A 120,086-nucleotide genomic window follows, 5' to 3' on the forward strand; every position below is an offset into this window, starting at 1 on the left:
GTTTCTTTAATTTATATTTAAAGGAAACAAGGGAAGGACTAGTCTGAATTACTGTTGGGAGTTTGTTCCATAGTATGGCGGCGCGTACCGAAAATTAACTCCAATTTTGTATTACATTTCGGTATGTCTAGATATTAATGTAATGAAAATGGTAAAAAAATTATTTTATACATTAATATTTAAGCCACATCGACTATAATATATTACATAATGATGTAATTAAAAATATTTATCTTTGATCGAGACATTTATCAGCCATTAATCATTTATATAGTCTGAATAATTGATTACGAAGAGATATATTTAAATAAGTTACATAATACATAAAATCTCATTTAGCAACAACAACGAAAAAATCAGCTATGTTTTTATGTGTGTTTTCTTAAAAAACTTTTTACTGGGTGTACCGATTTTGATGAGTAGTTTTTGAGTTATCCCTAGTACTTTGTCAATGAGTTCTAATTTTCGTCTGTATACTGAAGTCGGATTTTGTATCTTTGATACTAAAACACAATTATTATTTTTGTCTCTTTCTTGTCTTGTTGTTTCTTTCGGCGTAACACAAAATCTGTTACATAAATTTGGATGTAGTTATCATTGATGATCGTACCCACAGTGGGGCAAGGCGAGGACTTTGCCCCACACTAATTCGAAGCAAAAAAATATGCTTTAAGATTTTGGATGAAAATTTTAGGTAGATTTAACTAAAACCGCAAGATATTAATGAAGCAGTGTAGATAATGAAAGAAAATAAAAGTTCCAATATATAAAAAGCATTCTTAATTTACTACTTATCGAGTTATTATTACATTTATGTGTTTTTTCCCCACTCTTACAAAATTTTAGGTATACCTATGTATATGTTGTAATGCTGGAACTCTAGCTTAAATATAATAGTGTATATTTCCTCTTGATTCAGTCAAAAATTTTAATAATTCCTTTATAGATATGTTGTTAAATCATGAAAAATCGTAGTTGTACGTATAAGCTTATAATACATAAATATACAAAAATTACATATGCACATATTCAAATACATAGATATCTTATCAACGTCTACCTTCGGACTAGCTGCTATCTACAATCGGTACTGATAATAAAATTAAAGGAATCAGTTAGCATAGCAACGACAGCCAGTCTACCTCGTGCATGGCTATTCAAATATAACACAAATGTTCGTTTTATGGAGCAGCTGTTATCAACAGCGTGTATTTTTTTAAATGATGTTTACTGGGTTCATTGTGGAACGTGTGAGTGAACAGGTTAAAATGAGGTAATAGTTTTAAAAGTAAAATATTGTAAATTTTATGTTGTTCTAAGTTTTTTATTTATAAATATGTAACTAACTTTTACCCGCGGCTTCGCTGCATTTAATTTTTTTTAAAGTAAAAAAGTATCCTATGTTACTTCTAATACCTCCAAAATATGTGTACAAAGTTTCATGATGATCGGTTAAGTAGTTTGGCGTAAAAGTGTAACAAACAAATTTACATTCACTTTTATAATATTAGTAGGGATTGTGTCACGAGACAGTTTTATTTTTTTGGTGCAAAAACAAATAAATAATGCTGTATTTTTATTCGTTATACTATCTTTAATCTATGATATGTTTTTAATCTATGGTAAATGTTTTAAACATAACAATAATAATAGGTACAACTTCTTAGATTTTTAGAGCTTTTACGTTTTAGACAATTTAGTTTTTAGTTTTGATATAATTCGTCAGTTGTCACACAAAAAAAAATTGAGACCATAATTTTGTTTACCAATTTATTCAAGTTCATTTAATCTTAAGGTATACTTTGAGGTTTTGTAATAAACACTTTCTTTTCCTAACGATATATTAATTTAATATGTAGCACGCATAAACATGGTACACTATTATTTACACAGATAAGCGTAGGCAATAGATCAGTCTATGTAAATTTCTAATAGATTTAATTGGTAACGCAGGAGGTGTGAAGGAGACCAGCCGACTGTAAAAATTGATTTCCATAATGTTATAACGATTATGATTGCTATCAAGTGAGGTTGTTGCCTTATAAAACTGAACAAATTATTTCCGAACCACAAAACTAGGAACGACAATACAATACTTACAAATAAATAGTACAAAAAATCTTTATTGTACATCAGAAGACTCATATAAAGGAAATAATATAAAATGTTTTAAAATTAAAAATTACGTGACGTTAATATCAACTATCAATGTACTTATTTGTAAAAAAAATTTCGAAAAGGGCTTTTACGCATTCGATGAAATTTGCAAAAATCTACACCTTTACGAGGGAAAAAGGCTAGCTTATTTTGAAAAATTCAATTCTTTCATATTTCCCCGCAGATAAAAATCAGTGTGCTATTTTTAACCGACTTCGAAAAAGGAGGAGGTTACTCATTTCGACCGTATATATATATATATATATATATATATATATATATATATATGTATATATTGGTTTATGTATGTTCAGGGATAACTCCGTCGTTTATGAACCGATTTTGATAATTCTTTTTTTGTTGGAAAGGAGATATCTCTAGTTTGGTACCATTATAAGGCAACCAGGATCTGATGATGGGATCCTAGAGAAATCGAGGGAGACTCTCGAAAATCCGCATAGCTTTTTACTGGGTGTACCGATTTTGATGATTTTTAATTTAATCGAAGCCGATGTTTATCATGTGGTCGCATTTAAATTTCATCGAGATCTGATTACAACTTTTGGCTTAATCTTTGATAATGCGTATTTACTTGACTATTTTTTCGTCTACCTACGTTGAAATACTTGTCGATATAATTGAAGTCGGTTTTTCTTCGTTTGCCTGCAAACACAATTATTCATTTGACTAGGCCGTTGACGCAGTGAGTTGTGACCCTGCTTTCTGCTCCGGAGGTTGTTGTTTCGATTCCCGTCCCGATTCTATGTGTGATACATTTACTTATGTATGTATGTGGGTACGTAACAAATAATTTGTGTATCCAAATCAATTCTTATAAGAAATCTTGTCAATTCAATAACACTGATTTCAAAATAAACAATGTAGTTTACAACAGATCAACTTACTAATATGTAGGGTTATTCCATCTCAAGATTAACGTGGCTCATTGCCCATACAGTACTTATAGAAAGTAGGAAACATTTATTGCTATTCTTGAAGTAAGCATATGTATAGTATATTCGCGTAAAGGAAATAGTGACTCATCGGAATAAATTGTCGTGAAATTAGAATGTCGTTCATATTGACTAGTAAGCGCTTCAGATAGGTTTTGCATAGACTATAAAAACAACTTACCTTTTTTACTCTGCTCTATCATAAGGGAACACTAACCCTTGCCCAGGTTACGACCTGGACCGACATTACGGAGGCCCCGCATGGCTGACTAAATTTACTTTTATATGTGCTGTAAGTGAATGCTATATATCTTATAAATCTTATATATAAAATTCTCGTGTCACAATGTTAGTTACAATACTCCTCCGAAACGGGTGAGCTGATATGTATGAAATTTTGTGTGTATATCGGGTAGGTGTGAGAATCGGCCAACATCTATTTTTCATACCCCTAAGAGGGAGGTGAGGGATAAAGAGGTTTAATATCATATATGGCAAAACAACGTTTGTGGAGTCAGCTAGTATCTTATATAAATATTAATATCTTATAACAGACACACACGGTCGTCTGTTCCTATGATAAGCAACTTAATGCTTGTATTACACGTAACAGCCGACTATTGTAACTATTTTTTTTTATAAATATAATATACATAGAAATAATAAATACAAATATTACACCCAGACTCATGCGGGATTCGAACCCGCAACCCGCAGAACAAAAGGCACTAATAATTGTGTTTGCTCGCAAACGAAAAAAAAAAACGACTTCAATTACATCGACGAGTAATACAACGTAGATCGACGAAAAAATAGTCAAGTAACTACGCGTTATCAAAGATTACTCAAAAAGTAGTTATCAGATCTCGATAAAATTTATATAGGTCTTTTTTCGTTTGCGAGCAAACACAATTTTTATATAGTTAGTTCGGAAAACGAGCGTACTGCTCGCCTAATGATAAGCGATTTCCGAAGCTTATAGACGTCTGTAACACCAGACGTATCGCAAATGCGTTACTGACACTATTCCTAATTCCGCCCAGGAGCCCTGGTCACCTTACTCACCAACAGGAACACAACACTGCTCGAAAACAGTATTATTTAGCTGTTATTATCTGTAAGGTCGAGGTACTTCCCCAGTCGAGCTGCTCCATATTTTGAGAGGGAAATTTCCTGCTTTGCCCTACCTCCATTAAAATTTAGATTGTTACTCATATATTATTAGTATCAGCAACAATCACGAAAGGATAATTAAAAAATTAAAAAAATGAGCATGTGATTGTAGAAGAGTTTTGAAAATACTATTACATAATTATTATATTAAATTATTTATAATTTTTGCGAATTCAGTTATTTTCTTAGAACGCCTCGTTTATTTAAAAAAAAAAAGCTTTAATCATTTTAAAGTATAGACGGTGTGTTAAATTGCATTCGCTCACACTCGCTTGTCACTTAACCGCCAAGGAAATGCTCACCGCTGTGGTTTCTACGTGAACGGTTACTGAACAAGCGTAATTATTTAATTAGCATAGATAAAACAGTGCTATAAAGATATTTATAGAAACGAAATTTAGAAAAATTTCCGCTTTAAACAAACCTTGTATTGTCTTTAATCTATTTTATGAATATATAAAATTGGAGTGTCTGTTTGTAATATTAAAACAACCGCTTTTTACTAAAAGAATATGGATGTATCAGGATACATAGCACAGGAACAATAAAAGTTTTTAAATTTTTTGTCTGTCTGTCTGTCTGTTTGTTCCGGCTAATCTCTGAAACGGCTAGACCAATTTAGCGGGACTCTCACTGGCAGATAACTGATATAATAAGGAGTAAGTTAGGCTAAGTACTTTTATTTTAGAAATTTGTTTATTTAATAACTCTGCGAACCGAAAAATAATTTTTTCGTTAAATTCCAAGCGGACGAAGTCACGGGCGCAGCTAGTAAAAAAATAATGACGTTTAAAAGATAACAGAAAAGGTCGTAGTAGTCTGTATACAGACAGAGGTGACAAACACAACTCTTCTGACTCTTCGCCGAAATCGGTTAAAAATAAAAATAAAACTAGTTATTCTAAATTGAGTTAATAAAAGTTAAAGAAAATAAAACATGTTATTTACATAATGAACAAGCTATTCAATGTGTGTAATTCTATTTAGCATCAGTATACATGCTCATCAATTAGCCAAATTTGCATTTCTGCAAGACAAACGGTAATGTATTATTAAAACATGAAGTGCAAAAATCGCATAAATTCATACAAAATGTACTTAGTTGTAACATACGATCGTGTAATGCGATGCGTGCACGCAGGTCGGGTGGCAACAAGCTGTCTACTCGCATCACAGAACACTATTACTCCTACCGGAGAAGAATATCAACTCCCTACAACAAAAGTTTACTACTGCCATCTATTATCTGCCCCTAGCTATTATAACCGCATAAACAAAGCGCGGGATTTTTCAAATTAATGCGGTAAATTTAAATCTTAAATCTTTCATGGGATTTATATTTTATAAAGGTACTCATTTCAGTTGATAGAAAAACTTAAAAAGTAAGTAGTAGGTACTTGCAGTTTTATTTTTGGCACTATTTACCTTTTAAATTTTTATTACAACTGAAAATCCACATTTGAAATGAAAACAAAAAAATAAAGAAACAATATGTATTTATTGAAATTATTTAACATTTTCCATGAAAAGTCACAAAAGTCAAACATTAAATTGCAACATAAATAATGTTAATTTTTTTTAGGTATAGTTCACAAAATATACCTCAAAAATATTATAGTTCAATATTCACATAGGAGCACACTCCTAGGTGGAGACTGAAGACATACATCGTAAAATATGAACCGGTGATAGCTGCAAGCAAATTAATACCTGTGGCCTTTATTGTTTGTACAAAAAGTTGATCATCTAGTTATTTTTAAGGATCAGATTCAATGGGTTTTGTAAGGAAAAACAGATTATTTAGGTTGCAACTGAGCATAGTATTTTAACTGTAATGCTTTCCTTTTCATTCCTTGCATATGATAATTATGAATAACTAACAATGTAGCCTAAGAAACATCCTCATCATAGATATCATCACATAACACATGCTTATAGTACTTTTTCTTTAGCCTACTTACTTACTATGGGAGGTTTCTAGCAAAGTTATTAAAAAATATTTATTTATTTATTTAATTTTGAGGAGGAACAACAGCTAAAATACTTTTAAAAATACACAATTTACATAGAAACATAAAGCTAATAACAGTTCCCCACATATAGAACAGCAAATAAAACAGGATAAATATACCAGTTAATAAATGAAAAACATCTTTTTCTGAATTATAAAATATTATGCCTATATTAAAATATTGTCTGACTTAAAGAGTGATGTTACTTTATATATATATATATATATATAAAAGAAATATCACACAATAGATTGCGACACCGTTGTACGCCATTATAATTTTTTAAATTAGTTCAGTAGATTATTAAAGAGCTTACAACCTCAAACTTAACTACTTGTGTAAAATAATTTTCATTTTACGCTTTAAAGAAGATGCAGAAGCTTCTTCTGCAAAAGATCTGTTTTTTAAAATGCAGAATCTTTTCATGCATATAAAAATCACACAATTTATAATTTTTCCAATATTTTCATCTTTGTGTGCTATGCACGGTTCAACAAAGTCAAAAGGAACAATAGTTATAATGTGTTCAAAAATTCTTTTCTTTATCATTTTTATATAGGCATTATCTTTTAAAAAAATATTAATAACTGATGCACAAAGCTCTATACATGAAATAAAATCTTTGTGTGCATAATTCAAAGCTTGAGAATCAGTTTCATATTCTCGATTTGATACAAAAAGGTGAATTATTTCTATGCCATCACTTACAAATATTTTTCTACATATTTCACAATTATTAACTGGTAATTTTTTAAGTATAAATCCCGCGACATAGGCACATGCCTGTATTTCAGGATGGTTTGTATTTATTGCTTCATCAACATCAAAATACAGAGCTGATGTTGAAGTTGATGAAGCACTAACAACTGAGTCATAATTTGTTTGCTGTTTTGGCTGCGAAACTGAGAGCAAGGTATTAAAATTGTTGATTATAACATTGTTATCAGTTTCGCAGTTCCCAGTGGTTCCCATGTGAGACAAATTACTTAAAATAGCAGTTTTAAGCCCTGCAACAAATTGCCCACATGTAGGGTTTGTATTTGAACCACAGTTCCCACGAATGCATCCAAAAAGGTTTTCCAGTGCATCCTGTTGGAGCCTCCTTGTAGCCAGACTCTTAATATTGTGCCTTTGGACTAAATTTCTCCATAGCCGTTCAACAGCATTTATAGTCCATATCCAGCCTTCTTGCGATGGAGGTTTGCGTGGGCTACCAATAAATTTCAAAGTGGAAAAAAAAAATTTCATGTCTTGAAAAAAAATTAGATGGGGGCTTATTGCTGTTAAATTGGTAGCATGACGCTTTCCTCTTCTCAAGTCTGATGATTCACTGTTTAAGCAGTCAAATAGTTTGTCCATGTTGGCAATGACATTGGCTGTAGTTGTAGCTGCTGCAGTAAGGCTTCCTGTAAGAGAAAATGGATACATCAGGATGGAAATAAGGCCTTATGTATAATTTAGTGAAATGAGGTTTTAAGGCAGTATGGAAATATTCTGAACTATTTATAATGTATAGAAAACCTAACTTAACCTAACCTCCAAAAATAGTCAAAAACATTGATATTATATTTTGAGGTGTTTAACGTACCATCCGATATTTTAGAAAACATTCCAGCTGCAACAGAGTGGCTTAACACCTGAGCAGCTAGATTCACTTTCATTTTTTGTTTGTTATTGGGGTCCAAGTGATCCTTTCTCAGACAGGGAGCAAAAACGAAATTTGGGTTTTCACTGTCTATTTCATAAAATTTTATGATGTGTTCCCATTTAGCAACACCTGTAAATAAGAAATTATAAGTCAATACCATGAATCATCAAAGGCTTCTTTTAGTTGGTAGGGAGATCTTTCACCAAACCTTAAGAGTTTTCAAATTTCATTCTTGAAGAGAATGTTCAGTAAGTTATTATTAATGTTTAAAATCATAACTCACCTCTACCTGTCTGTAGGTTGGAGTTTATGTTCGTATTGCATTCAATATTATATTTTAGAAACATGTTTCTAAAACATTTTAATAAATGTGGTGTGTCAAACATAACGACAATTTCCCTATTTTCCATAGTTATATATGGGTGTTCTGTAGATGCCCCCAAGATAGTCAGAGCTCTCCTGTTGACACCATCCATATCACATACTGTGGCTGCAATGTTCACTCCAGCTTTATAACACTGATGTAGAACCTGAAATGACATTAAGAATACATTATTGTAACAACTTGTAGAAAGATAAGGTAAAAACAATTATTGATCCCACTAGATATTTCAGTCAATGTTCAAGTGTGTATCAAATATTTTATTTACTTCTGTAATTAAAACTGCTAGTCTATCTGCTGTAGCAAAACCACTCGAAAAATAATGTGCTATAGGTTGCTTAACCTTCTTCCTTATTCCTCCAATCATAAAAACAAGGGCAAAGCTGGCAATCAGTCCTGATCTTCCCTGTGTACTGTGATCTTGAAAGCCCTCCACTAAGTCACTTTTGCACTCATAATTAAGGTTTTTTTTTAATGACATCTCATCAAACATGAGTATATATTCATTATCACAGCGTTTTTGTGTTTTTACAAACTTTTTCAAAATTTTAAAAACAGGTTCATTTAGTCCCACATCAAAAGGTATTCTGTTTAAAAGATTCTTTAAGGTGCTTGGTGAGGGTAAAGTGAATAGCCTCCGCAGCAAACGGTAGCATGTCGGGGATCTTTTAAATATTCTTAAGGCAGTTATTTTTTCTTCTTTTGACCACCTTCTACCTCTTAGATGGCATTTACTATTCTTTATTTGCCCTTGCAGAAGTAATGCAAATGCCGGACTTATTTTTTTTGATAGTTTTTGAACTATCTTGTCATCTTCAATTTCTTTTAGAAGTACCATCTTAGACTTCATAGTCTTCAGACGGTTTTGCAGCTGACATATTTTTTTTATGTATGTGCTGCATTTTTTAAAGAGGTCTTTCTCCCGTTCTGTTGACTTCGTTCTACAGATGGGCTGAATATCACCAACATTACTTAAATTGCTTCTCTCATTCAGTGGTTCCCGAACTTGAGAGGGTCCAGGTTGGTCAAAACATAATGGAGCGGGCAACTCATGTTTAGACTGCAAGAGAAATATTAAATATTATATATATATAAAGTATAAGTATTAAATATTATATATATATATATATATATATAAAGTATAAGTATTAAATATTATATATATATATATATATATATAAAGTAACAAAACTTATTGATAAATATTGACAAACATAACATAAATGAAAAGTTGGTGCATCAGTTATTGGATGGGTGACTGCTAGTAGCTTTAGTTTCAGGGCACTCTGTCCTTGAGAGGGTATGTGAAATAAGAATTCGAGAAGTCTTTTCTCTTTTTTGAAATTAGTCTATACTTGTGTTACTTTTGTATGTAGAAAGAAGAATAAAGCACCAAATAATTAACTGAGATGCCACAGTAACAGTAAAGAACACAACAGTTACTTTAGGACTGTTCATTAAATAAATAAAATTTGTCATTAGTTACATATAATACTAACACCGAATTGAATCGTAACTATTGAAAAATTAAAAATAAATGACTTTTTTTTTCTTTATTATATTACTAGCCGACCCATGCCCACTTCATTGGGTGTTAATAATTTTTGTGATGTAAATATATAGTAAAGTTGTCATCTTGCTCGCATTTCTCTGACTTGATTTACATATACTATTATTTTTCACCGAATTTTTTGTTCAATAACAATAAAATATAGCCTATATCACTCTTGAATAGTGTAGCTTTCTGTTAGTGAATGAATTTTCATGATCGATTAATATTTGCGAAGATTACCTCTTACAAACAAACAAAGATAGAAACTTTACCTTTTTATAATATTAGTATAGATAGATAAGGTTATTATAAGTTAAGTAAGTACGATAAATGAGTATTAAACAGGTCCTATGAATAAAAACTTACATCACATGGGATAGCAGTCCTTAATAAGCACTTTTTGTCACAATCTGCAAAGTCTTCATCTTTGAAATGCCTCTGACACAGCATCCTATGCTCACTGTACAGTTTTTTCTGTATTTCTATTGTACAGTTTCTGTCAGGAAATACATATCTAGCCCAAGACTCGCAACTGAAAAATATAAGATGTATTATATAATATGCATTAAATAAAACAAATTAGTTATTACTTGCTCGCTACCATTGAGATGTGGCTTTCAATTTGGATGGATTCCCATCAAAGTGAATACATAGGGCAGCCCAAGGCACCCATATTGGAGACAAGATGCACTTTGGGTCTGAGCCAACAGAGTACTTACTTTACTAATCCTTAAGTTAAACCTTTGTCCGATTGCCTATTGGTAGGCATCTTTCTTGATTAAAATGGGGTTAACTATAACGTGATATATTATAAATACTTAGGCGTTACATATATACATACATAGATATATATAGATACGTACCGAAATAGGTTTCTTGTTCCAGGGCTAGGAAAACGAAACAATTTAACGCCGTCTTCAACAGGTGAAGAGGAGCATTTGAAGCATTTCCTTCTATTTTCTTTGTCAGCCATTTTCACAAAGAAACAAACACCGAGTCAATATCTCACTACACAGTTTTGAAATAGATGCAATTAGTAATAATCGAACGGAGGAACAGGGGCTCAACTCAACGCTTTAATCACAAAATACACCAAGAAACAACAAACAACACGTCTTTGGTTAAGCGCAAAACAAAACGAACGCCATTTTATTGTTTTGACCGATGACGTGCGTTTTTTTTATTACGTGATCATGGTGTTACCAGTTGAAGGAAATAAAGTTACCTACAATATTTGTTTTTTACAAATCTTATTTTTATATGCAGTTTAAGCACAGCAAAGATATTAAAATCGTAAATAATTATATTTATCTAAATTAAATGCAACAATTCTTTTTTGTTTATTAACAAATACACAAATAAATTTACGATTCGGTTACCCACAAAAATGGATGTATTTTTCAATCGGTCGCACAACTCTGCCCCCGTAGGTATTTTTATCTGCACTGTAGAGTTGACCACCCCTGACTCGCATCCGATGTAATTATCTACGCTCGCATAATGTAAATGTATTGTACCTATATTTATAAATGTGGGTGTGTTCTTTGCTTGTGTTTTTAAGTACATATTAGTAAAAATGAGCGAACATAATCTTTCATATCTTTGTTATAAATGATGTAGATAAAGAAGTTTTACCTCAATATTATTAACGTTTATAACAATCATAAATAGGTAATAATAATAGCGGTGAACGCAAAACGTAAGGGTTTCACGTGGATTAATTCGATTAACTGTTTAATAAATAATCATAAGCATAAACCAATAAATTAAAATAAATAGGCTATACGGTATAGCTAATAATTTTCAAATAAAAATAAGTTATCTGATATTAAGCTAGGTTCGAGCTATTCTGTTTTTATAAAGATTATATGATAATTGTATGTATTGCGTAATAATAAGTAATAACTGTTTTATTAAAATGTATAAATTTACTAGTCTAGAAAATATTAAGTAATGTTGCGTTTGGTATAACATCCGAAAATAAGTAAATATAGGATCGCTCATGTTTAAAATAGCGAAGCGTGTCTTTCTTTCAATTTGGTTAAGTGTTAATACCGTGTAATTGTATAATACAACATTATTTGATTATCATCTTGTTAAATTGGTTTTATCAAACGAAAATCTAATCGAACCAATTTTGATAACTTAGTATTTTAGACCAACTAAATTTTCAGCACTCATTTAAAATTCACTTTAATGAATCGTTTGTAATTTTGATTATTACTATTAAACATGACAACTAGTATTTAATAATTAGAAAACTTCACGGTTTTATTAAAATTGAGTGAGCATAAAAATATATATTAATATATTTTTACATATTGCAGGTTGTATAACTTTCGTAGTAATTTGGAGACATATTATAACCTTGAACAACAACGTTTTTAAATATATAATTATTTTTTTCTAGTATTAAATTTATATTTAATATTATTATAATTTATTCACAAAAGTAATTTTATTACACAAAAAAATGAAGAAAATTTTAATTTTGAACGCATCTATAGTAATAATCCGCAAGTAACGCCATCTATCTTTAAAACATAAAACAACATTAGTATCACTTTGTTTATTTCCCTTCTTAAAACAAGTTGATTTCCAGTTTAAGTTTTGAAATAAAAATAAGTTAAATGCTTTAGTATTTTTGTAGAAATGCAGTTTATAAGTAGCAATTAAATATTGAATAATTGTTTGCCTAATTTGAATAGTGGCGCTAAGCATTCCTTTCGAAGCGACACCTTACGAATGAAATTGGAAACTTCAGTGAACAAAGGGAGCTAGCTAGTCACTACTAGAAATTAAGGTTGTGTTTTATCTCTGTCTGATAAGTACGCACGTTTAAAGTGCGAACGGGACGGCGTTTAGACTTTCGGCCATCAATTCATAACCATCTTTCTTTCTTGTGCAACTGTTTCTTGTCGGTCGTGTTCTAGGATTTAGTGCGAACGCAAGGATGGACGCCATTCGTGCGAGATAAATCGTAGCATCGCTCGCGTAGCGACAGTGCGTGCATCGGTGGCGGGCGTGGAGTATGCTATATGTGTGACTGGTGCGTTCGGGTGGCCTCGGTGCATTGCGGAGTGTGTGGAGTGTGCGGAGAGTGCGGAGAGTGGACGGGCACGGCGAGGACTAGGCTGCGAAGGGAGGCATGGCGGGCGCGATCTGATCGGGCGGTCGCGGCGTCCGCCCGCGCTCCGCCGGCCTCATGCGAGCGCCGGAGGTTTTATGGGTCTTTGCGTGAGCTGCCGGCGCCGCGAGCGAAAGGCACCCGAGAAGCGCTGGGTGCCGGGAGCGGGCGGGCCCGCTAAAGGCGCGGCGGCGGAGTTGCTACCGCGGCGCGTCCACCTGCCAGCCATGGCAAACTCAATCTCCAACATCAAGATGACCAACCCTATCAAGGGTATGGTGAGCAGGCGCCGAAAACGATACGTAAAGGACGGCTTCAATTTGGACTTAGCATGTATCCTTTTTGTCAGTGTGTGATAAGGTTTGTGGTAATCAGTTCTTAAGCTAGGTAAGTGGAGCTGCTGTGTTCCTGTAAAAATGGGGAATCGCAGCACATTCTTTTTCTATAGCCGTTCGTATATCATTTTATTAGTGCGAGATTATTACATGTATAACCTATATCACACGTATATCAACAATTTTACGTATTAGAGGTTATAACGCGTAAATAGTATCAAAATAATCAATTTGCATCTCAATACACACTTGTTAACATACAAGAAAGCGAACTGAGCGTCGAATTAAGGTTACGACAGTGCCGAAAATGGCATTTGAATATCATTATGTAGAAACTACAGTGTAGAGACACAAAAAAGTATCACCACTACAGATGTAAAGCTCAACAGCTATACATACACATCTATAGAGTGATATCTTGCATAGCAACAACTCATAACCTATATATTTATAACAGGACCATGCAATAACTGTTATCAGATTATCTTTGTGGAAACCTATAGATAAGCATCATTAAGTACTCTGTGTAAATTTCATATAGGCCTTGGGGCCGATCAATGTCACTAAACATATTCACTTTTAAAGTTTTTTGTGTTACTTTCTCCTGAGCACCTTACATGTTTTTTTCTTGTCGTATGTGGTTAAAAAAATTTGACTGATATGTTTATATATTCCTAGGACAGTATAAAATTTATTATTTCTCAAACTGCATTTTTAATTTAACTCCGTGGGAGGCGCACCCCATAATTTAAGAGGGACTTGCTACCATATTAAATTCCACAATGGATTTAATGTAAAAAATGAGGATTTCTAATAGGTATTACATGAAACAATTATTTTTTTTTATTATATTATTAATAAGATAATGTGTGGATAAAGCTTTTTTTTTTTGCTATGAAATCACAGCGTACAATAAGGTATTTTTTGTGCATGTCTTATAAAGAATCTAATTTGACTCTAAACATGAAAATATTTAAAAAACGAGTTCAATATCAAATTAGCATAACATAATATGTATTAATTTGGCTTTTTTTTTTTGAAAAATAATTATTCAATATATAATATGACATGTTTATAATAAGTTACTTTAATTTTTGAGTACATTGTTTAGAAATGGAAATGGTATTTTCTCTACATATCTTATTAACACAAATTTTTAATTTATAGATTCATAAATTGTCTAAGGATAAACTGCATAATGACGTAGACGCTCCGAGAAGCCTGTAAACGCCCGAGGAGGCTTCTGAGCTTCTGGAAGGAGCTGGGCTGGCTGAATTTGCCAGACCTCTTTTCACGCATAACGGACCACATTTGTGTCTAAATGTGGAAAACCGAGCCCACAACAATACAAACTGCATAATGTGATGCAGACTTTTGCGAACGATGCAGGCATCTTTCTTGCTGAGTGCAACTTAGATTGTCATGATTTTTATATATGTATGTTAATTAACCTAGTCAATAATTGTTTTGTAGCATACTATCACGCAGCGTAGGTTTTACTGTCAGAAATTAGACATGATAATAATATGCGAATGCAATCGAATATTCTGTTGGGATTTTAAAACTTTCTAATGAGTAGTTTCATCACTTTAGGTAATTTACCAGGTTTTTTTGTAAAGCCAAGAAACGTCACCTGGATACTGACAAATTCGTATATTTTACCTGGCAGAGGTACATCTCCTCGTATATCCTCTTTATAATATGTTGAAATATGTGAAGACATCTTTACCAGTATATTTTTTTTAATACAGACTATATTAGACTCGTTGGCATGATACCTTTCGTGAGCATGTTAGCACGGCTATAATTTAAAATAATAAAAAAAAAATAGGTATTTTTCCAGAAAAATAATTAGCTTCCATATGCGGTTCTTTAGTTGTACGTGGCAGTTAGTATTAATATTTCATTTTATCGACGTTTTTTAAGGGCTAAGAAAATAGTATTAGACAGCTATGCAGAAGTACCTTGCCAGAGTTTTTATTAACTGACTTTTAAAAAATGGAAAGGGTTGTTAGTTCAACTCATCTTTTGTGTGTTTTGAGATGCCAATAAATTTAATCCTATAAATCAATTTAATGTTGAAGAGTACTAGATTAGTCAAAAGAAAATTTGATTAAAACAGTTTAATTTTAAAGCCCATCATTACAGCCTATACAGTCCACTGCTGGACATAGGCCTCCACAAGTTTACGCCAAAAATAACGTGAACTCATGTGTTTTGCCCATAGTCACCACGCTGGGCAGGCGGGTTGGTGACCGCAGTACTGGCTTTGTCGCACCGAAGACGCTGCTGCCCGTCTTCGGCCTGTGTATTTCAAAGCCAGCAGTTGGATGGTTATCCCGCCATCGGTCGGCTTCTTAAGTTCCAAGGTGGTTGTGGAACCTTGTTATCCCTTAGTCGCCTCTTACGACACCCACGGGAAGAGAGGGGGTGGCTAAATTCATATTTGGGGTATAATTGAAGTTATTTTTTATTAATTTCAATGAATATATTTAATATAAATAATATACCACTTCATCAGTGTTATATTATTTATATTAAACAGTGGTATAAAAACAGTGGTATCACCAATATCACTTAGAATTTCTTGTAGAAAATAATATTTGAATGGTTGTGGCCAGTATTTAAAACTTACTAGTTTCAACTATTTTTTAAATTGCTAAGCTACAGAACTATATAAATGTACTTTCATTTATGTTTTGATGATGTTTAGGATTACTTTTCTGTTACTATGAACAATAGGCAGTTCTCTATTATGAAAAATGTAACAAAAATTGATCATTATTTTAAGACTTTTAGGAATAATTAAATAATTTTTCCTTCACATTCAGCCTGTAACATCCCACAGCAAAAATGGCCTGAACTCATTTTTTTCTGGTCACGATAACTGCCGAAAAACTCAACTGATCAAGCCGCATTTTTTTATACGCTTCAGTATTATCCAAAACTAATTTATTTCGAAAATCACAGTCTAATTCAATGTAGTTTAATTATAATTAGCAAGACACTAAAATCCACTTATCGTTTGTATATCTATCTACCTATACCTATATAAATAAAGTTCGTTTTCAATACATGTGCACTACCTTTCTTTTCTGGGTGGACAATTGTTGTATTTTTATTCTGTCCACAGCTACATTTTATGTTTCTTAAACCAATACAGAGTATCCAAACAAAAGCCAATTTCGGATTTTACATTATTTAAATTACACAGTTAAGGTAGACAAAGTTACTATGCAAAATTTTTTAAGTTTTTTTTGTAGAACTTTGTCATAATTAATATTATAAAAAATACAAATGAACATTTTGTTCATTGTATATATCTATATATACCTATATAACTAAAAATAATAATTAGGAAAAAACTTAACTCCGTTCATAATGCTTGCATGTTATTGTAGTAAAAAAAAAAAACATTTTTTATTCAGAAAAAAAAAATTCTAGAACTAAAAATTTTGTTTTAAGTAGCAATAAAGTAATTTGGATTTTCCAAACTTTTTCAGTTACAAAGCTATATAAAATATATTACATATCCTTAAGGGTTATAACGGTCTCACCATTGCTGTAATATCAAAAATTAATTTTATCACATTAACCTGACGAGATGAGTCTAAACGAGTCACCACAGATAACAGTAATGTACATTAGCTAAATCAACAAATTTTGTATTAAGTAATTAAGTATAATAATTTAACGCAAAAAGTGAGAAAGTAAAACTGAAATGTGATTTTCTAAAAAACATATTTCTTTTTGTAGTAATAATACTAATAAAACAAATCACGTGTTTAATCTTATATTAATTATTTCATATAATAAATATAAAATCAGAATACGCAATTTATTAAGACTTATGGTCTGATGACATCTATACGACACTGAATAAAATCATATGAAGTCTAAAATTATCTTTGAAGAAAAGAGTTTATTAGAAAAATCATAATGTTGAATCAATTTAAACGCTAAAGTCTTATATTAACTTCTCTGTCAGATGGATATCAGAGCTGGGATATGAAGTACATAATATTTAATAGGAATGTAAATTTCGATTTAATGTGTTAGAGTTAAATGATTTTATAATTCGACAATATGACTAATAATATCTTAATACTAATTCACGATCTACCATGTTTCATTAATTTACAATCGTATTGAGCCGATTACGGTTGCGAACCCGGCTTACAATATAGAGACAGTCCTCATGGAGAGACGGTCCTCCCTCGGACCCGTGGGTGTCGTAAGAGGCGACATAATCAAAATTTAAATGGGTGAAATAAGCAGGTGAAACCGCAGCCTACATCTAGTATTTATTAAAAAGTCACCTTTATCGCTTGAATGTATCAAAGAAATTTATTAGCAATCTGAATAAACATTAGGAATGCGAAAGTATGTGTGGATAAATAGATAGATACATATTTGTTATTCTTTCAAGAATCATTTATATACGTATTGTTTTAAATATACTGAACTTGTTATTTAGAAATTTTCTAGACTAGGATAAACCTAGTAATATGATAAAAGAAATTCTTATATAACTGTCAGTAACAAACTATTTAACTAATGAACTATTTCCAGTAATTCTTCCACTATAAAACAAACTAAACTTAAAAATTACATTCGCTGTTGAGCACAACTTTATTCACATTGAAATTTTATCCATATCATCCTCTATGATATTACCTTGTTTTAAGCTATCAAAAGGAACAAACTTATCTTTGCAACATTTTTCATTAATACTGTTCTCGTACTAACGCCGCGCCAGAATCGTGACATCCAGTCGTCGGCTCCCTTTGAGCTGTCCGCCACAAGTAGTCACCAAAGCAGCCGTGCCCAGTGAGAACCTGCGTCAGACGGAAAGTGAGGTGCTTGCGCTTACGGCGTATCCACTGCTCTAGGACTGGACCCAAGGCAGCCGTTACACGTGTGCCAAACGACTGCTCCGCCAGCTTCTCCCCTCACCTCCGTATTAGTGCTTCTATCCCCCACCCGGCGCACCCGTAGGATCCCGTCCAACGTAGGGTTCTCACCGAGAGCCCTCCTACCCGAGACATATGAATAGGTCTCGGCAAGGACCTTCGCCACGAGCTCCCACGGGGAGTCGCCGGCTAGAGCAGCAGTTGCAGCCCACTATACCGTGCGGTACCCCCGGATCGCCCTTGCTGCGATGATCCTCTGCGCAGATCGTAGTGCGGCTTATTCCTCGCAGTGAGGCGATCCCCCAAACCGGCACCGTACGTCGCCATACTCCGGCAGACTCCGGAATATAGCTGCCTGCAGGTGACGCTGGGTTCTCCAAGATTCGAGAGGAGTCTGCCCAGTGCATTCGCCACCTTCATGACCTTCGGTCCCAACATTGCGAAGTGTGGGCCGAACGTTCAACCTCCGTCAAGGATGAGCCCCAGATATTTGATTTTGGAGCTCATTCTGACCCACCCCTTTCCGATCTGCAGGGTAGCTCCCGGTAGGGGTTCCTTGCGTCCGTCCCGCGGAAGAGGAGGGCTTCGGTCTTGTCAATTCTGACACAAAGCCCCAAACTCATTATGCGACTGATCACGAGGTCGAGTCCGACCTCAGCCAGCCGCGCCGCCTCCTTGCAGTCTTGTCCCCGGGAGTAAACGAGGGTGTCATCTGCGTAGCAGATGATACCCATCCCGGGGAGGAGATGGCCTCGAAGGACTCAGTCGTACTCGATGTCCCACAGGATCGGACCCAGCGCCGATCCCTGTGGGAGCCCAATGTTTAGGTTGGTAAAAACTAACTTAGTGCAATTCAGGCCTCTGCATGATAGGAACTATGCATAGAAACACTAGATTTAAAGAAATTTATTCTGATAAATGGATTGTACCTGTTGCGCTAGCAATTGCGGGTTCGATCCCCGCCCATGACAAACATTTGTATTGGCCATACAGGTGTTTGACGTGGTCTGGGTGTTTGTGCAGTCCTTGTGAGACTCCCCACCGTGCCTCGGAGAGCACGTTAAGCCGTCGGTCCCGGTTGTTATCATGTACACCTGATAGCGATCGTTACTCATAGTAGAGAATATATCCACCAACCCGAAGTGGAGCAGCGTGGTGGCTTAAGCTCTGATCCTTCTCCTACTTGGGGAAGAGGCCTATGCCCAGTCGTGGGATATTACAGGCTGAAGCGTTCTGATAAATTTTATAACATAAGATTAGAAAACAAATTCGAATGTTCTTTTAAGACATAAATAAGTATTCCTAATTTTAAAATTTTAATTTGTGGTTATAACAGCCATTATTACAAATTGGTGTTTCTTTGGACACCTGGGTCTGGGTACTGATTTTACTAGCAACCTTTGAATCCTGAGAAGTTAGAAGTGAGTTAGATTATACTGCTATCTATACAAATAAATAAAATTGGAGTATCTGTTTGTAATATTAGAATAACCGCTTTTTACTAAATTCATATGTATGTACACAGTACATATGCCAAAATAAAATTTTATATAATTTTTGTCTCTGTCTGTTTGTTCCGGCTAATCTCTGAAACGGCTGGACTGATTTTGACAGGATTTTCACTGGCAGATAGCTGATGTAATAAGGAGTAACTTAGGCTCATTTTTTTTAATTAACTGCGGATTAAACAACAATTATTTTGTTAAATTTCCACATGGACGAAGTCGCGGGCACACTTAGTTAATAACAATGCAAAGCAAATCCATAAGATAAGAAACCCAATTTGCATAAATAAATTTAAAAACGTTATACGTCTTATTTTTTTTCTTTTATTATATAAAAAAGCAATTAATTTTTTGTCCCTAAAAATCTAGGCTGCAATGGATGTTTTATTACAAAATGCATTGACAGTTTTATCAGTCGTGTGGTTCAATAACCCGTGTGCACTCGTAGCAAAATTAATGATTTGAAATGTTTTATCTTTCTAGATATGATTGCGTTTTTATTAGCACCGTTACGAATTGCCGATTATTTGAAATACGTGATTCCTTTCAATCGTTTTATTTTCCTTTTAACAGCATATTTTTTTGTCAAGACTTCACTAGATTTATAATTTCTCATAAATTCAATTCAGGCAAATCACAAAATAAATCTAGAAGTCTCACTTTTTTGTATCATAATTTTTTCGGATATTAAAAAATTATTATCTTATGAGCTTCTTTACGGCGAATAAGTCTGACTTCAGTTTGAAGATTGTTTCGTAATGCATATAGGTTGTGGTTAGTGTCCTAGCTCGAAAAAATGCCTACACAATTTACTCGTTTCTCAAGGGAGGAGACTGCTTCAGAAACGTGTCTAAAAATGAATGTTTACACGCAGTTTATTACCTCAGTGGTTCGTATTGGGCACATAGATAAGAAAAGTTTTCCCTGTATAGATTGGGAGCCGTTCAAATTTACGAAACTTTTGAATGTTTTCAAAAGTATATCCAAAGAAGGTATCCTGTAGGTGTCTTAAGCTAAACAATTTTGTCGATGACAACAATTTCTTGCTGATAATTCGACGGATGCGATGATGAACCAAGTCTAATGCATCAAGCTGATATTTGATGAATTCATTACCATGACGGTAGTATTTCAGATCACAGAACTACTCCAGAGTATTATGAGTCTGTGTCCGATACATTGTTAGCAGCTAATCGCGGTAAAATAACGATATACTTTTTAAGAATCTCGAGTTTTTGGCAGCTGTTTCGCCTTAGCTTCGGTGCACTTCCTGAAATTGAGATCAGACGATATATGACTGCCCAGAAGTTAATATGGTTGCTTAGAGGAATGCAAATCTTTTAAGACATGAAACCGAGCGAAGATCTGTTTCAGTAATGAACTATTTTTCCGTCTTCTAACTGTAATGAAATTATTTTCTTATTTCGCAGTTAGCCTATACCTCGAAAAACTTTCTTCAAACGAATGTCTTTTGCACAGCTGAAGCATTATCAAGAAAGTTATGGCAAATCAACAACATTTTTTGAAAGTAATGTAGGAATTTGTTAGGTTGTATTCGTGCTAATTAATTGCCAAGTAATTAATTTGCATAAGTTTATTTTTGGAAATTGCATTGACTATTAGTAATGGCCAATCCTCATGTATCGTAATAAGTTTATTTCTATCGCTTCAGCCTGTAATACCCCACTACTGGGCATAGGCCTCTTACCCAAGTAGGAGAAGGATCAGAGCTTAATCCACCACGCTGCTCCACTTCGGGTTGGTCGATATATTCTCTACTATGAGTAACGATCGCTATCAGGTGTACATGATAACAACCGGGACCGACGGCTTAACGTGCTCTCCGAGGCACGGTGGGGAGTCTCACAAGGACTGCACAAACACCCAGATCACGGCAAACACCTGTATGGCCAATACAAATGTTTGTCACGTGCGGGGATCGAACCCGCAACCGCCAGCGCAACAAGCACAATCCATAGCTGTGACCGTTGCACCAACGCGGCGTCAAACGTCAAGTTTATTTCTATAGTAGTTCTAATTAGTGTAGGTATACAGATTATTCTATAAATATTCGCCTGCGTATTATTTTGCGTTAACCCCTTTGAGTGGCCAGATATAAAATTATTTTTTTATGTCTCCTGGGTAATCATTGATTTTCAGAGTATATAGCTAATGACCCAAGTTATTGCTATACTGACATACGTATTTTTTTTTAACAAAAACTAACTAATAACCGTGACTTCGTCCGTATTGTTTATTATTCATATGTGTGTGAACAAAACCACTTACGATTACACTACAATGATTATGGAACAGCAATAACACTTTAGGTAGAGTTTCAAGTTGAAACCATTCTTAGATTAAAATGAAACTGCAAGGTAACAAAACTGAAAAGCAGTCCAAGCAAAGGGATAGACAAAAGTAGAGACAGATAAAAAACTAAAAGTAAAATTCATCTACTTTATTTAAAAAGACTTCTGTTTTTTATTTAAATAACTTTCATATGTGTATATGCCGACCATCAGCCGGATACATGCTTTATTAGTCTGTATATATGTCGATGTCTTTTTGTTTAGTCTACATATAAAAAGATATAATCGAATTGTCACTTTTGTTATTTAATCGTTACACCATCTACACTTTACCTACTTTACTAGACGTAATTCTAAAATACTGCGCAGGTCGTTTGACATTTATGATTTATACCTACGATTCTTAGTATTTTTTTTTTAATAATTAGACTTGATTAAATTTTATTGTAATAGCTATTTCTGATATGTAGATACAAAGATATTTGTTTATTATCAACTCTTTTAAAACTTTCAAAGCTTTCAGCGATACCTTGCTGCCTCTCTGTTTTTTTTTTATTTTTATTTATTAACAAGATAATGATCTTACCATAACACTGATTATTTGCTGCTAAGTTTGCTGATTAAGTAGCTTCGCCACTAGTCACGTGCTTTCGCGTCTTATTTAATTTTTAAAGATTAGTTGTTTGACCACACATCGATAAAACTATTATTTCAATCATCGTTGCTAAATTTTCTTTAGGAGTATGACTAATTAATACATTTAATCGTAAGTGGTAGGCCTAAATAATTGGCTTGGTGAAATCTAGGTACCTAGTCAAGTTTTTTTTGGTGTGAACGTACGAATGTTGCATAGATTAAATCATGTGAAGCTTCAGTGCTATCTGTGTCATGAACCAAATAAGTTCCATGTTAAATCTGCAAGGGGTGTTAATCTTTTTTTTTTTTTTTACGTGGGGAAAATCCATCATGGATATTCTCCGGCGCGGGGGCGCCAGAGGGTTATGTCAGACTCCTACTGACTAAAAAACTACCACGTGTGAGCAGTCGTCCGCCTGGATGGGGCGAAATGGGGTCGCGCTAGCATTCGCCACCTCGCCCCGGAAGGGGTGTTAATCTATGCCAGTTCTCAACCAATTTTGTCGCGGTACAGTTACCAATTAAAAAAATCGCCACCACGGGAAAAAGATAACTTTGAAAGTTCTTTACTTAGACGAGTAAAATAGTTTGTGATAATAATTTTGAATGAAAAATAAAATGTATGTATTACTGACAGAAAGAACAGTAAAGAAACTTAAGGAAAAACCTTTTAACCTGTCGTTTTTTTTTGTGTGGTAGTAAAAAATAATTAAATCTGATCTATGCTATGACGCTAAAGCTTAGCTATGACGTGAAAACAGTGTAACAGTGTAACATTTCGCTCAGCTAATGTACTTTCATAGGTATTACGAATTTAATTGCATTATGGATGACATTGTAGTTTTACTAGCTGGCAACAACGAGAAGTGACGTAACAAAACATTATATTCTTCTTTCGTCGTACTCAGTGTTATGATATTCCTAAATGTTTATTATTACTATACGTATTTCTTTTATAAATGTGAATGTAAGTTTGTTTGTTAAGCTTCATCGCGAAATCTAATTAACCGATCATCGTGTAACTTTGTACACATAGTATTGGAGGTATTAGAAGTAATGGGATACTTTTTATTTAAAAAAATCAATGTGAGCGAAACCGCGGGTAAAAGCTTGTTTGAAATAACTAAATGCAATTTAAAGAAGTTATTTTTATTTTCTTGGATATCCATTTAGTTGGCGGGTAGATAGAGCTATGCGCCCCATCATAATTTTTGCTCATTTTGCTTAATATAGGAAAAAATGTTCATTAAATAAAGTACATAGAAAAATAAAGAAATATAGCCTCGTTAAATCTTAATTGTTTACCATTTAATTACTTATTAATTTATAGTCAATGTTATAGATGATTGATCAGCCTCGATTTTTTTTTTTTGATTTGGAAAGTATTTTCTGTGATTTAAGGAAAATGATCGTCTTATAGTAAATTTATCACTAATTATTGCTGATATAAATAGGAGAATATAAATAAGAATGGACTAATTCCAATAAAAAGTAAAAAGAAATGACATCATAACATCGAGAATAAATAAAATATCTAATATTATTAATTTTAATTAATTAATTCTTTCCTATCTCTTACTAAAAACATATTTTACTTAAGTTTGGATTAATCTTCACAATGGCTAAATCAATTTAGCTAAGTCTTTTTTTTTTAAAAGAACATTAATCTACTTAATAAAAGTATAATATAGTTTGCTCAAAATAAAAAGCGACTACAATTATTTCGACGAGTAATACAGCGTAGGTCGACGAAAAAATAGTCAAGTAAACGCATTATTAGATATAACTTAAAAAGAACTCGTCGGTCTTGATCTAATTTAAACGGGACCACATGGCCAGCAGCAGCTGTATTGATTTAAAAAAAGAAATCCTCAAAATCGATATACCAATAATTGTTTTTGCTCGCAAACGAAAAAAAAAAAAACGACTTCAATTACATCGACAAGTAATACAACTTAGATCGACGAAAAAATAGTCAAGTAACTACGCGTTATCAAAGATTACTCAAAAATTAGTTATCAGATTTTGATAAAATTTAAATGTGACCACATGGTAAACATCAAATTTCGATTAAATTAAAAATTATCAAAATCGGTACACCCAGTAAAAAGTTATGCGGATTTTCGAGAGTTCTCTGGGATCCCATCATTAAATCATGGTTTCCTTATCATGGTACCAAACTAGGGATATCTCCTTTCTAACAAAAAAAAGAATTATCAAAATCGACACATCCAGTAAAAACTTATGTAGTATAATACAACGTAGGTCGACGAAAAAAGCGTCAAGTAAAAATGCATTATTAGATATAACTCGAAAAGTAGTTGTTAGATCTCAAATAAATTTAAATGGGACCAAATGACACACACCACCTTTCGATTAATATTTTTTTTGTCGAAATCGGTCCACCCTGTCAAAAGTTCTGATGTCATACATGAAAAAAAAATCAGTCGAATTGAGAACCTCCCTTTTTTAAAGTCTAATAAAAATCATGTTTTCTTAATAGCAAACGAAGCGAGCAATTACACGGATATAAGCTAGTATGTCATGTAATTAATTTCTCATTCAGCTTTGCACATTTCTATTCCGATAATGACTCACTAATGTGAATTTTTGTATGTTTATTAATTACGTTTTAGTTTTGGATGGTGGTATCTATTAATTTTACATTTTATAACAATAAAATTAACATTTTAATGTCTATTTATTTTCAACATTATTGATACTATCTGGGGATTTATTGTAGTAACGTAACTTAACCAAACATCTTTCGCGACTTTCGATGCTTTGCAGACCGCTTTACATATTTTGTGGCTCCGAATGCCTCCTTTAAGAATTAGGACGTAGCGTGGTTTTAGTAACACGAAAACCTTCCTAAGTAAGTTTTCAAATGCAGTATCTTTTTCATAATTTAAAAATAATATTTCGTAAAAAATTAATTTTTACTATATAACTGCTTGTTATTTATGTATTTTTATCTCTCAAAGCACTTTTAAGCTGTCACTATAGTCGAGTGCAGTCATATCAAAAACCTATTCAGCGCTAAAACTGATAAAAATGCTATATTTAAACACTTTCCTACTTTCACTATCTAAGACCATAAGTTATGAAAAAGTAGTATTTTGTCCTTACATATCCTTATATAAATGAGAATAATTTTTTTTAGTCCTAATTTAAATACAGTGTTCTTTTAATAAATAAAACAAGTTATTGGTTTGTATAATATTATAAATTTTGTAATTTTTTATAAAGTTCAAGTTAAATAGTTATATTCAAAGTGGGTACCACATTTAGCTTTGAAAACTCGAAAGTTGCAATACTGGATAAAATGACCAGCCCCCAAGCCACAGCAGCGCACGGACACCCTACTAACTTGGCACGTGTAGAGTGGTGACCTTGTACATTATAATATGAGTCATTTGTCAATACCCATAGCCGCCCACATACATACACATCTTATGCTATGCACAAGTGGCATTCGTATAATTGATTTTCATGTGTGTTTGCAGAGTGTGACCTGTACGTAGCCGTGCTCAGTGTTGTGTGTGCATGTATAATTTTACACAACACGCAGCTATAGAGGATTTTTTTTCGCACTGTGACACAATTCTTAACAAAATTTTACCGCAGAACGCATATTGTTATATAACGAACTACCTAGTTCCTATAGCCACTTCTTCGTATGCGTGGAATTTACCCAGTTGCTATTTGTTGTTTATTGAGTACCTATCATCTAAAATTCTAAACTATGTATCAAGATGGCCTACAGGATTATAATTTTTTTGAGGATTTAGCGTGTTGCGGGAGCAAAGTTACAGAAAAGTACAATAAGTTCTAAAATAATTACATATTTTGGTTTCTGTTATTCTTGTTAATCCTAATTTCTAAGCAATGACAGGCACCGATACGTTATAATTATATATGTGTATGGCTTATACTGGATTGTACCGTTTTTTAATTATATTGAATGCATATGTTCCTTACTATTGCCGTGTCATGTTTCTATTATTTCGGTCATTGTGCTCAATACAATGTTCGTGGTAAAAATCTAATTTTTACCACTCCTTTTAGTTTACCACCACTACCATTAGTACTAATTGTTCTTCAGGTATTTCAGAAATATTTTAATCGATGTTTAGTCTTTCAAATTATTAATCAAACTTATTTCTTGTTCTGATGCACTCATGATACACAGATAACGCTCTTTTAGCTTCTACCGTAAGAAACTACGTCAGTAATTTGCTGTTCAGTTTGGACTCCCAAGTATTACAACCCAAATAGTACAAACAAATAAAAAATCGGTATAATTTAGCACAAACTTAGTACAAGCGAATGATTGTTATAGAAATGAATTACTGCATATTTTTTCAAATAGGTAGCAACTTCACATAGTATAACGCTTTTTATTACTGTTAATTTTCAAAAGTTCAGTCCTTTAAGAAAATGAAATGCTAAAATTGTTTCAATATATTATACATAAAACAATTTTGTTTTGTTTTTCTGACTGCTACACTGTCTCGGCTTACATTTGCGCTTATGGTTCTAAACTTCTACACTTCACACAGCTTTGTAGCGGGAATGTCGACGTATCCTTGTTTAAATAATACGTTCTCATCTATACAAATAAATAAAATTAGTGTCTGTTTGTAATATTAAAATAATCGCTTTTTACTAAATGCGTATGGATGTATACACGGCACATATACCAAAATCTGTCTGTCTGTTTGTTCCGGCTAATCTCTGACACGGCTGTACCGATTTTGACGGGACTTTCACTTGCAGATAGCTGATGTAATAAGGAGTAACTTAGGCTACTTTTATTTTAGAAATTATTTATTTTGTAACTCTGCGAACTAAACAATTTTTTTGAATTCCACGCGGGCGAAGTCGCGGGCACAGCTAGTTAATAAATATATTATTAAAATGCAAATAAACTGCTTTGTAGTTCGTATATTTTATATAATAAGGCTGTACGTACTATAGATTACAAATCGTAAATAATAACTTGACAACTCTCGTGTTGAATAACTAATTGTTTTAACATTTTTCAATCGTTATTTCAGATTATTATAATACTTAGCATGCATTTAAAGCGTTTATCGATGATTTTTTTTTCACAATAAATTTTATAGCGTCTCAACAGATAGCGATATTTAGACATAGTAAAAGATATAATCTAATGATATACTAGCAATAATGAATTAATCATGGCCATGATCGAGCTCTTAGATCACACCCGCTTAATTATACTTACTTATTGCATACATTTGCATATGATAAAACTAGTGGACTCTTCGAGGTTTCGCTCGCGTAAAAATAATATACTTACATCTGTGGTATACATTCATTGAAGCCTTAAAAAAGAGGGTAGAAATATTTAGTGGTCGATGAATTCTAAATCAAGAATCATTAAAATATCGGGTACTCAAAATGGCCCACTACAAATATAGTAGGTACTTAATAGTTTTACATATGTATGTATATATATATATAATTCTCGTGTCGCGGTGTTAGTTGAACTCCTCCGAAATGGCTTGACCGATTCTCATGAAATTTTGTGTGCATATTGGCTAGGTCTGAGAATCGAAAAACATCTATTTTTCATCCCCCTAAATGTTAAGGGTAGTCCACCCCTAATTTTTTTTTTTAATTTTTAGATAAATTATTTATTATTTATTTTATTATCATTTGGCATTGAAAAATACATACAACCCTAAATTTTCACCCTTCTACCACCAACCCCTATTTTTAAATAGCGTTTAGCGGCAAGACAACGTTTGCCGAGTTAGCTAGTATGAATATATCATATTGTCAGTAAACAGTAGTAAAGTTTCAGTTTAAAAATTATATAATATGCTTAATACATGTATACCTATACCTACACTAGGGACATTATTTTACTTGTTGTAATATTTATTAAAGCCTAGGATATAAAGGTAATGTCTACCGAGACATTAGAATTTAATGTTAGTTAAATATTGTGACCAAGTTAGGTTTCTGGATGACTCTAGGTACAAACGTTACCTAAGTTTGTAATGTACCTAATGTGAGATGTAATTTATTATTTTATTAATTGATATTTTTGCTACCTTAACATTCTTTTATTTTTGTTGAGTTTCTTTTTTGTAAATGAAAATGACTTTTGACGTTCGTCAAGTGTGTGTAATAATTCTTTAGGCGAAATAAATATTTTCATTTCGTTCCATTTAATAATAGTTACAAAAAAATTCATGAAATATTGCGAATGTTCGTTGTATACATTATGACAACGAGTCGTCAGTCAGACCGACGGCTATGAGAATGCGTACCTGACACATGTCAAATGGACGAGGCTAATGATAGGCATTAAGTGGGGGCAATTAATAAGCATAGGTGAAGCTAGGGTGGGCTCTAGGGCAGTCATCGCTTACCCTGGAAAATGCCATTGGCTTCATTGGAATTTGGGGGTTTTTGTTTTTTTTTTTCTATGGTAATATTTTTTTATCCTAAAAGGTAGTCTGGAAGAAATTGCTCTTTTAGCGATAAGATCGCCTTTGTACATATTCCTCTAATTTTACTAATTTTTTTTTGCTTTTAAAGGTTACACAAAAAAAATATTTTTAATATAATTATAACCTTTAAATTTTTACATGCTCTCCTATTATTTCTTGTACTCTTACCATCTAATTGGACGTCTTCTTTGAGTTGTTTTCTAATATTTTTTCCGTGGCGTGTTCAGTCTTCGTGAGATTATCCTGAACTATGGTTAGCTAGTTGCACACCCTCAAGTTGGCATCTTTTTATGTATGTATAATAAATGAGGGGAATGTCTAACGCGTAACCAGCGAAAATGAAATCGCGAAAGTACTTAATACGTGAAACTATTTATAACAAAATAAATAGTCAAACTTGAACTATGCAATAATGAAATATATATATATATATATATATATATATATTATCGGTGTGTATGCATTGTTAGTTTTCTTGTCTTTAAATTCAATGTACAATGAATGAATAACTTGAAAAAATTTTTTTTTAGATTTTTTTTTAATAAGTAAATAGTACCTATGATTAAAGTTATTTAAAAGCTGTGGTCGGTAGATTGTGTGGTGTTTGAAATTCTAAAAAAATTAAGAGATAAACCGTAATATTAGGTGCAGGATTACATAGTTGATAAAGATCTGTGGACTTAGTGATTCTGTATTTTATGCAACATGCTACTAATTTTGTACTAAAACACGGTTTATATATTATATTTATTTATTATTTTCAAAAGAGTAATTGCGGAGTTTTTTGCTGATTCTTCTCTGCAGAATCTATTTTCCGAATCGGTGGTAGCTTTACTTTTACAAAAATAATAATAATTTTTAATGTTTTCAGTAATTTGTAAAATGACGATTCGAAAGTGCTCATGGGGCATATTTGAATAAAGTAGATTTTGATTTTGATTAAAAGCCATTACAACAAGCTTTATAAAACCAAGTTTGTCGTTTGTGATATTTCTTACCTGCAGCCCCGGAACTAGTAGTCATATATCAAGTATTATCGAATCTTATCGCAAAAGCTTAAAGTGATAAAAGTTACGTGTACGTATCTACTATATACATGTAAGTAAAGTTTACTATTAACCGATGGAATAAAACTAACATAAAATATGTTCCAAGCGAACCTCTCCGCGTTTTAAAATACAGCCAATTCGAAAAGACCGAGCAACATACCAGTAGAAGAATTTTTAGTATCCAGTTTCAGAGATTACCCGGCCCGAATCGATAAAATTTACCATTTATAATTCCACAAGAAACACGTACCTCCAAGCTAGGAAGAAGGTATCCATGGTATTACGAAATCCGAGGCGAGCGATCGCCGAAAACTAGTTTAGTGTGTTTTACCTCGCCTCTTAGTCGACATTACAACACCGCAGTCGTGACACTCGACGAATGACCTTATACAGATTATTATTTGTTTAATTATTACATTTTTACAGGCGATTTTTAGGGTACCCCCGTTGTATAATGAACCGTACAATCTATACTAATAAATGGAGAGCCGGTTTTTTTTGGTTCGGTTGCTAAACTACTGAACCAATCAGAATAATACTTATACTATAAGATGCAACGTGTTTCGGAGAAGTTTTTAATCTACTCCAACGACGTTCTAAGCTGGAGGTGCAATCTCGCTAGGAGACACCCTTAGGACGAACGTCACCCCCTTGCCCTCCAAAAGGGCCATCCCACATCTTCGAACGAAGGTTCGCGGCCGGTGTCTATAGTACCCAGCCCCTCTCACCGGTGACGCTGTAAAGGCCAGTAGGGCCAACAGTAACAATCATTTCGAAAAAAAGGAGAAGAATTTAGTGTATGACCTGTTTGTTGGCGATGGTGACACTTGAATCATAATTTTACAAATTAAATTAGTCTTTAATAATGAAGCTACCATCGATTCGGAATGTAATATGCTTGGAGGAATCACCAAGAAAGTCATTATTAGAAGTAAAATTATAATAATTAATGATTTATTTAAATTCGTATCCCCAGGATATGCCCATTAATTTTTTTTTCCGTTGAAAACCGGTTGTTTCGATAAAGGTTGAAACAAATCGATCCCTATAATGGCAGGACCTTTTACACATTCAAGGCTGATTGTAATATTGGGTAGTAGTGTGTTTTAAAAAATGTAATATGTTTTTAAAAATAATATAGATTATAGGCATACGTATGCAGTAAATGTCTTAGTTGCTTAAGACCAAGTTACGTACTAATTGTGAATCGTGGTTTGACTAGCGATATGCTTCGGGGCTTATGGTAATTTTCGGTATCCTTTGTCCCCAGTCATCAAAAGTGTTTTACGAATCAGACTCGAGTTTTTGTAATCAGATAAATAAATAAATAAATATCTACAACGCACACACACGGTCGTCTGTTCCTAAAGTAAGCAACTTAATGCTCATGCTGTAACAGGCGACTGGTTGACATACATATAAACAATACATATATAAATAAAAATATATATTTCACCTAGACTCGGGGTGGAATCGAACCTACAACTGCCGGAGCAGAAAAGGTCACTACAAACTGCGCCAACTGGCTAGTCGAACTGTTATTAATGATAATAAAGCCTATTTTATTTCCAATTAATAACATAAGTCATGAGTACGGTTATTTTACATCGCATTGCAACGTTATATGAATGCCTAGTTATTTTCGAACGTATTTGTACAAACCACAAATCAAAAATGGTAATGGAACTCTGTTAAAACTTCGAAATGTAGCGACCTATAAAATATCCCAATACCTGTATTCGTTTTATGAAATACTAGCTGTGTCCTGCGGTTTCACATGCGTTTATTTATGTAAAAAGGCCATGGCCTTCCTCGGTAAATGGTCTACCAAACACAAAAATAATTTTTTAATTCGAACCAGTAGTTCCCGAGATTGGCGCGTTTAAACAAACAAATAAACTTTTCAGCTTGATTGTATTTTTTTTTTTTGCTAACAAGCAAACACCTTGGAAGGAGTTTTGTTTTCAGTTCAGTTCATCAAATCCTCAATTAAATAAGGCTACTTTAGTGATATACTCTTTCAAATAAAAAAAAAAAATACAAAAGGAATAACGTAAATCGACCTAGAAACCGTGATGATATCAGTATAGACCTAAAAACTAAATATAAGACAACATCTGTTCTTTTGTGTCTCTCACTATCAGGCTCTGATAAGTTAGTCGTGGTTTGTAAGTTGTGCCCTCGTGATAACCCCGCGGTGGAGGGTATTCTTAGGGGTTATCCATTTATGGGTTAATATTACCCTCTAGTGTTAGTTAGTTATAGTTGTAAGACAAGGAAGGTGGTCGATTTTCAAAAGAGACCAAAGAGAACTTATAAGTTTTTTTTTTGTTGTAGGAAATGAACCGATTAATAAAGTTTAAACAGACATTAGAAAAAATATTTAAATTTAATGTCTGGTACGCTTAATTAATAATTTCTGGTCGAGTCACGTTGCATCAGGTTCCGCATTAGTCGCTCAGACGGTTTTTAACCGACTTTCAAAAAAAAAAAAAACAGGAGGTTATCAATTCGTTTGTATTTTTTTTAATGTATTGTTACCTCAGAACTTTTGACTGGGTGGACCGATTTCGATGATTTTTTTTTTATCGAATGCTGATGCTTGTCATGTAGTTCCATTTGACGACGCGTTGGTGCAGCGGTCACAGTACTGACTGTTGCGCTGGCGATCGCGGGTTCTATCCTCGCTCACGACAGATATTTGTATTGGCCATATAGATGTTTGTCGTGATCTGGGCGTTTGTGCATGTGTATTGTGTGTGTTTTTGGACCCCCGACACAGGAGAAAATCCTACTGGGGGCCGTTGAATGGGAAACGTTTATTTATTTATTTAAATTTGATCGAGATCTGATTATTACTTTTTGAGTAATCTTTGATAACGCGTATTTACTTGACTTTAATATTTAACATCAATATGTAGACGAATCGATTAATTCTAAGTTCCGCACTAACGAAGTTCAAACTTCGTCGTGAAATCAATTCAAAACGGCAATATAGACTAAATGTTATTTAATGTTCCTAAACTTTTTTGTGTATTATAGAAAAACAAAAAGGTAAGGTTTTTATTTGTTTTTATATATAGTCAGCTCCTCGCAGTTTTACACTCCGATCCTCCTTCCATATCCGATCTCGTGGTGATGAAACGATAAAAAAAGTGCCCTAGGTGTTTATGGATCACCAGCTATCTATACGTAGCATGTTTCATTACAATCAGATCGGTAGTTTATTTATGTGAGAGAATAACAAACGTCCAAATATTCTTACAAACTTTCACATTTATAATATTCGTAGGATTATTGTCTATTGTTATCATCCGCAACAAAACCACCATCCACCGAATGCTCTATCAATCTGTACAGGTGAACAACGTAGGTAACTATTTTAACGGTACAATCACTAATCATCTCTGGAATATCATGATGTGGTCAGCATAACCCCTCCATTTCATGGTATGTTCGACATCGTTGTGTGATTAACTCTACGATCTGGTCACGACATATATATACAATAATGTACGCTTAACACGGATTTTTGGCAAGCGCATTGTTCAACGACCACAATCGTCTGACAGATATGGTGGTAGATAAATCGCGTTCCAAATTTTAATCGAACGGAATTATGGTACGTGTAATATTTAGCTCGCTACCATATCGGGTGCTAGCAAAAGTGATAGTCCAAATATATCGATACAAATATTAGCTAGCCGGCAGACATTACTCTTTACAAATTCCATGCTAACACAGTTTCGGATTTCCAGCTTGTTTTCATTAAAAACCTTAATTTATAGACAAACTTCAGTTGCACAATCATTCTGTAGTAATTAATGTACTTTGAAGCTATTTATATGTCATTAATCATCATCATTATCATCATCATTTCAGCCTAATACAGTCCACTGCTGGACATAGGCCTCCATAAGTTCGCGCCAAAAAAATGTTTTGCCCATAAGTCACCACGCTGGACAAGGTGGGTTGGTGACCGCAGGGCTGGCTTTGTCGCACCGAAGACGCTGCTGCCCGTCTTCGGGATACACAGGGTATTTCAAAGCCAGCTGTTGGATGGTTGTCCCGCCATCGGTCGGCTTTTTAAGTTCATGGTTCAAGGTGTTAGTCGACCAGTTCTATCCCTCAGTCGCCTCTTACGACACCCATGGGAAGAGAGGAGGTGGCTATATTATTTAATGCTGTAACCACACAGCGTATCTATATGTAAATAGTACGTAAAAAAATAGGTTTAGATGCATAATGCTTTCGGTGCCAAATGTAACATTCCACGTATCTTGACCTGATAGTAGTTATTCAAAAGTGAAGTTTGTTGGATCTTCCATGATTAGTCAGCTACCAACTACCACTTACTAAGCTGTTAACCACTTTTATCGATATCGGAGCACTTAAAGTAGACTTAATGAGTAAATTAATATAGTCATTAAAATGCAACGTCAGTGGTTTTATGTCCGACTGTATCATGTAGTTGAATAAAAGAAATCTACGAAATGAAACCCGTGTCGTCAAGATATGTCGTCAACGAAATAACCGTATCGGTACCGTTAACGTTAAAAGTTATAACGATTTTTACGGCTCCACTTAAAATAAATATGACATAGTACATTTTTAATTTTATAATGACATTTAAATTCTATAAAAAAAATCTTAATCGAAATAAAACTATAATATAATAATCGTTAAATTAATTTTAATGTTTCAAGCGTTATCATATTTGTTATTTATAAATTAAAACACGTTACATACATACAAAGTTATTAACCATGAAGCGCCATTTTTTTTATAATGTGTTTTTATTTGTTCATTCTTTGTTATTAACTTTGAGAATCGTATTTGAATTTTCAATTTGAATTACATCACCGTTATTTTGAAAGTAAAAATGTTGCTAACAATAATTATTATAATGTACATAATTAAATAATACACTTCTTACGACTTTATTATTAGGTACTAGTTTTAATCTATTCTAGGATCTCATTATATAGATACGTTTAATCGTTTGATTCGAATGTTTGAGATTAGAAGTAATTAACAAAGTTTTCATTTTTAGATTAATGTCCTTGCTAGATATATTTTACTTTGTCTAACTTTTCGTTTACAAAAAATTACCAAAAAAATATGTATCTTCAAAAAGATTAGTAGAATACACCAAAATAAATTATAGTTGCATACATTTGACTTAACAAAATTCGTAAAGCGCTGCAACATGTAATAAATTTTAAAGTTTACGAGTGCAACACTCATCGCCATTGTGACGTCAACGGTTTTCAGATGTCAATGGCACGTAAGCTAAAAACGACCATTCATTTTGCGACAGTCCCACAACCGTCAAACGAAATCGCAAAACGAACACGACGATTCGAAGTCACAATACAAATTTGTCGCACACGCTAACTCCGTGGTAATGTTACCAAACGTATGATGATGATTACTTTGAATGGCTGGCTTTACGTGTTACATTTGAGTACTATGTCATATAATATACATAATTGCGTGGCTTTAAATATCGCATCAAGTGTGCCTTGTACTTTAATTCATACTAATATATTGACAGAATACATTAGTATGAATTGTATAACAGAGTGTATAGGTTTGAGTCTCTATGTATTTGCGTGTTGTGTATGTAAATATGTTTCAAACTAAAAAAGTCATTCGAGGTTTATTAAAGTTGGAAACTCACGTGATGTGCTTTGGTGGTAATTCTTTGGGTGTTGATAAAATGAAATTTCTTTTTTTATATTATAACGATAATAATAAGTGCACACTTGTAAATTACTTATTACATCTTTAAAAAAAGTGCTTAGGAATAAGGAAAATTATATTTAATAAAATGTAGTAAATAATATACTTGCCATTTTATTTTACAGGATTTTATCAGAAAAATTTGAATATAGGTACATCGATATGTCTTTCTCGACTAAAGTAACGAACACAAACTAACATAGTATTTGAAAAGCATAGATTAAATTTCAGCTCGTTATACTTACGTTACACGATATTATTATAGATTCATATTCCTAATTGAAAACCTTTTATACCGTACGTTGTAAAAGGAACTCCATTTTCAAATTTTGTTCACGCATGTGTATCAGCATGTTAAAGTACACAATGCAGTCATAATTATATACAAGTACCTCTTCGAAGACCGCAATTAATTAATTTGCTCTGAATTAATTGCATTTGCTTCGAACTTGGTAATAACTTTAATTTACATGAAGCTTAGCAGATAGCGATCGTATATGTTTAAACATAAGTGTTTCAACTCTAAAGATTATCACTTTATTTGAAAATTAAATATTCCGTCGTGTTTTTATTTTAAATTTAGTTGACTCAAAAGTGTAAATATCAAAGAATTCGGTCGACGTTTATTTCCAAAAGGTGCCAAGAAATTCCTTTTATTAAGACTCCTCTGCTCTGTCTGTTGCTTAAAAATTGTTGTCATTATCATCATCATCATCTTCATCACCATCACGACTCAGCCTAATACAGTCCACTGCTGGACATAGGCCTCCACAAGTTAGCGCCAAAAATGGCGTGAACTCATGTGTTTTGCCCATAGTCACCACGCTGGGCAGGCGGGTTGGTCCCTTAGTCGCCTCTTACGACACCCACCGGAAGAGAGGGGGTGGCTATATTCTTTAGTACCGTAGCCACACAGTACATATTTTTATTATATGAGTATAGAATTAGATAATGTAGCGACAGAGCTGAATAAATCTCAGTTTATAATAATATAGAAACCAATTTTGAAATCATATTTTTTAGCTTCATTCATAGACGTGACAGGAAGCCATAAAGTCACGTTACTTGTACGACGACTGTCGCGTCACTGACACACAAATCAAAGTATCATACTCACAAGTAGTGTTGGCCAAATGCAAGAACAAGACGAGACTTAGCCAGTCTTGGTCTTGCGCCAATACACCTGGTCTTGGTCTTGGTCTTGGTCTTGCGCTCCCAGTCTTGGTCTTGGTCTTGGTCTTGCAGCAAGAGTCTTGCAAGTCTTGCAATTACCTATTAGTCTATTACTATTTATTAAAGTTTACTTTAAATCTTAGAAAAACGTATTAGAATTGGAACATTGTGAGCTTGAATTAACATAGCCATAGTAAAGATCAAGCAGATTAATAAATAACTGAAGATTTGATAAGAAATTCGAAAAATCAACTGACCTATATGTCGTTTTCCATGGAAGTAACTGTTTCTTAATAAACATTTATGATTTATAAGCTTACATTTGCTAAAACATGTAAAAAAACAAATTAATTACAATAACTTGACTGTATTTTAAAGAACAATACTTATCTGTCTAGAAAGAGATTGAACCCTCAACTTATAAGAAATTTAATAAAAGAGTTTTACGATTTATCATTTATTTGAATAAAAAAATAAAATACAACACAAATCAACAGCTTTATCATTAGGTTATGATACTTTATATCAATTTTTTTGACCAAGAATTAATACAAAGTAACCATCTGGCTGACTCATCACTTAACCTATTTCTATGTTTTCTAATTACTAATGATGCTTTAGAAAATAACCTCTCAGCAGGTACTGAAGTTGCAGGTATTGAGAGAAAATCACGGGCCATTTTCGATAAAATCGGATACTCTGTCTCATGCGTCCTCCACCAATCTAAAATGTCTTCCGAGCTGGCAGTTCTTGGTTTTCTCAGGTACTCCTCCAACTCGTCTATCACTAAGCCTTGAAGACAAGATCCAGATGACGTCGAGGGACATTCATAGAGTTTATCAAAGTCTATTACGTCTTCATCTTCATCACATACTTTATTTTCTTTTTCTGGTAATTCCAGAGATTTGTTCAGTGAGTGTAGAATTCCTAAGCGTACCTACCTATACACCGAACTGTTACACCTAACTACTCAGTGAAATAGCGCTAAGTCCTAGCTGCAAGACGCAAGAGTCTTGCAGGCTATGTCTTGTTCTTGCTCAAGTCTTGCACGGTCAGTCTTGGTCTTGGTCTTGCTAAAAATACGCGGTCTTGTTCTTGGTCTTGGTCTTGCAAAAACGCAAGAACAAGACCAAGACTGCAAGACCAAGACTGAATTTGGGCAACACTACTCACAAGCACATGCACACATATAATTGCGCTACATGATAACATACAGCGCTGTGTGGTTACGGCATTAAAGAATATAGCCACCCCCTCTCTTCCCGTGGGTGTCGTAAGAGGTGACTAAGGGATAACACAGTTCCACTACCACCTTGAAACTTATAAAGCCGACCGAATGCGGGATAACCATCCAACTGCTGGCTTTGAAATACACAGGCCAAAGACGGGCACCAGCGTCTTAGGTGCGACAAAGCCAGCCCTGCGGTCATCAACTCGCCTGCCCAGCGCGGTGACTATGGGCAACACACATGAGTGCCCCCATATTTTGGCAGTGGACTTGCAATAGGCTGAAATGATGATGAATGATAACTTACAAGTTTCAATCTACCTTCGATTTTGCTAACTGCTGATACATTTCTTCCATAAAATATATGGAGTTTTTGCTAAAATTCTATAAATTTTAACGATTTATAATATTTACTTATTGTCAGCCTGACATAAAATGTTTCAAAAGAGCATATAAGTATTTGTTTTGACGTTCCCCGATTCGCTTATTAATAGTAAAATGGCTTTACACAATACTTTGTACTTTAAAGTAGTACAAACGTGTAAACCTTGGGACGGGTTGTAGCTGCCGAGAGTGGCATGTTTTATTTAAGTATATAAAAACTGGTTTAACTCATTTAAGGACACTCGAATCCTCAACTGTAGGATTTAAGTCATAGTAATATAGATTGATCAAAAGTAAAGCTGTACGTAATTTGTATATACTTAAAAAAATTATTTTAAAAATTATTTTAGCGATAGATTTGATTGGAGGTCGGAAGAAGACAGATTATAAAACATAAAGCTACGTTAGAACCGTATTTGACAAACATAATTAATTGTAATCAATAGATGAATCACAGATACATTAAATTAAAGCGAGTGAAACCGTGAATGAAAACTATGATAAGATTAAATAAAATACGAATTATATAACAAAAATTTTGTTACAATTTTTTTTATATCTTTCATAAAATCAAAAAAGTATGATAGTAAAAATTATCAATAAAGTAGCAAGTAGGTAGGTAGTTAGTAATGAAACAAGCGTATTTAACAAGTATATTAAAATATGTATTCGAATCTCCTTTTAGGAAGTTGCTAAATTAAAAAAGATAAAAACCAACACATTCGAGAACATTGAAATAAGTTATAATATATTACGTGGTATAATAAAAATGAAATATTGGTTTCAAGCGTTACTTCATAAACGTGAACTTTGAAAACAATAGAAAAAAATAATATTATGTTTTAAATTTCATAGTACAAAGAAGGTTGTGTGAAAGAAGTGTTGTTATTGTATGTAATCTGTATTATGTAAATGAAAACGGAGAATGTTTTATTTGTATGTTGGTCGAAATTATGATTTAATGTAATTTTTTTGTGAAAAATAAATGTAACAATTTATGATCTAACTTTTTTTCAAAGATACCTATCTAGTGCCAATGTACTACACAATCTTTGGGCTACGTTTAATAAAGTATTTGCACGGCAATATAAAGTATAAAGAAATTAAAAAATAATAGTATCATTTTTGTTATGCTGGTTGTGAATTGAATTTTACATGTACATGCGTGGATGTAAGATTTATCAGAACATCTATGTAAAAACACGCCTTAAAGTTATAACACCACATCACGTCATGTTTTGGTGGTTTTGACATTTTAACATTTGCTAATTTAGATACCAATTGCTAGAAAATCGCGAGTCACGTCAGTTTAGCTAATCAGAAACGAGCATCGTTCATTAAAAATGGAAGATCTAAATGATAATCAATATAACGGTTTAACTAAAAAACTTTTCACTCGTCTGAAAAGTTTGTATAATCTTGACGATAAAATGGATATGTTATATTGTTGCTAATCACCAATCGTCGAAACCCATGCTCTGTGGTAGGTACCGCGAACAAATAAAAACTGAACTAATCTCCAAATATCCGTAGGGATAACGACTGTAATTATGCAAATAGATATTATCGTGTATTAGTGTAGTATATTTAAAGTAAAGATGTACAGAAATATATGAATATATCTTCTATAATATAAAAATGAGTCGCTGAATGTGTTGCTAAGCGCAAAACTCGAGAACGGTTGGACCGATTTCGCTAATTCTTTTTTTAAAATATTCCTTGAAGTACGAGGATGGTTCTTACGGAGAGAAAAATTCAAAAAAAAAAAATTTAAATTTCCTGAAAAAGTCTAAAAACAACACTTTTCTACACTCCCATACAAAAGATTTGTGATAATACTCAAAAGTCAATTTGAACTTTAATACCATACGATAAAGTTTGTGTTAGGCGATACGAAGTTCGCCGGGTCAGCTAGTTAATTATAAAAAGAATACGAAAGTTACTCTATCTGATAATTTTTATAGCAAGGGTAACATGTTAAATGTCTTTTGTGCATTTATTTCGATCTCGAAAAAAAAATGTGCTCTTAATTGTGTTTATATAACAATGATTTATAACTTAAGTAAATAAGTAATTCTATTTCTTGAAATGCCTCGTTGACTATAGAAGGTTGGTAGTCTGTTCAAAATAGAATTTACTGTTCGTTGCGAGGCGAAACATATGTAATTATGTACAGATATATGATACACGTCTTATAAATATAAATTTAATTATTATATAAATATTATTATAATATATAATATTAATTATAATATTTAATTAATTTATCACTAATATATTACGACTGCATAAACATTTCCAAACTGAAACTACTACGCTATAGAACAGACCATTAATCCGTTTTAATAGTTGTGTATATATATATATTGTCTTTATATATTTAACTAGCGACCGCCCTGGCTTCGCACGGGTGCAAAAACAATCAGTGTTTTTACTACTATATGATGCATGCAGTTTTAAAGAAGACGAAGCGACTTTGTTTTATACTTACTTACTATGTAGTGAATAGTGACATAACGCTTGGCGTCATCAATAATCTCATTTTAAATAAACTTCATAAATTCCTTTGTCAAATTGTAGTATCATGTGAAGACGCGGGCCGTAGTTCATATATAACTCACCTCCTACATCTATATCTTACGTACTCTGTAGTTTCTTAAAGTTACAGTCACGCTTTAGCCCCCAAGGTCGACCGTCAGTGTGGTACAACGAGAGATGTTATTATTATTTTTAACTCTTTTTATAATTTACTAGCGACCCGCCCCAGCTTCGCACGGAGGCAATGCTGATACTAAATAAAGCACAGAATGTCTTTATTTATAGTGTGAAGCTAGCTTATAGCATGGTTATTAACATAATACCAACTACATTAAAATATGCGTCGTTAGATTAGATTACACGTTGTTACAGAATGCGTTGAAGAAAATAATAAAGGTTCACTGCTCGTTCCCCGTAGGTGATAGCATGATAATATGTAGCCTATATGTTGACCCGACTTCTTAATAATATTCGTGCCAAATTTGAAGTAAATCCATGCAGTACTTTTTGAGTTTATCCCAGACATACATACAGACAAACAGAAGAACAGACAAACAAATAAAAAAAAATATAAAAACTATATTTTTGGCTTCGGTATCGATTGTAGATCACACCCTAAGTATTCTCTTAAAAAAATATTCAATATACAGTTTTAACTTTCCTACCACTTTATTATATATGTATAGATGTATATATAGATATTCTTTCATCTATTCGTAATAAACAAAAAATGAAAAAAAAATTTAAAATATTTTTGGTAAACTTAAAATATGTTGATTTTTTTATTTTAGTTTTAATTGTAAATATTTCTATATTTATGACGAATTTTTATTGAGTTGCGTATTATGTATTTTTATATGTCCGTATAATATATACATATTTTTTACAATTTTTTAATATATTTTAAATTTGCACAGATGCACAGACGCGGCTATCGAAGTAAAAACCAAGATTTTGGTAACCTTTTAGTACAGAACATTCAAAATACTTAACTTGTTTAAAATGAAACTAAACTTATTCAAAATTATGTGCATTTTTCAATAACTCTTACCATTTTTATTATATTATTCCTATTTTTTTTACTAAGATTTTTACTCCTTGTAAATGACATTTTGTTTGTGATTAAGAAACCAAAAGGCGTAACACTTTTTTTAGAGTAATAAATTATAGCGCTATTTTATTTTTTTAATTTTTTTAAGGCGCTGTAAGCAATTTTTTCTTTTACTTATTTTAATCTTAGTTTATTAATATAAAATAATAAAAAGAAAAACGATTTTTTATTACAAAGATAATTTAGATAATGGACGATATATTTTATAAGTGAAATCTTCATTAATAATTTTTTGTCACGAGTTTAACATTCGCTTAAGTAACCGTTTAAACATATTATTCTATTGCGTATATTTCAAGTAAAAATAGCTAAAAAAAAAACAAGTAAAGTCGGGTAATTGAATATAATGAATCTTGAAACAGAAGTCCTTATTTAAAAATAATCATCAAGTTTCTTACGCTTGAAAATATTAAATGACACATGCAAAATGTAAGCTTAATTGTATGAACGCAGATGTCATATTTGTGGCCAAATATTTGACAGATGCTTGGCACGCCGCGCTCGTGTAACCTCGTAATTCTAACTTGTCCGTAATGTTGCTAGTTTAAGGGATTACCCGCCAAATACGGAATACTTCATTCCTAAGAACATGAAAAATGAAACATTTATGCAACAAGCACCTTTATTAATGTCACATAGAATAATAATATGGTTGCTCACGAAGCATTCTTTTTCCTTTTTTGTGTGATAGCAACATTGTAGTATGATAGATGCGTCTGACACACTAAGGTTGTACGTGAATCGATTAAGGAATTTTTACATGGCAAAAATGAAACAATGTTGCAGAGGTCATTGAACATTATGTTAGTGCCTACAAAAATTAAGTTATAATGTGTTTCTTAACCGACCTCCAAAAAAGGAGGAGGTTCTCAATTCGACTGTATTTTTTTTTATGTATGTACTTCAGAACTTTTGACTGGGTAGAGCGATTTCCACAAATTTTCTTTTGATCGAAAGGTGGTGTGTGTCATTTGGTCCCATTTAAATTTATTTGAGATTTAACAACTACTTTTCGAGTTATATCTAATAATGCGTTTTTACTTGACGCTTTTTCGTCGACCTACGTTGTATTATACCGCATAACTTTCTACTGGATGTACCGATTTTGATAATTCTTTTTTTGTTGGAAAAGGGATATCCCTAGTTTGGTACCACGATAAGGAAACCAGGATCTGATGATGGGATCCCAGAGAAATCGAGGGAAACTCTCAAAAATCCGCAATAACTTTTTACTGGGTGTACCGATTTTGATAATTTTTAATTTAATCAAAAGCTGATGTCTATCGTGTGGTTACATATAAATGTTATCGAGATCTGATAACTACTTTTTGAGTAATCTTTGATAACGCGTAGTTACTTGACTATTTTTTCGTCGATCTACGTTGTATTACTCGTCGATGTAATTGAAGTCGGTTTTTTTTCGTTTGGGAGCAAACACAATTATTTTAGATTTAATTTTAAGTTACCTTTTAAATTAGTCAAAATTAAATAAACAACACAAATCATTTATGTCTGCTTTACTTAGATAAAAACTTGGTCTTATATTTAAGTATTAAACTGATTAATTACTATTAGGAGCAGCCGAAATTTACATATACATATAGTACTTAAAATTATATATATTTATATGTATTTATTGTGCGTTTTCGGTTTTAACTTTGGCATTGAACTATAAAATTCTTAAAAAAACTGGCAACGTGTAGTTTTTGTACACTGTACGTGTAGTATGTTGCAGGTAAAATATAATTAAAGTACTTGGCAACACCGCTCGTCGGTACGGCCATCGCACTCTGTAATAAAGCCACACTTAACGATCTCAAGGTCGTCATTCAATAGTGAAATTAAACGCGCTTAGCAACAATGAGCGATTTACATAACTAGGCTGTGCTGGCTCTTAATTAAGTTTTATAGTCTGTTGCGATTCACGGACTTGAAGCGTAGAACTTGATTTTATAAATCCCATCGCGTCACCTTCGGCTATGGTGAATCAGGTTTACTTTTTGTCCGTCACGTTACTGAGTACTGGGTCTGAGTGATGGACTTAATTATGTATTCGAAGACATATATGTTTAATGATTTTTAAGTAAATTAATGATATATCCGACGTATAAATTTACGGTATAAATATTTTTTTCTTAGTTAATTGCTCGATTTAATGCAGTTTTCGAATCCAGTCGCTTTTAAAATATTGATATTTAATCAAAAAATCGATGTATTTTTAAGAACATGTCTTACAGTCGTGAAATTCTCCGAAAGTTAGAGATTTCAAGCATTCTAGTTTTTTTATCATCAGTCCAAATTTCACCTAAGACTTTCCACTGATTATTTATAAATTATTCGCCGAAGTAAACAATAAATTTGTAAGTAAGACTGGTAATAATTTAACGTCTAAATTTATGTTTAATACATGTATTTAGCTTTGTCTTAAATATCTAAGATCACGTAACTAAACATAATATAAAAGATGTAACCGTTCCGTCACAATAATTTTCGTTTGCTCAATTCGTGTACTCCTACAAAGTTTTATCCTCTAGCGCTCACGAAGATGTATTCGTATCTACGTTTCCAAAGATTTTTGGCAAGATTACATTTTAATATTTGAACACCAAATAAAATTAAGACCGTTTTCATCCGTTGCCAAGATTTTCAGGATAAACTGTTTCATTGGTCTGATATTATCGTCTTATGAGAGCAGTACAAGAAGTAAAAGATTACAAATTTTAAGGATTACTTTTAAATATATTTTATATTCTTAATTTCTGAACTTTATAAAGAGACATTCGTTTGTAATCACGTCATGAGTCATACTAATTATTTAAGTTATCGTAATTATAGTAACATAGATTTATCGTATTTTATAGTTTAATCAACGCGTAAAACAGTTGACAAGATAGTGACGGTTCAATCAATATTTATTTCAAACGGTCGAAGTCCATTCAAAAGTCTGCTGGAAATGTAGCATATTCAGTATATGGGTCATTTGGGGTGACATGATTATGCATTATGAGCATGTATCGACAGTTCACATAATTGTAGATAATCCCCGCTTGTTTGACGCGAGTCAGCGGCGTTTGCCTTATTGTAATTGGATTTCTTAGGTTATTGCACTTTCTAAGCCCGTTGATGTGAATGCGTATTTACCTGAGTGAACCCGTATTAGTTTCAGCTTATTGTTTTCGCAATTTATTTGCCACATAAAATAATACATCTTTTATTTAATTATCGCATGTATAAATTATTATAATTGGCGCGCGAATTGGTGCAATCAATGTGGCGACGAGTGTATTGCAAGATTTACTGTGCAATGTTTTATAGCTTTTCTCGATCGTTGAAATTAATATCGTTGACATCCCATCTAAATTGTTTCATATTTCTAATAAAATATGTCTCTAGTGAAAGATCATTAACTCGGATTGGTCGTAAATCATCGGCAGTATAATATATAGCTTTGCTGACTATGTACTAATAAAGATGCAGTATTAGATGCGAGCTCATTTACGATTTCCACCTCGTTGACAGGCGGCGGTTCGCGTGTCGTAATTGCCGAGTGTACGAACAATTTACAAATGATTTATGCATGACTTATATCATTTTCGTTAGCAGAACTATCGTTATTTGTCACTAAACAATTCCCTATTGATTTATCGATACGACATTCTAATAAATTTTCGTTTAATCCTGTCCGAAAGCGAGAATATCTGCCCGCGTTTGTTACATCGAGGAATGTTATCAGAGTTGCATTCGTAACAGCTATTACTTTAGCGGTTTGTGCTGTGCAAGTATATAATTGAGTACCTTAATTGAAGTCGACTTTGTAAATTGCATCTTGCGAAAACCGAATTCATTGTTATTCAAGCGACTTCGAGGTAAATAGCGTCGTTTTAGATGATAGTACATGCCTAAGATTAGCCTTGTCTAAGTTTATTTAAACAAATCTTGTCCAACCGCTGAATACAAATACGTAATATAAATTTATGTAGCGTTCAACGTTTCTAGCATAACTAAAACATTTTCTCACTTTCGTTTTAGCGTTTATGTTACCGTTTAGTGACATCTCGAGCAAACACTTTTCGAAAATTATTTTGAAAGCGTCAATGTACGCGTTGCTTGTTAACTTCCGTACTGACAACTTGAACTAATAGTATATATATATATAATAAATCCGAAACAGAGACGAACTCCACCCATCTGCTTAATGGGTGAAAATTATTTTATATTTATTTTCGTATATTAGAAAACAAATGGCGAAAGAGTTGGCTGAAAGTTCCTGGGCAGGCTATATTTAATTCTAAATTGAATTTTTTTATTTTATTTATAAATGCAAATCATTACAAAAATTAAATTTATTATTCATTAAATTACAAAAATAAATGCACCTATGGGCTTAAAGAATAAATTTAATACCTACCGACAGTATGATGAGACCTGTAGAAAATGCAAACGTTGGGTTGTCTATTTTCCTGGCACAACTACTGGGTTGTCAGGTATAAACAGGTATATTAAAAAAATTTTCTAGTTACATTCACCCACATGTTTAATAAATAAATCTTAAATAAAGATACTAAAAGTCTGGTGTGAATGACGGTTACCAAATACAATATAGCCTGATCAGGAATTTACCAGCCAATCCTTTCGCGATTTATCTTTAAAATGCTAAAGACGATAATTTTACTTCAACAGGCGATGCTTGGGAGGACCTGCGGGATACTGTACTATTAGGATGTTGATACTGTACTATTAGGATGTTACCTAAGTTTGTAATGTTAAGTACAATAATGTGTTGATATTGTAGCGATTTTGAAAATTTTGATCTACCAAGACTCGTTTTTTTTTTTAGATTTTTTTTGACGTTCGTTAAGTATGTCTATAATCATCTTATGGCGAAATAAATATTTTAAAATAATTTAATTTCTTAAATGTCATAAAAATTTCATGTCGTATTTAATCGATTCTGATATCATCATTACAGCCTATACAGTCCACTGCTGGACATAGGCCTCCACAAGTTTACGTCAAAAATAACGTGAACTCATGTGTTTTGCCCATAGTCACCACGCTGGGCAGGCGGGTTGGTGACCGCAGTACTGGCTTTGTCGCACCGAAGACGCTGCTGCCCGTCTTCGGCCTGTGTATTTCAAGCCAGCAGTTGGATGGTTATCCCGCCATCGGTCGGCTTTTTAAGTTCCAAGGTGGTAGCGGAACTGTGTTATCCCTTAGTCGCCTCTTACGACACCCACGGGAAGAGAAGGCGTGGCTATATTCTTTAGTACCGTAGCCACACAGTACGATTCTGATAAAGCTTTGTATAATTTAAACTATTACAATTAATTATGTTTATACCGTAGTTACATTAGTCAGTGAGTAGCTATAAAAGGTCACGTACAATCACAACAGCTGCAATAACCATTAACATCACCGCAGACAAATCAGCGGGGGTTGGCTAGTGATGTACAAAAATAGGCAGAATTATTTTAATATCATCGTTTAAATATCTTTTGACGGTTATTATCTATAAATTATGATTATCATTACTTAAAAGTTGCTTTGAGAATAGAAAACTCGTCGTCGTAATGGCCATTCAATATAATATCAATCCATTTGTCTGGTCCTCACTCAAAAACTCTTTTATTTCGTATTCCAGTCAGCACTGTTACGTCACATTCTCGCCGTCGTTTCGTAAGTTCATTAATTTTTCTATGTTAACAGCGTCTGGAGGACTTGTGAAATTAAATGGCTTTTGAATATCGATAAAAATTAATCAGAACGGCCGGCGCTCGGTCGACTTTTGTGTGGAGCTTTTTGATTAATTTCACATTTCTTTGATTCACAAAATTAAAATATATATAATCTTTCCGTGGCTGTCGTAAGAGGCGACTAAGGGATAACAGAGTTCCACTACCATCTTGGAACTTAAAAAGCCGACCGATGACGGCATATCCATCCAAGTGCTGGCTTTGAAATACACAGGTCGAAGACGGGCAGCAGCATCTCAGCGGTCACCAACCCGCCTGCCCAGTGTGGTGACTAGGGGCATCACACATGAGTTCACGCCATTTTTGGCGCGATGATGATGTGATGATTTTTTTAAAGAATATACAATCGTATACAAGTACATATATCGAGGTTCGTTTTGCTGACGTTTTTGACGCTTCTGGCGTCGGGATCGGGAATCTCAAAATGACAATCACGGTACATTCCATGTGAGTAAAAGTATTGATAGTGACCGTGCAAGCTTAAAACTTATAAATATTCTGATTTACAATTCACCATTGGAAAGGATAGTAAAATTAGAAATTTGGAATACCTTTAAAATAAAAGAATAGATAAATTTTCGTCTAAAATCTCACTAAAAAAAAAAAACGAGAAATGTGGACGTTAACAAAAACGACCGCCGGTCCTATTTTTTTGATTTTTTTTACGGACAACCGCTCGTAAATTTAGTTTCGAAAGGTAGTAAATTGTAGGTGTTAGATTTGTCAGGGGCCGAGAGACCGGATAGTTTGGACGGACGAGACGAAACTCACAAGAACCGGTAAAATAAACTTTGAATATATAATATTTGTTAATCGTAAAACCGGAAAATCTTGTGGAGATGTGCTGAATACAGTTAGAATGTTAATTAGATTTCAATAATACCATTTCACCGAAATTGTTATGAAATTGGCTGTCTGGTTGACTATACTTATATAACTATATGTTTATGTCTACTGTCTGGTCTATCTTGTATAGTAAATATTTATTTATATATCTTCTATATTAATTTAGCTAATTAAGCAATATTTATTCTTTTTATCAATATTAGTTATATAAAATTATCAATGAATATATTCGTTTTATTGAACGAAATATTATTTCATATACGAATGGCGTGCGAATGGATACCTATTTGTTCATTTCCACTTGTCCTTGATGCAACCATTACTATCTCGCTATGGATTGTTGCGATTTGAAATTTATCGCATCCGCGCTGGCTCTTAGTGTGTTCGATATTTTGCATTAAATTACGTCTGTCCCTAAAACTTTTCATAATTTTGTATTTCATCATTTGTATCGTACGTGTCGCAAGCCATCGTCCGGTCGACGACTTTAAAATTTCTTTGTCGATGTAGCACATGGTATGCAATTGAGACAAATCGTTTTTTTTTTTAATTTTATTTTATGTGATACACATTCTTCTGTTTCATCATTTTTTTTTTTTGTAATATCAATGTCATTATTTTAATACACACATAAAAAATTAAAAATTGCCATTCAATTAGGCTTCAAAAAAAAAGAACTTTAGAATCATCATTTTACATATTTAAATTATATTTGTTTTAATTAATTATACCTACTTGAAATTGAAGCTACCGTTGCTTGTAAATTTTGTAGCAGCTGGACTAAGGAAAGACTTAATAGAACTTTAACTTTATGAAAGATTACAGCTAAATAAATAACATTTCTTTCAAGTAGTAGTTAATAACATTTCTTTCAAGTAGTAGTAGTTTTGTTTCTGTGGTAAGAGAGCCCTAGGCAAGGGGGAGGGGGTCAACAACGCGCTTGCAGTGCACCTGTTGTTTCAGGCGTCCATAGGCTATATATATAGCTATGGTATCTGTTTACCATTTGGCGGATCATACGCTAGCTTACCACTTTTATAGTATAAAAAAAAGTAACATAAGTATCTATACAGCGACAATTCAAGGAATGCTTTAGCAACTTGGTAATCTGTCTGAGGCAGTCAAAGTGCTTTACAGTTTTCATATTAAATAAGACATAAGTACTCTTATATATAGATTTAATAGTTAACTTGCTCATTGTGGTTAGAAAACTATGGGACGGACATTTTCGTCTTTGTTCAAAAGTCACAAAAAGAAAATTAGAAAAAAAAAAAAAATGTTCGTACATTTAAAGGCCTAAAACCAACTTGGTGGCAATGTACTTAGTACGACTTTCAGAAGTACGTTTACTCGGCATTATGTAAATGTAAAAACTTTTTAGTTTTAATTTAATTTTGAATACATAATATTATGACGTTTACGAGCGGTTTTTCCTTTAAAACGATAATATTCTCTCTAGTTATATACCTAACCTTTAGATAGCGTAGTATTCCTTAGAGGTCATTGGTTGGTCTCATTTATCGGAAAAAGGAAATACTTCTGCTAAAATATGACAAAGCAAAATAAAACAATTTAATTAACTGTAGTATCGTGTATAGTTATAACTTAAAATGAGTAACACAATGTCCTTTATCGTTAGTGAACAACAATAATTCCGAGCGCGATGTCTTGATTTCCCCATGCGTGTATTTATTGCTCATAAGCCTTGATATTATACCTTCTATTTAGTTTACAATTGTTTTATTAACTCACTTGTCTAGTGGGGATATAATTCTCTATAGTTTTGTACCTGTAGTGATATCATTTAGCTTATACAGTTTACTAGGCGTTTCGCACGGTTTCACTCACTATATTTATCGACTTGCATCCCGCCCTGGCTTCGTACCTGTAGTGATATCATTTAGCTTATACAGTTTACTAGGCGTTTAGCACGGTTTCACTCACTATATTTATCGACTTGCATCCTGCCCTGGCTTCGCACGGATATTTAACAAAAATATAATATAGCCTCTGTCATCCACGGATAATGTGTCCCAACAGTGAAAGAATTTTTTCAAATCGGTTCAGTAGTTTCGGAGCCTGTTCAATGCAAACAAACAATCAAATCTTTCCTCTTTATAATATTAGTATAGATATTGTGTTATTTGATGTTTATATTTTTATTACGATGATTAAATTATACTCTATTTTGATAGTTTTAATAAGTCGTTAGATTTGTTGTGCAATATTAATTATCTTTGGTACGAACCTTTTGAAATATACAATTGAGACCATTGAATACGTCTAAACATAATATATTGAGCATATGTATATTTATTTTAAATAGGCAAACGAACGACACCGCAGAAACCTACTCGAAATCTTAGTTCGTAATTAATTTAACGAAGCGAAACTAAATTGTAATTAAATTATACAATTCAAACGCTAGTTGTTATATTATTCGCATTGTTTAAATGTTATTTTATCCGGTAAACTGTTCGGGATTACTCGATTCAACTTTGAGAAGGTCGATACAAAATACACATAAAATAGTCATGGTTGTTACAGACTTTACATAAAATATAATGTTTAATGTAAAAATTAGTCTTATAGGTTATTGTACACTATTTACTATATTATTGTACACTACAATTGATTCTCATAACAATAAAAGATATGAGGCGGTCTTATCTTGGTGCTAAAACAGCAATCTCTTCCAGGCAACCCTAGGTAAAGCTAGGAATAATATTATGGTAGGGGTGTACGTAATATTTATAATTTTTTATCATATGTAAAAATAGTATATTTCATTACAAGTGTAGAAAGGCTGTCATTGCAAAGAGTTCCGACAAATGTCTACCCGAGACGAGGCGCAGCCGAAGGCGAGGTTTGACAGTCGGAACAAGTTGCAATGACGGTTCCGCACGTGTACTGAACGACTATTTTTAATACAGTTGCGAAAAAATGAATCAATTTGATAAAATAATAAAAAGAAAATTTCTGAAAAATGGCGCCAACCGTAGAATATAAGCAGAGTTTTTTTTCTTCACCCATTCTGGTAGGCAAAGGGAACTATGCCCATACAGCCAAGTCTTCAGTAGAAGTTTTTTATTGATATGAAATTTAATGAGATGAAATGAAATGAAACCTACCCAAAGTCATTCAATCAAATCATTAAATCTGATATTGAAACAATTTAGTAACTTCTTTTTAAAAATATACGTATTTGCATGAATCATAAAAACTTCTATGATTTTTTTTAGTAAAAACTTCATGGTTGGTTTTTCTTTTTAATGGACATTATTTTGACAGTTGGGAATGAGAAGGCACGAGTTCGGGAAAGGTAAAAAAAAAGCACGAGTATGTAATAGCCCACATCCCGAACGCTTATACATCCCTGCAATACGCCACTTTTTGAGCAACTGTATTAAAAAATATATATTTATAGCGTATATTCTCTATTTATTTGCCCTAATTATGTGTATTGCCTTACCATGCGATTTAACGACAGCGGCAAATTTTCTCTTGAGTTAAGAGTCTCTCAAATAAGTTTATCTGTCATCTCTAACACTAAAAGAAATGATTTCTAAAGACTGAAATAGGCCAACCAAACTAGTAAATAAACGTGTTTTTTCTTATTACTATTATAGAGAGGATTTCGACGCAATTCGCAAAAAGCGATGTCAAAATATTAGCTCTTATGTTAATAACGTACATGGATAATTTGGACTGGAAAACTGGACACTTATGTTTATACAAAATTTAAAAGGTACCAAAGAGGCCATTGTTATATTAATGAAAAAATATCAGACTTGTGTGTACATGCGTAGCATAAAAAAAAAATTACGTGACAACGTCTAATAAATCGATGAACGCTTACAGACAACCATTTTTTTACTATATATAGTTATATTAACTTTACGAAAGTCGATTTGGTTTAAATGTTCCGTGACCTTTTCCAAAATTATGATATTGATGTTATATATCAATACATATCAGCGGACTGTACAACATTTATTTTATTTATGTGTAAATTTTTTCTATTATTACCAAAAATTTCTCGATATATCCTTAACAAACGTGGAACAGATATAACAGACAGGCTTATAGCCATGGGCTTTCCCGCTGAAAAGCTGGAGGGCGTTTACAGAAACCACATAGATGAGGTCTTCAGGTTCCTGGAGAAAATGCACAAAGATCACTACAAGATATACAACCTCTGCGCGGAGAGGAGCTACGACTCTAGTAAATTTCACGAAAGGGTAAGTGAAAATTTAATTTCGTACCATAATAATTAACCTTATTGTATTTTCTAGTTTCATTATAGGTGTGTTGAGTTAAAATGCCTTATATTTGGAAGGAGGTAGGAAAAATACAGCTTCCAAGATAGTCTACTCAAAGTAGTGAAATATTCCAATTGATTCGGATAGGGCTATCAGAGCAACTTGTTTCAAGAGGCGCATTCCTATTCGTTGAACAAATATTTTCGGGTATTGTATTATTCATAAAATACGCCGCCGGCATTTTTATGGAAAAAGATTCCCATACACAAGCTTCTTTATTCCTTCCTCGCCCATCTTTCATTATTTTAATAATATCCGTCCCCTTTTTGTCACATAACGTCACGCTCAGCAATACCCCTTCCTGCCAGTGTATGTAATTTATGGATGACCCTATAGCAATAAAATCGATTTATTTAAGCCTTTCAATCAACTATTATAATCTGCAACAATCAAGAAGTCAAGGGAATGTGATTGATGCACGTCGACTTTTTTTTTCATGAACAGAACAAAGGCACCATTAAAAATCTTTGCAGGGAAACAAAACAGATTTATCAATTTTTCCCACACGCATTTATAAGGAAGTTACCGCTTCGCTTCAGTAAGTTTAAATATTCGTAGAAATATGTGATGAGAAAAATTCTATGGATCGACGTACATGATTAGATTTATATGTTGAAACGATATTAATGCAGATCATAAAAAATTGGTTTCAGTACAGTTGGACATTATATACTGAATTCTGTACATTGTACATTGAAAATAAGCAACCGAAAACGCCCATGCTCACCACCTATGCTCCTTTTCTCAACTTATTATTATTTTTAAACTGTATTTTAAAATTCAAATTAAAGCTATAAATATAAAGTGTTTTCGAGATAATCGGATAAACTCGTTATTTGATTAATAGCAACAAAATATACCTGAAAACAAAAATGTTAACTTTAAACTTATCGTAATTTCAAGTATAACTTACATTTTTCTGCTATAATATTCTGTCGTTTCTAGAAAACCAATGACGTCATCTAACGAAATTATCTATTAGAAATTTCTAATGTGTCGAAGCTAAAAATATCAATTGTCGAGGTACACGGATATATCTCATGCACGTCAGAATATCATTTGACCTAACGTGTCAGGGATGCTGGATATCATCGACTTAATGCGGCTAACGATATAACTTCCTAGGTTGAAATTAATTAATGACGGCCAATCAATTAGTGGCTGGAAATCGTATCACCCAGCTGCAATAATATACAACAAAATAAAGTACATTAATTATATTATAATTCAGAAAGTCATTTTCAAAAGTGTGAATATTTTTAAAAATATTTCTGTTGCTTCTACTGCATCGGAACCGATTTAATTTCTTTCAAATGGAGTTGTTGTAACTTCCATAAACATATTTTAGAATTTAACCCTATTAAAAAAATGTATCGAATTGAGGTAAAATAGACATGGCTAGTTTTGAAAATAACCCCCTGAACTGTATAAATTTTGTTTGCTGCTGTAAGTTAATGCCGTGCGGTGATAACCGTTCAATTGATTCTCGATTTGTGCTTATCTTCTAAAGATTAAATGATATGATTTCCGAATTTACCTAGATGTATGATTCCAGTTGTTATTAAACTAATTCTAGAAATTGTAATATGACGATGCGTTAGCGCAACGGTCACAGCACTTATGGCTGTTGAGCTTCCGGTTGCGGGTTCGATCCCCACAGATGGCAAAAATTTGTATCGAACATGCAGATGTCTGCCGTGGTTTGGGCGTTGGTGCTTAGTGTCTCTTTCAGGACCCCCGACACAGAAGTAAGTCCAAGTGGGGACGTTGAATGTCAGGCATTTATTTATTTACAATCGGAACAAACGGACATCATACTTTAATTGTAACGAGTATCCATATAAATATGAAACCCGTACCCCGAATATATCGTCGGGGCATTTCAATCATTTCCTTGTACGCATTTTGCGGTTTACAAAATTGAATAATTTAGTGATGTCAAGTTCAAAAACATAATATCGTCATTACCGAGTTGATGATAGCGTATCCTAATTACGCAAGCTCGTGCAAAGCGACATCCATATCATATGAAACTATTTAAATATACACATAGGTATACAACTGTAAAGTGGAGTATTTCAGTCATTTGCTGATTTTACCTTAACTCAATTAAATAATTCTGTTTAATCACGTAACAACCAAAAGCTGTTATTATCGTCATTATCGACTCGGTTGCGTATAATACGTAAACTCGTTCGAATCAGACAACGATGTTATATGAAACTACGTAAACGTAGAGCATTTCGGTCGTTCCCTCATATGTAATTTGCGGTAACTAAATTAAACAATACAGTTTAAATAACGTGACATCTGAAAAATGTGACTTTCGTCATTATAGAGTTAGTTACGTATACTAATATGCAAGTTCAGGTGAAGCATACATCCATATAAGGGTGAACTTGACACCACAGTCCAAATCTAATAACCGTTCAGTCCAAATTTATTACTATTGCTATTGTAACGGTAGACTGAGAGATATCGAGCCTTTACACTCTTATGCTGCTAATCATATGATCAGTCACAGCATGGTCATGACTCATAGAGGCGATACTCCTACGTGACATCGCGCTCGTAACCACGTCTTGTGTGGAGGAATCATCGCAACGATGCAAGCGATTATCGTTGCAACGTTTAATTATATTTGATAAACTCTAGAACTCGCCTCGTGAACCAATATCTAAAGCAGTGCTTCCCAAACTTTTTCTTTTACGTACTCCTTAGTAAAAAAAAAAATCAACGATGTAAGCGATTATCGTTGCAACGTTTAATTATATTTGATAAACTGTAGAACTCGCCTCGTGAACCGATATCTAAAGCAGTGCTTCCCAAACTTTTTCTTTTACGTACTCCTTAGTAAAAAAAATCATTTATACCATTCCTCTGATAACTCTATATCTACTCCTAGAATGTGTCTATTTTCTCATAGTTTAACACCTCATAACGTATTATTTATAGCGTGTTCATATTGTCCAGTTGAAATAAGCTCCTCAGGCAGGCATTTTAATCTACTACGATTTGATTCGTCGTGGCTAAGCTGAGTGACAACGATCAATCACTATTTTCTTAACGTGAATATTATAATACTATAGTCAATTATTAGTAATAAGGTAAAGCTTAGACTACAACATATTCTAGTACGTTCTAACTTCTCATTACTAATATAATTTTCACGTCCCGCCTTTAAAAGCTCGAATACTCCCAGGGGTACGCGCACCACAGGTTGGGAATCGCTGGTGTAAAGGATAACATCGAGTAATTACAATGCAAATTATTATTGACTACGTTTTCCTCGAGTCAGTTTTAATTACTATACTATACAAATGATATCCTGTGAATTACGTAAATGACTTATAATTTAACCGGGAAATTTAATCGTCTCGAAAGGTTGCTTGTGAAGTTTCTAGACGCTGTCAGTTTATTATTTTATAATTTTTGTGTGTTCGTGTCAATGAACGATAGTAGTAACTAACTTTAAGACTTTTACGGTAGATCCTATCCGTTGATCACGGTCATATATCTTTAGATATGACCGCAAGTACAAATAAAGTAAAATATTATTAATTCAACGTTGTTAAAGTAAGAAACCATTAGGTTTTTCCGTATAAAGCGCTGTATTTTTGCGTTTTAATTTTGATTTTAAATAAATACGCCTACGCGTTTTTATATATGATTTCGACTGAAGTTGGTAGGTTTGATTTGGTTATCTTTTTCACATTCAAACAAGCAGTCAGTTAAAGTATTTCATATGAATATATAATAAAATGTAATAATTGTGTTTTCTCGCAAAGTAAATACAACGTAAGGAAGACAAAAAAAATAGAAATGTAAATACGCGTTATCAAAGATTACTCAAAACTAGTCATTAGATCTTGATACATGGGATCATATGACAAGTACAACCTTTCGATTAAAAAAGAATCATCAAAATCTGTCCAGCCAGTAAAAAGTACCGAGATAACATACATAAAAAAACAGTCGAATTGAGAACGTCCTCTTTATTTTAAGTCTGTTAAAAAAATCAATATTTGTCAAATATATTATTTATTTTTTAAACATCTACAACGTAGTAAGAATATATTTAAGAGATAATAATGTTTTCATAACAAAAGTATCTATATCGAATTTATGTACGGGGGGCAGAGATAGTGATTTGGATTCAATATATGAGTTTATTTGTCCACAAAACGAAGTAAAAACGAAATTGATGTAATTACTACGTACGAGTATGTAAACAGTTCGCTTAGCACGTTAAAGGCCCGGTACCTACTTCTAAAAAAAAAAGAGTATGCTTCTTCTTTAGCAATAGGCCTGCACTGCCTTAGATATACGAAACGTAACTGGCTATGAGAGAAACAGTGAAAGAAAATATGTGTTACACATCTCTCTTGCTCCGTTCGTCTCGCCCGATAACACTTTTCGTAACGCTCTTGTCACGCATTCACTAGCTTACTCCCTCATTCAAGCGTCCGTAAAGAAGTCTTACTTCAAAAATCGTTTGTTATAAAAACTATATTCGTTCGTGAGCAAAATGAATAGTTATTCGATATAGGAACCGACTTCTAATTAAATTTCTTAAACCCGCAGGTAGTAGTTGGATCTTTAAACGCGTGTCTAGTATAAAATTAGGTATAATAACCAGTATGATACTATTATATAACATAAGTTTGCGATGTGTTAATCAAATGTCCAAGATCGTACGTCCTGGAAAGTGTCAGACAACGTGTCGCCCCGTTGCCCTTCCTACTGATAACGATAAGAAACGCCGAGTAGGGTGAACGCGGATTGGTGCATGTTTATCTAATAAAAACTAATTTTAGTATCAATAATGTTCTTTTACGATGAAAATTTTCTTATAAAAAAATAATATTTAATTTGATAACAATAAATTTATTAAATAAAATATCGTTATTGTGGATAATACAAATAAAATTAATTTATTATTTCGAGTGTATTTGTAGGTTAAGTCATATCATATTTTGACCTCGTAAAAAACAACAATGGTTCTAATCGGAAACAGAACAATACTGAAACATAACCGGCTGCGGCGGTACATAAAGTTGGAACGTTGTCACAGTAAGGATTACGATATACCTAAAGCGCTATTTCTACTAAATGGGTGATCATAGACCGCATACTCCGGTCGACCGCAGGGCTTATCTTGTCGATAGAATTAAGCTGACTTTACATACGTATAACGAGCTATAAATATATTGAGATATTTTTTTTTTTTTAAGTAAAATTTCTTTACGCACACTTGACTTGGGGAGTAAGCTGGTGAATGCGATACGAAAATGTGATCGGATGAGGCAAACGGCAGTCGAGAGGGAGATATAAGTTAGTGAAGATAGAAAGAGAGTTACGTTTCGTAAATTACTGTAGGGGTAACTAAAAAGTTTTACTTCAATCGTGTGGTCTAAAGCACACTCGTTTTTTTATGTATGTTACCTCAGAACTTTTCACTGGTTGTACCGATTTTGATGATCCTCGTTTTAAGTGAAGCTTGTCATGTGGTCCCATTTAAATTTGTTCGAGATCTGATGACTACTTTTTCAGTTTATCTTTGATAACGCGTATTTACTTGACTATTTTTCCGTGTAACTCCGTTGTATTTACTTGTCGATGTAATGGATTATCGATTCGAGTAATTTATAAGGTCATAGATATAAGGTAGTATTAGGGTTGTGATCAGTGCATTGAATTTCGCACTAACAGTCTGTTCCTACTTAAATATTTGTATAGGTACATTTAAATGTTTGTCGTGATCTAGGCTTTGTTGGAAACTTCGACACATGATTATCATACTTATAGGGGCTGTAATGAAACGTTTGTTTGTTTGTTTATATTTAATAAGGACTGAAAACTGTAGTAGTAATTATGATTTAGAATATATATCGTATGCTAATATAAAAGCTATAACTATATCTACTGCAATAAGAATCCTGGTGTTTTAGTGAACTGAAAGCGTTACATACCGCGATATACATAAATAGTTTAATGCAATTAATTTGTGATAACAATGCATGCGGTACAATTGCAATGATCACGTCTGCCCTAAGTCTAGTGTTTGCCTCGTATGTATATATATAATGTATGTTCGGGTATAACTTCGTCGCTTATGAACCGATTTTGATAATTCTTTTTTTATTGGTAAGGAGATATCCCAAGTGTGAAACCACGATAAGGAAACCAGGATCTGATGATGAAATCCTAGAGAAATTGAGCGAAACCCTCGAAAATCGTAGTGACGACCAGTGCGTTTGTTAATTTTTTTCGTCCACTTATGTTTTATTAATTGTCGATGTAATTGAAATCGGTTTTTTTCGTTTGCGAGCAAACACAATAAATGAAAGGATGTAAATAGATATTTTTTTATTCATATTGGTACAAGATTAACCTTGTTAAAGAAGTTTTTTTAGGTTAGATTCTAGATAAATATTAATTTACCTTTTATAGATTATCATTCTTTTCTCAATTTTTTTAGTTTATATTTTTAACCAACTTCAAAAAAGGGAGGAGGTTACTCAATTCGACAGTAAATATATTTTTTTAATGTATGTTCGAAGATAACTCCGTTATTTATGAACCGATTTTGATAATAATTTTTTTTTTGGAAAGGAGATATCCCTAGCTTGGTACCGTGATAAGGAAACCAGGATCTGATGATGGGATTCCAAAGAAATCGAGGGAAACTCTCGATAATCCGCATAACTTTTTACTGAGTGTACCGATTTTAATGATTTTTAATTTAATCGAAAGCCGATGTTTATCATGTGGTCACATTTAAATTTCATCGAGATCTGATAACAACTTTTGGAGTAATCTTTGATAATGCGTATTTATAACTATGCGTATATTAACTGAGGTAGGGGCACAGCAGGAATTTCCTGCTCAAAATATGGAGCAGCCCGACTGGGGTAGTACCTCGACCTTACAGAAGATCACAGCAAAATAATACTGTTTTCAAGCAGTATTGTGTTCCTGTTGGTGAGTAAGGTGACCAGAGATCCTGAGGGGATTGGGGATTGGGTCGGCAACACGCTTGCGATGCTTCTGGTGTTGCAGGTGTCTATAAGCTACGGTAATCGCTTACCATCAGGTGAGCCGTACGCTTGTTTGCCGACCTAGTGACATTAAAAAAAAAATATTTACTTGACTATTTTATCATCTACCTACGTTGTATTACTTGTCGATATAATTGAAGTCGGTTTTTCTTCGTTTGCCTGCAAACAATTATATTACATATACTCGATTATCCGCGTTGTTTTAACTAAACTGGTCATCAAAAAAATCGGCCCACCTGCGTTTTTACCGATAATCACGTTTTTTTTAAACAAATCACAACAAAACTTTTTAGTACTGAATAATGTTTTATTGAACTTGTTTATTTACAACAATTTAATCACAATTAAAACATCAAAATGTTTTTTTTTTAAGATTTTGATTTAAAAATCAGAATCTTTAATTTTACACGATTTTTTGATTAATTTTTAATACGCTCTAGTTTTTTAGTCTTAAATGGTATGCATACAATTGTTGCAATTTAATATTGCGTATTCCCTCCTCTTGCTCGAATGACGGCCTGCATCCGCCGTTTTAATGACCTTATCAAGATTTTAATGGTCTCTTGAGGGATTCGGTTCCATTCTTCCCTAATGGCGGTTTCCAGGTCTCCTAATGTTGTAGGGACTGGATTACGGGCTCTAACCTTTTGTTTTAGGGTGTCCCACATATGCTCTATAGGATTGAGATCGGGGCTTCTTGCTGGCCAGGACATTACCCGAATGCCAACCTCTTGAAGGTAATCGGTGGTGATGCGCGCTACGTGTGGTCGTGCATTATCATGCATTAATTCAAAGTTTTCTCCAATATAGCCGGCATAAGGCATCACATGGTCTTCTAAGATCTCTGTGATATAGCGTGCAGCAGTTAAAACACCTCTTCGTATGAAAACCAGCTCCGTCCGTCCAGTCAAAGATATTCCACCCCAAAACATTACAGAGCCCCCACCATAACTGACAGTTTCCCTTATGCAACACTGGGTATAACGTTCACCTGGCCGTCGCATGACATTACGGCGTCCATCAGAACCGTGTAAAGTCATTCGACTCTCATCACTAAAAAGAACTGACTCCCATTGGCCTATGGTCCAGTTGATATGATTACGTGCGAATTGAAGTCTGGCTTGTCGATGAGCTGTGGTCAATTGTGGTCCTGTTGCTGGCTTATGTGGTCTTAAATTCTGCTCACGAAGTCTCCTTCTTACAGTACTGTCACTTATAGCCACCCCCCGATCTTCGCGTAAGCGTCGCTGGAGATCAACACCAGATAGGTGTCGATTCCGTAGAGCTGATAACACTATAAAGCGGTCATCTCTTTGAGTTGTCACTCTATGTCTTCCAGATCCAGACCTTCTTCGATACTGCCCAGTCTCCAGAAACCTTTGGTAAACTCGCCGAACTGCAGAACGGCTCAGATTTAACCCCCTGGCCACGATACGTTGACTTATGCCTTGTTGCAGCAAAGCCACAACTTGGGCCGCCTCAGCTTCTGTAGTGTTCATTATTTTTAGTCAAAATGAATCAAAATACAGCCACAGTAAATAAACTTAACGTTATTAACAAGTAATCCCTACAAAGGGCTCTTCCGGACTCAAAGAACGATTCGAATTTGTTACGATGTAAAACCATCAAATCAGTACTCAACAGTGTTTCTGTATAAGAAATGGTTAAGTACCTTCAAGTTCAATAAGATTTACGACAAATAAGATGCCAAACATCGTAACCGACCCTCAAAATAAAAAACAAACGTGTGAAACAGCTTATCTGTGAAACAATTGATAAATATTAAACAAAAAGTGGGTGGGTCGATTTTTTTGATGACCTGTGTATTTTTAAAGGTACTGTTCTACTCGATAACTTTCGAAGTTTTGGCAACCGTTCTGGTGTATTGGTGCAAAAGTTGGACTATAGCCAATGGTCGCGGGTTCGATTCCGGCTCGGAACGAAATAACATTAAGGATTGTATTTATATAAATACTAGCTGTGCCCACGGCTTCGCCCGCGTTGAAATTAGTGTGTCACAAAGTTTTCCCGATAAATTTCCAGTGAAACTCTCATCAAAATCGGCTTAGCCGTTCCGTAAACCTTACTCTTGCCAGTGGTGGAGCCCTCTCTCCAATGGTGAAACCGCATGAAAATCCGTTCTGTAGATTTTGAGCGAATCGATCACATACACTTTTGGGGACTTTGTTTTATAAATACACTAACTGTTGTCCGGGACTACCTCCGCATGGTTATGAAGATATGCATTACTATTAAGATGGTGAACGCAAATTATTATTTTTATTTTAGTTACTTGAAATGCTTATCAAACTGAGTAACTTTTTAAAAGGCACAATCATCACTACATAGTATAAAACAAAGTCGCTTTCTCTGTCCCTGCACATGTATGTACGCTTAGATCTTTAAAACTACGCAACGGATTTTGATGCGGTTCTTTTTAATAGATAGATTGATTCAAGAGGAAGATTTATATGTATAATAACATCCATTAAATAGTGGAGAAATACTGTTATTTTTGAGTTTTCTAATGTTATGTCGTAAATAATAATTTTTTTTTCGCTTAAATTGCAAACGCAGGCTGAACCCTACGAGATTTATCAAAATAATGTACTAAGTATTGTACACATTGAAAAGGTCTACAGAAAACTCCGCGATGGTATATACCTATCTCTTATGGATATCCCACAATAACATTTTTTTGTCATTTACTTTTTACGACAAATAATGGCTAATTTTCGAAGCGATTTTAACCAATACAGCATTAATCCTTATCCAATTAAATACCTTAAATATGTTTTTTATTTAATATAGATTTATATGGCCTTTTACAGCATATAATTTAAATGAATATTTTCGAAGATATTACAGATTTAAAAATCGCGGTACGTAGCGTTTGCGGCGGTTCCAGCCGGCTTTTACTCTAAGTTAACGCGTGCGGGCCACGGGCAGTAATGAATAAATCAAAACTACTGGATCGATTTTAATCATTTTTTCAGTGAATGACATAGGCTATAATTATATTTTATACCCGTGCGAAGCCGGAGCGGGTCGCTAGTTAAGTATAATTTAATAGTTATTTTTATAAAACCTCTCTATACACCACATTTTTAGTTTTGTTTTCAGGCTGTATATGTTTCATACAAACTATCAACCCCAATTAAACCCCCTTAGCGGTGGAATATCGTAAAATCCGTTCTTAGCGGACGTCTGCTAACTATAATCTACCTCTCTGCCAAATTTTATCTTTGTCCAACCTGGATGAATAGACCATCCAGCGGTTTTTGAGTTCTCGTGAGTCGTTAGTTATTTACCTTTCTCTTTTATATATATAGATAACGATGCATTATTTGGACACCTTCTCACCATCTATAGAGCATATATTTTAAATTTCAAGTCTCTTACTTCAAAAACATAGGACTTTCATACAAACTTCCAACCCCCGTTTTATCCCCTTAGGGGTCGAGTTTCGTAAAATCATCTCTTAGCGGATGTTTACGCCCTATAAGGAACCTACCTACCAAATTTCAAGTTTATAGCTGTTATAGTTTCGGAGATTTCGTGATGAGGGAGTCAACCTACCATCCCGCGTTTTAATCCCAAAAAGGGTTTGATTTCTAAAGATACATTATTTGAACACCTTCTCACTATCTATAGAGCATATATTTTAAATTTCAAGTCTCTTACTTCAAAAACATAGGACTTTAATACAAACTTGCAACCAACTTTTTACCCCCTTAGGTGTGGAATTTCGTAAAATCCGTTATTAGCGGATGTTTACGCCCTATAAGGAGCCTTCCTGCCAAATTTCAAGTTTGTAAGTGTTATAGTTTCGGAGATTTCGTGATCAGTGAGTCAACCTACCATCTCCCGTTTTAACCCCAAAAGGGGGTTGATTTCTAAAAATACATTATTTGGACGCCTTCTTATCATCTACAGAGCATACATTTTTAATTTTTAAGTCTCTTACTTCAAAAACATGGGACTTTCATACAAACTTGCAACCCCCGTTTTACCCCCTTAAGGGTCGAGTTTCGTAAAATCATGTCTTAGAAAATGTTTACGCCCTATAAGGAACCTACCTGCCAAATTTCAAGTTTATAGCTGTTATAGTTTCGGAGATTTCGTGATGAGGGAGTCAACGTACCATCCCCCGTTTTAACCCCAAAAAGGAGTTGATTTCTAAATATACATTATTTGGACACCTTCTCACCATCTAAAGAGCGTACATTTTATATTTCAAGTCTCTTACTTCAAAAACATGGGATTTTCACACAAACTTCCAACCCCCGTTTTACCCCCTTAGGGGTGAAATTTCGTAAAATCCGTTCTTAGCGGATGTTTACGCCCTATAAGGAGCCTACCTGCCAAATTTCAAGTTTATAGCTGTTATACTTTCGGAGATTTCGTGATCAGTGAGTCAACCTACCATCCCCCGTTTTAACCCCAAAAGGGGGTTGATTTCTAAAGATACATTATTTGAACGCCTTCTTGTCATCTATAGAGCATACATTTTAAATTTCAAGTCTCTTACTTCAAAAACATAGGACTTTCATACAAACTTGCAACCCCCGTTTTACCCCCTTAGGGGTCGAGTTTCGTAAAATCCGTTCTTAGCGGATGTCTACATTCTATAAGGAGCCTACCTGCCAAATTTCAAGTTTGTAGGTGTTATAGTTTCGGAGATTTTGTGATGAGTGAGTGACCTTTCGCTTTTATATAGGGGAAAACCGGGATAGATGCCTCACTTTTTGAAATAGCCACCCAATTTTAAAAATATGATTTTTATACGAATAATTTTTATTAATGTAGCTAGCTCAATCCTTCATGTTGAATTATGACTATTTTTTTTCAACCTAGCCAATGCAGATTAAGCAGAAATTAGCTTTTCGTGAACCCTTTTTTTTTGAGGATAGATGCCTACCTATATGGATAGTTGCCTCACCATGAAAATAGTGTGTAGGATAGATGCCCTTTAAACCGTGTTAACGAAAAACCAAAAACCAAATGTTAGGTTAGGCTACTCCTAAAACATCGATTGTCTCCAAGAAACATGGGCAATAGCAATGAAAAAATTTTTGTGTTTTTTTTTATATCTTTTAATTATTATAATTAGAATATAATTTTTATATCACACAGATTTTACAAGCATTTATTCAACAAAAGTATAAATTCTTAATTGTTGGTCTAAAATATTCATATCAAGTGCCAACATGCACATTGCACAAATGATTGTGCACTTTCTCATCGAAAGCTGACTGTAGGTTTTCTATAGTCCAAGAACATACTCGAGCTCGCATTTCTTCCTTTCTTTTATATTTTCGTGGCATAGTTCTGCTAGAATCAGTAAAACATCCAAACATAAATGTACCTAAATACATAAAAAATATAACAGACACAAAAAAAATTATATATATAAACTTACTCTGTATATGGTGAATGAAGGGGTAGATAGTAACGATCGCTACCAGATGTATATGAAAACAGCCGGGACAGACAGCTTAACATAATCTACGAGGCACAGTGGGGAGACCCTAAAGAATAGACTTACAAACTGGAAAGAAATATTTGTACAAATGCAAGCACCCCTTCCGAGCGGGAATCGAACTAGCAAACTCTCGATGTTTAGGAGCATACATGGCTGCATGAGCCACTGAGAGGTTGTAATAGAATATACAAACCCCAAAAAAAAAAAAAAAAAAACGAATTTAGGAACATAAAATAAAAAATACTCGTACAAATATATGATGAATTTTATATTTGTGAAAAGTTAATTTCAGGGCCCTTTCTGTACCTTTCATCACTCTGCGTCAAGTCTAAGGGCACCTATACCTCAAAAAATCAGGGCAACTATCCTTTGTGATTGGGATAGATGCCCACGTATTTTTTAAATAAATTATAAACAAAATAGCATCTATTTACAACTATATGCAGACTCAATGACCCAATATATAGACGTGATAAAAAATATAACGGAATTTATTACTATTTATAAAATTATACAACCTTAAATACTAACCTTTAAAACTTTGACGTGTTTTTAAATTTCGCCACGGAGAAAATTACACACACGATCCAAACGCGTCCTTGCCACACGAATATCTGTGGATATCCGAGGTACGGGGTGTCTTCGACTCCTACTTATGCGATTAATTTTTATTTGTGAGTTCGGGATGTTAGGTTTTTAGAACATGAGGCATCTATCCCACTGCGGCATCTCTCCCGGTTTTACCATATATTATTATAGATTATAGATAGATTTGTGTATACTAACTGTGTGGTTACGCCAGTAAAGAATATAGCCACCGCTTCTCTTACCGTGGGTGTCGTAAGAGACGACTAAGGGATAACACAGTTCCACTGCCACATTGGAACTTAAAAAGCCGACCGATGGTGGGATAGCCATCCCACTGCTGGCTTTGGAATACACAGGCCGAAGACGGGCAGCAGCGTCTTCGGAGCGACAAAGTCAGCCCTACGGTCACCAATCCGCCTGCCCAGCGTGGTGACTATGGGTAACACACATGAGTTCACGCCATTTTTAGCGCGAACTTATGGAGGCCTATGTCCAGCAGTGGACTGCGATATAGGCTGAAGTGTGATTTAATATTTATTTCGGGCCTGTGGGTCTCCCATATTTTAGAGATTAATCTCGACTATTATATTTTCATAAAAGTTTAAAAGCATGTTAGTGCTACAGAAACTTCTTACTCTTATTTTTATTTTTTTATTTTTTTAAATTGATGTTGTAGCGTTCGTAATTGCATACATTTGTGAAAATTTCGCCTATTTCAATTGTCTTTTATAGTGTTAAAGATGCTGTGGTACACATACAGACAGAGTAGAGCTTACGAACTCTTGGTTTTCATCAGTTGTAAAACTTGATAAGTAGTAGAGATTCAAAACGCTTTCTACTTACTTCAACGTTTCATTTACCTTCACTATCTAAACTACTTCAATAATATTATAGCTTGCGGAGGTTTTGGCTAATTATAGCTAAAATTTCCTTATTAAAATCTAAAATATTTATTAGCTTCGAGTCAAGTTGGAGGGCTTATGCCTCATGTGTGTTGCCCCACTGTGAGTATGCCCATGTAGATAATATATACACTTATGCATCATTTAGGTATAGCGCTTAAAATCCATTTAGTGTTTTTTTGGCTCTGATTTTATTTATTTATTTATTTATACTTCATTGTACACCACAACTACATTTTAAACAATAAACACATTTAAAAACATTTACAGACTGTGAAGTACAATGGGCGGATTTATGGCTATTTAGCCATTTCTTCCAGACAACCCAATATATACATTTTAGCATATATTTTCCAAACATTTTCTCATTATACCATAATTTATACATAAATGTTGTATTATAATATTAATCGATTAGATTTGTGTAGCACTGCATCGATGATGTCATAAGTAACAACTTGTTGAAAAAATTAAGATTTTTTTTATTGTTGTAATCTTCATCGTGTCCGAGTGCTTTGCCTGATAACGAACGATATTGTGTTTTTGTGTATGTATTGTGTGTTTTATAAAATTCTAGACTTATACATAAATATGATAAATAAGACTATATTTCTATATTTTTTATTATTTACTTGTGTGAGTACAATAAGATAATTTATGTTCTTTTAGATAGAAAAATGTAAGTATAAAATTTACGTACATATCTTTGGATTGCTGTTTGTATGTTTCCCGGACCCCCCAAAATAAGACGTAATTCTGCTGGGGTTCGTTGAGTGTAAGGCGATTACGACAAAACGCATTTTATAATTCATAACACGAAGTTTTATAGGCTATGCTATACATAAATAAAATTAAAAAGCAAAGACAATTTTACAAATTTGATATTATTAATTTGGGTATTGCGTGATAGCGCAGTTCAGCAAATAGACAAATTTTTTTTGAGAGCTTTATTATATATACTAATGCTGATAGTTAGTATAGATATTTTTTTTTTTGCATTGAATGACGTATTAATATTTGTGTTTTTTTTTTTCTATATTTATAATATTCATTTTATTCGTAAAATATTTATGAATGAATATTAATCTACTTTGTCAATATGTACGATAGGTAACATTATTTATAAATGGCATTAACTTTTTATGATATAAAGTCTTAGTGAGATAAATTATAGACAGTTTTTAATTTTTTATTTTTTTAATATTAATTTTTGTGTTTTTCTTATTTTTTCGTTTCTTTGATTGTATAAACGCTCAAAAAAGTATTTAATCTATTCTTGGTTATATAGTAAACTATTCTTGTATATTTGGTTATAACATAAGCTACATACTAATCGCAGGATACTCAGAATTGATTTATATACTTATTTTTGAGTAAGTATTGTGCTATCGTGAAACGTGATAGGCTATATCCCATTGCGCTACGCTCATGATTAGGCGTAGAAGGACGTAGCGTTTCTGTTTTTGTGGCAAATAAGTCCACTTGATGGTAATCGCTGCATAGAAAGCGCATTGCCGACCCCAATAAATCAGTGTAAAAATAATATAAACGTAGCTGAAACCGCGTCGATCGTCGAGTGTAGACGGACGGAGCCGTAATCAGATTGGACCCTTTATAAAGCTTCTGCAAATCAATTTCTGAAGCCATGCAAAGGCGGCGGTGTCAATCATTTGTCAACGATATTAAACGCAACTCGCAGCGCTAACGAGATTATTAAAGTTTTACAACATTGTCGCGTGAGTTGTCGTTGACCCCTTGAGTATATTTTGGCACATAGTCTCATATTCACGTAGGGTCGTCTCAGCGCCTTTGATTGCTAATTTTTTGGGCATTAAATAATGATTAGCTGACTCGACAGACACGGTCCTATCTTGCGAATTGTCAAACCGTTGGATTTATATAAATCAAAATCAAAAACAGCTTTATCCAAATAGGCTCCAAGAGCACTTTCGAATCATCATTTTACAAATTAAAACTTTAAAAATAAATTATTATATTTGTAGAAGTAAAGCTACCACCGATTCGGAATGTAGATTCTGCAGAGAAGAATCGGCGGAAGAAGAGAAAGAGAAAAAAATTAAACTCATTTTTTTTATATTTTTTTATATTATAATATTTTATATTACATAAAATAATTCTTCATTTTTATATGCAACAGTGTTTGAAAACACAAAAGTAGCCGAATTAGTCCAGCAGTTTTCGAGTTTTGCGCTTCGTAACACATTGCGTTGGTACACAAAGATACATCTATAGATCGATAAAAAACGATAGGGACGATAAATATTCTATTTTGCAAAAAAAAAAAAAAAAAAAATAGACAGACTTCAATCAGCTCGTCTCGTCGGTTCCTGTCGTAGAGTTACTCTTTATTTTGTGCTGTGATTTTTTTGTCCGTCCGTCGATGATTTCCGTCTCGGACGATTTTCATCTGATCTTAATCAGGTTTACATCGAAACGGCCTTACGGTTTAACCAATTAATAGGAAAGAACAAGAATTGGAGATATCGCGTAGCGTACACGAGAAAAGATTTAGTGAAAGAGAATAAATTAATTGTGGTAGGGCACAGCAGGAATTTCCTGCTCAAAATCTGGAGCAGCCCGACTGGGGTAGTACCTCGACCTTACAGAAGATCACAGCTAAATAATACTGTTTTCAAGCAGTATTGTGTTCCTGTTGGTGAGTAAGGTGACCAGAGCTCCTGGGAGATTGGGGATTGGGTCGGCAACGCGCTTGCGATGCCTCTGGTGTTGCTGGCGTCTATAAGCTACGGTAATCTCTTACCATCAGGTGAGCCGTACGCTTGTTTGCCGACCTAGTGATATAAAAAAAAGCTTTTTATACAATTATGTGTATATCTGACCCGCTAAACGTTGTCCTACCATCTGAATAGGGACACCATTATCACCTAGGGTTATAACAGATAGCCTATGACCTATTCTCAATCTAAATAATATACGCAAGAAATTTCATAAAAATCGGCCATTAAGCCGTTTTGGGGGAGTTCGATAAATAACACTGTGGTGCGAGTGTTTATATACTATACATATTTATCTTTGTATTTGCCAGGCTTCAAAGTATTCTTTTTCTTAAATGGTTATATGCTCGCCCACCGGCCACGTCACGACCGTGACCGTGTCGCTACACAAATGCCATTATTTGTTAAGTCAGGGCTACCAGTTGTGAATTGTCACTAGCTATAAACCGTCGACTCCGCTCTGCCATATAAAGCCATATGTGGAATTGTGTTTTTAGTGTATGTAAATTTATAATCATCATCATCATCATCATTACAGCCTATACAGTCCACTGCTGGACATAGGCCTCCACAAGTTTACGCCAAAAATAACGTGAACTCATGTGTTTTGCCCATAGTCACCACGCTGGGCAGGCGGGTTGGAAATTATAATAATAACAATAAATAAATATTTTTTAACATACAAACACGGTCGTCTGTTCCTACGGTAAGCAACTTAATGCTTGTGTTACAGGTAACGGCCAACTGTTATAACATTTTTTTGATAAATAGACATAGAAACAATACATATATAAATATAAATATTACATCCAGACTCGGGATGGAATCGAACCCACAACCCGCGGAACAGAAAACACTACAAACTGCAACAACGGGCTAGCGCTTTAATTTTTTTTATTTATTTTTTTATTACGATATACTTTTTTTTAAAAAAGTCGTTGTGCTTATGGTACAAATGAGTCACGAAACTGAAAATTAAACGAAATTAATTTCTTTAATCTTTTAAAGTACAACATTAATTAAAATAAAACTAAAAAATGTATAATTTTTTTTATTGTTTTATCGTCTTCTGACGATTGACGTAGATAAGTGTTGAAATTTCAACTTTCTAAGTAGTAAGTAGGTACCTAACAAAAAAATTATTAAGTAATTTGACATTAAGCATAATAAATGCAACAAGTTATGTCTTTTAAATACTTAAATGTGACTAAATGTTACCTTTTAATAATGGAAGAAATAAAAACCAACTATTAAATAAAACTTGCCTGTAACTGTCACAAATAATAAGGATTAAAATAAGTTTGTAAAAAACAACCGATACAAAGTTTTCGTTGGTATCACGTTTCCTATACATAATTCTATCCGATAGTGTTACCCTCTTAAGTCCTAATCAAAAGAACGTTAATTCTTTTATAAAATCTCGTGCCACCCACGTGCTCGGGAGAAGCCTTCGCTCTATCTTACCTTGTCATTATTTGTTAAGATCCGATGGACGCTCAAGACGGGTCGACGACCTATCCCCGATTCTTAGTTACGTTCAAGTGTCTTGAGGTGATTGGGTAATAAATGCTATGAGATGATCATTGTCGAATCCCCTCTTAAGGTATATCTCATTATGATAAATAGTTGAACATATTCTAGTTATTTTAATAGGTTTTAAAATATATTTAAAATTGATGCTAATATTTGACCACGCAAGTGGAGTCATTTCGTTGATATGTCTATTTTATAAGTTTTGGATATTATAGTTGTTTTTTGTTCTGCTTTTTTACACTAGCCATCAGCGGCTCTGGTCATTTTAAAATGCTTGAAGAATTTCATTCTTTGAATTTTAATATTTAAAAATAAGACTCTGAGGTATTATGAAATATTCTTATTCAAATATAATCGATTAAAAACGAGGCCTGCATTGTATCTTAGATATACAAAACGTAACTGGCTATGAGAGAAAAAAAAACAGTGTGCTCGCACCTTTCTCTCTTGCTCCGTTCGTCCGATCACACTTTTCGTAACGCTCTCACCAGCTTACTCCCCAAGTCAAACGTGCGTGAAGGAGTTTTACTTCGAAAATATTTTATTTCTGTATTTAATATGATCAACAGCTTAAAATGATGTTTAATAAATGTCACAATTCTAAACAAACTCTTAATTCCCTATTTACCCTAGTAAGGAATAGAAATCCCCTGAGAATGTGTTTATTTTGTGGATATATCACCTGAACATTATGCCTTACTGAGTATAATTGTCTAGTGCATATAATTTATTTATTTATTTCTTACATCTAATATTACAGGCAGAACCCAATTCATTAGACATAGTGAAAAGGAAAAAGAAGTAAATAAATAATAGTTTCTGTCACACACTGCTGATTCAGTCATGTTAGAACATAAATAAATTTCATTAGTACGAATAAGTACACCGCTTTACGACTACTTCACTATTCTTATAAATAAAACGTAGTTTTTAGGCTTTCTCCTATGTCTATAATTAATTTAGATGGACTCTGTTACATTTTTTTTTACTTATGAGGGTAATTTTGGTTGTACGAAAAGCCGTAGCGAGTCGTGACCGCAGACCACTTCCAGTAAAAGGTTTCGCAGGCGATTTTCTGAAAATATTCTCACCACATTCCCACATATACACCGAACGTGTCTACATACTAACCACCGCAAAAACTTAACGATGTTGTGTTATACTAAATTTCCTGATTCCCATAATCTTTTGGTGTTTTCTGTTGTACATTAGACGCACCGCGCGGCTTCGACTGTGTTTTGTTTTTAATGCAACATGATGTTTTAATGCCTATCTCTAAGTGTAAATAACTGTTTTATGTAAAAAAAAAATCTCCGAGTGGTGTGCAATAAAGTATATTCTATTCTATAAAAGTTGTTACAGCTATTAAAACATATGCATGCATGTTGGATTAAAAACGTGCTTACTCATGAAGATGCCACTTTCAAATTGGTTTGGATCAGTATATTTCTAGATTAATTATTCCTAGCTTAGATTAGGTTTTAGTTTTGTTGATTAATATTTTGTATAATATCCGTGAATATAAATCTATGGTTTGGTAGTATTTGTATTTTGGACTAGCCCGTTGCCGCTGTTTGTAGTGGCCCTGCTTGCTGTTCTGCGACTTGCGGGTTCGATTCCCGCCTGAGTCTGGGTGTAATATTTACATTTCTATATTTATATATGTATTATTTCTATGTATATTTATCAAAAAAAAAATAGTTATAACAGTCGGCTGTTACCTGTAACACAAGCATTAAGTTGCGTACCATTGGAATTAGGAACAGACGACTGTGTGTGTATGTTATAAGATATTTATTTATTATTATTTATTATACATGTATGTACGTATATGTGTGTGTGTGTGCGCTATGAATTATAAAGCGTGATACGCGCTCATGCTTGTTCGTAGACACTTACTTAAATTACTATTGAGTTCTCTGAATATTGTCTATTTAAATATATTTACTAATATTGCGTGACTTTATATTTATGACACGAATTAGTGATATGAAATAGAGGCCGTTTATTATTTACGTAGAATTTCGTTTTTAAATTCACCAGAACCAGTGTTCGTAGTATATTATGTTTTATAGCCAATAATCAGGCAATTTTAAGGGTTTATATAAAGTAAACATTTTTTAAATCAATTTTTTTGTATTTTACTTAACATTTAAGTACACTAGCTTCTGCCCGCGACTTCGTCCGCGAATAGTTACTTTGAGCGAACGCTAATAATAATTTGCGAAATTTGAACTGTTTACGCAGTGCACGCAGCGGAAGCTCTCAAGAGGGAAAAAAATCGAATTTTGAAATTTTCTTCGTTGGTGCTCCACTTCTATTTGTCTTAGCGTGACGATATGTATTCTATAGCCTTCCTTGATAAATGCGCTATCTAACACTGAAAGAATTTTTCAAATCGGACAGTGGTTCCTGAGATTAGCGCGTTCAAACAAAAAACCTCTCTAGCTTTATTATATTAAGTAGTATAGATATGTAGCAAAATTTTAAGTTAATTCGATGGTTGTATTAGGAGTTACACGCATGTTTGTAGAGACTTGTTAAAGCGTTTGTAAGGAGAAGGTCTTACCGTCTGCGCTATCCAAGAATGCTGTTCCATTTATTTCACCCATTTGTTATAAATGTTTTCCTGAAATGTGTGAATTGATTTAATAAATAATAAAGTTGAACTCGTTACGTTTGCAGGTGGAGCGGTTCGCGTTCGAGGACCACGCGCCTCCGAAGATCGAACAGATCCGACCGTTCTGCGAGAACGTCCACGAGTGGCTCAACGAGGACTCGAGGAACGTCGCCGCCGTGCACTGTAAAGCTGGGAAGGGACGAACAGGTATAACATAAATACTGGATAATATGTCTTCTGTTCTGCTTGATTTTCTGCATAATTTCTCTAACTCAGTTCGTAAAGAAAGTGAGTTCAATAAGTAATAATAGTTATTTACCAACAGTTTTACGTAACATTCAATAGATGTATATTAACAATCTCTCTCACGAAGGCTGAATATTTGGGTTCAATCGGATTCCTAATTGCCATGAATACCGTCTGATACATAACACGTAATCGATATACCTAACGTGCGTACACATTCGTACTGAACTATCTTAACGATCCATAGAAAGTATGTAGTCTTATAAACACTAGAAAATATTGTTTGTAATATAGCTTGAATAAGTGAATGAAAAATAATTACAAGAATAGTTAGAGTAAAGTTTAAAATATCGCACACATAATAACACAAAACTCTTTTTAAATAAGTTTAGCGCAATCAAACATAATGATTACTATTCATCCGTTCATTCCAAGTAGGTTTTATTCATAGTTTGTAGATAACATAACAGAGATATTTAAGCCGAGGTCGGGCATGTGCAGACCTCTTGATCAGCATACGAATGGAGTTAACATCTAAAAGGCGTCTCCCCCCATTTCAGATATTTATCGCTCGCGGCTCCGTTCTGTTATAATAGTTTTCCAGCCGTTTCGGTAATAGAGGTCGAGGCGGTTTACACGTGCGCTGACGTCCCCTATTCGAAGTCGGCTACTATTGTCATGCACACAAAAACTCTTCGAAACTTTGGGGGCGTAATTGCGAAATTTCTTTACGACCTATAATTGCCCGAATTACGAACGTCGGAACTTTCACGCTTAGTCGTAAATTTCGTCCGAGGACCCTTTGGACGGCCTCCTTTTTGTGGTCAGCCCTAAAGGGACATAAAAAAAAAGAACGGGCGAAGCGATTCGATATGAAATAACAACGGTCGACGAAAGGACCGCGATCACTTCACTGTTATATATTTTTAGTGTTATTTATATGTGTCCCCTTCGTCCGTTTCCTTCTTTAGCTTTTTTTAGAAATTAATAAAGCTTAGTTATTATAATTAGTTGTATCTATTCATATTATTTTAATATAATGGTCTCGTAGTAGTTTATTAAATACGTCCTACGCTCAATCTATGTTGACCTCGTTTTTAGTATGTGCATATTAATTAAAACATTTTAACGAAAATATATATATATACAAATTATACTCGAATTATTAATTCCTTGAGTTATAAATACAATTTAGACTTTAGTCTTATATGTAAATAAAGATAGTATAAATTAACAAAAAAGGAGAATTAACTAACGTAATAAATGTAGCATTGATTTTTTTTCTAACAAGTTTAAATGTTAGAGACAGTATCATCATTCTTCTTTATAGTATATAAATAAAAAGTGAATCATTTTAAGACAAAAACTTATCATAGAAGATTTAAGAATAAAACTCAAGGTCGTAGAAAAATTACTCGATTTTTTTTAAGTTATATAGTTGATGGGTGAAACTATAAAAGTATCGCTTTAGCCTGTAATATCCCACTACTGGGCATAGGCCTTTTTCCCCATGTAAGAGAAGGATCAGAGCTTAATCCACCACGCTACTCCAATGCGTATTGGCGGATATATTCACTGCTACGAGTAACGATCGCTATCAGATGTACATGATAACAACCGGGACCGACGGCTTAACGTGCTCTCCAAGGCACGGTGGGGAGACCCACAAGGACTGCAGTCACCAGGGCCAACACATGTGTGGCCAATACAAATGTTTGTCATGTGCGGGGATCGAACCCGCAACCGCCAGCGCAACAGGTACAATCCATGGCTGTGACCGTTGCGCCAACGCAGCGTCAATAAGTAAAATATAAAAGTAACATCCAAAAATAAAGTTGCTAATATGTAAAATGATTTTGTCAATTCTACAGTAAATTATGTGATACATTTACATTTATTACATATCGCTTTCATGCTACGATATGCTATCTCAAATCTTTATCTAATTTTAAAATATCCCATTTTTTATTAATTTTGATGTGAATTTGTCGCTAGCAGTACAAGTACAATCGTACAATTGGCGCCGATAAAATGGTGAACTTATAAAAATAGATGATTTAATACACTTAATTATGTATTATTACTGACCCATTTAACGAAAACGTTACGTCATTAATGGCTGTGTTCGTTTTTAATTAGATAACCGATTTAATAATTAATTAGAATAAGATAATTTTTAAACGTCGTGATTGTGTGAGGTTTTGTTGTTTTTAAACTATGATTTATATGTTATAACGGAATATTTATCGCTTTTATTGTTGAAAGTTTGACCTTCCGATATATTGGCAATTTTGCAAACGACATGGTCATGACCATACACACTACCTTTCCCTCGGGTGTAAGCTATTCCCTTTTTAATATTACTATTACAATGTTAGTGGCCGTGAAAGAAAACCCTGTATTTAGTAGTACAATATTGCCAAACGTAGTGTGGTACGCCATCTAGGCTTTTGGACCGAAGATCTTCGTAAGATCGCGAGCGGAGGCTGGATGAGGATTGCGGGAAACCGGGATGTTTGGTGCAAATTTGGAGGGACTATGTCTAGAAGTGGACTGCGATAGACTGAAGCAAATGAATAGTATTAAAGCATGTTACTTTTGTTTCTTTGCAGGAACCATGGTCTGTTGTTATCTTCTGTACAGCGGGCAGAAGGCGACGGCGGACGAGGCTCTCAAATATTACGGGAAGAAACGAGCTCACGATGAAAAAGGTAGCGTATAATGTAATTAAATATTGTTACACAATTGTAAAATAAATGTTTTATTGTGGTTAGAGCATAGCAGGAAATATATTGTTTTTAAATTTGGGTGGAACGATTGAGGAAATGCTTTAACATTTCAGAAGATCACAGCCAAATGACACTGTACTCAAGTTGTTTTGTGTACCTATGGTGAGTACGGTAGCAAGAATTATCGAGGATGCGCTGTATTAATAAGTAGTAGGGTTGGCTTGTTTGGCGCTCTAGTGGTATAACGTAAATTGATGCAAAGAAAACAAACACACACCGTACCAACTTCATTAATCCTCCATTTTTATGACTTCATTACACAGATTATCTTTAACAACATTTTATTACAAAAATATTGCGAAATGTACACTTCAATAATACAGCCTATTTGATAACTCTCTTCTTTATAGAATTTACTACTCAAAAGGTACCAACGGCAGAATATTGTCCGTATGTCCAGAAGTTTATTTCTGGGTTAGTGTGGTTAATTTATACTGGCATAAAACTGAATTCAATAATAAAGTTAGTCATCTATCTTTGTATTATAGGTCTATGCTTAGTCTTTCGAATCCTGTATTTCGCTTAGTCGCCATTTGAGTTTTATGTGCGGGTACATTGTCTGAATGAAACAAGTCTTCTGCCCGCAGTTTGACCCTCCAAGCTTTTATTTGCCAAACGAGCATGACTGGCCTCACGCAATATTTTTATTTCTTTTAAAATAAGCACTTTTGAAATAGTGTATTTTAAAATTTCCTCATCATCATACAAGTATAATTAAAGATTACACCAATCAACTTAATAGGAAACCTATCTTGTAAAGTGAAAAGTAAGAATTACAAAGGTTCAAAAACCAGAAGTATGGAAAATATTGAAATATACTTTGCATTTGTATTTTATGTTTTGATGTTTTTAACCTTTCAACCGAGCTTAGTTTGGAATTTATCGGTGTTGATTACGTAGCCTTTTTCCAAATCATTAACCACGTGACCCACGACGGAAAATATATGTTACGTGATCAATATGCTTTAAGTTACAAAAGGAATAAAAATCGGTCAAGTAACTGGTTTGGATTCAATTATTATAATTTTGTGTTTGGAGTGTGTGAGAGCAATGCGTGCGTGTGTGCGTGCGAGAGTGTGTTCGAGCGTGCGTGTTTGCGTTCGTACGTCCGTGTGTGCGTAAGTGCGTGTGTGTGTCGGTGCTTGCGTGCGTTAGTTCTTGCGAGCGTACGTTGTTTCGTATAGGTTGACATTCCAACTAAAGTCATCGACGTTTTTGTCGAGAGAATATACATTTAGTCGTGTGTCGTCGGCAGGTGTGACGATACCGTCGCAGCGGCGCTACGTGGAGTACTTCGCGGCGCTGGTGCGCGACGGGCTGTCGTACCGCGCCACGCGCGTGCACGTGCGCGAGCTGCTCATGTCGCCGCCGCCCGCGCTCACCGGCCTGCAGGCCACGCTCGAGCTCAGCGTGTCGCAGGTAGCGCCCCGCTACCACACGACCACCACCGCTACCACACACCACAACCAATCCACCACCACCACAAAACCACCAATCCACCACTACCACAAAACCACCAATCCACCACTACCACAAAACCACCAATCCACCACTACCACAAAACCACCAATCCACCACTACCACAAAACCACCAATCCACCACTACCACAAAACCACCAATCCACCACTACCACAAAACCACCAATCCACCACTACCACAAAACCACCAATCCACCACTACCACAAAACCACCACTACCACAAAACCACCAATCCACCACTACCACAAAACCACCAATCCACCACTACCACAAAACCACCACATCACTACACCACCATATTACCACACCACACACCTCTCAACCCACCTAATTGGATGTATATGATAGAAGAAAATTATCTTAGTTTAATGTATAATTGTATATTTTGTCGGTGGTGAACTAGTTTCTAACCGCCAATCCGCAGTGGAGCAGCGTGGTGGATAATGCTCCAATACTTCTATATGAAGAAAGTGGCCTATACCCAGCAGTTGGGATGTTACAGGCTGAATGAGAACTAGTATTTCAGAATACATTATTTTTGATTATAGACAGATAATTTAAATAAAGTATATAATATATTTCGTAATAGCTAGGCTAGGCTATATAGAAACAAAATATTATATTTTTATAATAGCATACAAAACAAACCGGCATCAATCTCTGTCACGCTCATAAGATAGGCCGAGTGCAAGTGTGATAGATTGAATTAATTTGATGCCAATGAAGTGACGTCACAAAACATGCTTAAAAACTCCCTAGTATATTATGAACGTGCAGCACGTGCCGACTTGAGATAATTTATTAATTTACCTATTATTATGTTTTTGGTTTTGGAGCAGGTGTCGTTACAGCTGATAGTGTTTACAGTCCGCACTTCCGCCATATTTTTAAAATCTTTAACTTGTTAGGATATAAACACCTGCCGTGTTCAATGTTAGTTTTGAATGATTTTGGCCGTTAATTAGTTAATGTTGTAAAAGAAGTAATGGTATTGAGGGTTGAGGCGAGTTAGGCGGTACATATTTCGGTTCTAGCAGGTAATTTTTTAGATAATATAATTTGGCAAAATAGCGCCTTGCACGAGTTGCACGTTTGTTCTTTATGGGATAACTTAGCTTTTTCACGTTTTTGAATTTTGTTAACAAAATACTACGTACACTGTCAAATGTCAACTAAGGTTCTCTTTATGTACGAAGAGTCTAGAACTCTAAGAGTATTATTCACTATGTTTATTGTTTACTATCACGGACGGGCTTTTGATTTCACGGGACTGCTATTGTTATTTTGAAACTCAAAATCTAAAATGACAATGCCGTGCACTGGTAGCGTCAACAATAGTAAGCAGTAATAGTGAGCGCGCTACGGGTGGGGCAGACGGACGCAGACGGTGTTCGGGACGTCCTATCTCAACTATCATGAACATTGTGAACATTTTTGGCTCCACGAGACCGCGACTGTCATTTTGGAATTCAAGTTCCCTAGAAACAAAAGGCTCAGGGACGCAGTAACGGGCGGGGCAGGTGGAGCCGGTGTTTGAGAGTTGACGTTCTATCTCAACGCATAGCACGCACGCAGCTTGTTACGATCGTTGTGAACCGAGTTCCACGGAACCGCGACTCCAGTTCCGAAATGACAGTCACCGGTCCGTCGAGGTCCAAGACTGAGGGCGGGCGGTGGCGGCAGGTGGAGCCGGCCTTCAAGGCGGGGCTGGGCGCGCACGAGCTGCGGCGCAGCGACGCGGCGGCGCGCGTGTCGCTGGCCGCCTGCACGCCGCTGCAGGGCGACGTGCGCGTGGACGTGTACTACAAGCCCAAGATGATGATGCGCAAGGAGCGCCTGTTCCACTTCTGGTTCAACACCTTCTTCGTCACCGCCTGCGTCGGCGCCACGCCGGTGCCGGCGCCGCACGACAGTGAGTCCACACGCTACCTACATACCCCACACACCACCTACATACTTTTTTTTTACGTGGGGAAAATCCATCATGGATACCCTCCAGCGCAGGGGCGCCAGAGGGTTATGTCAGACTCCTACTGACTAAAAACCACCACGTGTGAGCAGTCGTCTGCCTGGGTGGGGCGAGATGGGGTCGCGTTAGCATTCGCCACCTCGCCCCGGTACCTACCTACATACTGCGCTAGCTGCTTACTTCACTCAATTTATCAAATAATTTTCACCTATCCCTATTGTAGTTTCGTTTCTGTATTTTTCCTTACTTTTAATTTGTGCTATTGACATCCTACAAATTTTGGTCCTTCGAGCCGGATCTAAATCGTTAAAAGTTGCCGTGGACTTACGGAACTTACTCTTTATAGCGTGGCATTTTTAAGAAGAGAAAATTTAATTAGAAACATTCTAAAAACGTACAATGTCCTCAAATATTTTAATATACCCATAAATCAATATGTGTAAACTACAAAATCGTTTGTAATTCTATGTATATTATCGCAATACTACGTCGTATTGTGTAAATATTTTCGTCTTAAACGTTATAGCTTTAATTTACTTAATTATGCTACAACACTCCACAGGTCCAAATTTAGAAACGTTCAAGCTGACGCTAGACAAGTGGCAGTTAGATGACGCGCACAAAGACAAACAACATAAAATGTACAGTCCCGACTTCAAGGTATAGTTACTTTGTATAAACTTAATTAGTTTATTAGTAAAAAAGAAAAACAAAAAAAAAAGGAGGCAAACATGCTTATGGTTTCAGCTGACAATAATAATAATAATAATTAGTGCTTGATTTGCTGATGGTAAGCGGATACCATCTAGTGCATGGCTATTCGGTTTTCACTCCACATACAAAATAATTATCTAAACGTATTCCTTGCATTGTAATATAAAGTGATTAATTATGTTATAATATATATATATATATATATATATATATATATATATATATATATATATATATATATATATATATATATATATATATATAAAGAAATTCCAATAGAATCTTTTAGTTTGAATTAATGAATATATATGAATCGTTTATTATACATCGAAACATCACAATAGAGCAGTGACTAAATATTCGATATCAATTTGACGACGCTCAGTTATCGAAGGATTTCGTTTGTGTTTGCTTCTTTCTTTTATGTCTTTGTTTTGAATCTTAATCATTTGACTCTACTGTTTTCTAATGTTTACGCGAATTTCACTCATTATAATGAAACAACGTTTTCGGATTTTCGAGGACCGACCCCGACGTTTCGAGAGTCCTCCCGTGACCATGGTTGCTGTAAAGTATCCGAAATGTCGGGCATTTAAAAAACTTAATAAACTGCGATAAAATCCGAACAAGTTGTTCTATTATAACATCTGACAACTTTCCTCTCAAGGTGGAGCTAATAATTCAGAAGCAGCCGGAGTCATCGACGTTCAGTACGCAGTCGCTCCGCGCGCCCTCTACACCTTCCACCGCGTCTTCCTGCTCCGACGCCGACGAGCACTGGGACTCCGGTGAGCATCCTTCCACACCCCCAACACCCCAAACACCTCCCAGCCCCCCCTACGATCGATCCAAACACGATCCCCTAATGCCCAAAAATACCAGTGAAACCTGCCTCCAGCCCGCAATCGACGTCCTCACATCTCCAACACCCCTCGACACCTACCCTCCGCAGGACAGCTACTACGACAGTAATCTTTGTATAGACAGTAATCATTATTCTATCGATGTGCCCGATAGGGTGTTATGTGATGAAGTGTTATGTACGGAAAGACAGGGTCCAGTCGCTATGTGTGATAGAGGCGGTAGAGATCAGAGATGTGATGGTGATGACGCTGTGTATGAGAACGTTCAGTACCCAGTCAATACATTCTATCCCAAAAACATAACCAACGACACTCATAACAGAAACTTCGATAGTTTATATTTAGCGAACACCGACCAACATTCAGACTTTACGAAACAGAACAGTCAGAATCCGAAATCCGTTTACCCACCTAATAGAAATTTTAATTCCAAAGCCGACCATTCAGTCAATTCGAGTCCGAGCCATCAGTGTAAAAATACTTTAAACAATGGAAATAAACGACTCATCGAAGAAGGTCTGTACCCGAATCCACCGGAGTATACGATCGAACCCGACTTATACGTCAATAAACATAGCTATCCCGTTGACTCGGATCTGTATACCAATAAAATGGATTATTCCATAAAATCGGATATGTACCTCGAAAAACAGAATTTTTCGGTCGATACTGTTTTTCCGGATAAGCCAGACTTTCCGATAAATCCGAATATGTTTCCTCATGAATCCGAATATCCTGTTAAAACGGATAAACGTCCCGAGTACCAAGTAGATAGTACGGATTCAGTTAAAAATGAAATCGATAGAAAAGATAAAAAGTTTAAAGATGCATTGTGTAAGCCTAGACTCTCTTTGGGTGATATGAGAGCCTCTTGGAGAGAATTTAGTGGAAAATTTGGGGAAAGTAGGAAAAAGAAACATAGAGATGACTGCCAATAGCGCCAACCTGATACTTATATTTCGGATTTATATTAAAAAGAATTGTAAAATTCTTTTAAGATTTAATATAGATGATGTTCGTTGGTGACTTGATTACGTGCTAAATAATAAACTGGGCAGTATGTCATAGTAAATAATATTACAAAAAAAAAAATGCGCCCGAAATATGCTCTATACATTTGAATTTTTGATGAAAATATTTTTACATGAATGGCTTTTGTACGAACTTTCCCAAATTACTATTTAGCGTTGCGTAAAAGTCGATGGAAAGACTTGAAACTTTAAATAAGATTTGAAAGGCTTAATTGTGAAATGTGAATTGATGTTAGTCTATCAGTAGCCTATTTTATAAGGAAAAAGGGACACTCTGTAACTACTTTCAAAAAAGAGAAATTTTACTAAAACTACTGTCGTTGCGACATAATATTGGACACACATCTATTTCCCTTTTTTAAGAATCTTTGTTTAAGGAATCAAAACAAAAATACATGCACTAAGTGCCCAAATCTAATTTTATGACATTGATCAAAGTGTCATTCTTTACCTAGGAATATAAATTTTTGTATAAAATAGTTAAGTTTTTTTTTTATTTATAAGATAATTTTGTTTTTGTTTTAAATATAGCGTTAAAATATAATTTCTTAAACCGTTTGACCTCCAATATCCTAAAAGGGACCTGCAATGTTTTAATAGAAATGAAATTGTATCGATAAAAATAGTATAAAAATCTTTCTTTTGTAAAAATAAATAAATAGTAATATAAATAATAAATGAACTACTATATACGCAATTTGTCATCACTCTCTGAGATCGATATGTTGTGTAGGTGAAATTAATATAATCCTTATAAAATAACTTTTTTAAATAGCCAACAATTCCGTTTTATCAATTGTAGCTAAAGTGTAGCACATTTGAGCAGGTTCGTTTAGCACCTTTACTTATACCACGATTATCATTCTGTAACTGCAGATATTTCGAGGACTTTGTAGACGTCATGGTCAAGAGCGACTTACCTAAGTTTTTTTTTTGTATGTTAAAAGTATTTCTTTCTCTTTCAAATACTGTAATGCTATTACTTATATACAGGAATGTTAGAATGTTACTATTTGGAATACAATTTAAAAAATGTAACATTTGCGTCAGTCTGGTGTTGTTGGCTATGTTAAAAGTGTTCATTTAAATTGTGTATTGAAAAAAAAAATTCGCTCGAATAAAATTATATATTTTATACGAGCCCTTAGTGTTGCTTGTCACACGTATTGATTTAAACAAAAACTTATTTTTTATTTCAATGTATTTTTTCACGTCTCTAAAATTTTGTTTAGATTTACTTTATCGATAATTTGATACGTGTGACAACAATATTTTTTTTTTAAATTGAAGGCGAGTAATTTTATAATAATGATCTCAAACCGATAACGAGTTTTCAATATTTTTATTATTTAGTAAGAAAAAGATTGGTCCATGTCTATTTTATATAAAAATATGGATTGTACTGGTTGTTTCTTAAAATCCTTCTTAGGAAAACGGTTGATGTGTTCTTAATAAGCGGAGTAGTCATAAAAGTTACGTAATATAAATACTATTCGTTTTATACGATTGTTGTATGTTAAATAATATTTAATTAATAATATATTTTTAAAGTACCAGACACACATAGAATATTAAAATGGTTCATTTAATGGTCAATCATCAAAATACATTTGCTATTTTTTGTGGTGTTGGTTAAAGCAAGATTTTGTATCCTTAGTACAAGCAACACGAATAACATTTTTAACCATATAGCTATTATCAAATACATCTTAATTTTTTAATATAGTAACACTATCCTTTGACAGTTTATATTATAATGGTAACATTTATAATATTGCTATTATTATTTAACAATAAATATCAATAAGTAAAATTAAATAATAATTTTTATTTTATATTTGGACACAAACGTTAAATGTTAATTGATAAAGTTTATATCGTCAATGAAATTTTGTACTTAGTTGCACATTCAGAATAATGAGTGTAATAATATACTGTACACTCATATATAAAAAAAATAAATAAATAATACAATTCCGTACGGTCCTTTGTACGGTAGTGACGTTATGTGTCATAGTGACGTTGTGTCATAGTGACATTATGTGTCATAGTGACGTTATGTGTCATAGTGACGTTATGAGTCATAGTGACGTTATGTGTCAAAGTGAGTTGTGGTTGGCAGGGGCGGGGTGCGAGCGCGTGGGCCGCTACCGCCCGCTGTCGCCCGACAACAACACGCACACGTAAATATACAAGACACGCGCGACTCGTGTACGTTACACGCGCTCGGGACTTTGTTCTTTCGCGCCGCTTGTAGTTCCATTCGAATTTTGAATATTTAAAATTTTTGAAATTGGAAGTTAGTTTTTTTATTATTATTCATTTTATTTGTATTAAATGGTAGTCTTTTCTATGACTAAAGTGGCCCGAATGAACGTTTATATTGACCATCTAGTGTTTGAGTTATAAATTTGTCATAACGAATTTACTTTGGTTGTACTTTGGTTTTTCCAATTTGCCATTTACATTGTAGTATATATGAAGAACTTAGAATTTTTTAAATGTAATTTCTAAAACGAAATAAAATAAAATATACTTTAAAAATAACAAGTTGTAAAATAAATTTGTATACCAAAAAAATCGTCCGGAAATTTGTCAAACACTGATGGTCAAATAAAAAAGTCAATCGAGCACTTTTACTTTTTTTTTTGTGAATAAACTCGTTCAAGGCACGTAACAATACTACACCCCGGCTTACTCCTGAGCTATAAAAATAATCGTGCTATTTATAACAATTTTGGAAATGGCGATTTAGACCAACTTATAGAACTCTCTCAAATCTATTTTTTTAGAAACAAATCACCGTGTTTTACTATATTTCAGCACTATTGTATGCGTTATGGCGCTTGCAACAATGACAAAATATCAAGAACTAAGAATAACCAACCATGGAAAATATTGTCTTAAATCTCAATAATCTTGTTAGTGACACTAAAAGTCTAAAATGATCAAATCGCCCTTTTCAAATGCCCGCTTATCATAAGAATCGTACGTCTGATGGTTCTCCGTCACCGCTTGTTTCTGTTCGTCATTCGTCCCATATGTTTTATTAATTCTTTCTACTTTTTTATTTTGTATATAGCAATTTACAAAAAGACCATTAATATTTACCAGATTTTCGTGATTCCTTTCCCTTAGATGTTAATGTCGCTTGAAATAATGTGCATGCCTAAAACTTGGACCGAACGTTAGCACCAGCTCTTTAGCAATATGTTCATTTTTCTCACGTAACGTTGGGTCAAATGTTCTGGCCAAGTTTGTGACCAACCTTGTGTTTGTATATATGTACTTTTGAAGGTCACGCTGATATTTCCTTGTCCTTGTGGAATGTGTTTTGTGTAAAGGATGTTTTCTATTGTTTTTTTGTTTAGTGAAACTTTTTTGTGACACCTACACATTTGTCAATAATACATAAAATTATTTTGGAAGAAATAATACTAGTGTGCTAAATAATTTTAACTCATTTTTTTTCAATTTCATTTGTTCAATACGTAGCGGTGTCACAAATAGAGAGCAAAGTTTTTCGTTCACCGTAACCATTCATTCATTCCCCACTCGCTTCGCACAACCCTGAACGCATCACACATGCCACATAATTTTTGAACGCCTAAATTTTTTATACTTTGCTTTGTTAATTTTTTTTTTGTTTGCTTTCAAGGCGTTTAGAAATAACAATTGGTTAATTTTTTGAACTTTTGGACTTATAAGCTGGTGACCAAATTTTTAGTAACTATAATATTTCAAAATTTGCAATACTATCTACAATATGAAATTTACTTTACGGACGTGCATGACAGAAATATTAATTTCAAAACTATGCTTTTGCTATTATACCATTTGGGTTGCCATATTCTTAATTATATTAACTCGAAAAAAGAAATGTCTGATATTTTATCTGGTACTACAGTTTAAAAAAAAATATTGGCTCAAGATTCATCGAAAGGTCTCGCAAAAGTTCAAAAGAATTACCAACGATAAATTGTGGCATATGTTATCGTTCCGATGGCTTATATGGGTTTCTTACATTTTTCAGGTGAATCCACGTACTTGTGAGGGTGGAGTGACCTCAGCAACTAAAACGCAGTAAAGACTATGCGAGCCTTTACTGTAGACTCTTAATTAGTGTTCTATGTGTGTTTACAATGTGTTTATAAGTTGTCCCGGAGCGTTCCGTGATCTTCTGGACGTTTCTAGAACGTTCCATGTGATATCGAGTGCTGAACGATTTTTAATGCCTAATAAATACGGGCCGTTGTAACTAGTGCGGTCGAGAGACTTGTTGTAATTAATATAAATAAGTGTCGTTTTTTTTTTCTGTCGATACCCAAAAGTTATGGTCACAATGCTCTGTAATCGAAAAATTCTTATGACCGTGAGTACGTTGATTTTATTATCTGCTTCGTTTTTTTTTTTTTTTTTAATATTTAAAAGAAGTTCTCGAAACTTCGATTACGTTTCGTATCTGTGGGGGACAAAGTTTTTTAAATTTAGTTTTCGAAATTTTTTAAACGTTTGAAGAATGAATTTAATTCGTGAATATTAATTTTTAAAACGTTGTTCCGATATTTATTACTATTTATAGTTGATAAAGGCCAGTGTGAACCGACTCAAATGTCGTTAACTTTAGTTTTTCTTTCAGACTATATTCCTTCAATGTGAATTTTTTCGGAATGAAATTAATAAGCGAATGAAATGTTAGCGTGTCAAGTTAAATTCATAGAACTCAATAGCTCGTCACATGTGGTAATATGGCCTACATTACGTTTTTTTTATAATAAAATGTCTTGATTGTATCTTTTTGTGTTGATGGAAATATGGAACCAATTTATCCACGGTGCTGAAGCATCCTTCACGTTAAAATAAAATTAAAATCTTTTATAATCTTTTACACGTCTACCTTACTGGCAATATAAGCTTCGAATAGAGTACAAAATATTACAAACAATAGTTAGCCAAAAAAGTAAAAATAAAAATCTTTAGGGTTTTCGAACTTAAAAAAAAAAATATAGTAATGCGATTTCTATTTTGATTATTTGCATAATTTTCGTTACTTTTTTAATAACTATTTTTATAGAGAAATACTATGCCGTTCGGCGAGGCAGATTCCCACCAGACCTTTGACGATGCTCTAATATCAACTAAAGTAAAATCCGTTCAAAGTTCATACGTTTTTATACTTTACCACTTTGGGTATTATTTTATTTGATATTACTGCATTTGTTGAAAATAGTTTGACTTGCGAGTAGTTCCGTATAGGCACTTATATCGTATAGATTCGAAGATCTCAAAAACTGCCATCTTTTTAGGCTATATCATCGTGTACTTTGGGAATTTTCGATACAGATAATTATTTAAATAGTAACAAAAATTAGAAGAAAAAAAACTAGGAAATTCTACATTAATGTCTTGGCACGCGATTATTTAATCGCCATCGAACAGGTTAAAATTAAATTTTTAAATTTATTGTAATCGAAAAAACCCCAAGTACACATTAAAATAAGTGAAAAAAAATATATATCCAAAAACTGTTAGCGATCCCGCCTCTATTGCCCGTTTCAACTAAACAAATTCTATCCAAAGTTTTCAATAGTATATATAATTTGTCAGTGTGTACACAAAGTTGCTTGATTTATACTGAACATTTCATTACGAGTTGTACAAAATGTAAATATTCATATCCGAGTACAAGCTTACGCAAAACTATTTTTATAACTATTTATTTAATTTAAACTCGCCAACCCTGCGAACTCCGTACCGCCATAGTGTCTTTTTCGTAAATATTTCGATTTTTAGTGTAATTTTCGTTTATTCAAACTTTGTTCTGACGATTGCAAAAAAAAATGAATTATCCAATTTGATGTATTCGTTCAGAAGTTATGCGCGTACATACATTTGGTCGATACGTTTTAATTCATATATACATTATTCAACAATGTCTAAATGTAAAACTAATAAATTTTTATTTAACGCACTCTTATTTTCTATATCTAAATAGCCTGTTTTATGAATCCTATTAGGTTGTAATAACATCGCGCTAGAACTTCTAAGACTACTGTGAGCGCTGTGTTAACTCATAAAAATAGTTTAAAATAAGCTTACACTTGGATTATTAAAATTTAAAGAATAATAAGTAAAAGAAGAATTGATCGAAGTAATCCTTGCCATAAGGCGGAAAAAGTATTTTTTGATAATTTCTTTTTTTGCTTAAAATATTTGTACAATTTTTAATGAACACAGAAAGTCTATAGAACGAAAGCTAAGGAAATAGCATCCAATAGAAATAATACAGGAGTTGAGATTAGTGTTGCTGTCTGTTTGAACATCTCTAAAAATCGGTCAAAAATTTTTTTGTAGTTTTTTTAATTAAAAAAAAAAACATCAATTTTGTATAGCGAGAAAAATGTACTGATTATAGTTTAGATTCTAATTTTAATTTTACAGATAGCAATCCTAATCAAATTCAATACACAGGTATTTTCAGAATTGTTTTTAGAACGACACCATTCATTCGAGGTTGAAAAAATTATTTATGGTGGCATGTTATATGTTCAAAATAATCTTTAGGACATGTTATATCTATCATAATCATGAAAATAATTTCAAATCACATTATTTACTACATTAAGGCAGTAAATAAATTCACGTATATACCGGTACTATTTCTATAATACATTATTATATGAAAAACGTATAGTATGTAGTATGTGTGATTTAATTTAATGTTTGTATATACGCCTTTATCACTCAGTTCAGACTATCGCAATCCACTGCTGGACATTGGTATCCACAAGTTCGCGCCAAAAATGGCGTGAACTCATGTGTTTTGCCCATAGTCATCACGCTGGGGCAAGCGGGTTTGTGACCGCAGGGCTGGCTTTGTCGCACATTGTATTTCAAAGCCAGCAGTTGGATGGTTATCCCGCCATCGGTCGGCTTTTTAAGTTCCAATGTGGTAGTGGAACTGTGTTATCCCTTAGTTGCCTCTTACGACACCCACGGGAAGAGAGGGGGTGGCTATATTCTTTATTGCCGTAGCCACACAGCAATACATATACGCCTTTGTGATTACTTTATTTAATTCTTATGATTACTGTTCTTCAAAATATATTTTTACTTATTTTGAGGAAATAGCAAATTAATAAAATGAAATTAATTACTGTTTATGCAATATAATAAAATGAATTAGTGTAACAGACCAAAAGATTATTATTATCTCAACTTGCCACCATAAATTATTTTAATAATGAGAAACATTGCAAATACATGTCTTTTTAAAATTGATTAAAATAATATTAAAATGAACTGACGCTAGATTTTTATAGTTTCGAACAATTTTTGATTATACAAAACAAAAAGTCGGTATTATTTTATATAATACATGCATTACGAAATAATTGTATAGTTTAAAAAAAATCCCTATAACTTAACTCTTGATTTAATCTATTAAATTCGAATAGTATAGAAAAGGCCCGGATATTTAAAAAAAAAAAACTTTGCTTTTTTGTATCTTTCGTCATTTCATATTATAAGTATTTGCTTAAAAATAAAGTTTTGTTTATAATTTCAAAATAAAATATATAATTTTAAACATAAAAATTTAACAATTTTTTTTCTGGAATAGCATCTGGCTTTAGCAAAATATAATTTCTTTTAGGGTATAATTTTGTGATGATTTTTTTAATATGGCAATCACAGTTTCATAAATTTCAACTAAAAATCGTTTTGAATTCCCAATATACAAGAACGAATTAAACGTTCCCTTTTAATATATTTCAATATAATTATAATTTATATTTAATAGACCCACCAATATAGTTTTATTAAATAGACCACAGTTAACAGGATTTAATTGTTTTAATAAATTAAAAGTAAGAATCCAATAGTATTAAATCAATGATTGTGAAAAAGTAAACGAAACTGTCAAGAGAAAATAAATAAAATACGGTTTGTAAATATTGTTATTAATACATTAGTGTTACTCAGATCTGTTTTTTTTTGTCTCTACTATAAGTTACGTGACATACCAGTGGAAAATTTTGACGTTATCTTTCAAGATGGCGGGCCCAAGCGTTCGGCTTTATAAAATCGTTTCTAGTTGGTTTCTATGACGTTTTAGGTACGTTTAGCTAAGAATAATGTGTTCGAAGGAATGAGTTATAAATCTGGTTAAAGGCTGAAAACGAAAGTACTGGATTGTCTAGAATGGTATTGTATGGTAGACACTATAAAATATTTTATAAACTATGATTTCGCTACGCGATTGTAACAATGTGGAACGAGTCGCTAAGAAGTACAATTGGAAGACACTTAATTTTTAATTGTCTTTAATGAGATCGTACAGGTTATGATCGATGCGTTTAGTATAAAAAAAAAATCCACGAAAGGAAAAGCAAAACAAAAATTTTGGCTTTTTTTAAAAAGGCAGTAAGAACAAAAGCAAGAAGGTAAACAATTGAATTTGAAATTCAGTTTCTATAATATTTATGATGCGAAAAATTCGATTTTCTAAAAACGAATTTTTATTTTATTTTTTTTAAAAATTGCAATTTCTTTTGGTAAAATTATTTATTTATATATTTAACTTTCAACATTCGTGCAATTGACGATAGGTACGAGCTATATTAGAAACGAATTATTCTAATTTTTAATTTTTGTGAATTCTATTATATAGAAAGAATTATCATTTTTACGTAATTTAAAAAAATATTATTTCCTATTTGGATATAAGGACGTCTTGCCTTAACAGCAATAATAATAGTAATATTCGTCTAAAAGTAACTTAATGATACACAAAGATTAAAACGTATTGAATTTCCCGGCAAATGTCACAGGTACTAAAACCCTGTGTTGCCACGTAAACTTTATCTTGACGAAATTATTAGTTCATATGTGTGAAGGCGTGCGGTAAGAAAAACGTTAGATAGGCTAGCTTCTAAGTTAGGTTAACACGTTGGACGCCATGACGGACACCGTATGTCCGACAGCATACTTTCGCCTGGGGCCACACCAATAAATCGAGAATCGTCAAAAAATTGTTAAGGTGTTTTTCTGCAAATATTGTCAGCGAAAACCTCAAAAATAATGGGCGACTGACGGAAACAGTTATTTACCCATTATTTTCCAAGATCTCAAGTGGCAGACACCAGCTATAACATTTTTGGAAACAATTTGTTAAAAAGCCTATAAATTCAAAGTGTTTTCGATTTTTTTTTTTGTGCTATGTGGCCTTATTGCACTGTGAGGCCGCGCGGGTCCCTTGCCTTAGTAAAAACAGTCAAAACACTGTCTGTCGGCTCCCTAGAGGCTTCTGAAGTGATCGAGGGCATGCGGACACATGGTGTCCGACACGGCCTCTTGGACCCAATATAATGGCAGTCACATGGTGTCCGTCGCGGCCCACTGGACTAAACATGGTTTTTGGTCTGGCGTTCAACGTGTTAAGAACGTCATAGAATCATCTAAATGATTAAGTAGGTTTTTTATAAAATTAACAAGTAACATTTTTTCGGGGGCCAGATTTTAAACAATAGAGTGCAATCAAAAATAAAAATGTTATTCGAATTACAAAACAAATAAATTGAATAATTTAAAAGTTTTACTTCGTTGTGCTCTGTTCGTTTTTAAAATGTTCCCCGAATTTTTCGTATAGGTTTTATAAAATAAGTAATTTTGGGCAAAGGCTGTCTCAGTCATGCGAATGCTTCCAAGTTGAAATGAAACTTTTCTTTTCTTTTTTGTAATTAAGTGTCATGATTTTATAACATGTTTCTCATTAATTAGTTAGTAATTTAATTCTTTATTGTATTGCTTTGACTTTCGAAATGGTACCAGCGCGTTACGTTTTAGGTTAACGCTTAATCGTTGCGTCGTCTTTTAGCGGAATTAAACACTTGCGTCCGGATGTCTATACGCGTTTTATATCATCAAGTACAAATTTAGTATTTATTAGTTGGTTCCGTATCGTACAGAACATATTTTTTTTTAAATTAAGTGACTTCATCTTAATAAGTTCTTGACGAAATTTTGCTACGTTTAGTATTGAACGTCCCATTCCAGATAATTGTCGTTTATCGTTACGCGCGAAAACTTTCGTTATCGGTTACTCGCCGATTCCCCTCTGTCCCTCATCATAAAGGTTTAGCTTTAAAAAATTGTTGTTTGCCTTATAAAAAAATGTGATCTTATGACGATTATACTTAAAGGATGTCGCAGTAAGTCGCGACCGCAGTGTGTGTATCGATGACGCCTACAATTTCAAACTATCCGTGACAGTTTGATATGATTTTTTTTTATCGAAACGCCTACATAACATTGCGATCGCGACACTGATTGGAAAATATGCCTTGTATAATGATAACAAAATGAATTATGTATTATAAGACTTGACATTGTTCGGCGTTACGATAGGATCAGTGGAGAGTTGTGTCAATTGGATTCAGATAACTGTGCGAGTGCTCTGTTGATACGACTTCGAAGTTGGAACAATTTTAACATCTATGTGCTAAGTTTTTATGAAAAAAAAAGGTTTTCGTGTTTTTGTAATAAAAAAAAACTAGACAGAAAAATACTAAATTTTAACTGATACACTTCTGTGGATCAACAGAGTTCACTCAGCAGAAATTACTTCCTTTTTTTATGAATCGTAAGAAATTCTTAGTTCCACAATAATTAAAATAAAATATGTAAATTTTTTCTTATCTTAGTAAGTAAAAGATCTCATATGACATATTTTTGTTTTGTCTTTTTTTATATTTTGATGAACATCAGAATAGTCGAGTTGATTTAAAGACAACCTATGTAAAATAAAATATATTGATGTATATACTTTTGTGTTTTATTTATATTTCATATTTCTCTGCAAGGTGCCAGTAACATGACTGGTTATTTTTAATTTACCTTTTGGAAATTTGTTTGAAAATTATTAACTGCAAACTTAATATATGTATATGTAAACCTGTACTTGTACAAAACATGATATTTATTGAACAATTTTTACAACCAGAAATATTCTGAAATAACGAGATTTGAAAAAGCTCTTAATAGGGAAACTATATTCTAAAATAAAAGTAGCCTAAGTTACCCCTTATTACATCAGTTATCTGTCAGTGAAAGTCCCGTCAAAATCGGTCCAGCCGTTTCAGAGATTAGCCGCAACAAAAACGGACAAAAATTGTAAAAGTGTTATTTTGGTATATGTACCGTGTACACATCCATATGCATTAAGTGAAAAGCGGTTATTTTAATATTTCAAACAGACACTCCAATTTTACTATTTGTATAGATTAAAATAGGACTCGGCAGGAAGTGTTGTAGGTGTCTATGGTCTACGTCTACGATAATCGCTAACCATTTGATTGTTGTTTATGTTAAATAACCTTGGTCTTATCGTTAAATATCACTCTCTCTGTACACACTACGACGCGTTGGCGCAGCGGTCACAGTTGCGCTGGCGGTCGCGGGTTCGATCCCCGCTCACGACAGATATTTGTATTGGCCATGTAGATGTTTGTCGTAGTCTGGGCGTTTGTGCATGTGTATTGTGTGTGTTTCCGGACCCCCAACACAGGAGAAAATCCTACTGGGGGCCGTCGAGTGATAAGGGTTTATTTATCATTATTTATTACTTCATGTAATAAAACTAGTAAAGTGTTCGTCTTTATTTAATTTTAACTGACTTTCAATGGGCCAAAATAGGGGACAACATTTTCCAAAAGTAATAAAACACAATATAAAATATATTTTATTTATTGTCTTAAAAATATTCGATTGAACAAATATTACGAACTGACGTACAATGTAACAGTTTAATTATTAGTTATGCAGATTATTAAAATGTCATTTATTTTCACATAATTATATACAAATATCACTTATTACGTACATTTTAATGTAAAAAACCACAACAAGATGTCAACGTGAAATCGAAAGTTAATTATGTATTAAATTCAGAACATTTGATAGATATTATATAAGAAAAATATAATTAGTTTCACTCCCTAAAACCTTGCTAGGGAAAGTTCAGTTATGTACCACGGAGCTGTGTGCTTCAAGATTGATCAAATACATCAAGTATATAAAGTATTACAGGTGCGTGACGGCAGGTCATCGACTACATTATTAATTATTACTTAAAAAAACATGTTGGATACATCCATTGCTTATTTTACCCTATAAATAAAACAATGCAACAAAATGTAAGACGTTAATTTAATTTACACTCTGTAGTGTATTCGATTGTGTTTGCTTGCAAAAGACACAAAACCGATTTCAATTAGATCGACAAGTAATATGACATACTCGGTAAAACAGTCAAATAAACGGGACGACAATCGAAAGCTAATGCTTTTCGATTTCGATTATAGAAGAATAAGATAATTAAAATCGGTACACCCAGTAAAAATTTGAGGTAACACACAAAAAAAATCAGTCGAATTAAGAACCTCCTCCTTTTTTGAGGTCGGTTAATAATAGTAACTCTACAGTACAGCTGATAGGTAAATGCGTAATCACGCTTGAATGAAAGTTAAACCAATATTACAGTAAAATAATAAGTCCATCTCGCTTGTGGTTAGGCAAAACCACTACAATGAGATGAGCAAACGTAATAGGGGAGATACGGATAAGACGGGGACACGAGGTAAGACGGGGTCCCTCACACATACACGAAACTAGACATCACACTAACACAACGTAATGGCCGATGGGACGTCCCTCCCAGGGTGACCAGATTTAGCAGAATTCTGCAATTTTAGCAGAAATGGATACCCAATTTAGGATTTAGCAGATTGTGTCGCAGTTCTGAAATTAAGGAAATTCTTGGCGGAATCTAATAAAACCTTTGCAGAATTGTAGCAGGATTTGACAATTAACTATGTTTCAGTTCGGTAGTAGCATTAAAAATGTATTTTACTTTTGTCAAAACGATATCAGATTTTTCTTTCTGCGCTGGCAGCACTCGAGCACATTTTAGAGAAATCCCTTTACGTTCAACTAGTCAAGTCTACATTTTAATGAACTATTTGAGCAAATGCAGTTTCTTGATCCACAAAACGTTGTATACAAAGAATTTACAATTTTGGCCAGAACTGTTTCCAAATTTCCTAATTTGGTTAACGAATCTGACACAAACAATTGACTCCGAATATCAGGAGCTTAAATAAGACAAAGCAGCGACCGTACTATTAGAATCTAGAGGAACTTCTGATCCCACGCCTATGAGTATGAACACAAAAAAGTTTTGGGGCCACATTTCAAACATTACGAAGGCTGATACAAAACACACGAATTCACTCCATTTTTGGCGCGAACTTGTGGAGGCCTATGTCCAGCAGTGGACTATATTAGGCTGAAGTGATGATGAAGGCATACGAGTAGATCTAAAAAGTATCCATAATTGGTTGATTTTGCAAAGGCCATGATGATTTTGCCTGTCTAATACAAGCTTGGGAGTGCCTATTTTCACAAATGAACAATATAAAAACCGAGCAGTGGAACAAATTAAAAAATTAACATGTTGCTGCAATTCTACATGTGAAACCGGAAGTTACAGAACAAGGTGGATGCGTCAATTTTACGCCATCAAATATGGTAAAGGCAGCACAAAGCTCGACAAACTTACATAAAAAACATGGACGCCACAGAACATTGAAGCTAAAATTGGTTAACAGACATTTGAAATAATTAACTTACCCTTTTTTTAAATCCTCGTACGAGTTATGACCTCATTAATTAGCAGAATTTTAAATTTTTTTACAATAACAAATAGCAGAATTTAGACGAGTAGTTGGCATAATGTTCGATTCAAATCTGATCACACTGGCCCCTCCCGACCGGCCATCAGTCTGATGCAGGGCTGCCAGGTGTACGATTTTAATCGTACTCATACGATTTTTTGGCATTTTTACTCGTGTACGATCGCTAGACCAAGAAGACCTGGCAAAATTTCACAATGAAATAAACGTCAACCACCAGCAGGCATGTATTTAAGGGAATTCCCCAACTACTTAACGCGTGCCTAGATGTTTTACTTGAATGAATACTCTATGTTCAATTATATAAAGGCTATATTTGTTTGCATTCTTACGAAACTTATTATTTCTCATTCGGTAATAATTGCGACATGCGATTTGTCAAAAATTTGATTTTCTGATCTGTCTCGAAACGATCTGTACGTAGTTTGTATATCCTCTGTGTATCTGTATACTGAGTGTTTTTTTGTGTTAACTTAATACGTTCAAGTTCGAGCAAGAATGAGTGAAAGTGAAGAAGAGCGACCTTCGCCAGGTACTCCAAAAAAAAAAATAATTAAAAGAGGAGAGCTTTCTTAATCACAGAGAGGTAAACACAGGGCACAGAAGTATCGTCATGATTGGGAAAAATTAGATTTTTTTAAGGACTGGTTAGGGCCTGGTAAAAACCAATTTAAGGCCAGGTGCACTGTTTGTAACGTCGAAATGGATTCAGAATATGGAGTTTTAAAATTACACTCTTCAAGGCAAAAGCACATAAAAGCCATGTCTGCAATACCAAGCAAAACAAAACAGCGTGATATTATGTCTGCATTTGTTACTAAAGAGGTTATGCCGAAAAATAAAATTGTCACTGCGACTGAAATCAAGTTGGCGGGTTTTTTAGTCGAACATAATATTGCATTCCAAGCTGCAGATCATATGTCAGATTTAATTTTTTTTTTATATCACTAGGTCGGCAAACAAGCGTACGGCTCACCTGATGGTAAGAGATTACTGTAGCTTATAGACGCCTGCAACACCAGAAGCATCGTAAGCGTGTTGCCGACCAAATCCCCAATGGGGGGGCCAGGAGCTCTGGTCACCTTATCACCAACAGGAACACAATACTGTTTGAAAACAGTATTATTTAGCTGTGATCTTCTGTAAGGTCGAGGTACTACCCCAGTCGGGCTGCTCCATATTTTGAGGAGGAAATTCCTGCTGTGCCCTACTTCAGTTAAAATGGTATATTAGAAGATTTCGGAGTGGAGCATAAAATTTCCATGAAAAAAACAAAAGCTACTGCTGTAATCACCGAAGTAATTGGTGAAAGAGAAAAATCGTCTCTAGCTGAAAAACTGAAAACAGAGAAATTCTCTGATGAAAATAAAATTGTGAGTAAGTTTTGGGATCTTTGTAAAATATTTAGCTCTGATGACCAAAAAATAGCAGAACAAGGTGCTACTGGTGATAAGTTGTACAACATATTGATGAAGTCTTTTAGTGACCGGGATATATCCACTGATAATATGATTGGTTTTGGTGCAGATGGTTGCAACGTAATGATGGGTGAGAATAACTCTGTGGCGAGCAGACTCAAGAAAAAATTGCCAGATATATTTGTTATGAAATGTGTTTGCCACTCTGCACACGTTTGCGCATCCAAATCGTGCAAACAATTACCAAGGCGCTGCGAAGATTTTGCAAGAGAAATATATAATGTTTTCAAGAACAGTTCAAAAAGAAAGTTTCGTCTTCAACAATTTCAAGAATTTGTCAGTGCTTCACCTCACAAGATTTTGCATCCTTCGCAAACACGGTGGTTGTCATTGGTGGCGGTTGTAGATCGATTATTAGAACAATGGGATGCATTAAAATTGTTCTTTACCGACTGTTGGTTGTATGAAAGTCTTGTTTCAACAGAACTGATATGCAATAGTTTAAATGACCCATTCATGCAGCTTTATTACCTGTTCTTGTCTTGGATATTGCCCAAATTTACCAACTTTAAATGAAAACGTAAGAGAAATATATAAAGATATTTTGCTATGTATTTTGGATCGTGATTACGTCAACACTACTGAGCTTTCTACTATTGATATTGAACGTCAAGAAAAATGGTTAAACGATGATCAAATTTATTTGGGAATTCGAGTGATGAACAAAATTACACAGCCTGAAATTCGTTGTCACATCCCTGCCACCAAGGAATTTTTTTCATCGCTGTCGTCATTTTCTAATCACAAGTGCTAAAGAAATTAAAAAGAGATATGACCTAGATGATCCCCTTCTATCAAAACTTGCCTGTATTGAACCTACCAATGCGGCTTCCAGTAATTACAGGAAGAAAGTACCAACTTTACAGCCACTTATGATACTTGTTCCAAGAATAAAGTTAAACCGCACGACAATCAAATGATGCAGGCAATAGACGACGAATGTCGCAGTTTTCCCAATATTTTGAATAAAATTGATTTAAGTATGAATACCGACGAGTTTTGGGGGGTCATCAAAAAAATTTGAAAATTATGAAAGACTGGCTCAATTTGCTTTAAATTTTTTATGTTTGCCCCATTCTAATGCAGATTGTGAACGAGCATTCAGCGAAGTTAATTTAATCAAAACCAAACTTAGGAACAGTTTATCCAATGATACACTTAAGGGCACATTATTAACTAAGCAATTAATAAGAAGAAACGAAAACTGTACGAAGTTTAAGCCAGCAAAAGAAATGTTAAAAAATATGACCACAGAAAATTTGTATAAGTCTAACAAATAGTTTTATTCCATTTGTTTTCTAAAACCCAACCAATTTTGATAATTTATAATAAAAACTTAGTACTTAAAAGGTGTACGATCTTTTTATTTCAAAATCTCCTTGGCATGCGATTTTATTCGCAGTTGGCGTACGATCACACCCTTTTTGCACCTGGCAGCCCTGGTCTGATGTCAGCAGCGAGTGAAAGCGCGTGCGTTTGTTCCCTGCATTTCGAAACGTGTTTACCGATTTCATCGATCTATGATTTAGGAACTGAATAAATATTTATAAACCCGTAAGTAATAATTTCCTGATTAATGTAGATTTTGTAACGCATTTGTGATAGTATTAATTATCGTGTGATGAAGTCAAAATGCCCTAAGTTTGGTGTGTTTTTTTTTTTTATTAATATTTTTACTAAACTATGGAGGCGAAGGCAAGACGAGGCAAACTTTTTGGATAAACCCCATCATGCCTCTTTAACAGGTTTTTGGTATGCTTGTCGTGGTATTGCAATCATTTGTTGTTTTTCAGGTAAAATAGTACGAAAATATAAAAAAGAGACAAAGAGAGGAGAGTGGTGTAAAGAAGCTACGAAAAAAGCTGTAGAAGATGTAGTGGCAAAAAAGGCAGGATTTCGCAAAGCAGCTTTAAATTATGGTGTTCTGCAAACCACTTTGGAGCTTTATCTCAATCAAATAAAACATGGCAGAGAAACAATGTTTGGCGAGCCATTAGGGCCTATAAAAAAAGTATTCAGCGATGAAGAAGAGGCAGAAATAGCGACATATTTAAAACATACGGAAGAACGACTATTCGGCTTAACTATTCTTGATCTCAGATGGATGGTATATGAGTTGGCGGTGAGAAATAATAAGAAACATAACTTTAACAATGAAAAAAAAAATGGCTGGTGACATCTGCCTCTTCTGGGGTTCTTTAGGGGTTTCTTAGATCGTCACCCAAATTTATCCATTCGTAAACCCGAAGCTACGTCCGCAGCTCGTTCAATGGGATTCAACAGAGTCGCTGTTGGAAAGTTTTACCAGTTACTCGGCGACATATACGACCAACACAAATTAACATCTGACAGGATATTTAACTGTGACGAAACTGCTATATCTGTTGTTTCGAAAACTAAGAGCAAAATATTTGCTGTAAAGGAAAGAAAACAAGTCGGGTCATTGTCGTCAGCAGAGCGAGGCCAGACTGTCACAGTGGAAATTTACTTTAATGCAGCTGGTATCTATATACCACTATGGTATGGTATGGTATATATGGTAACACTCATGATATTTCCACGACAGCGCATGAAGACTGAGAACATGGTCCACCTGGGACAATAGTTGCCTGGAATCCGTGGATGGATAACCACGGAGATATTTACGATCTGGTTCAAGCAATTTATTACATTTTCAGGAGCTATTCTCGATTATTTTGCTGCTACTTCTTGACGGTCATGTGAGTCATACTCAAAATTTAGAAGTTATACAACTGCGGCGTCGACTGCACTGGCTACGTTGACGTCAAGTAAAACAAAGGTAGAGGAGCCAAGATTACCAAAGGATAAATCGCTGTATTCGTTTGTATGGTCACTAAAGCAGTGCATCTCGAGCTTGTCTTCGATTTATCATCGTTAGCATTTATATCAGCACTTCGGCGGATGGCAGCTAGACGTGGAGCACCGCGCCATATATATTGCGATAATGGGACTAACTTTGTAGGCACCGGTTGCGTCTTACAAAAAGAATTCCTCAACTTGCAACAATTATTAGATGGACAATTTTATCGCCAAATCACTGACATGAGTATAGAATTTCATTTTAACGCACCATCTTCGCCAGTGCCGGTGGGCTCTGGGAAGCAGCTGTCAAGAGCCTAAAGCATCACCTTCGGAGAGTTCTTGGAGAGCAAAAATTCACCTACGAGGAATATGCTACGTTATTAGCACAAATAGAAGCGTGCTTAAATACCAAACCGCTGTGCGCTATCACGGAAGATCCCGATGACATAAATTTCCTCACACCGTCTCATTATTTGGCAAGTGGCCCGACCCTCAGCATCCTTGAAACCGAACGAGATGAAAGAACAAGATGGCAGCTAACCCAAAAAATCTTCAATGATTTATGGAAGCATTGGCAAAACGAATATCTGTCCCAATTATCAGCTCGCAGAAAGTAGCAACAGCCCCAGCAGAATCAGAAAATAGGCGATGTAGTCATCATTCATGACACAAACTTACCTCCCGGCAAATGGCCCCTTGGCAGAGTCGTTGATCTACACCCTGGAAAGGATGGACACGTACGGGTCGTTACTATCAAGACGAAGAATGGCACCATCCAGAGGCCAGTCGTAAAATTATCAACGTTACCTATTAGTAATTAAGAAATCCCCACCATCATCGAGCAACTCGTCACATGAACATATCGAAATGAACGATCTTAGATATTCACAGGTGGCGAATAAGGCGACTTTTCCGAGTTTTATTAATCATTTTACAAAATATTATGCTGTGTTAATTTTCTATTTTATCAATTTTCAATATTTCTACGTGACATGTGTCATTTAAGACTTTATCATTCTTGATTGATATATTATAAGCGTTTTATAGCATTTAGTTGGTAGGTTATTTTATCTTTAATTATTGTCAACCCTGTAGCATCATCCCTTCATCTCCTGACCCGCAGCATGTACGGTGAACGACCGTACATTTGCGCCAACTCGGCATTTTATATTATAATTAAATTTATTAATTTTTTTGTATGTTAAGCAATAAGTTCAGTTCACATATAACCTCGCGGGCGGGTGCACTCAGTAGCAATTTTATCATGTTTTAGCTATCATTTATTTTATCAATAATCATTTTTATATATCATTTCTTGTATCATTTAAAGTTGTGTGGAACACCGTACAAACATACTATGATGCTTACAATGGTAGACGAAAAAGTATGTAATGCTGCCACGCAGACAACGTCAACAATGAGGTACTACATTTGTGGAGCATATCGAAAGAACTCAACGATTTAACTATCAAAAGAGATGTTGATGCAGACGCACTTACATTCGGATTATCCACTTTGCACGCCAGAATTCGTCTGTTTGCGAGCATATTGCATCTCTCATACAAACTCACTGTAAAAAAGTGGCAGTTAAGATCTGACGATGACAAAGCTATTGTTAAGGAGAGGAAAAAATCATTCGAGAGAAATTTAGACGTGAAACCGGTCTAATAGTGTACCGAAAGCTGGGTTTGGAAATACCAATGATGGTAACACAAGTAAAAGATTTTTTTCCAATCCTGAATAAGCTGCAGAAATAACTGGAGTTGATTATAATTTCATTTACCGACTCAAAGTCATCCTCGAAGTCATATCAAGTGGTCACAAAGTCCATTTGGACAAGTTTGCAGATTATTGCATAGACACGGCGAAACTTTATATAAGTTTGTATCCGTGGCATCTTATGACACCTACGATGCACAAGATCCTGGTGCATGGTGCTACTGTCATAGACAAGGTATTGTTGCCAAATGCCAATTGGGTTGCTCTCGGAAGAAGCCGCTGAGGCACGAAATAAACATTTCCGGCTGTACAGGCAGAATTTCGCGAGAAAATTTTCAAGTGTATCGCTGATATTATAAATAGATTATTACTCAGCTCTGACCCACTGATTACTGGAATGAGACCAACCCCCCAAAAAGAACTTTGCCATTCACGAAAGAAGCAATTGCTTTGATGATTCCTGCTGTACCTGACTCTGAAAGAGCCTCATATTCTGATTTCGAGGAGTTTTCTGGAGGCACTGAAAGTAATGAAGATGATGAAGAAGAACCAAGACTCATCATCATTATAGTTACACAAATTTTATATTTTGTTTGAAAAAATAATAAAAATCGAAGTTGTAAATTACTAAAATATATTTTTATTATATTTTTTCCTAATATTTTAAGTAATTATTTATTAAAAAGAAAAATATAGCTTATAGTTAACCAGGGCAAATCACTGGAGTAAAAAACTAAATAAATAATTTTGACCGGCTAGATCAGCAAAATACCCCTGTGTGTGGGGTCTCTCATTACAAATACGATAATGATATTGTGAGAGATTTAACGATATCTGTGCTTGTTTATGGGTCCCAATAGCGTTGCACTGTTCTCACTTATTACATAAAACTACCGGGGGGACGAGACGGTTAAGAATGCCTAAGCCTCTTATTTTAAATTAGTACAATAAATCTCGTCTAAAGCACAGTTCAACCCAGTAGTTTTATTAAATAAGTGAAAACAGTGCAACGTTATCGGGCCTCATAAACAGTGCTATTGTTAAAGTGTAACTGATTGTGTACCTACCTACCCAGTTTTAAATGTTGATTATCGAAAAGTTATTATTTAAGTTAAAAGTTATTTATTTAACTTTTAACCTAATAATGAGGCCGTTTCTTAGAATTATAACTTGTTTTTTGTGCAATCAATAAACGATGCAAATTATTGATCTCGTACATAAAAATTAATGATTAAAAAGTTTGATAATTTTTACTTTTACTTTTTACTTTTACCTATTGTTTTATTTCTACTATTAGGTAATATTTTTCACACTTACGTTAGCACTTAGCAGCTTTGGAAATTGCCAACCCTAGCATTTTTTCTATTCACCCCATACCTTGTACGTGGTCAATAGTAACAAATCATATTTTTGCATTTTGTGCTGTAATTAAAGAACACAGTAATTAAAAGTAATTAAAGAACACAAATCATATTTTTGCATTTTGTGCTGTAATTAAAGAACACAGTAATTAAAAGTAATTAAAGAACACAAATCATATTTTTGCATTTTGTGCTGTAATTAAAGAACACAGTAATTAAAAGTAATTAAAGAACACAAATCATATTTTTGCATTTTGTGCTGTAATTAAAAAATAAATACAAATTTAGATTACAGAAATGATGAGTATGGAAGACATAAAAATGTAGTTTAAGTTCAAAATTGTGTATTAATCCTGTTTAACAGTATTTTTACTATGTTTACTTGTAAATAGTAAGCTATGAAAACCAATATCGAGTACATCGTATGTTACTGATAACGTCTTATAAATCAATGAACACCGGCTCCACGCAACAAGTGTCACGTTTTGCCCGAGCCTGAGCGTGCAAGCGATAGAGGCACGATCGGCCAAAGCGTTGGCTTGTGACACATTTAACTTTCTTCTCGCGTAACGTTAGAGCTAGCAGTTCGAAATAATTCAGTAATAACAATTCAATTTAATTCAGTTAAAAATATGCAATTTTTCTTCAATGTTTATGACGTTATCACGTAAAATTATCGTCCGTAAATCGACTACACACAATCAATTTTTTTTCTACATTTTTAATTCTTGTTGTAGTTTTTGATAACACCACAATTAGTGTAATAAAATACTTTTTTCTTTTTTTGAAATTGTTTAACCATAAATTTTTTTACTAAAAGTTAATTTTAATTTAAACTGAATTTGAAAATTCTTCAAAACTATATGTCAATGTAAACTTTATATTTGATAAAAATAAAATATGTTAAAGTGTTATTAAATGACTTTATAGACACCATATTGTGTTCTTGGTACATTTTTTATGCATAGGTCAGGTTTTACTTTTATACGTCAGATTACATCTATACGAATTATGCAGTCAAGTTTAAATAATTAAGGAACATAAATGGTTATATCGCGCCTCGACCTCGACCTCTGCCTCTAAACCCACCTCGGCCTCTAGGCCTCGACCCCTTGCTAGTGTTCGGAGGACTCTTAGGCCTTAAAGCCTCTATTCTCTCTGTACAACCTGTTGTTTCTCTACCCTCGGTGAAGTATGAAGCATATAGTTCAGCGTTGAAATTAGAATTAGTCAGTTCATGGCCGATGGTCACCCAGCCCGGCCGGATTGTGGAGTCACGACCAAAGAGGTGTACCCTGGAATCATATTTAAAAAAAAGTTAAAGAGTATCATCTCTATATAAAAGTTTGGATAGTTGGAGTTTTGTGATTATTTTTTTTTTATGACTATTTAGCAACTATTATTTAAATAAATAAATATATTTTCCAAACCTGAGATGTTGAATTTAAAAAATTGTTTAAAAGAAATATTCATTGAATCCTATCTGAATTTAAATTCAAATCAAAATTCTATCTCTAGTAAGTAAAATAAGAAATACGTAGTTTATAGCGGCTGTAGTTTTAATATTTTTATCATACCTTCTACGTCCTAAACAAAAATGCTCCATAATATGAAATATCTCAATTGGCTTCTCCGTGCTACCAAACTCAGGATCTTCAGAAATTATCAAATCTATATCCACGTTTGCATGTATGAAGTCTCCATCGACTGACCGCCTGACCGTTCCTTTGATCCCCATCAAACAATGTTCCTTTGTTCTTTGGAATACGGCATTATGTTCCAAGTTTTTGGAGTGTCCTGGATTCTTGATATTCGTTTTTATCCAGCATATATCTTCACAGCGACGGAATCCCCACTTTTTGAGACATTCTCTGCCCATATCGAGGCCTGGTGAGAAATGTTACTATTGTTGATTGATTATTTTATTTGTAACTAACAGTTTTAATAGATAAGATTTTTGATTATACTCTTATTAAAAAGATATTTTATATTTTTTATTGAATATAATTATACTTTTTTTTTAAAGTTGACTTTCAATAATATCTTTTGTAATGAAATTTGAATGTCAATAATATCTTACGAACATTTTGGCTAATATAAATTTAAATTATAAATCTAAATATTCTGTTTTCAGCTTTGAGTCACAATGGGGCAAATAGATGCCCCATCTTTCCCCACTCTGGGTACATCATCGATAACCAGAGTTCTCTTGAAACAAACATACTATCACAGTTAATATATATCTTTAAGCTTTACACACATCACCATGACTTTTAAGCTAAATTCATTATTAGTAATAAGTTATTACCTTCTGAGCTACCACACCACAGGAACACAAAGGACCTCGGCTGAGCAATATGATGCAGTTCTAAAGCCAGTACATCTCGCCAGCGCCAGCCAGCCCCCAGCGGTGGTTCCACTAACACCACGTCAAATTTACTACCCATTGATTTGAGATCAAATGTCTACAATTAAAAAAGATTAAGATATTGAACAAAATATAACATAAAATACACAATAATAAAAATATACAGTAAAAACAAATTTATGTTTGAATGCTTAAGCACTTTTTTCAAACTTTAGGAATACTTAGAAGTATTTGGGCTGTTATATCCTCTTTCAATCACAATGCTGCAGAAATTTCTACATACTTACTAAGTTTAATTTAATTTGACAACACATTGCTGCAACGGTCACAGCACTGGTATGTGGATGTTGCGCTGGCGGTTGTGGGTTTGATCCCGCACATGACAGGCATTTTTATTGGCCATACAGATATTTGCCGTGGTCTGGGTGTTAGTGGTGTAAGCTCTGATCCTTCTTCTACATGGGGAAAGAGGCCTATGCCCCGCAGTGGGATATTACAGGCTTTAATATGCATTTAACGTAAATAATCCACATACTACATCTAAAGTAAATGTTGCTGAATTTAAACATGTACATGGGAACTCACCTTCAGATCACATTTTAAATACATAGGAGGGGTTGCAGTCCTGGCAATGAGTTCATCTTTTAGTTTGATCAGTTCTCTGAGTTTAGGGTACTCCTCAAATCTATCAGCTAAACCAACGTCACGGATAAAATTCTGAGGTCTCTGTCCAGTGTCGACAAAATGCTGGCAGTAATCATTGTGGGGATTTGATGATTGTGTGCCCTGAAAAACAATGTTTCTGTTGTATATTTAAACAGAGGAAGTTATTTCACTTCTGTGTTCTTTATTTAATAGTTTACAAAAAGAGACAAGTTGAATTTACTACAACATTGATGTATAGTTTTTACTTGTTTGAAGTGTGCTTCTAATACTTTACACACAACTTAATTGTTCCTAATCTTAATTTACAAAACTTAATTACAAGAAATTGTGTGAAGATATGTAATACAATGTGATACCATTACTTAATGAACTTAACTTGTTAATGAATAATTAAAATAGGCTTTCTAATCAAATAGATTTCGGCATACAAACACAAACTTTATTTTAATGCATTAATTTCTTGCGAGAAAGTTTCTAGACATTGATATAGGTGCATTTATGATGTATAAACTACGAAATAATTGGGATAATTTTTGATGTTACTGTGAATAAAACTAAACTTACAATGTATAAAATGAACAAAACATACCTTAAGAAAAGTAGAGGAATCGGTATAGACCAAACTATCGGGTTCTTTAGGTACCGGTTTCTCATTGCCATCGGAACTAAACTCAGAGGCAGCCTGCTTCTTAGGCAACACATCTATAGTAGCTCCTAATGCTTGCCGAAGCTCACTGACGCTTGATACACCTAACTGTAATATTAACACGTTTAAAATTAGTTAATTGTTATAATTTAAGACTCAAATATAACGATTGTTTTCCTAGTAACTATCTTGGCGATATAGAAAAATGTAGATCCATTTTTACCGTTTGAGCTAGTAGCTTTTTACGCTTCTGCGATCTCTCACGCAGTTCTTTTAATTTTTCACTCATTTTATATATTATATACGAAAACAAACATTAAAACATTTCATTTGAAGTATTTATAAATTGATTAAAGCGTCCTTGTCCTTTAAGTTTAGGTTGACAAGTCACACACAACAGAAACGAAAATGTGACATGTTTAACATAAGCCAGACAGAGTATACAATATAATATTTTATAGAATTATGAGTAACCTAAAGAATAAAGCTAAAATATATTACATTTACACTTTCATTTGTTAATTTTTATTTTATATAAAGTTTATATTTTTTTACAATAAGTAAGGTGTTACAGTTAAAATATATATCTAAGTTAAAATGAACGGAATTGGTCAAAATATTTATATAACTTTTTCAACTGCTCAGTCGTAATCCTCGGTAGTATAGTGGTAAGTATCCCCGCCTGTCACGCGGGAGACCGGGGTTCGATTCCCCGCCGGGGAGTATCTTTTTTTTATTTTCTTATATATATTTTTTATTATTTTCAATACGAAAAATACACGTCAAAGCTATTTAGAGATAAATTTTATATTTATTTGAAGGTTAAATTTTATTGTAAATTGTTTCAATGAAATTGTTTGAGTAACTATTGCAATATTCATGTACGTAGAGTATAGTACGTAGTAAAAGCTGTTGTTTAATTTAGTAGTCGAAGACAGGCTACGCGTATTCGATTTCTTATTTATATTTGTTATCTTTTACGTGTAATTATAATGTTTGTGTTATTATTGTCTTCTTCAAATATGTCCACTACTAATACGTGGTATTAAAATGAGTATTTCATTTTATTTACTTGTAATTAATTGTGTTTGCTCGTAAACTAAAAAAAAAAAACCAATTTCAGTTACATCGACAGTAATTTTTTAAATTTTTTTTTTGCCATCTACAGTAATAATATAACGTAAGTAGACGAAAAAATAGTCAAGTAAATACGCGATATCAAAGATTACTCACCAGATCTCGATCAAATTTAAACGGAACTACATGACGTGCACCACCTTTCGATTCAAACAAGAATCATAAAAATCATTATAACCAGTAAAAAGGTATGCGGTATAACACTATGTAGGTGGACGAAAAATAGTCAAATAAATACGCATTATTAGATACTAGCTTCTGCCCGCGACTTCGTCCGCGTGGAATAGGAACAATTCTGTCATAGATGATTTTTGCGAAACTGCAGCGCACGCAGCTGAAGCTCTCAAAAGGAAAAAAATACCCGATTTTTAAACATTCTACATTGGTGGTCAATATTAGTCTTAGCGCAACGATATATAGCCTATAACCTTCCTCGATAAATGTGTGATGCAGCACTGAAAGGATTTTTCAAATCGGACCAGTAGTTCCTGAGATTAGCGCGTTCAAACAAACAAACAAACAAACTCTTCAGCTTTATAATATTAGTATAGATAACTCGAAAAGTACTTGTTAGATCTCAAATAAAGGAAACGACCTGACGACGTGACACGCGCCACCTTTCGATTAAATATTATATATATAACATAAAAAAATCAAAATTAGTCCACCCAGTCAAAAGTTTTGAAGTAACATACATAAATAATAAATAAATATGTACCATCGATTTGAGAACCTCCTCCTTTTTTAGAAGTCGGTTAATAAAAACGTTTAGTGTCGTGGGACACCAGATAGGAACGAAGTTCCTTACTGTAAAATATTAATTTCATTATACTATAAAATATAATATACTTACTATAAAATATTAATTCGAGGTACAAAGAAAATAATTATTCGGATATACGTTTTTTTATTAATCTGAGCGTTTTTTATTATGATGAAAAACGCTCTGAATGACAAAATTATCTTGATACCTTTATTTTATTTACAACGATTTATAAAAATATATAATAATTATTGAATGACATAACAATAATAGCAAACTGTAATAATAATAACAGTTATCAACGTAGACTATACATTTGACACTGTATAGAAAATCTTACGTTTTTTTGTAAACGTTATGGAAGTTTCGTCATAAATGAAAGGCATAATTAATACATTAGTTTTTATTATAACTGTTATTTAAGTAATTAAAATATAGTAGCATTATTATTCTCAAAGCATTCATTGGCAGTTACACATTTTCCGTTGGTGTGCCTGTACAAACCGCGCTTGCAGTGACAACCGAGCTGACAGCGGCGCGGGCGCGAACACGCCTTCGCAGTGCAACGAGCTTCACAGCCGTAGCGGCAGGCATACTCTTCATTGGGATTTGAACATTTTTCTGAAAATAAATTATACATAATATAATTATACAATAAATTATACATACAATAAAAAAGGTATAGGTAACTAACTGTACCTTCTAGAAAATAACTTACTCTTACAAAAATATACAAACGATTTGAACTCATATGCTCCTGATCCACCAGTTAAAAATATTAAATTTGCCTCTGATTCCAAATATACATTATATTTATATATATATAAAAATACAATTACATACGTGGAAGACAATCCTTCTCCTCAACACAGAGGCCAGAGTGATGTCGCAATAAGGGCGGTCGGCACAGACAGCCCTGCGTGCAAGTCGTCTCTGGACACTGAGGAGCTGGCTCCGAGCAACTACCTTCACACCAGCCGCACCACACGAACACTTCCTCCGGCTGACACTCGTCTATAGACACCTCGTTATTGCCTATTGTTATTTCCGCTGGAAATTTAGCAAGTTAATATCAACATCAACGGGTTCTTAGTTGCCCATTTTTACTACATAAAATAATTGTTACTATACGACGTGCGTTTTTTTGGAACGAAGTTCCTTACGATAGGCTTGACATTTGGCTGGGCGACCGAACTGAAAAAAATGTGATACTAAAACCGTAAGAAAAATATATAACGGAAGTGACGTAATATCAGTCACACGACTGTATAATATGACGTTTGTAAAACTAAAATATTATTAGTAATTTTTTTTAAAATTATTTATGTAATTTTAAACTATCGAGAAAAATAAATAAAGATACATTTTTTTATTTCACTTAATAGGTTGAATTATTATTATTATTATTTTTTTTTGATTTATTTTATTTTACGGTATTTGTTATTTTCTTAAATACGAAATTTCCTAAATATTCTTATGTACTTAATTAAAAACCAATCAACAAAATTAAAAAATAAATCAAGAACTACAAAATATATATATAATTCAACATTTTTTTATTTCAAATTGTGTTGCATCTATACTATCCGGAGGAACTTCGTTCCAACCTGGTGTCCCATGACACCACATATTATATTATTTACAATAGTTTTACTTCAGAGCAGCAGTTATAAAACTCAATAATTGCTAAGAAGCTCCGACACTGACAGGCTTAAGGGGGTTAATAACATACATGGCAAAACAACGTTTGCGGGGTCAGCTAGTAAATAAGTAAATTTTAATGTAACATAGATAAACGAAAACGAAAGCGTTTTTTTTAGTTTTAGGTAAACTTAAATTTCAATAAATGAAGGGCTTACTAGAAAATAATAACAAAAAATCACTGGATTTGAATATTAGAACTTCAACGAAATTTAAAGACATCACGGGATAGACAATTGTAAACCGTTTAGTTTTGACAATCGAAACTAGAAATATATGTAAGTACCTTTTGGGCAATCCTTCAGTAAGATGCAGCGTCCATCTGGACCTTTCAAATAGCCATCCTTACAGAAGCACCCTGCGATACAGGTGCTATTACAAACAGGGTTCGGATCAGTGCAGGTCTTATCACATCTCCTACAAGAGCTGTACACCTGGTGGTCACCACATGACAATTGGTATGGTACTGGGAGTTCTGTTACAGCTGGAATTTATACAACCATGTTTATTAGTCTCAAAATCGAAAGATTTGTTTAAACGAGTTTTGCTCGTGGTAAATTTTGGACTGCAGCAGTGAATCTACAATTTGTAGTCTATTAATTGAATTAAATTTTACGGCAATGTATATTTTATCAGAAACCTGGGAAATAGGCTCTCGATGTGTTACTAAATAATTATCGAATGATATAATAATAATAACAAACTGCAATAATAATAACAGTAATCACGTAGACTATACATTGGACACTGTATAGCCAACATACATAAACTATACATAAAAATATTACGATTTTTTTTACGTTACGGACGTTTTTTGGCGGCTAGGGTACCCCTACGCAACGCTCCATAAGGAAATTCGTTTCAAAAGGTACTCTTCCGTTTCATTTCCAAAACAGGTTTAATAGCGTAATTTGAACTCACGATAATAATCTTTCATTGATCTGGAACATTCTTCGTACTTCACACACTGCCCGTATCTATCCCCCATCAGATTTTTATCACAAAAACATCCCCCTTTACAAGGCTTCGTACATATCACGTTTGATTCGTTTGCACAGAATTTCGTACATGATTCGCAGAGGCTTAAAACTTCATTTGCAGAGCAAACATTGGTTATATTAAATTTGTTGTTTATTATTGCGCCTTCATTTACATTTTGATTTACTTGCGTTTCATCTGTTTCAAATTTGTAGAGATGACAGAAAGCAATTAGTAATTATTAAAATTTTATGATTATTTATTTGTAAATTTTACTCAAATTATATATTAAATTATATTATTTAGACAGGGCTCAGCAGGAATTATCCCGATCAAAATCCGGAGAAGCACGACTGAAGAAGTACCTCGACCTTACAAAAGATCACAGCTAAATAATATTGCACTCAAGTATTGTGTTACTGTGGTGGGTAAGAGGTCTTAGGAAGGATTGGTCTTGCTTTTGGTTATTTTTTTTTCAGATTTATTGTGATTATTGCATTTTGGTGTACAATAAGGAATATAATTATTATTGTACCGCTGTTTATCTAATAACTTACTTGTGAAATTTCCAGTTATGAGGTAAGGTATGACGAAACATAAAAACGTATACGTCTTTAGATCCATGCTGGACGTCTGATTGTTCTGACACTAATACATTTACGTCATGGAAGTTCGCTTCATGTAACCTGCAGGGTTTATTCGAGATGTAGCCATCAGTTTGTTGTATTTTTTTTATTTTTATAATTTTTATACAAATAGAGTGACAAACAAGCGAACGGTCCACCAGTAATAGTCGTATAATTGAAAGCGAAAAGATTGCTCACGACAGGAACACAACAATATTTGAGAGAACCTAATCACTAATTACTATCACTTCAGCCTATCGCAGTCCACTGCTATTCATAGGCCTCCCCAAGTTCGCGCCAGACATTCCGGTTTTCCACAACCCTCATCTAGCCTACACCGGCAATCCTACGTAGATCGTCGGTCCAGCGGGCCGTAGGACGTCCCATACTGCATTTAAGAGAACATTATTACATATATAATGTAAAGAGGTATGGGTTTAATATTATGTTACAAGTTAGAGTGACTGTCATTTCTTTTAAAAGAGTTACTTCCAAGTTATCTTGCTAATTCTTCTAAGTACTATTATTTTTTCGTGTACTTATTGCATAAAGACTTTAACTGAAATGAAAGTATTCCATTGTGCGATTTCAGGGAAAACGTATATCTCAGAAGTAATGACGTTACGTGCAACATGACAGGCGCTAGAAATACGAGCGTAATTTTTATTATCATTTGTACTAATAATGTACATAATATGAACTGTTTGTTTAAACATTGTCTCATTACGATCGTGAATATTTTATTTAATAGCAACACTTTGCTGAAGATCATGACATGATCAAATGCATAGTTTACGATTCTATAAAGGACATACAGACACAAATTCATTATATATATATTTATAGATATTTGATTTACACACATGTTCGTCTATTTCTAATTGTAACGTAGTGTCTGTATTAACTTAATGCGTTTGTTTTTGGTAACAGACGACTGATAAAACATTTTTTTAAATATACATAGGTATATTATGTTCATATTGTAAACAGACTCGGGAAGGGAATCGAAGCAGCAAACCTCGTAAAAGAAAGCAGGATCACTTCCAACTGTGACAACGGGCTAGGTAGGTTTTTATAGCTTATAATGGAAAAGCTGTGTCTTAAGGAAATAATAATTGTGTTTGCTCGCAAACCAAAAAAAACCGACTTTAATTACATAGACAAGTAATACAACGTAAGTTGACGAAAAAAAATATTAAAAAAACGCACTAGTCGTCACTATGATTTTTGAGGGCTCCCTCAATTACTCTAGGATTCCATCATCAAATCCTGGTTTCTTTATCATGGTATCACCCCTAGGATATCTGCTTTCCAACAAAAAAAGAATTATCAAAATCGGTTCATAAACGATGAAGCTATCCCCGACCATACAAATGTATATATACGGTCGAATTGAGTACCCTTCTCCTTTTCTGAAGTCGGTGAAAAATACGTTCGTAATAGTTTCTCGGTTTGTATCGAATTAGTAATAACAACTGGTCGTAAATTTAATCTTAAAGAAACCTCTCGAAAGAGTGAAAATTATTTGTAAGAGTTCGATAAGCACGATAACGCCGTACAACAATCAACTTAATGTGACCGGCCTTCCTTATCTTCGCGCACCTCGACTCTAGGGAGCTTTATACAAGTGCATTGGAAACTGTTCGTGCATTGGGACTGTTTTTTTATCTATTTGAAATAAAAATGCTGAAGACCTTTGCCTACTACCCACTAGCTATTATTTATTAACGACCCAAGATAAACAAACCCAATGATTTTGTCTATCTTTTGTAAATAATATCACAGAAAAATAATGCAATGGAAATGAATAAACCTTATCTTTGTTTAAATAGATTTATTTTACAACAACTATGATTTTTCTTACAGATGTTTTGAAGTCAAACTTCTTTAGGCACGTTTGACTTGGGGAGTAAGCTGGTGAATGCGTGACAAAAGCGTTACGCAAAGTGTGACCGGACGAGGCGAAAGGAAGTTGAGAAGCAGAGATAAGTCGAGGTAGTAAGTAAAAAGTTCCCTTTTTATGTCTGGGTTGTCCGGAAGAAATGGCTAATTAGCCATAAGTCCGCCCATTGACTTCACAGTATGTAACTATCTTTATACTTTTTTTGTAATATTTTTGTGGTGTACAATAAAGTATAAAATAAATAATAATAATATGTCAGTTTTTTAATGGTATTTCTAACATTGGATCTACACTCTGAGGTCGAGTATCGATAACTTCATTCATTTTGTAAGTGCCAGGGATGACATTATCTCGTGTACCCAATCTTGGCTTTCGAGAAAATGTTATTGAACAAAACAAGCTTTAAATATACACGTACAAAGAATAAATATATGACTATAATAAGTTCCACAATCGATTTTATAATCATCAATAATTACATTTTGCGTTAACGTAAAAGTTATTTACTAACGAAAGCATTACGTGGTAGATACTAGACTATTTAAGTGGTACTAGATTATACTAAAAAGATGTCTGAGCTTAGCAATGATTATTTTTTACAGGATATGTGACTGAATTTATAATGAAATGAACGTATTAGGATTTTTTACTAGAGGAACAGTAGAATTTCTTGCAGATTCTTCTCAAAATTTAACGATTATAATTCACTTATAAAAGAGTATTTTAGACTCTGTAAAATGATAACTTAAAAAGTTTTAATACTGAATCTCAATAATCAGTAGATAATTATTATTGGGGGCGTAAAAAAGTCTATATTAGATTCATAATATTTAGAAATAAGGCCTAGGGTGTTTGTTTCATAGCAACATTACGTACCTAAATAAAATATGTAGGTACCACTAGATAAAACTGGCGGCAGCCGTCGGTCCCCTAATAGCTCGGGGGCTACAAATAGTTTACAGGGTAATAGTGCGGTAACTAGGCCCTTGATTTGTTTCTAGATGTTTATCTGCCTCATAAATAGGACGAGAGAGAACGCGTTGCCGGCCAAATATACGACACGAGATGGACAGAACACTATTTTATAGCAGCTAGTATTAGTAGTCAACTCTGCGTTTTCCTGAAGAGTGTCCTAGGCGACACAGTGTCTGTCTGACACTGTTTACATCGTCTGCAATAGATGGACTAACTCATGTGTATGTGATGATGATGATGATGATGATGATGACGATGAAAGCCAATATTTCAAGTAGTAAAATGTTTGTCGGCGAAAAATTCCTAAATACTTAAAGTATAGCATCAAGGTAGAGTGGTGTGAGCAGATCTATTAGCAGGCCGATTTTTGTTGTGATTGTACTTGTTTAAATAGATATCTGAAGAAGGCAATTACTTAAGACTATATTTGAAAGTTGAGCAGTTAATTGAATTATAATTGGGTTGGATCGTTGTAGCGAAAAAACTTTTTAAGTTAAACGGTTTTATGTTAAACATACATTGCAATGTTTAAGATAAATGTACTAAAAACCAAAAAATAATAAAATAGATACAGTCGTGGGAATTATAAACATATGCATAGACTAGACTAAAATAAAACCGTGGGGCACGTCAATTGTCTACAATCGTTGATTAAAATGTTTGTTTTGTAATGTTACACTATAATTAGGCAGTTGTTCAACCGACAAAGATGGACGTGTGATAAGTAGGGCTAGAATGTGGAAACAAGCTAGCAAGCTCGATTATAAGCGAGTTTTAGGGTTTCATAGTGGTGAGCGAGTAGTACTTTTATCATATGTTTTGTCGATTAAAGACAAACTACGAGCAGTGAAATGATTCCTCGCCAGCCAGCAGTGTGAATGTCCAACGATAAACTAGTTGAAACATCTCTTTTATTTACATGGAGTGTATAACTATTGGAATTTCCATGAGCAAGAAAATAGTAAGTAATTTCCTCACCGTCTGCGGGCCAACTGCCTATTTTAACGACGAATTAAACGATTCTTCTATCGCACATTAAGTCGATAATTTGTAGACAATTGACGTGCCCCACGGTTTTATTTTAGTCTAGTCTATGCATATGTTTATAATTCCCACGACTGTATCTATTTTATTATTTTTTGGTTTTTAGTACATTTATCTTAAACATTGCAATGTATGTTTAACATAAAACCGTTTAACTTAAAAAGTTTTTTTACCTATTTTTATTTTCTAGTTTTTAGTTTTTATTTCGCATTCTGTTTAATTCATTTAGTGCTTCATTATTGCAAGGCCCATCTTAAATATTGAGGTTGTATAGTGCACTGTATTCTTCTTGTCAAGCCCTTTTATTTGATACCCATATTGGTGGGATTGATAAAAAATTGTTATCAGACATTTGGTAGCGGCGGCCAGCTTAGATTTCAATTTTGCATAGTAAATTGTATTCTACTTGTTGAGACCTTTCATTTGATACCCATGTTGATGGGATTGATAAAACCTAAGTTATCCGCCATTTTGTAGAGGACGCCATCTTGGATTTTAATTTTATATAGTACATTGATTATACTGGTTGAGCACTTTCATTTGATACCCATATTGATGGGATCGATAAAACCTACGTTATCCGCCATTTTGTAGCGGCCGCCATCTTGTATTTCAATTTTTTATAGTATATTGTATTCTGCTTGTTGAGCCCTTTCATTTGATACCCATATTGATGGGATTGATAAAACCTACGTTATCCGCCATTTTGTAGCGGCCGCCATCTTGGATTTCAATTTTTTATAGTATATTGTATTCTGCTTGTTGAGCCCTTTCATTTGATACCCATATTGATGGGATTAATAAAACATAAATTATCCGCCATTTTGTAGCGGCGGCCATCTTGAATTTATAATGATAATGAATAAACATAATTGTATTGTCACCAAAATCCAAAGTGTATACAAAATTTCAGATTAATCGGTTGACAGGAAGAGGGTGAAATTTGAATTACTAAATTTGACCCAAGAATAAATAATAAATAAAAAAAATAGGTAAAAAAACTTTTTAAGTTAAACGGTTTTATGTTAAACATACATTGCAATGTTTAAGATAAATGAACTAAAAACCAAAAAATAATAAAATAGATACAGTCGTGGGAATTATAAACATATGCATAGACTAGACTAAAATAAAACCGTGGGGCACGTCAATTGTCTACAAATTATCGACTTAATGTGCGATAGAAGAATCGTTTAATTCGTCGTTAAAATAGGCAGTTGGCCCGCAGACGGTGAGGAAATTACTTACTATTTTCTTGCTCATGGAAATTCCAATAGTTATACACTCCATGTAAATAAAAGAGATGTTTCAACTTGTAGACAATTGACGTGCCCCACGGTTTTATTTTAGTCTAGTCTATGCATATGTTTATAATTCCCACGACTGTATCTATATTTATTATTTTTTTATTATTTTTTGGTTTTTAGTTCATTTATCTTAAACATTGCAATGTATGTTTAACATAAAACCGTTTAACTTAAAAAGTTTTTTTACCTATTTTTATTTTCTAGTTTTTAGTTTTTATTTCGCATTCTGTTTAATTCATTTAGTGCTTCATTATTGCAAGGCCCATCTTAAATATTGAGGTTGTATAGTGCACTGTATTCTTCTTGTCAAGCCCTTTTATTTGATACCCATATTGGTGGGATTGATAAAAAATTGTTATCAGACATTTGGTAGCGGCGGCCAGCTTAGATTTCAATTTTGCATAGTAAATTGTATTCTACTTGTTGAGACCTTTCATTTGATACCCATGTTGATGGGATTGATAAAACCTACGTTATCCGCCATTTTGTAGCGGCCGCCATCTTGGATTTCAATTTTTTATAGTATATTGTATTTTGCTTGTTGAGCCCTTTCATTTGATACCCATATTGATGGGATTAATAAAACATAAATTATCCGCCATTTTGTAACGGCGGCCATCTTGAATTTATAATGATAATGAATAAACATAATTGTATTGTCACCAAAATCCAAAGTGTATACAAAATTTCAGATTAATCGGTTGACAGGAAGAGGGTGAAATTTGAATTACTAAATTTGACCCAAGAATAAATAATAAATAAAAAATAAAACAAACGGGGTGAGCTAAATAAAACCGTTTAAAAATAAAACAAACGGGGTGAGCTAAATAAAACCGTTTAAAAAAAAATAAAAAAAAAATCTAAATTGGCTATGAACGCCTAAACTTTGTAACCGCCTGCCGTTAGATAATTTGATGGATCTTTACGCCTATTCCTTACCCTGGTTAGGTATAATAGTTTTCTTTTTTTAATTGTGTGTTTGATTATTCCAATTTTTAGAAAGTATTTATTTAGACTTTTGTGTCAAGGTTGGCGGTTTCATCTGACAGAATTTGCCTTTTGAACTCGATGGTAGCTTCGCAAAGGAGGTAGCTTCAATTATTGTACAACAACTAAAAATTGTTTTAAAGACTGCTTTAATCAGTTGTGTAATTTTTGTATAAAAAAAATGATTTTTTATTATTTCATACTTCATCTGACATATTTTGTCCTATGTTTGAGTAACACAGTGTAATAAAATACACACAACTTTGTGCGTACAAAAGATTTTATTATGACGTCGACGCTGGGTAAAATGTGCCGTGAAATAAAACAATTTATTCTTTGAAATGCGCTATATTTTCTTTCATTTGCAATAAACTACAATGTTAAAATATTATATTAACGTAAAGTTATAAGAAAATACACAATCTTTGCGTAAAACCTATACACGAGCGGAAACCAAAACCATATGTAGGGTAG

General features: G+C 33.7%; 3 protein-coding genes, 1 long non-coding RNA gene and 1 other non-coding gene across 5 annotated transcripts; 3 read left to right on the forward strand and 2 right to left on the reverse strand.

The window, feature by feature from the left end:
- The first annotated feature begins 12,955 nt into the window (after window positions 1-12,955).
- LOC123660478 (phosphatidylinositol 3,4,5-trisphosphate 3-phosphatase and dual-specificity protein phosphatase PTEN) lies at window positions 12,956-86,241 on the forward strand. Its single transcript, XM_045595548.1, has 9 exons — window positions 12,956-13,337; window positions 53,089-53,261; window positions 74,353-74,494; window positions 77,146-77,244; window positions 78,578-78,741; window positions 80,486-80,714; window positions 81,334-81,431; window positions 82,153-82,273; window positions 85,502-86,241. Exons 1-9 carry the CDS (start codon window positions 13,103-13,105, stop codon window positions 85,564-85,566), a joined length of 1,326 nt encoding a protein of 441 aa, XP_045451504.1. The 5' UTR covers window positions 12,956-13,102; the 3' UTR covers window positions 85,567-86,241.
- On the forward strand, window positions 49,742-50,440 carry LOC123660480. The gene is made up of 2 exons (XR_006744205.1): window positions 49,742-49,872; window positions 49,903-50,440. It is a non-coding gene; the product is annotated as an uncharacterized LOC123660480 (long non-coding RNA).
- Window positions 86,242-104,753: 18,512 nt separating the features above from the next.
- LOC123660479 (N6-adenosine-methyltransferase non-catalytic subunit) lies at window positions 104,754-108,480 on the reverse strand. Its single transcript, XM_045595549.1, has 6 exons — window positions 108,415-108,480; window positions 108,135-108,299; window positions 107,465-107,665; window positions 106,820-106,976; window positions 106,089-106,398; window positions 104,754-105,806 (listed from the first exon to the last, which is right to left on the reverse strand). Exons 1-6 carry the CDS (start codon window positions 108,478-108,480, stop codon window positions 105,560-105,562), a joined length of 1,146 nt encoding a protein of 381 aa, XP_045451505.1. The 3' UTR covers window positions 104,754-105,559.
- Window positions 108,481-108,842: 362 nt separating this feature from the next.
- On the forward strand, window positions 108,843-108,914 carry Trnad-guc. The gene has a single exon. It is a non-coding gene; the product is annotated as a tRNA-Asp (tRNA).
- Window positions 108,915-110,482: 1,568 nt separating this feature from the next.
- Window positions 110,483-113,394, reverse strand: LOC123660197 (zonadhesin-like). Its single transcript, XM_045595297.1, has 5 exons — window positions 113,328-113,394; window positions 112,714-112,968; window positions 112,079-112,276; window positions 110,935-111,141; window positions 110,483-110,712 (listed from the first exon to the last, which is right to left on the reverse strand). The coding sequence occupies exons 1-5, from the start codon at window positions 113,392-113,394 to the stop codon at window positions 110,519-110,521; spliced, it is 921 nt and encodes a 306-aa protein (XP_045451253.1). The 3' UTR covers window positions 110,483-110,518.
- Window positions 113,395-120,086: the final 6,692 nt, after the last annotated feature.

The sequence above is a fragment of the Melitaea cinxia genome, chromosome 15 (genome assembly GCF_905220565.1).
Source record: "Melitaea cinxia chromosome 15, ilMelCinx1.1, whole genome shotgun sequence".
In the NCBI taxonomy this organism is placed as follows: Eukaryota; Metazoa; Arthropoda; class Insecta; order Lepidoptera; family Nymphalidae; genus Melitaea; species Melitaea cinxia.

Bases quoted from the DNA above. Each gene is read 5' to 3' on its own strand.
- LOC123660478 (XM_045595548.1), top strand. From the start codon at position 13,103: ATGGGTCTTTGCGTGAGCTGCCGGCGCCGCGAGCGAAAGGCACCCGAG. The intron at 74,495-77,145 runs GTATAACATAAA...GTTTCTTTGCAG, and splicing joins AGCTGGGAAGGGACGAACAG to GAACCATGGTCTGTTGTTAT. The intron at 77,245-78,577 runs GTAGCGTATAAT...TGTCGTCGGCAG, and splicing joins ACGAGCTCACGATGAAAAAG to GTGTGACGATACCGTCGCAG.
- LOC123660479 (XM_045595549.1), bottom strand. From the start codon at position 108,480: ATGAGTGAAAAATTAAAAGAACTGCGTGAGAGATCGCAGAAGCGTAAA. The intron at 108,300-108,414 runs GTAAAAATGGAT...TTAATATTACAG, and splicing joins AAAAGCTACTAGCTCAAACG to TTAGGTGTATCAAGCGTCAG. The intron at 107,666-108,134 runs GTATGTTTTGTT...ATTGTTTTTCAG, and splicing joins ATTCCTCTACTTTTCTTAAG to GGCACACAATCATCAAATCC.
- LOC123660197 (XM_045595297.1), bottom strand. From the start codon at position 113,394: ATGGATCTAAAGACGTATACGTTTTTATGTTTCGTCATACCTTACCTC. The intron at 112,277-112,713 runs GTGAGTTCAAAT...TATAAATTCCAG, and splicing joins ATCAATGAAAGATTATTATC to CTGTAACAGAACTCCCAGTA. The intron at 110,713-110,934 runs GTATGTAATTGT...ATTTATTTTCAG, and splicing joins GGAGAAGGATTGTCTTCCAC to AAAAATGTTCAAATCCCAAT.